Raw genomic sequence first — 125387 nt, 5'->3', positions numbered from 1 at the left:
AAAATGCACACACAGAAATTTAAAGCCACCACACAACTATCTTATGCATTAAAGTGCATACGATAGCTGGAGTGCCCCTTTAACAACAAAAGTAGTTTTCCCACTTCATGGCACACAAGTTACATGCAAAATATAACTGGGTACATCCATCCGGCCATCATATAGAAACGAAAGAGAGACCACACCACAAATTTCAAAAATGATTTAACTTGATTTAAAGTGATTTAACTTTCTAGGGAACTAACTTTTAATAAAAAATCTTATTCTTCTGGGAAAGAAAACACTATTCCTTCTTCTTTCTAAGTTTTATCAACCGATGCACCAAATCTTTGGCAAAAAGACTGAAGACACATCCCATTTGCTCCTGGGAATTAAAGACTTTGCAGAGACCCGGTACTTTAACTGGATTATTCAGCAAAGACATGCTACTCCTGTTTGTTATGCATAGTAGTTAATTAGTACAATAGGCTTTTTATTTCATTTAATGATTTTTTGCCTAAAGGTGGATTATGTATATTAAATAACCTTCTATGTGCTATGACTCATAGTATAGATTTCTCTCAATTAGTGACAGTCTTCAGGCTGTAACCTTGTTTATATGTGATTATGATGCAGAAAAAGAAACTTTTACCTTCCAATTTCTTTTGCTAGGGAGGCTATGGTGCATTTCTTTGCCAAAGAGTTAGTATTAGCTCTGTATAAATGCATTTATGTATGTACAATTTATTTGGGATTCCAGCCTACTATCTTTTCTCTTATCCTTGTATAGCACCTTAATTTCTATAACATTTGAAATAATTAACAAGCTGATGTGGTAGATTACCTGCATTATGTTCTAATAACAAAAAACGTGTTAGTACTTGTTATACAAAACAGAAAGCTATAGTATTCTCTTTCTGAATGGTTGTCATCTTAAAAAGACCAACGTATTTAATTACACACTCATATGGGAACATGTCTGCATATTCAATGAGGTGTGACTGAGCAACAAACAACAGAGTGCTCCCACCTTACTTCAACTAAACACTGCCGCATAAAAAGCCATGCTGTGTAAAATGTCCCCTGCCACCTGTGGCACTCACTGCTGAGATATGATCATATCTGGGTTTGACCTTAAGTCTTCGGGTATTTACTCCAATTACAAGGTTTCCGGATGAGAGGCCTGTGCATGATTGGCCATTACAGTTTTAATATTTAAAGAGCCTTAGGGTGATTCATGTTGAAAGTTTCCAGGTATGGATAGGATTTCATATCACTGCCCTCGGCAAGGCAACATAAGTGATGCCTCTTCACTTTCTATGGGGATCTTCCCCTAACCCACCCATTGAGTAGCTGTACACCAGTACACATACCTGGGAACTTCTGGGCTCCGGCTACCTAGAGCCCTCCCAATTCGGGATGCAGGTCTGTTGACAGCAGTGGATGGACCCATTGATGCTTATGGGCAGGGCCTATGAGGTTGCAGGCAGTGTTAGCAAAGCGCTAGATACCTGGAGAGTTCCCAGGTGTGCCAAAACTGTGATGACCTTCTCGCCCACACCCTGGACCAGAATACACCATTGCTGCTAATAAAAAAACACTGTGCATTTATAAAATCATAATAATGATATTATTATTACTATACTATATTAATATTTTTAGTATTACTGACAGTAACCACAAATTATTCTCAACCAATAGGAACAGACATCTATGCAACAACTTGCTTGGTTTCTTCAGTATGCTTCACACAGCAGGTTTAAATGGAGTTCATGTCAATGTAGGTAAAAAAATAAGAAGTAATACATTATGAGTACTCATTTGCATGGAATCTTGGGGCCTCGTGCATGCTTAACACACTGCTGTCATTGCTTCACCTGTAACTTTGCCATCAGATCCTCCCATAAACTTGCTTTAATACCCACTCACTCTATTACCGTAGACCTACATACTCACACATTCTTTCTCCTGCTCCTCCTCTCCGCCCCTACCAGGAGCCACTAAGCTAGGCTCATCCCTAACACTCTAACACCATACACTGACACACAAACTCAGAATAACATTATACGCTGACACCTACACACACATACTAACACCAATTTATTCTAGTTTGGGGTTAATGGACAGATTCTCAAGGTGATATAATTCTTGTTCATTTGGTAAATTACTCAAACTTTTTTTGCATGGCAGGCCACTGAATCCTTTCTGAGACTGCAGTTTGACACAATATTATTATTTTTTTAGGGTAAGGGTCTCCAACAGCCGAATCCTATCGCACTGGACTGGAAACTACCTGTCCGTCTGTTTCTGTATCTATAAATACCCATGTATTTCTCTCTACTTGGTGTATGTCACTTGCTTAGTCTTTTGTTAGTGGGAAACAGATACAGAAACACACTTTGTGTGCCAATGGTGTTATTTAACCAAGCATTCTTTTTTTGTTTAATAAAAAGTTAAAAGGGTATATAAAGTAAAAAAAAAAAAAAAAATCAAGACAGGTAATGTATATATTTTGAAAGTTTTCTTTATCATTTTTTCAGTTTATTTAAAATGTTCCCAAATTTAAAAAAATATAGTAAATTTATGTGCTTATGGTTTCAAAATAATATAAACATTGTTGTTTTGTGTGAGGCAGAGCGAAATTAAGGTTCAAAGAGAAAGTACTAAACTGCTAAGTAAAAAAAAAAATTTCCTCTTTTGCACTAATCCTGAATCTGATTTCTCGTGTTAGTAATTTAATGGAGTTTTCTACTTCATCTTTTTAAATACTGAAAACATAGGTCATATACATAAACCCGATAGTGATCTTAGAAAAGCACTGTGCTCTAGGAACATTATTGTTCTACTGACATTTCTTAGAATCTTACCCTCATATTTATGGGCCTATTGTCCACACCTGCACATTTCAGTAGTTGTTGCTATGAAACAGAATGTTTCTGTGCCAGCTATTTAAATGGACCCTGTCACTTAAAGGATGTCTTCACAAATCAATACAGCAGAAACTATCATTATATGTTGGAAGAACATTTTTAAAAAGTTTCTTATGCAAAGGCTTGAAAAACGCATAGATCTTACCTCGCCTCATACGTAACATAATATATAACATAAAAAGCGTCAAACATATATTCAGCCAATTAGAAGAAGCTGTTTTATGCTTTAATGAGTTGATGTAAAGGAGTCTTAGGTCCACAGGCCATAAAAAAAAGGTTTAGGGGGTTGAAATTCTGTGTATGTGCTGTACATACACTATATGGACAAAGGTATTTGGACATGGACACCATACGTTTACACTAACAGGGACTTTTATGACATTGCATTCTAAATACATAGACATTAATATGTAGTTGGTCCCCCCTTTGCAGCTATAACAGCTTCCACTCTTATGGGAAGGCTTTCCACAAGATTTTGAAGTGTTTCTGTGAGAATTTTTCTGTTGGGTGAGAAGGCCTGGCTCACAATCTCCGTTCCAGTTGTTTCCCAAGGGTGCTCAGTGTGGTTGAGGTCAGGGCTTTGTGCGGGCCATTCAAGTGGACCTTGCTTTGTGCGTGTCCGGGGAGGGGCAGGCACAGTCATCCCAGAATAGTGAAGGGCCTTCCCTGAACTGTTCCCACAAAGTTGTAAGCATAGCATTGTCCAATATGTCTTGGTATACTGAAGCATTAAGATTTTCCTTCACTGGAAGTAAGGGGCCTTAATCAATTCCTGATTTAAGTAATTTAGCGTTGTGTCACAATATTTTTGTCTATATAGTGGTGCACAAAGCAAGGTCCATAAAGACATCTTGTGGAAAGCCTTCCCAGAAGAGTGGAAGCTGTTATAGCTCCAAAGAGGGGACCAACTACATATTAATGTCTATGCAAAGAGAATTCAATGTCATAAAAGTCCCTGTTGGTGTAATGGTCAGGTATCCCAATACTTTTGTCCGTATAGTGTATCTTGGTCTTGTAATTCTGCTTTAGCTGGACTTTGCTATGTTGAAAATTAATCACAGGTTTTATCTGTACATTCACGGATATGCATTTTGCAAAGACAATAGACTCTAGTCAAAGGATTCAGAAATATAATTGTTATTTATGAAACATTAATGCTTATGCTCGGTAGCACTTCCATTGAAGTCAAAGAAGCAGAAGCCAATCACACGTATGTTAGCAAAACATCAGTGTTCAGATAGCATTCATGAGATTGTATGATGTTAAATGAGACTATAAATCTTCAATAACAAAAGGATGCCTGCAACTGTTTGGATACAGGAAAATGGAGGGCTGGGGTGCTAATATTTTATATAATGACATTGAAATAGGGACTTTCTGCTTTGTGTATCTGATTATGCAATATAATATGCCTTCTAGGCTTGTATTATTTGAGTAAATTTACAGTGTATGTTTTGAACCTTGGTTTTGTATTTTTGCCCTACCAGATACTGAAGAATCAACAATGACGGACACCGTCATCGGAAACTCTTCCAACCGCTGGATGTGTCCAAATGACCGTCAAATGGCTATGAGATCTAAGTAAGTAGACTTCTTCTTGAATTATGCAGTATGAGATATCGACCATTTTGTGCCAATGTTCTGGTTCTGTATTGCATATTGCTCTTCAACTCTTATTTACTAACGAGACCTTATTTTCCAATTTGCCTTTATATGTTTATGTATGTTTTACAGCTCCATCTGTTTTGTTTGAGTGCTTTTTTCATTGACATTATAAAGCTTTCTTTTTTCTTAGTGTTTATTTTACAACGTCTATCTTGGTATGAGGTGAGAATGGTACTAAGGGCATGGTAGCAGGGATCAAGTGTTTTAGCCAGCTCTAGACTTGTGCACATGGACTAAAAACAATTGGGGCAAATTTTTTGTTTAGTTTTTGGTCCACTCATTTTCAGACAACAAATTTTGTTTCTTGCAAACCAGTAGACAAAACATATTAAGCCCATGCTTTTGAAAAAGAAAGTTATCTGCCGTAAAATTCTATATTCTAGATTCCATGAGCATCTTAGGAACATGGGGAATCGGTTGGAGAGATCAGTGATCTCCCTTTTACCGGCCAGCTGAACTGTAGCTACAGGAAGCCTGATTGGCTAAGAAGGTGATAGGCTTCCTGTTTTGCAGCAGAGGGGCTGCTTCCCCTCATGGACCTGTCTCCATAGGCCTATTCAGCCTAGACCAGACCACCCTACTGCCCCAGCTGCCATCCTTACTGAAGAGCACAGGGATATAATGTAATTTCCCACCTCTTTGTGTCTTTTAGTGGATCCTATTAAGACTGTGTTCACTTGGAACACTGTTCCATAGTGTAATGCTCCAGTTAGGGAGGTCAGAGGTATCCATTGTAACCCCTTAATGTGCAGTGTCACATTTGGGGGCATGATCAGCCAAGAGGGACATATGCACCTTTTCTGTGGGAGGGAAAACTCATGCCGCCTGGACCTGCTGCCAAAGGTGTCAGCATCCCTAAAAACAGCTGCATTGATTCAATTTTTACTTTTTCTCCCAAAAATTAAGGGCATATGACCAATGTGTACCACGGCTTCAAAGTCTGTATATATGCTTCTGATAAAGCCTGCTTCTGCTTTTTTTCTAACACACAGCACTGCCAGAGCCTTCATGTTTATAGTGAAGTGTTGCCCAGGGACATGGTGTTGCTTTGCAGTATCAATTCATCTAACAAAACTGGCAGTCTACATTTGCTCAGCGAGCTCTGAAACCACACAGCACACATTTCATCCGATCATTTACTCACAGGGAAGAAAACCCTATACCTTATAAAACATATTTTACTTTTCATTGATCATCAATATCTTGAACAAATAGTATCATACATTTTGTTCCATCTACTAATGTAAGATATTTTTTCTGCGGTAGTGAATACAGCAGTGAGCATCATTTTCAAACTTTTGAGACCCCAGCATCATCATCATTTGAAGTTGGTTTTTAAGTACTTTTGTTACTTGCTGGGGTTATGCTGCCCAGGGTAAAACACATGGGTTTTTTTTAGATTTATTGGAATGCTCGAGCCAAGTTTGTTTTGTTTTTCTCTTTTTTTTTGTTTTTTTTGTTTTTTGTTACACAAAGTCTGTGTTTTGGAGATATTTGTTCCTACACACAGTCATAACATCTTATCTAGTGTGTTACTTACGCCTTTAGTAGTAGACACTGCAATATAATGCTTACTTTAGTTGTTTAAGAGTCTCTCGCAGAGCTGTGGAGAAACATTGCCCCCCTCATCCATGGACAACTGCTTTAGTGACATTTGTGCGTTTTCAGCATGAGTTGTTAATTTTAGATCCAGCCACATAATCTCAGTGGGGTTTCCATATGGGCCATTCCAAAACTTAATTTGTCCATCTTAAATCATTCTAATGTAGACTTGATTGTGTGCAATGGATCATTACCTTGCCTTACTGCATGACAAGTTGCCCTTTGGTTTAAGGACAGATAATCTGACTTTCTTCTGAAGAATTCTTTAATAAGCAGAATTTATGGTTCCTTCAATGGTGGCAAGTTTTGCAGGTCCTTTATGTAGCAAAGCATCCCATAATTTAACACTACAGTCACCATCATTGTCCTTTAGATAATTTAATCCTTAATATGGAATGCAGTATTTGCCTTTCAACAGACATAAGCTGTGCCACATCAGGTCAAATAATTTACTAAAATCTTGAAACACCTGGATGGGGTAAGTTGTGTTTATCTACGGTCTGCATATTTAGTTACCTAGCATCAAACAACACTAGAAACCAAGCATTAGCATTACTTTAAAACTGCCTGCTTTACTATGATACGTATGATCTGACCAAACTCAATTGAAAAATATTTAAGAATGCAGAAAATTAGACAGGAGGCAAATACTTTCAAACAGCAGTATTTGTCAGTGTATATAAAAGAGTCATACATATTTGGAAAGAAATACCTGCTTACTATGTAACATTAATTAAATCGTTTTTTGTCAAATTAATTAAAATTCTGTTGTGTAAAAAGCACAAGGTGCTTTCTATATATATATATAAAAAAAGTGGCCCTGGCAATTTAAGACCAATGGCCGACTGGATGCTGTATGCTACGCTTTTATACACCTCCAGCGAAGGGCTGCTTGTATCCAGCTGGCGGCTACACACTGGAGAACTTTATCTGCTGCGTGAGTGGTGGTAAATGTAGATGTGCAGTGCTTGGCCACCAGCCCAGTGGGCATTCACCTGGTAAGCCTGATAATATGCATGATTTAAATGGCAATACTTTGAAAGATGACCGAACACGTTTTGTTTTGACATATTTTACTTACCTTGTTTCCCATCCATGCAAAGTGTTTTAACGTACAGAAAACCCCTAAATAGTCATACCGCTAATAAATAGTTATGCTCCTGTAGTAAGCCACCCAGACCTTGTGTGATGTTTGGTAATATAAAGCCAGATTAAACCCATTATGTAAGTAAATTATGACCCAAAGGTAGTTAACATCAAATCCCTACAAAGCCTAGATGATTTACAATGGATGTCACATTTTCCCAATTCATATATTTAATATATTAAGTATTAGAATAGACTTGAAAGATATACACTGCTAAAAGGTTATGCAGAGTGATATTTAAATTATTGATTATCCATCATTGTAGAAATACATTTTGGACAAGATACTGAAGTGACAAACAATACAAAATAATGTTAGACGATTGAGCATAAAACTTTAATTAAGTAAAAAAGTATTTATGTATACAGTGCAGGCCACACTGTTTTCATGTACAAATTGCAAGCAATTTCCAGAATTTTATATCACTGCTTGGGAACAGAATGTTCTCGTATGTTTGAAGAGGTAGGATACACAGCCTGGCTATATAAAACAGTAGCTTTTCAGAACAGAGGTGTTTGCTAAATATAGAACATAAAAATACATAATAGTTACCCCAATTCACCATTTGCACAGTACATGGACCTGCTAAATCCTCCCTAATTTAATTGTGATTGATTGAAGGATAAAAAAAAGAGTGGCTCTCGCAAAATTGAACCGAAACACTGCAAAATCTCAATCCAAATTTACTTCTGAATATTACATTCTCCTTTAGAGCTGCTTTATTGTCTCAAGTGAAACCAAGTATGATTAAAACCATACCTCCCCAAAGTTCCCCTTCGTGGCTTAAATCTAATGCCTTTACTTCCCTGATGCTTTTTTTCCCCAAGAAGCTCAGAATGTTTAGTTTGTAGGAACATGAGCATTCTATAGCTAATAAAGTCACAATAATAAATTTAAAAACAGGATTTTTAAATTAAAATGTCTACATTTTTCTTTTCATTTTTTTTTTCTATAAATATTCTTATGAATGCCCTAATCTGTTAAATTATTAGCATTTAACGGTTCACAAACAACCCCTAGTAATAATTAGACTTGGGCACCAGGGGGCTCTTCGTGTTCGTCTTCGTGCTCGTCTTCGGGGGGGAAAAAACCTTCGTATTCCGCGAATATTCGCCCGTTCCTGTCTTCTCTTCGGGCGAATATTCGCGGACATTCTTCGTGCTCGTTTAATCTTCGTTTCCTTCCCGGTTGCCTTGCAGGGGTTAATACGGGGTTAACAACACATCGGAGCAGCAGCAGCTGCCGTGAAGGAACGTGTGTGCAACTCTATTGGTCGTTTCGGCAGGGGGCTGGTCTGGCATCAACTAGTGAATTGCAGAACGCACTTCATTCGTTGATGGCAGGCCAGCCCCCTGCCGAAACGACCAATAGAGTTGCACACACGTACTGAGGTGTACTGTACACAAAATGACCTAGAGACAAATGCTCCAAGGAACTTGGCCTCCGTTTATCATACACAATCACACATCCATAGATGTTTAATAAAAGAATAGGGATTATTTTACATTTTTAAATTGATTTTGGACCACTTGTAATACATGCCTAACATTTGCTACCTATTTACAATGGCATACTTTGCAACAACCCAACTTTTACTGGACAGGACTGGAAAAAAGCAGGACTGTCCACCAAAATCTTGGGTGTGTTGGCAGGTATGCGGATGGAAAAATGTTGGACAAGAACTAAAAAATAGCTTAGGGTTAATGTACGGTTATGTTTAAGATTAGTAGCAGTGCACTGCTTTGGTTAAAGATGTATTATGTCTAAATAATAATTTAATTTTAATGGGTTTTAAAAAAAAATTAGGGGTTTATTTAAATGTATTTTAAAGTTAGATTTATTATTTAGTACTTTATTATATTTATTTAATGTTTATACTAGTGCTACCTACCGAGCTATAACTACCAACGTGTATTTGCATACCTAGTTTAGCTAAATTAGATGGGACAGGACTGGAAAAAAGCAGGACTGTCCCTGAAAAAGTTGGGTCTGTTGGCAGGTATGTGGATGGAAAAATGTTATAGTATGAAGTGTGAGTTATAGCGTTAATGCTAGTGAGTGTAGAAATGAAGGCCAGGACAAATAACAAGAGGAAAGGTCCTTGTGATTTTTGCATTGTACGTGTATGTGTTATGTGTGTTATGTGTGTTGTCACTTGTCACTGTGTTATATGTGTTATGTGTGTTATGTGTTATGTCACTGTGTTATTTGTGTTATTGTGTGTGTTATGTTTGGTTGGTTGTGTATCAGAAGGAAAATAATGAAATGGAAATGGAAAAGGAAATGGGAAAGGCGAATGAGTGGGCAATTGGCGACCCACTCACCTGTTTCACCCCAGAGCAAAGCATCCAAACACTGTCAGTCCTAGACGTTTGGCAGCGGACTTCCAGAGCTCAGACACAAGGCCCTAGCGTAAGCTGGCCACTCCGGCGGAGGTAGCAGGCGTTGCCACACCGCAAACAGACGCAGCCAGGGGGGAGAAACTGCCCTTACCATTAGGGACATTTTGGGCATGACTCTAGCCAGGAAGCGAACTGGCAGAGAAGAGATGCTGGCACCACCACCACCAGCAGCAGCATTGAAAAATGGGAAAGGCGAATGAGTGGGCAATTGGCGACCCACTCACCTGTTTCACCCCAGGGCAAAGCACCCAAACACTGTCAGTCCTAGACGTTTGGCAGCGGACTTCCAGAGCTCAGACACAAGGCCCTAGCGTAAGCTGGCCACTCCGGCGGAGGTAGCAGGCGTTGCCACACCGCAGACAGAGGCAGCCAGGGGGGAGAAACTGCCCTTACCATTAGGGACATTTGAGGCATGACACTAGCCAGGAAGCGAACTGGCATCGAAGAGACGCTGGCACCACCACCAGCAGCAGCAGCAGCAGCAGAATTGGGAAAGGCGAATGAGTGGGCAATTGGCGACCCACTCACCTGTTTCACCCCAGGGCAAAGCACCCAAACACTGTCAGTCCTAGACGTTTGGCAGCAGACTTCCAGAGCTCAGACACTAGGCCCTAGCGTAAGCTGGCCACTCCGGCGGAGGTAGCAGGCGTTGCCACACCACAAACAGACGCAGCCAGGGGGGAGAAACTGCCCTTACCATTAGGGACATTTAAGGCATGACACTAGCCAGGAAGCGAACTGGCAGAGAAGAGACGCTGGCACCACCACCAGCAGCAGCAGCAGCAGCAGCAGCAGAATTGGGTAAGGCGAATGAGTGGGCAATTGGCGACCCGCTCACCTGTTCCACCCCAGAGCAAAGCATCCAAACACTGTCAGTCCTAGACGTTTGGCAGCAGACTTCCAGAGCTCAGACACTAGGCCCTAGCGTAAGATGGCTACATTGGCGGAGGTAGCAGGCGTTGCCACACCGCAGCAAGTGCAACCAGGGGGGGAGAAACTACCCTCTCCATTAGGGACATTTAAGGCATGACACTAGCCAGGAAGCGAACTGGCAGAGAAGAGACGCTGGCACCACCACCAGCAGCAGCAGCAGCATTGGAAAAGGCGAATGAGTGGGCAATTGACGACCCGCTCACCTGTTTCACCCCAGGGCAAAGCATCCAAAAACTGTCAGTCCTTGGCGTTTGGGAGCGGACTTCCAGAACTCAGACACAACGCCCTAGCGTAAGCTGGCTACATTGGCGGAGGTAGCAGGCGTTGCCACACCGCAGCAAGTGCAACCAGGGGGGGAGAAACTACCCTTTCCATTAGGGACATTTAAGGCATGACACTAGCCAGAAAGCGAACTGGCAGAGAAGAGACGCTGGCACCACCAGCAGCAGCAGCAGCAGCAGCAGCATTGGAAAAGGCGAATGAGTGGGCAATTGACGACCCGCTCACCTGTTTCACCCCAGGGCAAAGCATCCAAAGACTGTCAGTCCTTGGCGTTTGGGAGCAGACTTCCAGAACTCAGACACTAGGCCCTAGCGTAAATTGGCTACACCGGCGGAGGTAGCAGGCATTGCCACACCGCAGCAAGTGCAACCAGGGGGAGAAACTACCCTCTCCATTAGGGACATTTGAGGCATGATTTCAGCCAGGAAGCGAACTGGCAAAAGATGCTGGCACCACCACCAGCAGCACCGTTGGAAAAGGAAAAAGGTGAATGAGTGGGCAATTGACGACCCGCTCACCTGTTTCACCCCAGGGCAAAGCATGAAAGTCTGTCAGTCCATGGCGTTTGGGAGCGGACTTCCAGAACTCAGACACTAGGCCCTAGCGTAAATTGGCTACACCGGCGGAGGTAGCAGACGTTGCCACACCGCAAACACGTGCAACCAGGGGGAGAAACTACCTTAAACATTACAGATAAAAAAAATTAACTTTCCAAGCTAAGAGCTGGGTAACCCAACTTGGGCAGATTGAATTTAAGGAAGGCAATCTGCTCCATCAGATGAGGTGCCATGCGTGAGCGCTGTGGACTCAGTATGTTTCCAGTGATAGAAAACACGCGCTCACTTTGAACAGTGGTTGGCGGACATGATAGTAGCTGCTGCGCAACCCATGAGAGTGCAGGCCACACACTCTTCTTTTCATCCCAGTAGCTAAGAGGATCAACATTAGGCGCAGAAGGAACTTCACAGAGGTAAAGTTTGACCATTTCAGCAGCACTACTCTCCTTTCTGCTGCTAGCTCTGTCAGATGGTCCAACTATACTCCCAAGTGCCTCTTCCCAAAACGCAGCTGCTCCACTCAGCTGTGTTGTGCTGCTTGTGGCACTGCTGCTGATGCTGCTGCTAGGAGTAGCAGACCACATCATCTCTTCCTCCTCCTGCACCTCTCCCTCCTCGGACAGCATTCCCATTTTACGCTGCCAGTCACGCACCTTGTTGACCAATTGCTCCCGGTAGCTACTGAGAACATTAAATTTCAAAGCTAGCTTTCCCTTAATTCTTGGATCGCAAAGGCACGCTAGCATCATTTCGGGACTCTCTTCCATTCGTTTGCGAAGGTGTACTTTTAGCAGATCCTTCAGCTTCCTGACTATGGCTGCTATGTCAGGATGTAGAGTGCCACCTTGAACAGCCTCACGGTTTCCAAGGAACACATCCATCTTGCTGCCTAGATGGGAGAACACTGGGATTACCTGGGCCAGACTGGCAGTGTTTGAGCTTAAATTTTCTGTGGCATCCCTGAATGGTTTAAGGACTGCCACTAGCTGGGCGATCACTGTCCAATCCTCCCTATTCAATGGAGAGGTAATCCCAATATTGTGCTCTGAGGCAAGATTATGGATTGCCCTCTGCTGCTCCAAAATCCTCTCGAGCATGTCTAACGTGGAATTCCACCGTGTACTGACATCCTGACGTAGGCAGTGTACGGGAAGACCTGACCTCTCTTGCTCTTCCCTCAAAAGTTGGCTAGCCTTAACACTATGGTGAAAGTGCCCAGCGATCTTTCTGCAGCGGGACAGAACTACTGCTGCCACATTAGTTCCTTCTGACATTGCTGCCTTCACTACAAGATGGATGATGTGGGCTGCACAGCGCACACCAACAATATGACCATCTCGCAGCGCTTTCACCATATTGGCACCTCCGTCAGTTACCACAAAACCAACTTCAACATTGGTGCCCGCCTCTGCTCCCACCCAAAGGCTAAACATTTTCCTCATCGCATGCAGAATGTTTTGGGAAGTGTGCTTTTCATCCATCACTTCTGCATGGAGAAGGAAAGATCGGTAGCCTGCTGCAGCAGCTTCCTTAGACACACCGGGCTGCCACCAGTGTGCTGTCAAAGAAAGGCATGCTGGCCGCTAGGTGCACTCCACAAATCTGTAGTGAAATGAACAGACTGACCAGCAGCCTTGGAAAGCTCCTCTTTCACTGCTGCAACACAGGACCGATACAATGAGGGGACAATGTTCCTGCTGAAAGTGGAACGTGACGGAACTGTATATTGTGGAGCCACAGCCGCCATCAATTGTTTGAAAGGCTCCCCTTCGATCATAGAGAAGGATGCCCCTCCAACAGCAATGAACTGACCAATCAGTCGCGTTACTTTATTGGCCTGCTGTTTGGGCATTGACCTTTTGGATTGGAATGCCACAAATTGTTCCAGGGTGGGCTGGACATGCAGTGCTCCAACCTGCCTTGGTCTCTGGCTGCCAGCACTAGTTGCTGCTGCTGCTGCTGCTGCTATTGGCTCAGAAGAAGAAGCTGTTGGGGTTTTTCCACGGCCACCAGCTATGCTGCCTGCACTAAGTTTTCCCTCTGCATCTTTCCCCAATAGCACAGCGTTGTGTTGAGTGCTGAGGTGATGCTTCATGCTAGCACTGGTAAAATGGCCAGACACTTTCCCTCTGCTTATTAGCTTCCCACAATGTTTGCACTTTCCATAGCGCCCTTCTTCAACATTTTCAAAGTGCTCCCAAATTGGGGCGCGCATAGCCTTGGAGTGTGCCTTGGGTGCTGCTCCTACTGCTCGGGGTGGATGAACAGAGGCAGAACTAGTGGTGGTGGGACTGGTGGTAACAGTACTGGCCATAGTGGGACTGCTAATTGCTTTAGATTTGCTAGGTTTTGCTGCTGCTGCTGGTGGTGGTGGTGGCGGTGGTGATGATCGTAGCGGAGAAGGTGGAGGCTCAGGGGAAAATTGTGCACTAGTCATTTGGACACTGCTCCCTGAGGAATCTGATTCCTGACCACTCATCTCCTCTACTTCCTCTGGCTCATAGTCTAGCTCTTCATTAGCCAGATCGAATGGAATTCCTGCTAGGCTGGAGCTAAGACTGATATCGTCGTGAGACTCGTGACTAGTAGTAGTGCGAGCAGGAAGAATAGACTCTGCACTTGGCCTCTCAGTCTCAGGCTCCTCTGCTACCTCGCTAGGTGGAGTTCCACTATGTGTAGCCCTCTCTCTAACTGTCTTTACAAAAATTTTGTAAGGACTTGGTGGCTTGCTAGAGGTACTAGGAGGACATGGCGTGGCGGTACCAGTGGGAACACTAGGCGCAGCACTAGTGGTGCTAGAGGCGGTAGAGGTGGGGGTGGTGGTGGTGGTGGTTTTCCCTACAAAGGAATGAGATCGCTTTGGTTTGGGACCCCTCTGAGTCTTGCTGCTAATTTGGCTCTGCTTGGTACCTTGCATGCTGCTGGTGGATGGGGAAGATGCTGCTTGGGGCAAAAGGCACTTCTTTTTAGTCACTGGGCTGGTACTACTTGTGCTACCCTTTAACTTTGAACGTGCTTCTGGTGCTTTAGGCTTTCCGTAAAAAAAACATAGAGCTTGTGGGCCTAGCCGCACTACTACTGCCTGCTTTTGGTGCCTTTCCTTTACTTGATGATCCTTCAAGCAATGCTTCCCCAAATGATAAGCGAGAGCTTGGCCTACTTGGCCGACTAGACTGACGCAAAGGCTGCATCTTAGAACTGGTGGTGGTGCTGGTGGTGGCGGTGGTAGATGGAGCTTGTCCCTCCTTAGTCCCAAAAGGAGGATCCATTTCAAATTTTGTGTTGTGTGTGTAGTGTAGTGTAGTGTTTAAAAAATATAAAAAAAATAAAAAAAAATAAAAATAAAAAAAAGGAAAAACGAATTAAAGACAAAAAATTAGAGGAAGTTCTCTTCAGTGCTACTGCTTAAAAAGTAAAACTATGCACTACTGCACTGTGCTGTGTGCAATCTGCCAAAGTGCTAAAGTTATTTAAATTATTAACTCAAGATTAACTATTTAATAACTAGCAGTATTTTATTTTTAATTTGAATTTACACGGGCCTAAGAGCTTAGCCTACTACTATGCTAGCCTAAAGCTATATTTCCTTACTATAAGTCTACCTCTAGGCAGACGCTCTCAAACCCACTAAGCTAAAGTGAGGTTAAATCAGATTCAGTATATGATTTATTAATTAATATTAAGTTATATAATATTAATAGATTAGAAATAATTTACTTATATATTATGTATTATAGATAGAAGAATATAGATTATGAATTAGAATTTAGAATTAGAATTACTTATATTATAGATTATGAATTAGAATTTATATTGTTATATATTATTTATAATATATTATAGATTAATATTAAAGAAGATTAGAATTATTTTAGTACTACAGCTAGTAGCTTGAAGCTTTGCTTAGTACAGCTCGTCACAGTCAATTTTTCTTGAAAAGAATTAGAAATAAAATAAAATGTCACAGCAAAACAGTTAGCTTCACTGCTGGCTGCACTCACTAGCCCAACAAGTTCACTTCACTGATGGACTGAGGTGAGCAAAACACTAAGGGTACTTTTAATAAAATTGAAATAAAATGTAAAATAAATGAGAAAATCTTTGCAAAACAGTTAACGTCACTGCTTGCTGATCAAAAAAAAACACAGCACTTATGCGGCTGCACTCACTAGCCCAACAAGTTCACTTCACTGATGGACTGAGGTGAGCAAAACAAATGAAATAAAATGAAAGATTAATTAAGAAAAATTGACTTGGTCTCTTGCTGTTGCTAAAACAAAGCACAAACTATAGAGCTGCAGCACCAGTACTAATAAGATTAGCTGAACTATACGCTAGTAGTAATTATTTAATATTATTACTTTTATTTATAGCTAATTTAATTAACTATTAAGACAAGAAAGAATTATAGAATTATTGATATTACTGATTTTAGATTAGACACTAGTAGATGTCTTGAATGTCTACAGTACACTCTACACTAGTATACTATTACTAACTATAACTGACAAATATATATATAATTTTATAATGAATTCAATTATTAATTATATTAATTAATATTACTGATTTTAAATTAGACACTAGTAGATGAATGTCTACAGTACACTCTACACTAGTATACTATAGAATATATATATATATATGACTGACAAATATATATATATATATATATATAATAATGAACTATTAAATTATAGATTCTATTAAATTATTATTTATAAATTCTATTTAATTTATTTAAGCAGGACAGGCAATAGGCACTAGTGCCAGCCCAGGGCAAGGGCACCCCAGTGCCACTGAGGCACTGGGTGCACTGTCAACTCAACAGCACTTACACTACAGTTGATGACAAATTAAATAAAAAAAATTAAATTAATCAAATTATTATTATTAATTATATTAAGTAGCACTGAAGTGAGGATGAAGTACACTGTGAGAAATGGCAGGCTTACCAGTCTCACACAGAACAGAACAATCTCTCTCTGTAACGCTCGGATGCAGCACAGCAGTGTTGCCAAAGCAGTCACAGCGAAAAATGAATGGATCTCTCAGGCAAGCTCTGGTCTTATAAAGGCGCCTTCAGAATTCAAAAAACAGCAGCACAGGCATTGGACGAGACCCTTAGCGTGACGTCACAAGAGTGAGCTGATTGGACAGACGAGATCAGCTCACTCCTGTTTGAAATTTTGGCGGCTGCGCGGCAAAAACGAAGACGATCACGAAGAATCTTCGATTCTTCGTGGTTGTGAGTCTTCGTCTTCTCCTACGTTTTGCCGGCACTGTATTCTCTTCGGCGTGTCTTCGGAACGAACAAAAAACGGCCTCTTCGTGCTCGTTTTCATGTTCGCCCGAAGACGAATGCGCAAGTCTAGTAATAATTACCCTTGTTAGTAAATGACCATGTTCTAGATTATAACACTGCGCATAAGAAAGATGTCACTGGCGGTTGTGGGTATTTGATGTATTTGATTTTTCAGGAGACCATACGGGTGTACAAACACCATAGCACTGAAGTGGATTAAATGAAAATAGGATTATTATTCAAAAAAATCAATGTCAAATATGAATTAACAATTATTCCTTCATTAAGGTTTCTGACAGATCACTTTTGTTTGAGGAAATGTTTTGTTACTGGAGATGCTTTTAGCGTAATTAATGCATTGATTTCATTAAAAGCTGTAAGCAATTAATAATGGGAATTATGCTACATGGTAGATATCCATTTCCAAGGTACGTTTTCTGCTTTTCTACAAATTTAAAAAGTTCTGATTTGCTGAAGAAAATGTGCAAATTGTTTTGAACTTGAGACCTAAATAGAAGTTTGTATACAGTAGCAAGAAAAAGTAAATGAACCCTTGGGAATTACCTGGTTTCCTGGCGTGAATTGATCATTAAATGTGATCTGATCTACATCTAAGTCACAAGCATAGACAAACATAATGTGCTTAAACTAATAACACACAAACATTATTGAACACAACTATTAAACGTTCACAGTGCTGGTGAAAAAAAGGTAAGTGAACCCTTGGATTTAACACCCATTGTACAGCACTACGGAATTTTTTAAATGACATTAAAAAAAGACATTCACACCAGACATCCTAGGAATATGGTAGTATATGGTAGAATATGGAATGTAAGTAGTTTTGTTAAGAACAATGGTCTGGAATTCCTATTGAACATTGTGCAGTTCTGATCCACAGCTAACTGCTATAGGGTAACTTAAAATTTAAATTATGCCGGCTGGCTTAGGCAAATTTAGGTGATTTAGTCTGGTGCTCTGGGCTTGTGCCAAGGGCTTGTGTTTTGTTTGTTACATTGGTTACAAAGTTATATAAGTTACAGTTGAAAGTTATTTGTTTAAATGGTAAACTAAATAAAAGTCCATGGCCTGATTCATCCAAATACGGTGTGTTGTGTTTTATTTACTGATGGTTTATATAGGTGTAATATATATATATATATATGTTTTAGTGTAAGATGTGGAATACCTGTTTATGTTAAACAGTGAGTGGTTCAAATCTTCTAAACCCAGATTTATATGAAATAATAATTTAATTATAATTCAAACAGTTCAAATTATTACAGTATCAAATTATTATCAAATTAAACAGTAACCAGTTTATGTATTTGGTTTCTACTGGTCTACTGCTATGTTCTTCCACATATCACTTAACTTTGCTTTCCTCAAACTCCTAATTCTGACCTTATTTTCCACTTTGCTATGCTTTCTCCTAATGCAGCCAATGATGCCACTTTCATTGTGGCACAGACAAAGCGAAAACACTATTAGTTTATAGAATATAAGAGACCTTGACATCATCACACTCACTCGCATCCCAAACAATGGTTCCCAATATTTAAATTTTTTTGTAAAAGTGCTTTACTTTGTTTATGAATAACATGTTTTTTTTTAGTACCAGTATTTTGATAACTAGAGCATGATATATCTGACATTGATTTTCTCTTTTCTTTCCACTGCTTTCTCACAGTGAAAAGGGACAGTAAGTATTAATACATCTGATACTTTTTAACCTACTTCAATAATATCAAACTTTTGAGCTATAGATTACATTTTCTTCCTGTTGTAACAACTGTGAATACATGTTTGTGTTTTTTTCCCCCTTTTTTTACAGTTATTCATGTGCCAATGTCTGCAGAAGTAGTGCAGGAATTGCTTTTTGGGGAGATTTCACAAAGTATCTGATCAGTGACATTTCAACATGTACAGTCACCCTATTACCTTCTGTAAAGGTCAGATGTGTCGCAGTGTAAATGACACATGCGGTGATGCTGGCCATGAAGATTCTGTGTGTAAAACTAGGCATTTGACTGCACACGGTTTGTGTTAGTTGTTGAAATACTGTTCCTTAGTAGAGACTTAAGACTTTGTCCATTTACGTTACCAAACAAAACTTCTAGTTTGTGGACAACACAAAACAATCCAAATTATAGTCATTGATAAATATTGGTGACAAAATTGGGCATTTGACTGTGTTTGTGCCCAGTGTGACTGTTTTTCAGTTCTTGAAATACTGTTACTAATGTGACAGTGTACAGCCCCAGGCAGATGTAAACTATATATATATATATATGTAAGAAGCATTTAAAGAGCAAGGCAGGACTGTGTTCAACCTCAATATTGCAGCAGACTGGATGCCCCTCATGGGTTTGCAGGATCCAGTCTAGGACTTTAATGAAGCCTGCATCAGGTGCAGCTGCTGGACACTAAAACCCCCAGGAGTCTGACAATCGGTGAGACTGTTGGAGGGGGAGGAAGTTCCTCAGTGCTCCCTGGGCCAAAGGAGCCTAGCTTAGCTGGGTTTGGCAGAGAGGTATTAATGGTGGGAGTTTAGGCTGGTCAGTCTGTATGCCTGCAAAGTATAGCAGGGTGAGCTCATGTGCTGGATGTCCTCGCTCCAGTAGTGCTAAAATTGTGTCTACCCCACCTACCAAAGTAAAGCCCCTCTAGATTCTAAGTCTCTAAGTCAAATTGTTATGCTACATACTACTTATGTCCTGTCCACCCATTGTACAGCGCTATGGAATATGATGGCACTATATAAAACAATAAATAATAATAATTAAGGGGGATTTTATTTACGAAGGACTTACAGAGAGGTCATGTGCTGGTGACTTGGTAGGATCCAGGGCGAAGCTAGCATGTAAGCTATTCTATCGTGAAGCACATAATAAAGAACAAGGAATACGTACACTCGGTGCAACCCTATTGCCAAGCAGAGGCTCTTCCAGGTGAGAGAACAGGGAGGTCACCCCCCCCCTTCCCAGCCATGCCTCTTTCACCAGTACTGGGCGTACCCAAATGATGGTGGTGCCCCAGGATGTTAGACTTCCGGTGACTTCCAATATGATACACAGGGCCGGCCGAAGACTTAACGCCGCCTGGGGCGAAGTTTAAAATGCCGCCCCCCGCCGACGCCGGGGGGGGCGGCATTATCTACCCCCACCCACCGGTACTTACCCTTAAACAGTCCTGCGGCGAGTCTCCCTGTGCTGCCACGGTGCCGGCTTGTAATGCTGAGCGCCGGAAATTCACGTCACTTCCGGCGCTCTGCATTACAAGCCGGCACCGAGACCGAACAGGGAAACTCGCCGCAGAGGAGAGAGAGAGAGGGGCGCCGAGCGGGTAAGCGAAAACCACTCGGTGCCCCTCTCTCTCTCCTCCGCTTCAAAAAAAACAAAAAAAAACCCGCTTGGGGCGGCAAAGTGCCGCCCCTTCTGAAGTGCCGCCTGGGGCAATTGCCCCAGTCGGCTCCATTGTAGGGCCGGCCCTGATGATACATGAATATAGTATTTCAACGACTGATGGCATTTTGTGTTGTGGATGGAGTATGATATACCACAATTCTGTAACATAATGTGGGAGTAGCATGACATGACACCACAACTTGTAATTCCATTTACAGCATTTATTGGTATTGAGAAGAATAATGTAATTGTTTAGATTGATTATAACCAATCTTTTTTGTTGAGGTGGTGCTCTGAGGGTAGATGGTATACTGTACTTCTAATGGTGTTCATAGACACACTGTGAAGGGTGTTTGGTCTTAGTTAACTAATTACATGATCTGTTTAATGCACTTGGTTTACAAGTTAGACAGGTTAATGGGTTTTCCAACATAACAACACCTTTATATTCATTATATGCTTCCAGGAATATATTTGAAATGTGTAGGATGACACAGCCCAAAACATCGTGCTCCATCTAGCAATTTTCCTTCTAAGCCTGTCACCTCTTTTGCACCCATTGCACAAAGCACTGAAACAGAAGCACTCTTGAGTCTATCTGCAGTGTAAGACATGTTTTGCACCATAAATCTGCAATGTTATGACTCATTACAGATGGGAAAGAGAATGATTACGAAATGAAATTAGGTAAAATTTATACAAGCGACAAAAAAAAATGCATTGAGGTGACTGAAACAAACGTTCTTCTATATTCCTGCTAGATGATGAGCCAAAAGAAAAGTTAATAATAATAAAATTTGTATGGGTAAGCAATGAAGCATTTTTACAATCACATGGCTATCTAATTAAACTTACAGATAAGGATCATAACACAATAATATTATGCAAAATAATCACCTTTGCTGTACACAGAATACACAATTTTATTGCACTATATCATCATTCTTTTCTTTATTTCTATAGTCATCATGATTCATATTTGCAATAATAATTCCAGGCACACTTTGCAGCACAGCTATCAAATACTAAAAAAATCTACCACACCCACTGCTCTAAAGCTCTGCCCATGTAATTAGCATAATTTAGCTCCACCCACAAACTGACTTGCCATTGCACCCGCAGGAGTTGCCCTTACACCCAGTGACCTGGATGCCCACAGGACTTGCTATAGCGCCCACAGGAACCTTATCGGAAAATCCCTTATCAAAAATAATCTGAAATTAATTTTTTCCCCCAGATAAAGGAAATTCAGATAAGGGATACTTGGGACAGGAAAGAAGTGTCTGACCTCTCATGTAGTCAGTAGATACTTTCCCTGCCTCCTTTTCAGCTTATCCCTGCTGTCCGCTCCATTGTTCAGGCTTCTCCCAGTCCCAGAGCTTCCGGAAGCGTGAATAATGGACAGCAAGCACTCTAGCACTGTGGGGAGAAGCCTGAAAAAAGGAGCAGACACAGGTAATTATCCCTTATCGCAAATGCTTATGGTCCCAAGCATTTCTGATAAAATTTGCTCAATCTGGATTCACAAATGACTAACTATTACAAAAATCCTTGCACATTACAAGAGCATTAAATCCCAGCATATCACTAGTTAATATACTACATTAACCCCTTGACAACAATTGACATGCCAGACACGTCATGGGAGACAAGTGGAGTTGTTTAGATATTTTGCGTAGAGCTTCTACCTGGGGGTGGTAAGTGACAACCAGGCACACGGGTTCCAGTATGATGTTTTTTGTACTTTAGTAATTTTTTTCTGGGAATGTTGGTGGCTTTCTGTATCTGGTTGTCAATTATCCTGGCTTTGTAGCCCTGGTTCATAAAGTCTCCCCTTTAAAAACTTCAAACAACACTACACACCAGGAGTGCCCTGAACAAGTCCACAAAAAATGGCACTTTCCCCTGCCTACAAGGAAGGTGTAAAACATGCACACACATCCACACTGTGGACATGGTGCCTATACCAAATTCAAATACACATCATAAGATCAATGGTGCCTTCTCCTGCAAATCTTCTAATGTGGTTTACCTTATTATGTGGGCAAAGTGCCCATCAGCCCTCTATGTGGGTGAAACAGGCCAGCCATTGGATAAAAGGTTTAATTCACACAGATTCAACATCAACAACAAGAGAGCAGAGACACCAGTGGGAGAACATGTTTGCCAAAATGGACATAGCATCACAGACATCAGACTGGCTGTATTGATGGGACTGTTCAAAACTCAGAGGGAGAGAAAAATATGGGAGGTTAAATTAATACTTAAATTTAACTCTTTAAATGCTGGCCTCAACCGAGATAGGGAATTTGTATCCCATTATCACTTTGTAGATTAACAAACCAGACATGCACACAACCTGACCCGGCTAGAGGTGTGAATACCTCCTGACACCTCCTTTTATGACTCCAATGCACCTCTGGTTTTAACACTATTGACTGATGAAAGAACCTTGCCTTAGACTTTTTGATGTTATCTGCTTCCCATTCGTAACCATGTTATTTGACTGATACTTAAAGAGAGGTCTTTCACATTGTTGTATAACATGCCTGATGAAGGGACCTGAGAGGTCTTGAAAGCTTGCAATCTCTATTCACTCAGTTTATTCAATAAAGGTATCATCCTAACTCCACTTGTCTCCTGTAATTTTACGGCTAACACGATACCAACTCTCATCTTTTAGACACGTCGTGGAAATACATCCCCTTAACGACAACTGACATGCCTGGCACATCATGTGGTTAAACGGGTGTGGAAAGCAATAAATGCTGATTGCTTTCTTTGCTCAGCTGGTGTTGCAAAGGCATCTAGCAACCCCCCAAAAAATAAAAAATGTAGGGGCCCGTACACATACTTTGGAGCAGTAGTATTTACCACATTGAAAACCTATATGCCTTTCAATTATGGCAGCACCAGGGGACTAAAAAAATTTACTTGGGAGGTGATCAACGATTGCCTCGTAAGCTCAGCCAGTGTTGCTGAAGTGCTTCAATATAGAAGCATTCAGCAACGCAAAAAAAATCAGGGTCCCCTTTTTTATATAGTAAATTATAATATAGTAAATTAGATCAATATAAGGATATCTAAAGAAAGCCCTTGTCCTGAAAAAAAACTAAATGAGAGAGAAGAAAATCACAACTCAAATCGAACACTGCAGAAATGTTAAATAGTGGCAAAGGGTCCAACCCCTCCAAACCCCTCTGTCCTGAAATAGTTATATATTACAATAAGATTGATTCCATACTGAAGAAGTTAAGAAAAAATAATACTAATACCGCCCCCCGTACACACTCACACATACACACCACATTGTACACAGTTACCTCACATACTCATTCTAACACCCCACAGAGTCTAGCATTGTACACTAATGAACATACACTCATTGTAGCACCATGCTCTCACCTCACACACAATTTCCTGACACACACAATGTAACAATGTACACTGACACATACTGTACAATGTTTAATTTGTACACTTTGTCATCCTCAGACAATACTTATTCTAATCTTGTATTCTGAAACACACACATTTTAACCCTGTAAACACACACACACACATTTTAACCCAGTACATAGACACCCACAGTCACACATTTTAACCAAGGATAGCCACAGACATGGTTCATGGCAGACATTTTCACTGTTGCTGGACTTGACAAAGGATACTATGAATTTTTTTTATTTAAAATAATACTAAACAGCCCCCCCCGGGTTTAAGGTATGTTACAGTGAACAATTCCATTCCCTTAAGGCCCAAAAGGTAATAGTAATGCATAGACTGTTACAATATACATACAATACACATGCACTACCCTTACACACATATAGACTGGCCTTACAAATGCTTGCCTATGCACACACACACACACACATATATATATATATATATATACATATATATACATACACAGTGCCCATACACACAATATACAGTGCTCTTACACACACATGCACTGCCCTTACAAATGTCTGCCCATGCACACACATACCCCTACTCTTTTGCTTTATCACTCTTCTTTCTCTATCCTTATCTCCCCCTTTGTCATTATCTCCCCCTTTATCCACATCTTGTTTCTGAATAGATGCTCTCTTTCTCACTCTCTCCTTTCTTTTTATTTATCCTCATCATCACTCTTCTGTTGCTACAGGCTGTGCTTTTCTGGACATGCTCCCTAGATCACACAAAAATTCATGAGATGAAGGTCTTCCCTTTGTTCAGAAATATCATATATCCAAGCCATGTTATATTATTTACTTCTCCAATTAGTTCTCCATTCTTGACTGATCCTTGCTTTATTGGCTTAAAAGATTAATAGAAACACACAATATATCATATATGCTTGAAAAACCTTAGTTTATCTAAATGACTTACGGCTACTTTGTAAAAATTAGAATCCCCCAGCTGTATTCAAGCTACTTCCCTTTTAACATTTATGGACCCCTCTTTTTATTTATTGTTCTTACTTTCTCTCTTTCCAGTTATCCTGTTAAGATTATTTATCTCAACAGAATGATCTCATGAAAATGAAATGCAGTTGCCATTCTTTTAAGTCATGAAAATAACCCAAAAGTGTTAGTGGGCCAACATCAATGCAGAGGAAACTCCTTTATTTGCATATTCTGAAAACAAGTAATAATAACCAGGCATGATATATTTCTGCATATGTTCTGATCACACCCAAAGATGGTCTCTAAACATAATACTAAAAATAATAATGTGTGTAATATCTGTGAACATGGGTATGTTCATAAGGCGAAAAACCTGCACAAGTAGCTAAAATTTGTGTTTTGTTTTACTGCTCCGTGGAAGTTTACTTCTCAAAAGCTAAATGTGTCTTTTCTCAGGCTTGAAGACGGGTGGTCAGTACACCCTGCGAATCAGGGAGACAGACAACGGAAGCATGAAGACCTAACTGATGAAGAAAAAGAGATAATAAACAGAGTGATTGCCAGAGCAGCAAAAATGGAAGAGATGGAGCAAGAGCGAATTGGGTAAGAAAAAAGGATTCTACTTGATTTGTCGAAACATCTACATTTGAAATGTGAATTAGGTAATTGATGTCAGTGACTTACCAAATGTCAGATTTGTAGTAGTACTCTACGCTTAAGCTATATAAAAAAAACCCAGAAAGTGTGAACATCAGTAAGATCAGGAGGAACAGATTAGTTAGGTCTTCTCAGTAGAGAGACTGCCAATTTGAAAAAGGGAATATGAACAAAGTTACCAGCAGGAAACCACTATTGTAGAGAAGTAAAGCTGAGAATTGTTACCAGGTCTGTTCTCTGGGAAATCCTTTTCAACACTTTTTAAGCCTTTTGTAAAATGTTATACTCTTGGTCTTACATATAAAAAAACAGTTTTTTGTTAGTTCAGAATGGAACCTGAAAAATGAAAGTAAGCTTACAAGAGGACACCAGAAGTATGCAGGGGAGGGCTAGCACTTTCTGGCCCAAGGGGGAGAGCAAGTAAAGTGGCCCCATCAGCCCCTTTCACGCACCCCCGGTCACTTGCATATGCACTGGCATTCATATTTACACACACTCTCAAATGTACACACAGGGGCCTAACGAGAAACCACAGGGCCCTGATGCGAAAATTGCCCAGGGGCCTCCCAACTTGACCAAGCAACATGTCCAACAGTGCCATCTTTGCCCCCAAGCAGCTTATATTACTCCGTCTCACCCCACCTGCACATCCATGCTCACACACACACAATTACACATCCATGCCGACACACAAACTTATACATACATAAATACAAACATATATCCATACCACCCTCTGGCTTACCTCTCCTGCAGCTTTATCTCTGGCTACTCACACACATGCACATTCATGCTCACACACATACATATCCATGCTCATGCATGTACACATACATATTCATGCCAACACACACTTAAACATATACTAAATACATACTCCCTCCCTTATCATCTGACTGACTCACTCACCCCTTTACCTCACCAACAGCTTTCTCTCTGACTGCACAGTGCACGAGCAGCATTGCTTTTACCTTTTTGCTGCCCCAGGTCTGTTCAGAATTGTTCATTAAGGACTGGCTATCCTGGGCCTGCCCTCTCTTTTAAATATGTCTAATACTGCTGACATAGTTGCTCTTCTAGCTGGATGTCAAGGTGATAATTGACATGCAACATCCCAGCATAACTTGAAGGTGATTAGACTCATCATCAGCTGTGCTTGCAAAATCTTTTGTCTGTTAAAATCTTTCAGAATTCTTTGGGATTTATTCCAGTGAATTCAAAATTGCGGCATGACAACAAGTGAACTGAATTAGTATTTAGATAACCTACACTTAAACCACCCAGATGATTATAGATAGTGTCCACATTATGGCAGGGTACGTAGTGCTTTAATTGGTGGACTCTGATGAGTTACTTATAAACACACGCTGTGCCATTCTATCCAATATATAGAACATCATTAAAACATGAAATCCAGTACATCAAGGAGATATGTGTAAAGAATACAAGACCATTAAGGAGATATATATTTTGAAAGTATTTATTCTGAAGACTGAAACATTGAAATTATTTCGATACATATAAAAACCTTCTCAGTGTGAGAATTGTTAGTCCCGTTGGGCTGGGCTTTAAGGTAATTTTACTATGAATGGACGTAGGGCCTGTGCGACAAAGAATTTACACTAAGTCTCTGCTAAACCATGCAGTGTACAGCGACGTGATGCTGGATTGTGTTGTGTCCAGTGAGGAGATGGGGATGCCAGACAGCATTGTGTGCAGGGAGGAGAGGGGTTGTCTTCAGTGCTTTTTGTGGAAGGGGCTGCCGCATAGTTCCATGTGCAGTAGGGACTAGAGGCTGCCGCATAGTAATATGTGTGCTTAGGAGAGGGGCTGCTAGACCCTATTGTGTGCCAGGGGGAAAGGGGATGCCAGATAGATAGAGATAGAAAAACTAGAAAGACACATTTTTTTAGCTTTAGATGACCACCTCTACTCCGTTATCTACTGCTTGCCTTTGTTAAGTATCATCATCCCTTATTGTAACAATGCTACAGAACCTGTGGGTGCTTTATAAATAGATGTAATATGTAATATGTGGTGAGTTATTACTAGCAGCACAGAAGTGTTTTTACATGACAAACCAGATGAGATTGAAAGAGATCATAAATTAATGTAAAAAAAATCAATAATCTACTGAAGGTTTTGATGCCTTAAAGCTATGCTGGCTATCATTTGGGTATCATTTGTTGTGGCAATACAAATGCAGATTTTAACCTTTTCATTAGGATTGCATTGCATGGGTCGCATTGCATGGGTCGAATAGTGAAGGAGTTTGTCTGTCTTATCTTGACATGCTAAGTAAATTGGAATTCCATAGGCTGCATTAGGTTTTCCAGCCATACCGTGAGTTGCACATAATTCAAGAAAATGCATGGGAGAAAAGAAAATAACATCTAGCACTGGCCTTGGGCAAGCTGTTAACATTTTCATTGCCACATAAGTGTGTTCACAGAGAAGTATTAGGGTGTTTCCATAATCATTGTCTTATTATTTACACAGAGCCCCAGCATATAGATATTTCCGTCATTGAAGAGGTGAGCCATTTATAACAGTGTGTTTACTGTTCTTATAGACTGATTCTTACATTTTACTTCTTCTGTAATACCAAGATTGTCCATGTGTTTTTTATCACTGATTTGATTAAAAATAATGTGTTGCTCAATGAAATAAAACCTGTAATATCTCTGCACCGTTTTAGGGTTAACTGGACATGAATACTCCCCTTACACAAAACATTGACCAAATTGGCGGCCAATTTTTCTTTGGTCAAATGATAAGCTAAAATTAAAGGACAAATGTAGTGCCCAGTATTTTCATTTTTAATGGAAATTGGAGTTAATTTCACATGGACTGAAATTTATTTTACAGTATGAAAATCTGAGCATATATCACTTTTTTTATTGGCTTCCTGCCCACGGCTGCCACTAATGAACCAGGAAGTGCAAACAGGAAGCGTACTTAAGTATACTTTCTGCACAGTCTGTGTACACATTTCAGTGTGGGCTTTGTAAATAAGGGCTACTTACTGGCTCCTCGGTCAGAGTAGTCGGGTGAGCAGCATTTCGGCCTGCCACCCCTAGACTAATCCTGCCAATTCCCATCTTGATTCTACTTACTCCCTACCATTTTCAAGCCACCTAAGGTCTAGCACAGGCCTTATACATGGCAAGCTGCCTAATAGAAGGAGCAAAAGAAGATGAAGTCCACGGGATAGGAGGGGGAGACCTTTCCAGGAGATCACCAGATGCCCATGGTACTTTGTTTTTGAAGCTAACAAAGTCTTCAGGAACTGATGTAAAGCTCTGCTTGAGTATGATAACAATGAACACAATACAACACAATACAGTAGTATACCAGTGATAATCAAAAGGGCATGTTTAAAAATAACACTACCAGACTCTTGTCTCTTTATATCATGATCAATATATAATCATACAGTAGGTCATTTATTTATTATAATTGTAAATTACCAGCATTGAACCATGCACAGCATAACAGGTTCACAGCTTCATCTATACTTCATAGACGCACTAAACAGGTTTTATGGATTTATTTATGGCTCGTGTGTCACGTATGTGACAATTTCTTTCCTTAAAAATCATCTTGTCAATAATGTATAACAATGTGGTAAAACGGGTGTCCTCTCTTCCTTAAATATCTTTTTTTCTGGGACATGTCAAGACTTTCCCAAGTGCTACGCTCATTGCCAACTCTGCAAACCCCCTGGGAAGACAGGTAGAAGTCCAGGCTTTAAATTGGTCTCCGAGAGACTTTAAGGTGTCTTAAAATAATGTTCTGCTATTTAGGCCTATTCCATTTCATGCAATTTATAACTGTCAATGTCTCTATGGTATCATTATCATCTATTTTACATCCCCAGTCCTGATACTCAAAGATCTGCAACACAGAAACAATCCCTGGCATGCTTTATGACTATAAGAAGCAGCCGCATAAGATAAAGATAGTTGGTTCTGGTCAAGCGTATAAAAGTATGACTTTTTGGGTGATAGCCTCATGCTGTAGTACTGATATCTTTGCACAGAGGTACAAAGTAAATCTGGTGCAAAGGTGTTCTTATCATTATGGCAACCAGTTGATTCTTGTAGCTGATAGGATCTTTCACTGGTTGATAAGATCAGTTTTAAAACTTTGCACTTTGAATTAAGTTTATTTCATGATGGAAAAAATCTACTGACTTTTAGCAAATTGCTAGTCCCCTGCGACAAATAAAATACATGTAAAAAAAAATAAGTAAATGCTCCCAATGGTATTTTTTCAACCCATTCATGCCACAGAACAAGATGGGAGGGGGTCACGCAAATCTTAGTTTGTGCTTCATGTAGAGTATTTTTAATAGCATTTAATCCCCTTACTCCCTGAGCAATGGATTAGGGGCAGGTTATATAGGACAATCTATCCCCAGATGTTTTCTTAAATTACCTACCACCCCAACCCACAGGGCTGGACTGGGAATGAAAAGCAGCCCTGGAAATATTTGGACACCAGCCCCATGTATTGCATTGCGTGGTCGAGCTCTTGTGTCCACACGCCACACCCCTTACACGCCACACCCCTTACACGCTCTAATCTGAGCTGCGCTATTTACCATCCAAATAGCTACAAATCATTGGTTTATAAACTATATTAAATTATTATTACAATTCCAGGAACCAAACGTGTTAAAAGGCCCAAATAACTACCTGGGAATTGACAGAATCTTAATTCTTCGGAATCCATGTGTGCTGGATAAAGGTGACATCAGTGCTCAGCAGATAATGCTAGATAGAATCGTATGGGATGGGATTGGGAGTAATCAGTAAACTAAAAAATGTAACACTTTTGTATTTTTGCTCCTTGTGTATTGATGCACCAGCCAGGGCCCCTCTACTATTGATTATGTGTCCCCCCACAACCTTGTGTATTGCCCCCCTTTGTGCATTTATGCCCCCACACCCTTGTGTATTGATTTATGTGATGCCCCAGCCAACCCCCTCCCTTGTGTATTGATGCCCCCACCCCTTTTGTATTGGTTAACGTGATGCCCCACTGCCATGTGTATTGCCCCCAGCCACCCTCCCCCGTTTATATTGATTTTGTAATGCCAAAACCCAGTAACCCCCCCTCCTTTGTATTTGGGTCTGCTTTCCTATTACCCCAAACAATTTTTTTGGTTATACTTTTTTCCCGCTCTTCTCCGATGTGATGATCCTCTCCTTGTTAAGAGGAACTCCTCGGTGAGCCCTGACCTCCTTTATCGCCACGTCTTCAAAGCGGCAGCCCGGCCACGAAGTTCAAAGCAGCCGATGTGCGGCTGTGAGAGTGCCCCCGCCAGCCGCCTAATGAAGTTAAAGCGGCTGGCGGAGAAGGTTTTACAGCCGCATGGCGACTGCTTTGAACTTAGCAGCCGGGCGGCCGCTTTGAATGTTGGTCTGCCGGCCCACGGACCATCTGGCCCACCAGGAAATTTCCCTGTATCCGGTGGGCCAGTCCGGCCCTGCCAACCCACGAGTCGCATGCCCTCACATGGTATGCAACTGTAGTCAAGTTGGATCAGTTAAGTTAACCCTTGCCTTTTGTTTGTGAGGGTATTGGACTGTGATTTTGAATGAATCGGCATGCTAGATAAATTGGACTTGTACAACATATAACAGCAAACTTTATATTTTATACCTGGAAAATAATAAAATTCGAGCTAACAAAGTGTTAAGAGACTGTAGGGCTTTTAGCTATTCCTGGCATTCGGTTTCAGAGCAGCATAAATATTTAAACACAAAATCTGGCATGTCTCTCATTTTTTACCTGACGGAGCTTTTGATGCAGTCTAACATGGGCTTAATGAAAATGCAATTTATATTTCACATGCTCATTTAAAATTGCCCAAAAGAGAACAGTTATGGTAGATAAAATATGGTGCCAACATTAAGCCTCATATGTAAGGCAACCTCTTAGTAGTAGAAACTGTATAGGACTGTCAGTTTGCAGGTTTATATAGGTGGCAACTATTTCATATAGCACAATTATGAATCTGAATTAAAGGATTTTTGATAGGGTTTGTCTGAGTAGGTTTGGCCCTTTGTGAACAATTTTGGACTGGCCTGGGGAGGCAGAAATGCAGTGGGGTCTCGTAATGTGATGGAAGGTTACTGTGCCAGCATGTACAGTGAGAGTGTATGTACAAGTGTTTGTGTGTGTTTGCAGACGTTTACGTATACAGATCCATGACACACACATCTATGCAAATACTCACACACATACAAATTCATGCTCATATACACATTTGTATGTGAGCATTAATGTGTATATATGTGAGCGTTTGCATGGATGTGTATGTGTGTCAGCATCGATATGTATATGTAAATGTGTGTCAGCATGAATGTGTAAGTCTGTGTATGCGTGTTTACAGGTGTGTGTATTTTTGTGCAAATGTGAGAGTGTGTGTAAATATGTTCCCCAATAGGGCTACTTGGCTTTACCTACCCCAAGACAGAAAGTGCCAGCCCTGTGTTTGCCATAGTACTAGCACCCTGGAGTCTATATGCGAGGGACTTTGCACTGAGCATGCAGCTATACAACTAGAACACAAGTTGGATACTATTTGCCAAGCCTGAACAATAGTTTCTCCTTGATGTTTAAATACCCTAAAACCATCCTGGCCAACCATTTAATTTAATCAATCACCTCTGTTTTATAAGCAAACACACCAGCTCTGCCAATTCTCTAGCATTTTTTTAATGGGGCGGAATTACACAGCACCTGGACTTTGCTTTGTGCAACACTATATGGACAAAAGTATTAGAACACACCTCTTAATTATTGAAATCATTGTGCCCCAGTGTACACAGCAAGGTCCATAAAGACAGGGTTGGATGAGTTTGGTGTGCAATAACTTGACTGACCCGCACAAAGCCCTAATCTCAACCCCATCAAACACCTTTGGGATGAACTGGAATATAGATTTTGAGCCAGGTCTTCTCGTCCAACATCCATGTCTGACCTCACAAATGCTCTGCTGGATGAATGGGCAAAAATTCCCACAGAAACTCTCCAAAATCTAGTCGAAAGCCCTTCCAGAAGAGTGGAAGCCATTAAAGCTGCAAAGGGGGAACCAACTACATATTAATGTCTAATGTCCCTGTTGGTGTAATGGTCAGGCCCATATAGTGTACGTACGTGTGTGTGTATGTATGTGTGTTTATATATAAATATATATATATTATTTTTCATGTTTTTCAGAATTTATTTTATTAATTTCCAGTCATAAAAATGTACAAATACAGAATATGGAAGACAATTAATATACATACACAAAATCTGATTTACAGAGTTTATAAATAATCTTAAACAAAGCCTTCTTTATATCCATTCATTCACACCAGGCATATAGAAAAATCTTTTTCTACAAGGAGCTTAAAGCTGCTTTAGAAGGTGAGGTCCATAGCAGAAAGACCTTAATTGACCAGAAAGGCAATTTCCCATCATGGGATCAATTAAGGTTGAACAAAAGATATATTAATCTGCCTGGGCTGCGAGTGAGAGGCATAATTGACAGTATTGAGGAATATATATAAATATAAAAAGGATAAGGATAGCATTTATTTAAATATACAATTTAGTTAATAGACTGTCTTTTTAAATCAGATTTCGCCTCCGATATTCGAACCAGGGGTGACCAGATAGAATTATGTTTATCAAAATTAGAATAGACAGCATAAAAGTATTTTTCCATTTAACATGTATGATCATGATTTGATTGACAGCAGCTTTGCTTCCTCCAAATTGTACCATATTAAAAATATATTGTAAAAACTAAACCAACCATATGAATGGTAAAATTGTTTTTGCTTGTCAAACAGAGTATTTTAACATGATCTTCTGATATTACTTTTACAGTATTCCTCTCAAATGGAGTTGGTCACTGAAATACATTTAGGCTTTTATTAACTAAAGCACATTTTCTTTTTAATGGGAGCCAATCTCTAAAAGTAAGACCCCCCCCCCCCCACACACACACTATTTTCCAAGAACCTTGGAACATCACTGTGAACTCCTTGTTGGTACTTAGCATAACATGTAAGTAGCTGCCATACAGATGATCAGCCAGCCTGGAGTCTTTTGTATTCTGGTGGATAGCCAACACCGAGCTTGCTGCCAAGGAAAAGGGATTTATTACAGAATTAATGCTTCTCTTGGAGACATCTGTCAGTGATCTTACAGGGCCTTAACCATATAGGCATAATGTTTTACCACTACATTATTTATTTTTTTTTTTAATAAAAATCTTAGCTGGCAAGAGATTTAGCCCTCTGTGGTCCAGTGTGACCAGTGTGGTCTTGACTCATAGGGTCAATGGGTTCTCCAACTATGACGAGAAAGGGGTCTATTCACTAAAGTGAGAGTTGGTAGGAGAGTTGAACTCTACTCCTTTTGTAGAGATCTCACTGATTTTGCTATCCCTTATACAAGGGATTGGACCTTCATAAATCAATAAGTCAAGCTGTTGAAACCACAACTCTCCTGTAAACTTTCCTTTCTGTGAATAAACCCCAAAGCCTCCTGTCATAAAGAAAAGGATTTATACGGTTACCTTAATGTCTTCAATGCCAACTGGCTAACGCAATTTCCGTTTCTATCATGGAAACTGGGAAAATGCCAATTTGCCTGTTAGATAAAGAGTCCCTTAAATATCTTGGAATTTTGAGTCCAGTACTACACTAGCCCTACCACTTTCATAAACCTATTTCACAGTCCACTGCCCATACTATAAAATATGTCTTTCAGAACATATACTTTCAAGTAAGCACACATTGAAAATATTAGTGAAACTATCCTTTTTAAATGCAGTGTTTTACAAAAGGTACTCGGGCATGAAAGGCAGAATTCCCTGCAGCACAAACTTAAGAAAAAAGAAGCTAATATTGAGTTCTAGGCTGCACTTCTCTGTTTTGTTAGATGTAGGTCACCACGTAAGTGGAGCGTATAAAACGTCCATGAATCGGGGATTTTTAATTTCATCTCCCAAGGCTTGTGTTTGGAGCAACTAAATAATCGAGTCATGGTTATTCTATTTTTAGTACCACCGATTTGAGCAATTAACGTCAACATCAAGTCAAAAAATAAAAATTTTCTTGAAGTGTTCTATTTAAAAGCAGATTTGTTAAGTTATTATATGTTTAAAGGGACACTATAGTATCCCACTGTACCCTATGTCCTTTATTATGCATAACATTTTGGGAGAAGCTGCAGCTCTAGAGCTTCTGTGCACCTCATCCCCTTCTGTGGTCTAGATTTGTAGTCACTTCAGTGCCATTAAAGCAGTTGGTTCACGCTGGGCACATGCATGTGAGAGGTCTTGTTGAAACCATTGGAACACTCTTGGGAGTTGGAGCTGGCTGGTGGTGAGTATAGCATGTGTGCAGTGGGGAGCCGGATATGTGTTCAGCGGAATACATCTCCTGCAAGCCAAGCTGATTTGGGGCATATGAGTAAGCCTGTTCAATCAATGCATTTGTTAAGGGGGGTTAGGGGACAGTGAGTTATTTTATGCAAATGATACCTGAGGTCTCACTTTAAATCAACATAGGCATGTGTATAGTATATTTTGTAACAGATTACTGGGTATATTGGAGGGGGCTGGGTACACTTGCAGGTTTAAGTAGTGAGATCCTCTTACTCCTACGAAAAAAAGATTGTTATGCTAGTATCAATCATAATACTATTTAGGATTGTCTTCTAATTGCTAAAGACCTTTCCACAGAGACTTGACAACCTTGTGCATTTTAGCTCTAGTCTATATGGATCATTTGATCCTTTGTTCAATATTATTAGTTAAAACAATAACTCGTCTCCTTTTTACCTATAATTCCGCAATCAAGATTTGAAATGACTTTAACTGCAAGTGATTTACTAACGTTTGTCTTAAATTGTTGTTTTTTTTTTTTATTCTGCAAAACTTTCCTTTGGAATTTCTGCTGAACTGCACAACCTACAGGCAGCGCTGGTGGTGCACAGAACCAGGTCTTTTTACCAGTGTCCACACAGTGTTTCAGTAGTGTTGTCTCTGGAGGGACCTAAAAGTCCTCTGTCTCACTGAAGTGCCCAGCACATACCTTAAATTCACAGCTGATAAATGTACAGTGTAACACGTTAACTGGCTTCCCATGTGGTACAGAAAGTGCAGGCTTGTCAGAAGACGGCTTTATTTTCATTGTATCAGCAAGTTCTGGGCTTTGCGATACGTATATAGTAAATTAAGTATATGTCTCTGTGGTCAAAACACTCTGCAGATGGAAACAGATTGGAAAGTTGTTAGAAATTAATGGTCAACCCTATTTTCATGTTTAATGCATATTGGAGTCATTTTTAGAACTCTAAATCAAATTTCATGTCAGGCGTACTGTATTTAATGGTGTTATAGAATGAGCACTCATGTCTTATTTAACTCCGCCCCCACTGCCTCTGCTGAAAGCAGGGAGCATTTCTATGTACACTTCTTGCACATGCTCAGTAGAATTCCCATGCCCCTCGATGGGAGCTGAGCTGCTTTTGAAATCAGTAGGATGTGGTGTATCAGCCAATTGCGTGTTTGCAGTATAAATATTGGTGTTCTGCTAGCATGTATGCCATTGGCTACTCCCACTAATTTCAAGGGGAACATAGTTCATTGACTTCGCTGGGAGTGTTACACAGCCAGGACTCTAATTTTCTCGAGTAACCCAAAAATTTTATTGAATGTAGTACATTTTGGAGCAGTTCTTTAGAAGTTCAAATTTTTTCCAACACATATGTATGTAAGAAGGATCTGTTTTTCTAGATGCATCCATTTTTAATCCCGGTCTTTTGTTCCATCTAGACGTTTGGTTGACCGTTTAGAAGACATGAGAAAGGCAGTGTCTGGTGACGGGGTCAATCGCTGTATCCTCTGTGGAGAACAGTTAGGGTTGCCAGGAGCTAAGTGTGTTGTTTGTGAAGACTGCAAAAAGGTAATTGCCACGATTAACATATTTAACTACCGTATTTGCTCGATTATAAGACGACCCTGATTATAAGACGACCCCCCAAAATCTGAATATTAACTTAGGAAAAAAGAAAAAGCCTGAATATAAGACGACCCTAAAGGAAAAAAGTTTTACCAGTAAATGTTAATTCATGTAAACTATTTTTTTTAATAAAAGCTATGATTGAGAAAAATATTTTTTTTGTTTTTATTTCTTGTATTTTCCAGCCTGTCCCCCAGTTACGCACATCTGCCCCCAGGCTTGCCACACCAATATGGCACTGTGGCCCATGATATGCCTTTTAACCCTCTATATGCCACTGTGCCCCATGGTATGCCTTTTGACCCCCTATATGCCACTCTGCCTCCAGAAATGCCTTATACCCCTATATCCCATTCTGGCATTTAGGGGGTTAAAATGCATATTATGGGGCAGAGTGGCATATAGGGAGGTATAAGGCATTTCAGGAGGCAGAGTGGCATTAAGAGAGTTAAAAGGCATTGTATAGAGCACTCTGCCTCCAGAAATGCCTTATACCCCTATATGCCACTCTGGCATTTAGGGGGTTAAAAGGCATATTATGGGGCAGAGTGGCATATAGGGAGGTATAAGGCATTTCAGGAGGCAGAGTGCTCTATTAAATGCCCCCTTAACGCCACTCCAGAAATGCCCTATGCCCCCATTTAACTAACACACACACACACACTCTCTCCCCCCCTCCCCTCCCCTCTCCTCTCCTCTCTCCTCTCTCCCCTCTCTCCCCTCTCAGCCCTCTCTTACCGGTGCTTCCAGCCGGGGCAGCGGGTTGATGTCGCCTTCTGCTGCAGCCGGAAGGAGGTGGAGTTGGCAGCGGGGGTTTGTATGCGTCCGTCGCGTATACTTTCCCCGGCTGTCAGAGATCAGAGATCTCTGACAGTCGGGGAAGGTCTACGCGACGGACGCAGACAACCCCCGCTGCTAGCCACACCTCCTTCCGGCTGCAGCGGACGTTGTCTACGCGGATCGCGTAGACGTCAACCCGCTGCCCCGGCAATACAGCAGGAAGCACCGGTAAGTGTGTATGATGGGGGGGGGGGGTGAGACAGGAGGATCCAGGTCCCCTGCAGCGGTGCGGGGGATCTGGATCTTAGTCTCCTAATCAGACTCTATTTGAGGTCTGATTAGAAGACGACCCCGATTAGAAGACGAGGGGTATTTTTCAGAGCATTTGCTCTGAAAAAAACCTCGTCTTATAATCGAGCAAATACGGTATATTTAAATCTTGAAGAAATCTCTATATCCAAAAAAAAAACCCCATATAAATGTGATCTATGAAAATATTCTAAGTTAACTGGCACTAACGCTTATTAGGAGTACGAACACATATACCATTATCGTTATGGTGCACCGTAAATTCGCCAAGTATTTTGCAAGAGACAGTTTGAGTACAGGAGGTCTGTTCTGTCTTCTATGTTTGGTTGATTCCTGATTGTGGTCAGTGTGGAGAGCCACAATTTCCTAGCAGCGGATGTGCATAGAATGTGAGGGGAGAGCGTTTAAAGTCGGAGGTGTTGATTGCTGCCACAGCGCCACTTTCTCATGAGCATGAAACATAATTCGCTATTTACAACCACCCTAATAAATCATATGACACTTGACCTTCTAATAAACCATACATGATTTTAAATAGATTATGTGCATATGCCTCTGTTGATGAGGCTGTATGCAGATGCTCCAGTACAATTTGTAATCATTGTCCATGCTGTGATGCTTGTGTCCAATTACCAGACTAGAAATGACTATGTCCTTGTTTATTTAAGTTTATATATAGGTATACCTTATAATGGTGCCTTTTTACTTTATTCATTAGACTGCCTATGTGTTCTGATATTTAGGCTGTTTACTGTAAATATTATAATAGGAGGGATTATAGTTTATAAAATGTTTTTATTTTTCTAGAACGCTTGCACGAAATGTGGTGTGGAGACCAACAGTCGTCCTCATTCCATCTGGCTCTGCAAAATATGCAGCGAGCAGCGTGAGGTCAGTACTATCAGGAACTACTTGGGAACCTAGGAACAAACAGCAGAATCTTCTAATTTTCTTAAAAGCCTTAACATGAAATACATTGCTGTGAAGCAGGGGTACCAGGGAAGGGCCATCACTTGGGACAAGGGTGCAATTGCCCCAGGGCTTCTCTTGGCCCCTGGTCTAATATTTGCCTGCTTTCCCCTTTATGATGACATAAACTGTATGTGTAGAGGTGGACACAACTAAATAGCTGGATCAAACCTAGATTGTAAACCTTGGATAAGATTTGGGTTATTTTTTGAAAATTAGGATTATCTAGGTTTATTGTTAGGTCTTTTAGGCTAAAATGGTAGGTGAGACCCGGAGATGCTAGTGATTCTCTTTGTGTTTGGGAAAACTTGTTGAATAATGCAAATATAGTTTGAATGTGCTTTTTTATTTTTAAATATGTAAATAATCTAATCTATTTTTTTTAAAATATATTTCCTTTTGAAAATCGAGGTGTGGAAGAGATCTGGTGCTTGGTTCTTCAAGGGCTTACCGAAGCATGTCCTACCACAGCCAATGCCAGTATCCAAGCCCGAGAAACCTCCCAGTGAACTGGCTGAATCAGACATTTCAGCACCCGAGCAGAAACGCTACCCTCGCACTCAGAGCCGAGGTGATCAAATGTATTTATTTTTTAAAACCCTACAGACTAACGGGCTAATCCATTTCCATTTACATATATCAAATTAATTAGTGTTGAGTTTGTATGTGTGTGTATGTATATAAGTGTATATATATATGTATATATATATTGTAGGGGTCAGCTCACGCATGGGGCGGCAATGACAGTTTCACACAGGTTTCCAACGTAAAAGCGTGTTTATTTAGATGTTGTAATCACAGAGCACCTTGTAAATAAAACAAACTATAAGCCTGTCCGGCTCTAACTAAACAGCAGGATACCTCTCTAGCAGCCTAAGGTCTGACGCAAAGCAAAGTAACCAGTTTTGTATGGGGTAAAGCTTCATACCTGGTGGGCTGCAGCGCTGGCTGTAGCTGCTCCTTCATTCAGTGTCTCCCTCCCTCTGAAAACCTAACAGCCCTTTCTTTTAAGGCCTCCTCCCCAGTAACGAGCTTAGGAAGCCTCACCTGAGAGCACCTGGGTTTGCTACCAGGCCTGGCTGAGGTAACCAGGTGAGACATATATCCCATCAACCACTGTCCCATACACTTTACCACATATCCCCCCCGTCGACTCCAGACCAGAGGTCCGGACAGCGTCAGCAACCGTACAGTACACCCTGGACAACGCATCCGCATTCCCATGTAACTTCCCTGGTCTATGCTCCACTGTAAATCTAAAATTTTGCAAGGAGAGAAACCATCTGGTCACTCTTGCATTCCTCTCCTTATTCTGTTTCATCCATGCCAGAGGAGCATGGTCAGTCACCAACACGAATTCCCTGCCCAGTAGATAATATCTCAGCGACTCCAACGCCCACTTGATGGCGAGACACTCCCTTTCCACTATGGCATAATTTTCCTTGGCTGGGGTCAGTTTCCTACTCAAGTACAGCACTGGGTGTTCTTCCCCATTAACCACTTGTGACAAAACTGCCCCCAAACCTCTAGCAGATGCGTCCGTCTGAACCAGAAATGGTTTCCTAAAATCAGGGGACACGAGCACTGGCTGGTCACACAGGGCAGACTTCAGACTCTGAAAAGCCCTTTCTGCCTCGGGGTTCCACTTTACCATCACTGACTTACCACCCTTTGTTAAGTCTGTCAATGGTGTGGCCATGGAGGCAAAATTGGGCACGAACCGACGGTAGTACCCGGTTATGCCAAGGAAAGCCCTCACTTGTTTCTTTGTTACTGGCCTAGGCCAGTTCTGTATCGCCTCAATCTTATTGATCTGGGGTTTAACCAGCCCCCTACCAATGATATAACCCAGGTATCTTGCTTCCTCCAGACCCACTGCACATTTTTCAGGGTTTATGGTTAGGCCTGCATCACTAATGGAGTCTAACACGCCCTGTACCTTCCCGAGGTGACTTTTCCAGTCAGACGAAAAAATTACCACATCGTCCAGGTAAGCAGCGGCATAATCACGATGTGGTCTCAAAATCAGATCCATCAGCCTTTGAAAGGTAGCAGGGGCCCCATGTAACCCAAATGGCATCACAACATACTGGAACAGGCCCTCTGGAGTGGAAAAGGCAGTCTTCTCTTTAGCCTCCTCAGTTAACGGTATCTGCCAATAGCCCTTTGTAAGGTCAAGTGTTGTAATGTACCTTGCCTTCCCAAGCCTCTCAACCAGTTCATCCACTCGGGGCATGGGGTACGCATCAAACTTTGAGACCTCATTTAATCTCCTGAAGTCATTACAGAACCGCCACGTCCCGTTGGGCTTTGGGATTAGCACTATGGGGCTTGACCATTCACTAGTAGATTCCTCAATAACACCTAATTCACGCATGCGCCTGACCTCCGTGGATACCGCCTCTCTACGGGCTTCTGGTATCCTGTATGGCTTCAGGTTCACTTTACTGTGAGGCTCAGTTTTGATATGGTGTTTTATGAGGTGGGTACGGCCAGGTTGGTCCGAAAACATGCGTCTGTTTTCCTGCAGGAACTCCCTCACCTCCTGCTTCTGGGGCACTGACAGTGCCTCTCCTATTGTTACTGGGGGAACTGGTTGCCCCACTTCTTTGACCCCTGCCCGGGTCGCCCCCAAAGACTCCCGCTCTTTCCACGGCTTGATCAGGTTTACGTGGTAAACCTGGAAGGGTTTTCTCCTGCCCGGTTGATGGACCTTGTAGTTCACCTCACTCATCTTCTCTACAACCTCATAGGGACCCTGCCACTTGGCTAAAAACTTACTTTCGACGGTGGGCACTAAAACCAGGACCCTGTCCCCAGGAGTAAAGGCCCTCAACCTGGCAGATCTGTTATAAATTCTGCTCTGGGCCTCCTGCGCTCTTTGCATATGCGTTTTAACTATAGGCATCACCGTCGCTATTCGCTCCTGCATCTGAGCCACATGTTCAATAACACTCTTATATGGGGTGGCCTCGGTCTCCCAAGTTTCTTTGGCAATATCTAACAAACCCCGTGGATGTCGGCCATAGACCAACTCAAAGGGGGAAAACCCTGTAGACGCTTGGGGCACCTCCCGGATAGAGAACATGAGGTAGGGTAATAGACAGTCCCAATCCCGACCATCCCTTTCTACAACCTTTTTTAGCATATGCTTTAGGGTTTTGTTAAACCTCTCCACTAACCCGTCTGTTTGAGGGTGGTACACTGAGGTACGGAGGTGAGTGATTTTAAACAACTTACACAGGTCTTTCATGACCCGTGACATAAAGGGCGTACCCTGGTCAGTAAGAATTTCTTTAGGGATCCCCGTGCGAGAGAACATGTAAAACAACTCCCTAGCAATATGTTTGGAGGCCATGTTTCTTAAGGGTACCGCCTCTGGGTACCGGGTAGCATAATCCAAGACAACCAATATGTATTGGTGTCCCCTAGCTGATTTGACAATGGGCCCTACCAAATCCATGGCAACTCTCACAAATGGTACTTCAATGATGGGAAGTGGCACCAAGGGGCTACGGAAGTGTGGTGTTGGGGCACTCTTCTGGCATGTGGGGCATGACTCACAATACCTTTTTACTTCTTCATATACCCCAGGCCAATAAAACCTTTGGAGGACCCTCTCTTGTGTTTTATTAGTCCCCAAGTGCCCCCCAAACACATGGTTATGGGCTATGTCCAGCACCAGGTGTCGGTATGGTTTTGGCACCAGAAGCTGTTCCACAATTTCCTTGTTAACTTTGGTGATCCGGTACACTAGATCCCCATTCATGGCAAGATGCGGAAATTTCTGGTCAGCTTCGGGTTCCTGTGGTACCCCATTTACTACCGTGACATTTGCCCGTGCAGTTCCCAGAGTGGGGTCTCTCATTTGCTCGGTCCCGAAGTTACCCCGAGACATTTCTAAATGTAAGACCTGTTGGCCGGGCAGGGAAGTTTCTTCTTCTTCCTCCCCAGCTAACACCTGCAAGGGGAAAGAATCTTCACTATACATTTCAGATGGGCCTAGATCCTTTTCATCATGCCCCTTACTGGTATCATTGTTCCCAATGGCCGTCTCACCTGACCCATTACTTACAGGGAGGGGTACAGACTCTGCCGGAGTTTGTTCCCCAGCTGCAGAAACGTTCCCCCTTCTCCACAACTCCCAGAACAAGGGGAAATCGCGGCCTAATATAACTGCATGCATAAGTCTTTTTACAACACCGACTTCGTAGGTCACAGTTCCAGATGGGGTCACCAACTTAATGGGGGCCACAGGGTAAGCTACAATATCCCCGTGGATGCATAGCACTCTTATGTGCTTGTTCGGCACGTAGTCCATAGTCACAAGGCCGGCCCGAACCAAAGTCACCAGGCTACCTGAGTCCAACAGTGCCTTCACGGAGCAGTCACGTATCTTCACCATACAAAATTGCGGCTCAGTCTCTGATTCTGGAATGGCTGCACAAACAGGTTCTGCAAACAGGGACTGACGCCGACTAGCGTCACACACAATGGGCTCTGAGTTAAGAGGGCAATAGGCGGCTATGTGTCCCCACTCATGGCACCTCCAGCACTGGGGGGTCCCTGGCTTCCTTAGTAGGGGGCCCTTTCTAGGATTGTGGGGTCCCAGGGGTTCAGGATCAGTCTTTTGCCCTTGCCCAAACTCTAGAGCCTTGCTCTCTCTCACATTTTTCCATACACCTCCAGCTGGAACTCTCTTACCCAAAGATGTCGCGGGTCTGACAGTCTTGGAAGGTGTTGGTGCCGCAGGGACCTCACGGAGGAAGTCCTCGGTTGCTATGAACCTTTCCACCATGTTGACCAGCTGCTCGGCAGTTCTGGGGTCTCCATGCCCAACCCACCGTTGTAGCTCCGCCGGGAGGGCGCGGAGGTAGTGGTCCACTACCACCTTTTCCACAATCTGGGCTGGTGTGGTGGATTCTGGTTCCAGCCACTTACGTACAAGATGAATAAGGTCGTACATCTGGGACCTGGCAGGCTTGTCCATGGTGTATTTCCAACAGTGGACTCTCTTGGCCCGAACAGCGGGCGTAACACCCAGGCGAGCAAGGATCTCCATTTTTAGTTTTGTAAAGTCCCGGACATCCTGCTCCCCGAGGTCATAGTAGGCCTTTTGCGGTTCACCAGTCAGGAAGGGTGCAATCACTTCTGCCCACTCTGCAACTGGCAGTCTCTCTCTCTCCGCCACTCTCTCAAATACGGTGAGGTAGGCCTCAACGTCGTCGTCGGGTGTCATTTTTTGTAAGCCCCGCTGAACGGCCCTCCTCACGTTAACAGTCTCAAGGGGGCTTGCCTCCACTTGTTGGGGCTGAGCCACAACAGTCTCTCTGAGCGCAGCAATCTGCTCCATTAACAGGCGATTCGTTTCCTGTTGTTGGGCCATAGTCTGCTGTTGCGCATGTTGCTGGGCGTGAAAAGCCTCTGCATGAAACTTCCGTTGCTGTTCCAAGGCCTGCTCATGTCTCAGGTTGGCCTGTATCAGCTGCTTTATCACTTCCTCCATTGTGCCGGATGGGCCCTACAGTGCTGCAGCCTTCACTCAGGACATATGCTTCCGGCCCTTTACATGTCCACAAAATTCAGATGCTGTGTTTTGTCCCGCCGTTGTTCCTAGCACAACTGTGCCTGCATTCTCCACCAATTGTAGGGGTCAGCTCACGCATGGGGCGGCAATGACAGTTTCACACAGGTTTCCAACGTAAAAGCGTGTTTATTTAGATGTTGTAATCACAGAGCACCTTGTAAATAAAACAAACTATAAGCCTGTCCGGCTCTAACTAAACAGCAGGATACCTCTCTAGCAGCCTAAGGTCTGACGCAAAGCAAAGTAACCAGTTTTGTATGGGGTAAAGCTTCATACCTGGTGAGCTGCAGCGCTGGCTGTAGCTGCTCCTTCATTCAGTGTCTCCCTCCCTCTGAAAACCTAACAGCCCTTTCTTTTAAGGCCTCCTCCCCAGTAACGAGCTTAGGAAGCCTCACCTGAGAGCACCTGGGTTTGCTACCAGGCCTGGCTGAGGTAACCAGGTGAGACATATATCCCATCAACCACTCTCCCATACACTTTACCACATAATATATATACACATAGGATTATGGATTATAATATGTCTTGGTTCAGCAAAAATACATTAAATGAACCTAAAATCAAAAATTAATCTTTTTATTCTCTGATTTTATACCACCCTACTACCTGTCATGCATGATAGTTAAGAGTATAATATGGTTTAGAGATTGGCTAATGTCAAGAAAATAAATTAAGACAAAAAAAACCTAATCAAAAGGAGATATATATATATATATATATATATATATCCTGCTATCTAAAGTAGAACAACATACACTACATGTGTTGTTGAAATTCAACATGTCTGTTGAATTTGGGCTACTGTTATGGCAGTGGTTTAGATGGGAAAAAAGGGAGTCATCAGTAGAGACATACCTCCATTCTCTACGGTAATTACTTTGCAGTATAATTGTTGCGGTAATGCTATACCTAGATAAGAAACATTTGTAGTATTGGCTAAACAAATCGGTGCATATTAACTGGTTTAATTTATTACATGTTGATGTATATTAAGGTACTAATTTATGTTTATTTACATGTTGAAGCTGTAGCTGAGAGTAATGCACAACTGGATCAAGAATTGTATGGTAAGAGAAAAATGGAAATGGAACGTGTATATCAAAGGAAGAATAAAAAGCATGTTTTGTCATCTGTTGTAGAGAAATAATGAAGAAATTAGAATGCAAGACTTTTACAATTTTTGGCTCTCAATATTACTATGGTTACGTGATTTAAATATAATTTGACAGTGGACATGTAGAAAATTATAATGCATTTAAAACAGCAGCAAGTCTGTAAATAAATGAAAGGAGTTAGTCAGTTGCTAAGAACATTTTGTTCTCTACGAAGTTATCTATTTCAAATTAACACAGTATTATCACCTTTGGGTTATTAAAATATGTGGGTTCTTATAAACTAATTCGCTGTTACTGCTTATTTTTTAAAAAAATCTGGAAACAAATACATACATATTAGCAGGGCATTCTGTTTTCAGAATAGTTGACCAATGTTTACATTTTTGAAGGTATGAAATCACCTGTGAGCTCTATTAATTGGGCCCATGAAAATGTAAGGATTTCTGTAATTGTATGATAACAATAACATTGGTTCCAGAGAAAGCAGAGTTCTTAGTAGTTTGGGAAATCTATTAGTAGACCAGCATAGTTAACATACCTAGGAACTCACCTTTATAGCCTAGAAGGCCCCGGCTATCATAGCTGATTATGAGCTTCTAGAGCAGTGCTGTGATCTCTGGCCATTGGGAATGTTATTTGTTCTGTCCATGACCCTAACTCTTCTAGTCCTATCTTCCCAGCCTGGATGCACCCCTACTGGAACTGTAAGTCAATTAACCCAGGAAGGTCTAGGTATGGTAATAAAACCAGGACAAACCTTTTGATTGTTTTGACATGCATTGCCCAAAATGAACCACTTTGTCCTAGAAGAGCCCAAATCTGTGTTAGTTAGGCCCTGTCTCTCCTCATTAATCTGGACACTGTTATCTTTTCCATCTGTAAAGTTTTCATATGGATAGAAGATTTTCATGGCAGCTTTGCTCTTCTATTTAGAATGTGCTCCTATCATACCACAATAAATTGATGTGTAAAATTGTAAATGAATGGCACAAGAGAACACACCTGTCTTCAATTAATTAAATGTGTTACATTAGTTAAAGATATTAACTTCACCGACTTAAACTGCTGATCGCTGGTTTATGATAACAGATGTAGGAGGGCAGACACAGAGCCTCGATTTCACACATAATCCATGTCTTACAGGAATCTGGGCCCACTGTTCTGCAGACTTATTCTTGTTTAATGCGGGCTTTATTTATTGCACAAATTAACTTTATTTAGCATGGCTAGTTACATGGAAATTTAAGTTTGACCACTCTTAGCCTTGCAGTTTCTTCCTTGCAACAGAGCAAAGCACTGAGACGCAAGCAGCGATGAAGCCCTGTTTTTTCACAATGTCCCTTTCCTATGCTGATACAGAAGGCCAGCATAAATGCGCTAAAGGCTCATAGCACAAAATGTGATGGACATTGTTTTTCTTTCTTAGGGACAGTTGGGCTCAGTAGATCAAGCCCTACTCTAGATGTATGTTTTCTCAAGCTTCTCATCGGTAGCCGCAGAGTTACCAGTAACATGTCTATACAAATATTAATCGTTAGCATTTATGTTAAGTGGTAGAGTGTGACATTTCTATCATCAAAGTCATAGAAAAAGGTTCTAACACAGTGTGACATTTTCTATCATCAAAGTCATAGAAAAAGGTTCTCACACTTGCATGGGGAAATTTGCTAGCGACCATGATGAAAGGGACATCCTAGTTAGGCAAATTACCTGTGTCAAGGCTCGTGAAAATCATATGTCTAAACATAATTGTGGCTTCTGCAGTTTTATTGTAGTGTTAATTGAGAGTAATGTTCCAAGCATGGGGGTAATAACATTAATCTTCCAAACAAAGCCCCAGTGTTCAGAGTTTTTTTACCTCTACAGATCTCATTTCTTTTAAATGCTGACCACTTCTAGCACAGAAATATTTATTTATCAGTAAATTCTGTAGAATGTTTTAACCTTTGATTTCTACTCATCCTTGGGAACTGGTCTGTGAAACTCTGTCTGTAATTGTGTGTCTTCCCAAAACTATAATTCATACTATATTTATAATTTAACATAATTTAGGTCACCTATTATTTTTTGCTTTTACTTCTTGAATAGTCAATTTTGTTTCATGTTGTTAGTTTTCCATACATATAGTACACCTTTGCATTCCAGTACCATGCCAGTTTTAATATTCCGTAGTTATGTTGTTATAAATAGTCTAAATCCTTGCTTAATAGGTTACTTTTGAATATGCCATTTTTTTGGCATGGCCATGTGTAGCTTAATACCTTCAAATAAAATAAAACCTTATCTATTTGATATATTATCAGCTTGGAGGCAAAACAGCTAATCTTCAGTAACAAACACAACTGGAAATCTAAATTTAAAACTAGGAACCACACACGTAGCCTAGAGAACTTTTATCGAAAAGCATTCTTGTCTACTTTTCTTGTTCCAGAGATAAGCTATTAAAATTTTGCTTTGAGTAGAAGATCCTTAACAACCTCAGTCTAGCTGAACAACCACCCTAGGTTGGCTCTTGGCTGCTGAGGCCCAGGAACAGAGAATTGTTCAATTACATTTGATGCAGCACCCCATTTTTTCTCCTAGACAATCTCCAGCTTAATCCATTTTGGCTTTATTTTTGTTGAATAAATCATGACACAATGTCATATGTCATGTGTTGTTGTTTATCTGAGGTTGTATTTACCTTATTTTTAGACCTACTAAAGAACAGATGATGCTGTTGTGTCCTGATGTGTTTAAGAATTATAAGGGGATATACTTTATTTTTCACACAACTGTATATGTGTCAAATCTGCATACTGAAGTGTTCTTTTAATCTTAAGAAATTTTCTTTTCATGTTGTGATCAAGTATGTCAAAGCTGTAATCATCATAAGACAAACACTTATGCTTCCAGGCACTGAATCAACTGCTGCTACTACTGGAAGAGGAAATCATCCTCCTTCTGCCCGTAAGACCGAGTCAAGAATGGTTTCTAGTGGAGGGGAACACACTGGTGGAGACCAAGAAAGCCGAAACTATTACAGCGGAGCAGACACTGAGACCAACAGAAGTCCTGGAGGTTTGCAAACATATGTCTATTATGGGGTTGGGAAGCATTATTTTTGTAACTGAAAAGATATTTTTACAGTGAAAAGAAAGCTGTAATACACATTGCTTAAGGCAGCTGGTTTACTTGTTAGTTACTTTAAAGATAGCCGAACTTTTTGCCTGAGCTAAATATCCAGCATATTATGCGGGGGGAAAAAGGTGGTTTGTGTAATACAACATGAACTTTTGACTCATAGCATTTGCATTTTGTGAAAAATTTTTGCATATCTCCAAGCTAGCTTAATTCAAGCATGTCAGATCATGTATTTGATGAATGTGTGTATCATAATTACATTGCTCAGAATCGCAAGTGTAATTCTTCTTATATTGACTGATTATCTCTATCATTTGTTAAGTGTCTGTTTATGAATGTATTATCGTAGAGCTGCAGTGTATCAGAACAGTCTACAGTCTTCATTCAGATTTGGGCCTCCTATAAGTCGATAAACATATTGGAGGTTCCAGTTTAGTGCATAAAACCTAAAGGCTTAAGCAATCCATCACAAAGATTGTATTGTAGTGCCATTGGGATGATTGTGATATAGAAACATAAAAGACCAACCTTATACACAACCAACTCACTCAATATTACTCTGTAATTTATACATAATGCAATGGCATGGGTCATTTTGTCTGACCTCAATGCACCTACAAGTCACGGTCAAGGGAATTAACCATATACTACCCCCTTGTAAGCTTCAATTCTACCTTAGTAAACCAGGCTCAATATATGATCAAACGGAAGCATAAAATCTAGTTCTTGACAGAGTTAAGGAAAACATGTTGAGGTCTTAGAAAGGTTAACTTCATTATTTCAGATTTTATTGTTCTGATTTCATGACCGTAAGCAATGTACATGATGTGCAGCCAAGCACAGTAAATTATCTAGATCTGTAACGGAGAAAAACCTTCTCCAATCCGTTAATTCAGGCAGTTTTACAAGAAAATATTACTCCCTCTTCCCTGGTAAGGCTGGTATTTTTTTAGATGTCATATACAATACACACAGTCCTGACATTTCCACACAGTCCTGACATGCAAGCAAATATTGCATGCAAAAGAGAACAGGTTACAGTCATAGTCCTATGAACAAATTAAAGGAAAAGCATTAGAATTAGATTCAGTAACTGTGGAGTAATTCATCACCCCGAGATAACATTCCCACTAATTCATATTCTACATATTGTATCATAGGTTTCACCAATAATGCACCATAGTTTAACAGATTTTGACCTCCGGTAGGTCAATAGGTGGCACTTGTGACTCCTTATGATTAAGACTCCTTCTTAGAATATTTACAATGCGTAAACAGGACATGTATGAAGGTAGTCGGGATGTTCTGTCAATAACCGATACCCACCAACAACCTACTTACCCAAGTAACCACGCTGACTGGATGAAAAAAGCCACAGCTTTAGTACTTAAACATAAGTGTACTGTGTAAGCCTAAAACCAAAACAAAGGGGAGGACTGAGACCCAACTTGCCATCCTTATAACCAAAATCCGTCACCTCCATTTATACTCCAAGGGGCATAACCAACCCATGCAGGCTGCACCCTGCACTATATCGGCCATGTGTGGACTTCTTGGTTGCCTCAAGGACGGCCGCCCCAGAGGCCGCCGTGCCTGGGATAACTGATGTGTTTCCAGGAGAAACCCCTTTTTTCCCTGCAGATGTTCCTTCTCCACCCCCACCTGAGCTGCCACGGCAGCTAATTGCTGCGCTGCATGTCTTGGCAGTGCCAAAAGGTCTGCAATTGCCCCCCTGGCCCCTTCTACATATTTTGGAACTTGTATGAATACTGAACCTGTGGAGGCCCACTATTCGCCAAACCCGCCAAGACCTGTGAAGTAGACATATATGCTGCGGCGAAGTTACCCCAAGCATGGTGGCATGTCAAGAGGAGTTGCTGGATCCTGGTGTAATGTCCCATGATGGCAAACAACGTCCATGGTTATGGCAGAGGACCCAGCCTGTATGAAGAAAAGTGGTGAGAAATTAGGGTCCCAACATAGCCAGGGGGTACCCCAGATAGGGAGTGATGATCTGTTCAGCCACCCGCCTGGTGCCATGAACCTAGGGACAAGCGGAGTGGTAATGGCCACCTCGCCTAAGGGGCTGATATGTCATTGTCTTTGGACGCCCTCTTGCCCCTAGCAGGTAAACGGTCCAACGTTGCTGCCCTACTGGGTCTTCTCACTCATCTTATTGGCCTAGTAGCTTTTCCTGCTCTCCGTCTGCGCCTCCTAGCTGATCTCCGGAGGCCTACTGAGCCTATGCTCCCACATCTTCCCATGCGACTTTCAGCATCTGCTGGATGGTTCTGTGTGGCCTGCCGCTGCCGAGGTCACGGGTCTCGCAGCCAGCTGAGTGGTCTTGCAAGACTCAAGTGACCACTCCATGCCACACCAGTGCAATTTTGTTGGAGCCGGGGATGTAGCTTGCCACCTCTCGGGACTCCTGTGGTTCTGCATCGGGGCTCCAAAGGACACTCCGAATGAGCAGGAGGGTTGGCGTGCCTGTGGACTGGCACATGAGCGCCAGATGGGGCCTCCGCTGCCCCACCAGACCCTGAAGGCCCCCAGACACTGCAGCCTGGGGTGAAGATAGTCTGACAGCCCCACCAGGCCCAGAAGGCAACTCAGACACCACAGACTGGGGGCAAAAACATGCTTGTATATGGCTCTGCCGCCGTCACCCTCTGCAGCAGCCCTAAGAGCAGCAATGACATCCTTCAGCTCCATGATCTCAGGCCATATCTACAGCTCAGCAGTATCAGGTAAGGAATAATTGCTAGTCGTTACAAATGGCACTGACCAGGGACACCAAAAGGGCACCCACCCAACAACATGCATACAGCCTATCAGACCACACTTACCCACACTCATACATGTGCACTGTCCGTTACAAGTGCATTACAATTATTGCTGGAATTCTGTGTGTAGCTGTTGAATAAGGACTGAGCAGTTGGCATGTTAATTATACACTGTATGATTGCTTTGTATAGTCCCTTGCCATAACAGAACAGATGATTCTTGTCTGTACAATGATTATTTGTATTTATTTATTTATTTTAAGACTAACTCTCAGTCTGGAAAGTCATCTTTCTTGAATAAGATATTGTTAAATTAATGTAGTATAAGGGGCCTTGAACATAAATTTAAAACTATTGCTCTTGTCAAATGCAAGTTATCATATTGAGATATAATATAAATGGCACACAACATCAGAATGAACAACATGAATAATGTACACTCATCATGGGAGCATTTTACCAAATTAATGGATTTAATTTTTTAATGCCTTCAAGAAATCCTACTTATTTTATTTCAATACGATACACAATGACAGCTCTCTCTCCCAGGCGGTGATAGTGACTGGAGGCTTAGCTCAGTGTGTTTTAGGCTGACAGGTTTGTAACTCCCAGGCATTTACAGTAGAAATCTTCCCACACACTATGTGAAAGTGTAAAAAGAATCTTTAAAATAAGTTGGTTGGATTGCTGAACCTCCACCTCCTCTTTTAGGAGCACCTACCTGATATTGATGTACCAAACTATTAATCCTGGAATTTAAAATGAGCTCTACAAAAGTTTGCATAAAGGTTTCATGAAACCTTCAGAAAGAGTATCTCTTTTTAGTCATTATATATTATAAAAAATTCTAATTATTCTGCCTCTAATATATTTATATTCAAATACTTGTTTAACTGGATCTCAAATTTATGTCGCTTTAGCTGTTGAACTGCAACCCCATTAAACATTTTCTTGTGAAATGTACAGCCCTGATGAATAACATTAAGGAGCAATATACAGTCACAGTTCTCTTTGTTAATGGTTTGTCTTTAACCTCTAACCATGCATGCCATTCATTTGTTTTATATGCCTTAGATTTAAAAAATCTTTTACTCGTCCAAAAAAGCTAATGGAAAAAAACCTGCTAAATAGATTCCACTGTTTGTCCTGAGTTTAGAAAAAAAAACTTTTTTCTGCACGTTATTGGCATACCTGGGAACTTCTGAGTACCCAGAGCCTTCCCTTGCGGGACGCGGCCAGGACTGCCCACTGACGCCCCCCTTTAAATGGAAAATAGGCGGGGAGTGGGGTGTGTCAATGCCTGCTCCCACGACCCGGAGGATTCGGGTGTTGACGCGGAGAGCCGCAGAAGCGATGCTTCACCCAGAGATCTCTGGATCAAACTCGGATAGTTCCCAGGCAATAAGTACAAGTAGCGTTTTGCTATTTCAAAACCATTTTTTTTCCAAAACTGGTCATTCTGCATCATGTGCTATTTCGGGTATCTTTGAAGCCGGCCAATGAAACTTACCCCATCAAACCATATATTTTGGAAAACTAGACACCCCAAGGTATTTCAAATGCTGGTATTTTAACCCTTTCCATGCATGAGATTCTACCACCAGCCTTTGCCAATGTTTGTGGTAGTATTTTTTTTTTACACACAAATTGTATTTCAGTTAGTAATTTATAGCTCCTGGCATACGTCACTGTCACACAACACCCTAATATGTGTTCAGCAACATCTCCCAAGTACAGTGATACCCCCCATGCATGGCTTTGTCGGGTTGCCACATTTGGGAAGTGCACATTTTTCAGCTTGGAACTTTAACATCTGGTCCTAATGCCCTCAGGTCCTAAGTGGGCCATCTTTGAAGCCAGTTAATTCAATTTACCCCATCAAACCATATATTTTTGAAAACTAGACAACCCAGGGTATTTCAAATAGTGGTATTTTAACCCTTTCCATGCACTAATTTTACCACCAACCTTTGCCAAAATTTGTGGTAGTCATTTATTTTGTATTTTTTATCACATAAATTGTACTTCAGGTATATGTCACTTTAAAACAACACCCCAATATGTGTTCAGCAACATCTCTTGATTACAGTGATACCACCCATGCATGCAATTGTTTTTTGGGGGCTAAAGTGTGCTTTTTTCCCCCATTTTGGTCAGTGTGTGCCCAGCCACTCCAATTTACCCCACCAAACCATTTTTTTAAAAAAATAGACACCCTTGGGTATTTGAAATGCTTTTATTTTAACTCTTTCCATGTTAGGATTTTTAGGAACATAAGGTGCTATTTTAAAAAAGAATTGAAAACTGAGCTCCATTGACTTGCATGGTTGAATGCAGTACCTGTAGTTCCAGAGTCCTCAGGAGGGTCTGGAGAGACCCTCTTGGAAACTTTACATACTGTGTTTTTAAACTCGGTCCAAATGACTGTTCCACAGTGACCAAAGAACATCTCCTCAGAAATCCCAACCTGTATTTGTATGCATGTCTCCCTCCTGTGATGTGGGAACAGTTTTTTTTTAGTAACAATAAGGATTTTCATTGTAGATATCGTAACGTTTTTGTTCCACTTTGACAAAAAATAAATGTTACTCCCATATTAAGCAAATAAACCTTAGCAAGATCTATTTTATCCTATACATATACATTTTACTCGATTAAAGGGTTTGGACGTTCTGTGGACTTAATCCACTTAAGGTGACTTCATGTGCTGACATTTCCAGGGATACATAATGTCTGGGAACGGAGTACTTGGCCAGGGACTGTCCCTAGAAACAAGGACTTCTGGACACCTTATTGTATATATTCAACAACACTTTTCTTTCTTTTACCAATGTGCAGAAATCCGATAAGCTGTCATGTGACATCCTTTTGTCACATAAAAATGACATTTTTGTGCAAAGTCCATTAGCAGACTCACACAGCTTTGGATTCTCTGCTTATCCCTGAGGTACTAGTTGTGACTGGTAAAATGGTATAGATTTCTCACTGTCTCTTCATTGTTCCACAGAATGACAATGTCCCCAAGGCCATAGTATATTCTTAAATTGAGAATTGATGAATGACATCTTCTAGAGCAGGTGCTATATCGGGTTTTGTGGGTTAATTGACAAACTTGCAGCCAAATTTTAAAGTGAGTAAACAAAAAGTCCTTGGTAAGATTCCAGCCTGTTTCTTTCTTACTGTCTGTTAATCACACAGCTGGCTGCCATGTACCACATCAAGGACTATTTAGTGAATGGGAAAAAATACATTGTTGATTGGAGAACTTGATTGGCTCTATGTATGAATGCAAATTCTGCAATTGGCTGATTCTGCCATTGTTATATCTGATTACAAGCATCTTTTCCAGAAAAATAAAGACGTTCATTACAATCTGCATTCAAATTAAGCTAAATGTCTGAACAGGAATAGCTGTAAATATATTTTGGAGTGGGACAGATGAGGTACAATATATGCCCAAATCCTCTACATCATTCTCTAAAATATGCGAAGCTGATAAAAAACATGCAAAGCTTGTATACTGTAGTACCAGACTTGCAAACGAATGCATTTTCTTATTTTGGTAGTTAATGTGAAATCAGGACTATCTTATATCATAGAGGATGCAACTCAGTAAATGCAGATCTCTTCTTTCTCTTGATCAGAGCATTTTCTTGCACTTTTGCATGCAGCAAGTGTGGTTTAGGTGACTTAATTGACCTCTCCCTATTCGTATTATCACAATAAATCTGCTACCTCCTCCGCTCCATAATTAGTTGTAATCACTGGTATACACCAGGTATCAGAAAGAAAGAGAGTGTGCACAGCAGACATTATATAAGACATCATCTTGTTAAAATAATATTAGCAAAGTTGACCACAAATGTAGCCATTATGAAGTGGCGGTCACCTGACATGTTTCATCATTCTGTCTTAGATGTAGGTCTACGTCAGGTGAATGCCGCTTCTTGATGAGTTTGATGTACTGCAGCTACATTTGTGATCAAATCTGCTAATACTATTTAAGAAGATGAAATGGTAATAATTAGGTAGGAGAGGATTTTGTAAAGCTAACTAGGCCAAGCCACAGAAGACTAAACTCACAATACACTGGAGGCGGGAGATCAGAAGGAGACGTAGTCAGGCAAGCTGGGTCAGAACCAGAAGGACAATGTCAAAGTCAAATTAGAATCCAGGGTTAAATATCATAGTTCAAGCAGGAGTGAAAAACACAGTCAACACCAACCAAGGGTAGTGAAAGAATGAAGGTCCTGAGCTACTATAGGCAGTCTGGAGCAAAAAAAGGTAATTGGGCTCACCAGAGGTCATATATGCGTGTCACTAGACACCATACTAAAACATAGACATCATTCGGCCCATCTAGTCTTTCTGTGGAAACCTCAAACATTTTTGATCCCTGGCTTAGCCTTATATGCAGGATAGGCTTATGTCTTATGCACATTTCAAACCTACAGTATTATCCTACACCACTTCTGCTGGGAGTCTGTTTCAATTTTCTACCACCCTCTCAGAGAAGAAAAACTTCTTTATGTTACATAAAACCTCTCATCCTCTAGTTTTAGATTATGGCCCCTTACCCTAACATTTACCCTTCTTTGAGATGCTTCTCTTTGGTACTTGTTGTAGCACTTAATGTATTTTCCTAATAAATAATCATGTATATAATTATAATCTTAATTTAGATTCAGATTACTGTAGAGAATTTATATAACCCATTGCTGGATCGAGACTCCTTTGGGTACCCAGGGAGCATGCATTTTGGCAGGGCCCTCAAAACACCGCCATATGTAAATCCCCCCCCAAACATACTGGGGAACTCAATGGCTAACCGGCGCTTTCCCATGCGGGATGCAGGTAGGAGTTCCTGCTGATGTCTTTTGGTGGTCCGGAACACACACCATTTCTGGAGGGGAAGTGGCCAGGGAGCAGGGTTGCAGTGACCTGGAGAAGTGGCGCCACTCCTTTATCCTCCCATATACTTTAATGCTAAGGAATGTACAGACAGCCCAGTTTATGAACCATTACATTATCACACATTACCTTTTAGCATAAGGCTGTGATTAGCCAGGTTGGCTATAACGTGATGCCCATGTGTTTAGTTCAATAGTTCTGCTGCAATTCAATTTTATTAACACTCCCTGCCACCCATTTAGTTAATTGGTTATTAGGATTAAAGGAAGCTTCTGCAAAACTTAAATCAAACCGGTCTATTAAACTAATTATCAAGAGTACCACAGGAACACCCAGATGTTTGCAACCCAATTTAAAAAGGGAAGTTAAAATATTTTTTTCCTCTGGAAACTGAATTCTAGGGTATTTGTGGTTTAGTACATTGGAATATACAAAGAAGATTTGCATCATTATATAGTGTCTAACATGTGGACCAAATACATGGGAATCTAATTTATTTATGCTTCCACAAATGCTAGTAAGTTACCATGAAATGTAAATTTTTCCGCACAATGCATATGATGATTTTTTTAACTGAACGAAAGCACATTAAATATGCAATAATGGACACCACAAAATATGTCCTTTAAGGGAAAACAGTACTTGTTGGACACTTATTATCACACACGGTGAGCACTTAGTGGCAAGTAATCCATGTTCAAAATTGTTAGGTGTGAAATGCACATATAACACAAATTTGGAATCGATAAGAATGTTACTATAAAATGTTGATTGCATTGCTAATTATCTATTGGATAACTATCCGTTTTAAAAAAAAAACCAGTGCAATAACTTGTATTCATTAAAATGGATATGTGCCTTCCAGATTTTAAATGGTTAAAGCAGATGTTCTGAACTGAAAAGTGTTTTGCTTACAAATGAGTTTGAAGTAATTTTATGAGCCAGAATTACAAGTAATTATTTTCTGGTTCCAGACCGCCAATGGCACATTATAAATATCTCCAAGCAATTTCAAGACAATCGTAAAGGCTCTGTCCCCATTGCCGCATTTACAGAGCGGTATCTTAGCAGATGCAGTTAGGAATAATAACATTAACCCTCAAGAAGACCAAGAACTTTATACTTTATAAAGTAAACTGCCAGTGTGTTAACATTGTGTACTGAAGGTATTGAAAGTACTTTTTTACGCTGTTATCATGTATGTCTATTTGATGTGTGCCTGCTTTGTGTATTTAAAAGCGGATAAGCTGCATTCATTATTTAGAATCATTGTAGAATTTTTTTAATGTAATTTTTAAGATTTATGAAAAAATCTAGAGATTGATGTGCTCAGCCATGTAATAGTTGAATTATGCCTATGGTAGTCAGCAGGGAACACAACAAGAGTGGGCACTTGACCTGGATTTGCCCCATGTAATTACTTGATTATTTCCCATACAGCTTTTGATTTATACCCTTTTAAACCAGTGTCCATTGCAGTGTCCTATATATATTGCTACTAGCCATGTTTTATTTGTGACTCCAAGAGAGAATAATGAAATGAAGAAAACAAGAGCTGAAAATGTTCATCAAATCACTTCACAATCAATCAGAATTAGAAAAGTAAAACTTTTCAAATAGATTAGGATCGATTTTTTTTGATTCATAGCTATTACATAACATTGCATTGTGCATGATCTACAATATACTGTGCCCTGTAGCGTGAAAAAAAATACTACTGAAATAATGTCTTAGTTAATTGTTTTTTTTGTTTTTTTTTAAAGGTGTAAGACGTACCAACCCTTCCCAAGGAGCCAGACCTGCTCCTCCTGCTAATCAAAGCACTAACATACAGCCTGCTCAACAAGGTTCGTTATTATTATTATCATTACCACAAACCAGTAAGCTGTGCAATAGTTTTCTTCTGTAGTAAATGGTACTGTAGTATTTGTCAGCTTAATTATTTTACCAGTCATATTATTTTTCTTTTAGCTCCTCAAGTAGGGGGCAGATCAGCACCAAGGCCAGCTCCAGCCAGCAGATTCTCTGAAGCCCAAGGTAACGAGCTTGTGGTGTAACCGAGTGATATGTGTTTCTGTGTGGACAGTATCGGAAAGGTGTTTGAGGTTTATTCCCTAATGTTGTAAGAGTTGGAGTTGCAAGAAGCATTTGCAGTGGAGTTTTGTTTCTTTGGGGTTCGTCATGCAAGTTTCTCCCACAGTAGAATTTATAGTCCACCCACTAAGGTGTCTTTCAGCAAATATGTCAGTAGTTCTATTGAGACCCCTGCCTGAGGCATAGGAAGTACATTTGTATAGGTTGCATGATAATTTTTCTTCAATTTATATTTTTTACCCGAACAAGGTATTTTTGGGGCTGGCTCTCAGATAATTAACCACTCAGTTTACTTAGGTAAGCTCAAAACAAATGATTCTATTCTCTTCAGTTTTGGAGAACTTATTATTATTTGCATTATTGTAAGGTGACTTACAGCATTGTTTCTACTCCCCATAGGCAATTCCCCTCCGCCTGCATCTCAGACTGAATCGGCCTATGCATCTCCAGCCCCTAGAGAGGAAAGAGCAGGGGGTTTCACTGCACAGGGGATGAGGGAGGATAGACCTCTCCGGCAGACTGCATCATACAGTTCAGTGACGCCAACTGCCACAGCAGCTCCTCCACGGCAGCCACAACCACAAGAGGAGGAGGAGGAGGATGCCAATAGCTATGACTCTGATGAAGCAAGTAAGCAACAAGACATGGGCGACCCTTTTTCTATTGAAAGATGTAACACAATGGTTTGTTTTCCATCTACAAGAAAGAGTGGCTGTTAAGCAGTGGAGCTTCATGTATTTGAATCCCTTTGTGACAGAATGCAACTGAGCATTCCTTTGGCGACATAGGACATACTATTACGCTCTTTGTTAGCTTGCATCTGCAGAGATATATTCCTACCTAACGATGAAGATTGATAATAGGTCATAAAATATGTAGTTCTTTTTTAAGAAGAGTTCACCTTGGTTGCTGCTGGGGTCAGATAGTTCTGTTGGTAAAAGGTATGACTCTGCTGGGGAGTTCACTAGGGGGCTGCCCCATGCCTCATTTGCATTGAAGATGTATGTTTGTGTCCCGTGGCATACAATACAATTGAGAACACAAGGATACAACTTAATAAGGTCACTACTGCACACCAGAAAAGTATACATTTTGCTTAATTTATTTGTAATATACTTTTTTGAGATGATTGGGCGACTCCAGTCTCCAGCTTCTACTAAAACAAAAATATGCAGAAAGAGTTGCTGAACACGTGTGAAAATATATTCCAGATGTTGGCAACAAGTTTCAGAAAGCCTTGACATACTGTTATGTGTTTCTTTTAAAGCCATTTCCACCTCCAGCCATATGTACCAAGTCATATTTCCATCACATTTCAAAAACATAGTACAAAACCACTGACTTGATTATACTTAAAAATGGTGTTTACAGAACCTGGAAACTGAGTAATCTACATTTGAAGAAAATTGACTTTTTCTAGGCTGCTCTGGAAGAGATGCTTGATTGATTTTGTTACTTTTCGCGAACAGTTACAGCAAATGAAAACTGTTACTTAATGGACCAGAAAAACGTTGCTTATTTTTACCGTGAGGAAAAAACACCATTTCTTTTATTTTCTACCCATTCAAAAAGAAACACATTGCACCATGCACGGTAATTCCATGTTATGGCTCATTAAGAAAGCTATGTCCACATCAGCTTATTCACCTTTGTGTAAAGATAATACTGTTTATTTTCCAGCCACGCTGGGATCACTGGAGTTCAGTCTTTTATATGACCAGGCCAACAGCTCTCTGCATTGTACCATTATCAAAGCAAAGGTATGTGACCTACCTTTTCATGGCAAGCTTGTAGAGGATGGATCTATGGTGTGAATGTTGTTTTCAGAGCAGCTCATTGTAAATGACAGTGTTGCTAGGGCTTAGTGTAATTATTCTTAATGATTTGTCAATCATGTTATGAGGATTGAGTGAATACTTTTTGATTATATTCAGAGGAGATGAGATTTCTAATCACACACATGTGAAGATGCCCCAACATTTCTCTAGGATTGAGTAAGATTCTTAAATGTAAACTCCAGTTTACTTATACACTATATGGACAAAAGTATTTGGACACCTGACCATTACACCAACAGGGACCTTTATGGCATTGCATTCTAAATACATAAATATTAATACCTAGTCCCCCCCTTTGCAGCTATAATAGCTTCCTCTCTTTTGGGAAGGCTTTCCACAAGATTTTGGAGTGTTTCTGTGGGATTTTTTGCCCAATCATCCAGTAGAGCATTTGTGAGATCAGGCATTGACGTTGGACGAGAAGGCCTGGCTCGCAATCTCCATTCCAATTAATCACAAAGATGTTTAATGGGATTGAGGGCAGGGCTCTGTAAGGGCCAGTCTGTCACGGCTAGAAGACCAGCAGTGCAGGAACTTGATTGTGACCACCAGCCGAATAGGACAGGCAGGAACACAAGCCGAGCGAATCTGGATCACATAAACGTTCAGAAAGCGTAGTCGGTACACAAAGCCAAGGTCAAGGATTAGCGAGCAGTGGCGTCGCTACAGGGGGGCAAGGGGGGGCAATTGCCCCCCCTAGGTTAATCTTTGCCCCCCCTGTTGCCCCCCTGCTAAATTTGGATCCCGTCTTTCTTTCTTTTTTTTAATTTATTTTTAAACGCGGAGGAGAGAGAGGGTGCGGCCCGAGTAAGATCGGCAGCCAAGGCAACCAATCTTACGCGGGCCGCACCTCGAGCCCGGCTACTTACCTGTGGGAGGGTCTTCTGTACTGCAAAGAGGAAGCGGAACCTAGCAGAGTTCATGTGACATCACATGACTCTGCTCCAGTCCCGCTTCCTCTGTGCTTTACCAGAGAACGCAGAGGGAGGCCGCGCCCTCTGCTGAAGTCTGTGAGCGGCATCAAGGAGCTGCAGTGCAGGTAAGGGGGTGGGGAGGGAGTTTGAATGAGAATGTATGATTGAGGGAATGAATCTGTGAATGAAGTGTGTGATAGCATGGATGTGTAAGTGCTGGAACCTAGGCATGATGGGACTGTGATTGCTGTTAGCAATCACACTCCTATCATGCCAAGTCAGCCAGTACATGCTGAAACCTAGCTAGCTGCCCCCCTTGTCTATGGATGCTGCCAGCAGTATGGGGTCTGCACATCACTTACAGCCATCCTGTACCAGCATGTACTGGCTGACTTGGCATGATAGGAGTGTGATTGCTAACAGCAACCACAGTCCCATCATCCCTAGGTTTCAGCATTTACTGGTTGGATGTGTAAGTGCTGGAACCTAGGCATGATGGGACTTTGATTGCTGTTAGCAATCAAACTCCTATCATGCCAAGTCAGCCAGTACATGCTGAAACCTAGCTAGCTGCCCCCCTTGTCTATGGATGCTGCCAGCAGTATGGGGTCTGCACATCACTTACAGCCATCCTGTACCAGCATGTACTGGCTGACTTGGCATGATAGGAGTGTGATTGCTAACAGCAATCACAGTCCCATCATGCCCAGGTTTCAGCATTTACTGGTTGGATGTGTAAGTGCTGGAACCTAGGCATGATGGGACTTTGATTGCTGTTAGCAATCACACTCCTATCATGCCAAGTCAGCCAGTACATGCTAAAACTTAGCTAGCTGCCCCCCTTGTGTATTGATGCTGCCAGCAGTATGGGGTCTGCACATCACTTACAGCCACCCTGTACCAGCATGTACTGGCTGACCTGGCATGATAGGAGTGTGATTTCTAACAGCAATCACAGCAAGCACAGTCCCATCATGCCTAGGTACCAGCATTTACTGGTTGCCTGGGTATGATAGGAGTGTGATTGCTGTGTGGGCAGTGTGGACGGCAGGGCCGGCTTTGGGGTGCGCAACCTGTGATCTATGCATGTAATTTAGGGGGTTTTAAATATACCTTTTAATGACGTGTTTTTATGTGAATTCCAATTGATCTTTACCTGCAAAGCTGGGTTTTTGCGTTATTCTGTAGATCCATATCTATATATTTCCATACATTATTTATGTATACCTGCAAATACAGTGTTTGTATGTCTTATTCAGTTGATTAATACCTGCAATGCTGTTTCCATGTATTTATTTGATCTATACCTGCAATGCTACGTTTCATATACTACTGTATACCTGCAAATACAGGATTTGTATGTCTGATTCTGTTTATTTGATATCTTCAGTGCTGAGATCACAGGTGAATTTCAGTTGATCTATCCATGCAAAGCTTGGTTTGTGTGTTAATGTGTTGATCTATACCTGCTATCGGCAACTGGGGCTAATATTAATATATATGGGCAGCAGGGGCAAAAACACTAAGGGGGTATAAACGACAATGCAGTGTGAAAAATCCATCCTGATGCAGACGTCTGTGACGTGGATTGTGTCCTGCTGTTTGTGTGTTTTTGGTTATCAGTGTAGCAGAGCCTGTCCTCGGGTGTGTGTGTATAGGTGTTGGTGTGGCAGAGCCTGTCCTGGTGTGTGTTTAGTTGTCAGTGTGGCAGAGCCTGTCCTAGGGTGTGTGTTTGGGTGTCAGTGTGTCAGAGCCTGTCTGTGTGTGTGTGTGTGTTTGGATGTGGGTGTGGAAGAGCCTGCCCTGATGTGTGTGTTCAGTTGTCAGTGTGGCAGAGCCTGTCCTGGTGTGTGTGGGTGTCTGTGTGGCAGAGCCTGTCCTGGTGTGTGTGTGTGTGTTTGGATGTGGCAAAGCCTGTCCTGATGTGTGTGGGTGTCTGTGTGGCAGAGCCTGTCCTGGTGTGTGTGTGTATGTTTGGTTGTCGGTGTCGCAGAGCCTGTCCTGGTATGTGTGTGTCTGAGTGTTGGTGTGACAGAGCCTGTGTTGGTGTGTGTGTCTGAGTGTTGGTGTGACAGAGCCTGTGTTGGTGTGTGTGTCTGGGTGTCAGTGTGTCAGAGCCTGTCCTGGTGTGTGTGTGTGTGTTTGGATGTGGGTGTGGCAGAGCCTGTCCTGATGTGTGTGTGTGTGTGTGTGTGTTTTTGGTTGTCGGTGTGGCAGAGCCTGTCCTGGTGTGTGTGTCTGGGTGTCGGTGTGGCAGAGCCTGTCCTGGTGTGTGTGTCTGGGTGTTGGTGTGACAGAGCCTGTCCTGGTGTGTGTGTCTGGGTGTTGGTGTGACAGAGCCTGTGTTGGTGTGTGTGTTTGGTCATCTGTTCCTGGCACTTAACTTACAGTAGGAATTATTTAATTTATATTTATCCAGAGATAAAATGCCCTCCTGAAGTTGTAGTGACTTCAGGGGACAAAACGTTCAAGGCCCTGAAATCATTTAGTGGAAAAGTTATTTATTGTGTTATAATATTTATTTCAAGGATTATTTGCACTCAATTGTGGCTTCAGGCTTCCCATGTTGAATGATCAAGTATTATTTTAGCCCAATAACAAAAGTATAATTCCATAGCACATTATTTTTGGAAATTATGAATGCCCCCCCAGTTTGAATGTGATATCTTGTGTGCCCCCCCTATATATTGTTTCTAGAGTCGCCACTGTTAGCGAGGACAGGATAATCAAACAACAAGCCGAGTCAAACGTAGGACAGGAACGTCAAACAAGGGTCAGAACCGGAAAATCAATAAGAATTTATTATACACAGCCAAATGCACAAGGCACTATACCAGGCACTGATACAGCATAAGAACCATAGTCCTTGTAATTAAATTTAATAATTAAGAGGTGTGTCCCAATACTTTTGTCCATAAACTCTATGATGGTGGAGTGTGTCTTTTTAATTTTTTATTTTTTTTTAGCATCGAAATGCATATATGGACTCACCAGAATCGTAAATAAATAAATCATAGGCTCCTGTGCTTGTTTTGAGAGATCAAACACATGACCCAGTTTTTTGTGGCATAGAGAATGAGGTCTATGTGCCTTTTAGGAATTTTATGTACTGCACCCCTAGATTCACTCTATACAGCAACACTATATACATCATGACGCATACTTGTCTAGAAACACATCCAATCAGTACACACAAGAAACATACATCATGTACAAATATATGTTTACAGATATACATTATGAGTAATACACAAGTGTTATTAATAAACATAAGCTTCATGAGTATACCATAAACAAATTTATGATCATTTTGATAAACTGATAAAGTGTTATTGACTTAAGAGAATAACCTATTTGGCACAAAGAATATAAAACCCAAAATTTGAACTTATCTGTGGTAAAACATGCATGCTGAGAACATACACATATTCATATATATATATATATATATATATATATATATATATATATCCCTGCTCCTTGTTGAGAGCCAAATGTGACAATGCGGAAAGCTATAAGGAAACATGGTTTGTAGACTTGTTCCCAATATAGTGCATTTAAAGTTGAGGCAGTGTTGTACAACTGGTCGCTATATGTAGTGATATTACATTAACCCATGTTTACATTGTTTTCCAGGGCCTCAAACCCATGGATTCAAATGGCTTAGCCGATCCTTATGTGAAGTTGCATCTCCTGCCAGGAGCTAGTAAGGTAACTTATAAAGCAGTCTTATATAAAAAATAAGGATACAATTTTAAATTGTAGTTATATTAAAATATGGGCTTTTAACGTAATTGAAAGGCTGTGCCTTTAAATGCTATAAATCATTATAAACAAGGCAATCAGCTGATTACACCAGATGCGGGCAGACTAATATTCTTTAGGTAAAGTGCAGCTAGTTGTAACGATCATCTACCAGGTTTACAGCCACTGGAGAGAAATTTGTCATAATAGAAAATATATATAATAGAAAAAAGAATTTGCCTAGGTGATTACGGTTTTCCTTTATGTGTATTAGAGACTTTGAGGCATATGCATAGCATGATGGAATTTGCATGTGCCCTATACACATCATTTAATAATAATCTGTGTACATATATAAATCATATTGGTCGGGTCAAACTGGCTGGGTCAAGGTCCAATCATAGGGTACTATGATACAATTTGTGTCTTGTTCCACTCAGCGTTCTAATTCCCATGATGATATTTGTGCAGTTTTGGTTGATATCTTTCTTTAGAAATAGGGGAATTTTTAGTTACTGGTTTCATGGTGAGTGACGTCATGTGGCAATATGCCGGTATATATATATATATATCTTACCACTCTTTGTATAGAAAGTGGCACAATGTGAGTGTATGGTGGGTATTTGTTTGCGGTGAAATACATATATAAAGCACTGTTAGTGGGATACATTTTTGTGAGAAAAAGAGCTAAAATGGTTTCATGCACGTCATTTTAATGACAGGCATATATGCAAGTACCAGTAATTATTATACAGGTTTAAAATATATTTGCTTCCTTGCCTTACTAACCCCTTGTTAGTATCTGGCAAATACCATCTGTATGGTTTTTGGGCACTGTATGTTATGGTTATTTTGTTTTTTGTATCTTAATGATTATTTTACTAAGCCTACACTCTCTTTAAAACAAGTAGTATTCCAGGACTCTTTTGAGTTATTTACTTACACAATCGTTTATTACAATCCACTGTATGGTTTGTGTTTTCAGGCAAACAAATTGCGTACTAAGACTCTCCGAAACACTCGCAATCCTATGTGGAATGAGACGCTTGTCTACCATGGAATCTCAGATGAGGAATTACAGAGAAAAACACTTAGGTAAGAAGTATGTTTTAACCCAGTGGTTATGAACAGTCCATTCAGTGCTATTTTACAGACTTGAAGTACTCTGAACTATGCAAAGTTACTACTCTATTCCTAATTAAATGCTATAAGTATAGTGTATATATGTATATATATATATATATATATATATATATATATAAATATGTGTGTGTGTGTATATATATATTTATATTTATATATTTATATATATATATATATATTTATATATATATATATATATATAATGTGTGTGTGTGTGTGTATATATATATATATACACACACACTTACACTAAGTTGCTGTGGTGAGTGACGTTGGCCAGTCTGATTCATTTACTGAGATGTTAACCGGTTCTGAGTTAACTGATTCTGGCAAAGGAACTTTTGTGGAGCAAATCTTTATTTTGACTGACCAGCTTGACTAAACTCAACTTTTTCAGAATAGCCAGTCTGAGTTAGGGGATAAACATAAGGGAATGCACAAGTATTTCCATTAATGCCATATCATCTCATCCAAGAAAAAGCTTTTCAACGCCATGGTCTTAGTGATTATTGCAATCCTTTATTATACCATCACATTCAGACAAACCTCAGAGTCTTTGGGGATTATTCACTAATGTGGGAGTTGGCAGGAAAGCTTGTACCAATCCCAGGCTAATTTCTCAATAAGAATGCATGAGCCGGCCCATGTTTTATTACATACATGCAGTTAATGCAAAATGATAATTCATAATGTACCTTTCAGAATTTCTGTTTGTGATGAGGACAAGTTTGGCCACAATGAATTCATTGGTGAGATCCGATTCTCACTGAAGAAGCTAAAACCCAATGTGAAAAAGAACCTGAATGTGTGCTTGGAACGTGTTATCCCGGTATGTTTTACTATCAACTAAAAACAGAATTTGACAACAGGTAAAGAACATTCTGTCCATCTAGTCTGTACATCTGCTATACATCATGCTTTTTTGATGTGGTAATTAATTTATTAAACACTGAGTTGTAGTGAAATAAAAACCTTATCTATCCATAAAAACAGTACATTATTAAGAGCTGGACTTAATCATGGTGCAGAAGAAGCTCACTTTGAGCTATCTGCATAATAGCTCAAAGTAATAGCTCAAAGTGAGCTATGCATAATGCATAGTACATGGCAGTAATACATGGCATTAATATATACAATTTTAGTGAATATACACCTCTTTTTCTCCATGGGGCGGCCCTCCTATTCTAACTTTGTATCACTTTGACCACAGATGAAGCGTGCTGGGACTACAGGATCTGTACGTGGAATGGCCCTTTATGAAGATGAAGTAAGTCACTTTCTTTAATGGACACGTTTAAATTGTTGTTTTCTGGTAACTGTTATAAGTAAAGATGTAGCCGAACTGCTGAATTCAGGGAATGAATGTGGGATTTTTTTATTTTTTTTTTTGTGAAAAACCCCCAAATCTACTGGTATAGTAGAAAATGTTACAAATTTGGTGCCCAGAAAAAAAAATGCTGAAATCTTATCTCGTGCCACAGGCTGCTTATTAATTCATTGCCGTTTTAAAATTTAGCAGTTTGAGAAAAATTACTTTCAACAAAATGTAAGCTGTAATATGTGAGTCACAGATTTATAACACTTGTGTGCATACCAAAGGAACACATTTTCTATACCATATCATCATAATAAACCAAAACACTTTTTTGCCACTATTTGTTGTATACGCTGTCTATTGTGTAACGATATACATATTTTGTAAACCATATAGCACAAGTGTCTTGCGTAACAAGGCTTAGGAACCAAAATGTTCCCTGAATACAGATATCCCTTTATTATCTCATTTCCCTAACACCATAATTATATTACCCCAGCAGTGCAGCTGTATCTGCCACCAGGCTGAAAGGGAATAATAGATTATTACAAATTCCCACAAAAGTCATTAGTGGGACATGAAGATGGTCACGGTTCTGCAGTTACTGTGAGATTTTGTTATCCAAGCTGCAGGTGTCTTAACTCGACATTTCCCAAGCCGCCTCCAAAGACTTTTGTTGCTTGTAATGTTACAAGATTTGTGTAGACAGACCTGTACTGCATTTTTATCTGTGTTAGAAGCTGATCATTAAATCCAACGCTGGTAAAAAGTGTAAGCGATACATAAATGGAATTGAACCTGGTATTATTGCTCCCTCTGGTGGGATAAACTGGAATAGGTCGATTGCATTCTTCAAGACACAGAAGACACTGTCTTCCTGCACTTTGCAATCATTTACAGTAGGAATAACACATGTATGAGATATATAAAATATTACATTGAGATAATTAACAACAGCAATAAACCATGTGTTCCATCAGCTTTCTTCCCTTCTAACAATTTTATATTTTCCAACTAAATGGAATTTACCCAATGGTCAAACTGTTTGCAGCATGGCAAATCTGGTCAGTTTTTTAATAATTCAATCTTGCATAAAGACTGTCAGGTTAATTTAGCAACGCCTTTGTTTCAAAGTAAAATTTTAACATGCTCTCAAGAAAACCTTAGGAACTTATCAATAAATAACTGATATCGCTGTCTAATTTGTTGACTCCCATGTTCTAATATCTGAAGAACCTCACAGTTCTTTCCGCAGCACTACTTAATCGCTTCACATTGCCTTTCCTACACCGTGTAATGTCACACAATCGTATCGCAAGCACTAAGCACCACAGCCTCCAATCAAACAAATGGCACATTGCAGATTACACTGGACGGGGGTTAACATGAAGGTCCAGCCAGACTCCACCACCTGCACTTTGATTGGCCCTTTGCATTAAACCATACCCAGTGTGACAAATGGCTCCCGCTATGGCAAGCCTTTTACATGCGTATAAGGGTGTGTGTGTGGTCAGAAGGTGGAAGTGTCCTACCAGCATGACCAGCCAATCCCATACTGACATGGATGTCATATGAATAGAGGTTATTTGTAAACAGTATCTTTGTTCTTACAATGTTTTTTAGCCTTTATGCACACATAAAACCAGGATTAAGCCAAAAATCTTGAATAGTAAATTAATTTTATGATAGTGAACCAAGTGATTTGTTGAAGTGAAGGTTAAGTGGCGTTCCAAACTCTTATGCAAAGAGCCTGTTAACAAATGCTACACACGTTTTTCTTCTAATATAGGTTACATTGTTTGTGTGCCTGTGTCTAAAACAGTGCAAAATGTAAGATCCGATTAAAGAAACTCAACAAATAATAGAGCGGAAAAAAACCTAAAATACTACATAATTGCTGTTCCGCTGAGCTTAACGTCTGTCTGGCGCACAATAGGGAGCCTGTGTATGTGTCTTGAGCAATCGGTTCCAGTGTCTGTCTGTACTTGGTGTTCCATCCACATTTTCTACACCTTGTGATTGTGGCACCTGCTGTCATTCTCAGTGCCATCTGGAGCATTCATCATCTTGCTGATTGCAAAGTATACATTCAATCAAAGCTGCTTTGCAGATCCAGTTAAGGAAGTGTTGTTTTCTACCTAAATGTAGAAAAGTCTACCGTTTTTTTTTCCTTAAAATATTTATTGTATGATTTTAGGTACATTTTTCTTTACAAAACAAGTTTGTCGTCTATACAATCTTTCACCTTTACATTACATAGGTTTTTATTAGAAAATTGAAAATTCTATTGTTAAAGTAACCTACTGTAAAAAATATGTGAAAGATCATCCTATATCCTTTGGTGACCAGATCTTGTTTATGAACATCTGAAAAAAATAATGTATTTGACCAACTGCTTTCTTTGGAGCTTAAGTTCAACAGCATATGGAGAACACTGTGATTATTCAGTACATTTATTGAATCTTTCCACTTAAATGTTGCTTTTAGACGGACCGCGGAGGTGAATTGGAAGACAGGGGGAAAATTCTTGTGTCGCTAATGTACAGTACTCAGCAAGGCGGTCTAATCATTGGAATTGTACGTTGTGTTCACTTGGCAGCAATGGATGCTAATGGCTATTCAGATCCATTTGTCAAACTGTGAGTGGCTATATTACTTAAAAACTTTCATATTTAATATGTACCTAATATAAATATTAAGTATAAACATACATTAAGTTTGCAAGCATATAGAAGATCAATAACATTCACAAAACACTTTTACTGTATATCTTAAACTTTAAATGTGGATAAGGTTTTTTATGTGCTCCGTTCACTTATACTGTATATAAAAGGGTATTAATGACAATATAAAGTGTATACAAAGAGAATCTCTAAAGAATTATGTTATTGTACATAGCCAGAAACCTCAGTACTTAAATAAAAACTATTACATTAAAAAATGCTTAGAGCATATGTATGGGCACTCCTGTGGCAAAATAAAAAAATATAGATTAGATAATATAGATAAAGCATAGACTGCAGTTATTCCAGTGGGAAACTTGGGTGCAATGTACAGATAAACTCCTGATAAAAACTAAAACTTTTTCCCTCCATGTCCAGATGGCTAAAACCAGATGTAGGGAAGAAGTCGAAATTCAAGACTCAAATTAAAAAAAAAACACTCAATCCGGAGTTTAACGAGGTAAAGATTTCACAATTGGTTTTAAGTTGTCACTATACCGTGTATAAAAAAAACTTGGCCATTTCTTTCTATTAAGGGTTCATTTATATTGGCCATTTTGATGTAATCATGCACAAAATCTTTGCCAGATGAATTTAGCGTTGCTGATAAACTACATGTGGATGTGAAAACTGTTTTATCCTTATGCTTTTCTTTAGTTCTTTTCTTTAAGTTCTTAAGCATAATATGCCACATTTTCATGGTGGAGGTGAATTGAATGTATACCTTGCTACCAAAGCTATACGTACTTTGGCGAGTATGTGGGAGGAAACAAAGGGCCTTAGAGGTATGATCTTTTATCCATCTGAAGAATAGACCTTAAAAGTTCTTAAAATGTATGTGAGTCTACATCTTTCTCTGTCTTGGCCCAAAGCTATCAATTTTGACTTAATACTCCTCCTACATATAGCACTTCCCACATCCAAGATTTTTTTTATGGGAAAAATACAAAGTATACATTACAACTGACAATTTTTTATTGTTTAATATATATTATTTCTTAATACTTTTTTCTTAATGTTTTTAATCAAGGAATTCTTCTATGAAATAAAGCATAGTGATCTGGCAAAGAAACAGCTGGATATATCAGTTTGGGACTATGACATTGGCAAATCCAATGATTATATTGGTAAGTTACTCATATACGGCACAAAACTACTTTTTCCCCTCAGTCTGTGTTCTTCAGGAGCTTTCATGGTGGTCCTCTGTATGACTCAGGGGTGTGCTGGAGATCGTTGCTTTTGATGAAAAGTAAAACATAGGAATTTACCACTACCTGACTATTGAGGGTCTTGTCTTAGTTTGCATGGGCATCATTTATATAAACACAATTTAAAGGCTTTGCCCAGGTTTTCATATTCTGCATTATATAACTGTATAACTATATAGTTATAACTATACCTATGTATAACTGTTTAACTGTATATAAGCATGTTTATTTATTAACTGCTGCATTATACAATTCCTGTGTAATAATAAGTCTTAGCAGTGTGTTTTGCTCTCTCACCCCTGTATAAAACACATCTATAGAAAACAAGTCCGGATCTGTTTATGTGCCCAACATTTTTCCATTTAATATATGAGTAGCTGATTTATAAACTGTTAATTGTTTGCAATGCATTCATAATATAATCCCAAATGATGAAGGCTATTTAGGTAGATTTTAATAGACAGAGAGATTCACGTACCGTTAAGCAGCAGATCGGTTGTAAAATGTGTCCGGTGTCTTAAGTTTGTTTTCCTGATGTCCTGTTGTTTATTGTGATTGCTGCATTTCTTTTATTTATTTTGAACTGCATTGTATATGCCCACAATTGGCAAACCGCTGTAAATTCCGGTGTTTCTCGAAAAACCTTCAGCTGCCCTTAACCAAGTCCTTGAAAGAATATGTTGCCGTTTCTTGCTGTAACACTTTAGATATATCTTATGACACAGCTAGCCAGTTATACGTTCAGCGGTAGAGAGCCTCTACGGAGCTAAAAGATTCACCGCGTGATAATTCTTGCCTTACAGGTGGATGTCAGCTTGGCATCACTGCTAAAGGAGAGTGCTTGAAACACTGGTATGAATGCCTGAAGAACAAAGATAAGAAAATTGAACGCTGGCATGTTCTACAGAATGAAAACCATGTAGCAAGCGATTAAGTGATGCAGCTGACCACATTTTCCACTGACATACCTGTTGCGCACCAATTCACTGTAAAATTTTTATGTCTTGTCTTCCAAAGTGTTTACACTTTTAGCTGTAATATTAGGTAGTGAATGGAGAAAAAAAACCTAAATATTAGTTGCTTTTAGAATTGTCAGAAGCAGTATCTGCTGCAGACTGTAACTCCCATCATGCTCTATACGTACTTTGGCGAGTATGTGGGAGGAAACAAAGGTCCTTAGAGGTATGATCTTTTAGCCATCTGAAGAATAGACCTTAAAAGTTCTTAAAATGTATGTGAGTCTACATCTTTTTCTGTCTTGGCCCAAAGCTACTGCTGCAGACTGTAACTCCCATCATGCTCTACCAGCCTGTAGACGCATCATGTGTGCCACAGTAGTTGCATTTCAAGGCTTACTTACTCCTGTGTATAGGCTTTTAGAGAAAGGCTGACTATTTATTATTATGACTAATTATTTAATGATTCTTGCCTCCATTCCTTCACATGCCCTTGTCCAATTTAAACTTTTAATAAAATGTCTCAATGTTACTCTATTATAACTGCATAATAGATGGTAAATAGAGAAAATATATACATTGAACTTTTTTTTTTTTTAAAGAAAAATCCTTTATAAAGGCACAAAGTGTGTTTTGTATAGTGTTGAATAATATATATTTCTGCTAAACTGAACAAGGTCTTAGGGCAAAAATAGTCCACCGGTTATGGGTTAATAATATGCCTGTGTGCTATTACGTATTCACTTAATTTGATGTATCTGAGCACAAAATATTGGAAAGGGAATTATTAAACAAGAGAGGAAATTATAGTGATATTGTGTTAAAATATCTTAATGATTAAAATACAGCAAATATAAAAAATGAAGAATGGCCGGGACCTTAGTTTCATTTGCTTATTAATCAGCTTAACAAAGGTTCCTTAATATGTATGAGAATTCACTAAACAAGTGGTTTGTGAAAGAGTTACCATTTAAACACAGACTTTAAAATGCATTGTGAAAGGCCAGATCCAGCAAGATTTTCCTATAACAAGAGGCTGGTTGGCCTGCATATAGTTGTTCTACGGTGGTGTCTATGCATTATACAGGGCCACCTCAGCTCAACTTCTTGCTGGGTTTGAATAATGCATAAGAAAACATTGGTGGGCTAAAGTGCTCAGAACACATGCAAACTCCTAGTTTAGTGAATACACACCTTGGTTTCAAAGCCGCCATAAAACCCTATCTACGTCCGTTGAGCCTAAGTACAATAGAGAACACGCGTATGGTCCCATATGACACTGTAATGCAGACTGAAATTGTCAAGTACATTGTTTCAAGCACAAGGGAGATCTCTAAAAACTACTCACAAAAAATGATCAAATATGCTGAACATTTTCCACCACACAGCTCTTAGTTGCTGTAATATTCCATTACGTTGGAGTTAAAATAATTTAAAAGCTTTGTTAAGAGCAGGCATCTCACTTTTTCTAACAAATACTCCAATAACTTGGTATTTAAATTTAGAACTAGATGATATATGCTTTCTTCAATTGTATTGCTTGTAATGCTTTGTATGACAATAGGTCGCATGAAGTGCCATTGAAAAATAACTAATAATAACCAATGTACTAATGCTCATGTTAGGATATGCTTTAGCCCAGGCTTAGACAGCCTTTGGCCTGTGTTCCAGATGCGGCACCTTCAACATTCCCCCCTTAAGAATTATAAACACTTGCACCCAACAACTTTAAAACATAATCTCCCTATTAATAATTATAATTTTACTGTAGCCTTGTAGCATATTCGAGAAAATAAAGTAAAATGACTCGAATTTGCAGTTAACTATTTTAATGTTAGAAATAAATATCTGCATCCACTTAACCTGGGATTTGGGAACCAGTTAAGGTCATATGTATATATAAAATATCAAGAGCCATCTCCTTAAAATGTACCATTTTTATAAAATAAAAAAAAATAAAAATAGCTAATTGTTTTATGCCATGAGCACTGTGCATTAGTGTTCACTGAGGGTCCAGAACCAGTTACCTGTACTTCTGTAAATTTGGGTCACCAATATTCCACTAAGCAATGAGGGACTTCAAATTGAGCATATGGTCATAATCCCAAATTTTGATTGCATGACATATCACCAAAATAATAAAATAAAAATAAAAAATTTAAAATTATTGTGAAAATAGGTGGACATCAACTCCAGTCATGCTCACGGAGTTGTTACCTTGCTATTGGCTTTCAGAGCTACAGGAGCCAGACTTATATTGCCCATCCATGTTTCTAAACTATTTACACCATGCTACACACCAGTAGACACAATTATCTTTGTATATGTGTGGAACATTATCATTTTTTACATTGTTTTCCATACTTCAAATCCAAACCCATGTAGACCCCAGTTAGTTAAATGTGTAACTAAATATAGAAAGTGGAAATTATTTTAGTTGAATTTTGGTAGATCTAGTGAGTAATGTATCAGTGCCTATGTATGGATTACTGTTCTGTCCACTCTTTAAACAAGAGTCAGTAAGCTCTGTTGTTGGAGGTGGTTTCACTTGGATCGTCACTGTATTATTTATGCCTTTAACCTGGAAGTGGTGTATAGTGTACAGCTTTACCATTCATATTGGTTTTAATATCACAAAAGCTATCTTTTATGTGGACCTTCCCCTTAGCTTTATATCATCTAACATATATAAGATCAAATCGATACCTCCAAATATTCGTGATCTCATATTTCCTTACTAACCACAAACTCAAAAATCTTAGTTTCTTGGAGTCGTAGACATATGAGAACATTAGGGCCACACTGGAACATCTCTGGCCTAATATATGAGATACATTCTTCTTGAAAAAGACATGTCAGCAGGTCCTGTCTGGTAGCAGGTCACTAGGTTGCCATTGAATAAGAGAATCAAAACAAGTAAAACCCTCATTTATTAGAAGAATGTGGTGTTTTTTGTGGTTACATGTAATAATGCTTGAATTCCACTATTCTTCCGTATCTTACTCTAGTATCTATGTATGACAAATTCATTATATTTAATATTCATTAACAGACATTGCATTATGTGTACTTATTCTGTGTACAATTCTTCTTTCACTCCTTAGCTTTGGGTGTTACAGCAATTATCTAGCTGCTGTTGACTCTATTGTGCATGAAGCCTTCACTGCCCTGAATCTCAAAGAGTTCTGTATTCTGAAAAAATTTTCTATTAGCTCATTGCATACTTTTGTTACCTGTCCTGAAACCACTGCTTGTTGGTAGCCACACAAAGCACAATGCTCAGTATAATAACCTCTGTATTACAGCATTTGTGAATTGTGCATGTTCTTGAACTTTTCTTGTCCTTGTCTACTACTACATCTACTATGTATCATTTATTGTATATTATAACATGAATCAATATAAGTATTATCAATCTTTATAATTATTCTGCAAGTTCTAAGTGGTCATCTTTGTATTGTTCTGAGGCTTTATGAGCCGGTTATATGACACCTGTATAATTAACCCTAGGGGTTTTCATACATTTTTTCCAACAACAGAACTTAGATGTAAACTTTAATGGTTATATTAGATTTCATTTTAATGGTGCATTTGGAAGTACCATGTTTTCCCAAGCCTTACTCAAAGAGTCTGTGCGAGGGCATTTGCAAAAAATGTATTTATACCCTAACGCTACAGGGGAACAGAAACATATACTGAATGAATACGGTAATACGGTACCCCAAAAAGAGAGACCAGTGGGATATCAATGATCATTAGTGTGTGTGATGAATCTTTTGCAGATACTCAGTAGTATTAATATCTAATATAGATGACTAAATTTTGTGAGTCTCTGAAAAAGATAGAGTTCTAATTTGCTATTAAGCTGAACAAAACTCATTGGAAAAATTCAACACCTACTGACATTGTCAGACTGTAACAAGCTTGTCAGACTGTAACAAGCTTGTCAGTACCTTGTTTGTTAATAGTTTGATTTGAGCATTGGTTCACAGGAATACCAAATAGATTGAGATGGAACCACATCTTAAGTGTTAGGTTGTTCCAAATGTAAGATCATTCCGCACCAGTCACTACTTTATGAAGAAATGTTTTATGCTAAATGACTATAGGATGCATGAAATACCATGTACTCTTTTTCAGATTAATACATTCTGCTGTAGTAACAATACAATTTCAAGTTTCATAAGTTTCACTTTGCTAAATGTTAATGAAATTGGCGACATTTTTGTTGCAGTATTAAAGTCAATTTAACACTTTGAGTGTTAAAGGGTTTCTCCCCATATTCTGTATCTTGAGTATAGGGGTGCAGGTGATGTGTCAGCTGCAGGAGAACAGGTCTCACTCAGGGTGATGGGGTGCAATCCAGTATATTGGTACCAGCCTACATTAAGCCTATACTGGACACCACAGGTGAGGACACAACTGTTAGGCAAAGGACATCAGAAATATAATCTTTTCTCAAATAATTATAGAGCAGAAGTAAGAAGTGGAGTGGTGCAGGTAAAACGGCAGACAGGACAGAGCGGTGGCTATACAAAGGGCTTCTGGCACAGTTTGATAAGCAGTCTTTTCACTACTGCAACCAGTGGACTGAGTCCGGTGCTTGGTTTTTGACACAAATGGCACAACTTATTAAATGCAATACACAAATTATTGTTCCTTGTTTATGCAAAGTAGGAATTATCTTTGCATTATTATTTAATTAACTCCTTGATAGCCAGGGTATGATGTATGGTTTTCCCTATTGGCAACGGAAAGGTTCACGTTTTTTTCCTCCTTTAAAAAAAAAATAAACAATTGCGGGCTATAATTATTTTAACCATCCACACCTGTACATTTGTCTCATTTAATATGCTCTCATTAGATATATGATGTGAGCAGGACTTGTTCCCCTCTGTAAATAAAGCATGCGCATACAGGCAGAGTTGGTGCAGACTTATATGCTGATGTTTGCATTCTAAATAGCATGATGTGATATTAACAAAGACCTGTCACATGTCAGTTAAAAGGTTGATGTAACCCAGAATCTAGAATTAATACTGTCTTCCTCTGCATGCGGATAGCACACTTTGATCTCCCTGTGTGATGTGTCTAATAAAGGAAAACACAATACTGGTTTATTTGTGCCTTTTTTCCCCTGTGTCATGCAATACACAGCCTAATGCATTATTTAACACCTATGAATTCACTATGGAGTAAATCTGCTTCACAAGCATTATCTAAAAGGACATTATATGAACACGTTCCAAACAGAATGCCAATGTTCAGTGTATTCTCCAATTAAGGATTTTGCAGGAATCTCATCCATTTGGACTTGATGTTGTTATGCACTGTGGTGCATTGCTTAATCTTAGACATTAACTATTATACAGCATCTGATCACCCCTTATAATGTTTGAAGCTTACTTCAGATGACCAGCCTTCCTGCAAACTTGTTGAATATGCTGAGTATTAACTGAATATTGTACATCTTGTTTGGAACAAGTAATTTAGCTAAATGTCTGGATAGGGAATTTAGCATTAAACAGCTTAAACATACATACCGAACTTAGTAATGTTATAGCACAAAAAGTAACATAAATTTTATGTTTTAGAGGATATGTATGTTTGTAAGAATGTGAGCATGGATATCTATGTAAAAGTTTATGTGAGCATGGATGTGTATGTGAGCATGAATCTTTGTTAAAGTGTATGTACAAAATGAAAGTGTAAATGGTGTGAGATGGAGCATGTGTGTTAGTGAGTATGAGCAAGTGTTATGTGTAAGCATGTGTAAATGTGTGTAACTGTGTTTTGCAAATGTGTGCCAGAGTATATGTTGAAGGGGGTAAGAGGCAAATAAGGCACACACAAGCTGTTTGGGGGCAACAATAGCACAGATAAGCTGTTTGGGGCACTAACAAGCTGGGGCAAAGATGAGACAAGGCTGTTTTGGTTTTAGGATACCACTGATAAACTGCTTGGGGGCAAAGGTGACACCCGCAAGTGTTTTGGGGCCATAGGGGGCACTGTGGGACATGTTGGTTGTTAAGGTTCAGGGGCCCCCGGGGCAAATTTCCGCAGCAGGGCCATGTGGCTTCTAGTTACGCCCGTGCTCATCCATATTAAAATGCATATGATGGCTGGAGTGTACCTTCTCTTTATTACCTGTAATAAACAGAGTCAAAACACATTCACAAATTATAAAAGATACAACACATATACACTCTGGTTTCTCTTCAGATCGAATAAAAGATACAACACAAACATTATATTTTTTAGTATAGGTAGTGGATTCCGGAGCTTTACAATAGGGCTGCAACAACTAATTGATAAAATCGATAATAATCGATAATGAAAATCGTTGCCAACGAATTTCATTATCGATTAGGTGAATTGATTTTATTGAATATAAGATGAGGTTTTTTTCAGAGCAAATGCTCTGAAAAATACCCTTCGTTTTATAATCCAATCTCAAATAGAGGTCGGATAATAACACTAAGATCCAGATCCCCTGCAGCGCTGCAGGGGACCTGGATCCTCCTCTCTGACAGCCGGTAGGCGTCTGTGTGATGCGCGCAGATATCCTTGGTACTGCCGACACTTCCACCGGGGCTTCTATGATGGAAGTACCGGCCAGCAGTAGCGGAGCTTATCTGTGCGCATTGCGCAGCGTTCGCCGGCTGCCAGAGAAGAGGATCAACCGCAGCGATGCAGAGGAGTTGGATCCTCCTCTCTGGAAGCCGGTGGGCGTCTGTACTGCCAACACTTGCGCCCGGGCTTCTATGATGGAGCACCAGCGTCACATGACCTTCCGGTGCTCGGTCATAGAAGCTCCCGTGAAAGTGCCGGCCAACAGCAGAGGTTGTCTACGCGCATCGCGCAGACGTTCACCGGCGGCCCCAACTACACACCAAGGGGGTAGAGTGGCATATCAGGGGGGTAAAAGGCATATCAGAGGCACAGTGGCATATTTGGGAGGGCAGAGTGGCATATCTGGGGTATAAGGCATATCAGGGGGGCAGAGTGGCATATCTGGAGTATAAGGCATATCAGAGGGCACAGTGGCATATCGGGGTATAAGGCACATCAGAGGGCACTATGGCATATAGGGGGTTATAAGGCATATCTGGGGGGGCAGTGGGGCATATCTGGGGTATAAGGCATATCTGGGGGCAGAGTGGCATATTTGGGGGATAAGGCATACTAAGGGTACAAGGCATACTGGGTATATAAGGCATATCAGAGGGCACAGTGGCATATCAGGGGGTATAAGGCATATAGGGGATATAAGGCATATCTGGGAGGCAGTGAGGCAAGCCTGGGCTCAAATGTGCATAACTGGGGGGGGGCAGGTTGGGAAATAAATTATTTTAAATAAATGAAAAATGTACATTTATTTTTGTATCCGATTAATCGAAAAAATAATCGTCCAACTAATCGATAATGAAAATAATCGTTAGTTGCAGCCCTACTTTACAGTCCTAACTGTATAGAATCTCCATCTCTGTTTAACAGGACTCCTCTAGTTGTTGTAATAGGGGTCTTGCTGTTTGCTCTGTCTATAAGAGAAAGATACTCCCCACACATGCCTCATTCATACTTTGAATATATTTGTATGCTGTGGTAAAGGGACACCTCTCTTCCAGGGATGATGAAGCCAATCTATCAAAAGATTGTTGTTATTATTATCTTATTATAATTATTTTTTGTTTTATATAGCACCATAATTTTCTGTAGTGCCGTTCAATAGGTAGATGGGACATAACAAGTAGTATATAACATAACAATTTAAATTACAGAAACAGGTGAGTAGGGCCCTGCTCAAACAAGCTTACAATCTAGAGCAGGGGTGTCCAAGTTTTTTCTGCAGTGGGCCACTTCATCAGAATAGTATACGCGCGAGGGCCGCACTGATTTTTCACTGTGAGAAAATATAGCCTTTAATAAGATATGCAGATTAAAATAAAGTAAATGACACAAAACCTTTACTTTTCCTCTCACTGATGTCTGGGCCTAGAAAGTTTTGGGACTACAAATTCAGGATTCTGGATAAGTAAAAATTAAATAGTTCTATTTACCTAGGGATACACTGAAATGAAAATTCTGGACCAAAACCGAAAATTCAGGGTTGACTTAGCCGAAACTGAAAATGACCCCCCACCTTTTAATAAAAGTAAGTTACACACCAAAATTGTACAAACAATGTAATAATAATGTTGATTATATATATATATATATATATATATAATATTTATATTATGATTGTTAACAGCAATCTCAACCATACCCAGATTCCAGCATGCACTGGTTGGCTGGGCATGATAGGAGTGTGATTGCTAACAGCAATCACAGTCCCAACATGCCTAGGTTCCAGCACTTACACATCCATGCTATCACACACACACTAATTCATTCATTCACAGATTAATTCCCTCAATCATGCATACTCATTCAAACACCCTCCCCCACCCCCTTACCTGCACTGCAGCTCTTTCGATGCCGCTCAAAGACTTCAGCAGGGGGCGCGGCCTCCCTCTGCGTTCTCTTGTACTGCACAGAGGAAGCAGGACTGAAGCAGAGTCATGTGATGTCACGTGAACTCTGCTGGGTTCCGCTTCCTCTGTGCAGTACAAAAGACCCTCCCACAGGTAAGCAGCCGGGCTCTTATGATCCCGGTTGCCCTAGCTGCCGATCTCACGCGGGCCGCACCCCGAGGTGCCGCGGGCCGCATGTTGGACGCCCCTGATCTAGAGCGTCTCCATAGCTGCAATCACAAGAGTTATTTTATAGCTCTTTGTACCGTTGATACTTTTATAGAGACATAGTCACCTTCTCAGATATCACACTGATACCATTTGAATGCAATTTGTTGACCTTAGCACTTTGTACTTGACATTACATGTAATTGCCCACAACTAGCACACCTAAATCTATTTCAAATGTCTCCAATATGACCCCATTTAGCTTATAATTTGCATGTTGGTTTTTATTGCTCATATGCATTACTTTACATTTATTGATACTGAATCTCATCTGCCTTTTCTCTGACCTTTCTCCTAATTTAATTAAAACTGTATACAAAAAAACCCCCATGTATCATGAGCTTAATTTACAACCCTATGCAGTTTGGATGTGCAGAAATGAAAATTGTCTTTTCAATACACACTTCAAGGTCATTAATATACAAGTTACAATGCAGAAGACCTGAAACAGCATCCTGAGGTGCTACACTGCAATAACAACTAACACAAGAGTACATTAAATGCATATATTAGGCAAACCGAGAGAGTTGATCATTAAAAATTGTATCTGAAATCACAATTTTAAATAAAACCATATTATGATGACTGGTCTCCAAATGTTCCTCCACTTGAATATTAGAAAAGCCCTGTACATTATTTGAGATCACACAAATTTGAGACATATAATTGGGATTACTGAAACCTTAATGTTCAGCACCCATAACCAGGCTGCTTAAATAAATATCGATTATACGCTTCTATTTAATGCTTAAATAAATATACATTCTTCAATAAGGGTAAACCTATTATTCTCTCAAGTGTTAGAGTTGATTTAGGTGAAAGCCATTCCATTTCCAACGTGGTAGCTCTGTGGATAGAAATTAATGGTAACAATAATAAACCTTTATTAGTGGAAATTAGTCATAAGCCACCTCTTAGGGGTGACTATGAAGAGATAACTTTACTATTGCAAAGGGGCCGAGGTGTCCAATATGGACGAGTTATAATCACCGGGGATTTTTTCTACCTAGAAATAAATTGATGGAAACCGGTATCATATAATACAATTTTATCACACTGCTCATTAACTGCAAAAACGCTTCACACATTGATGTGATGTTGGCTGGAAAGGGGTTTATATATAAATATATTCTAAATAGCCCTCTGTATGTACCACAGAAACACTTACAGAAATAGCAGTCTACAATTGTACAACATACAGAAGGAGAGATGAATGGATATAGCTACACAATTTTCACTAAACCAGGTTCCTCCATTTAGCAAGTTACTGCGTGGACCAGGACTCACCAGATTTCTATTTTTGTCCTTTTTCTCAAAGTAGTAGGACTGTAGGCTACCATGAACCGTTTGTGTCAGGCAACCAAGGTTAGACTAGACTAGGCTTGTGCATGGCCAGCAAAATCACTTCAGACAAATTTTTGTTTTGTTTTTAGCCGCATGTGTTTTCGTACAAATTTCATTTCCCGTCCTTTTGCTTAGGATGAAATTCGGGGGCCGTTCCCAAAGGGGGAGGTCCCTGACACATTCTGGACTCACCTTTCATTATAGAAATGAAAAAGAAAAGGTTCCCCCAGTGTTAGGAAAGTCAAAGAGGCCTTGGCGACTATTTAATAGAAAGAGTAGATGTTCTATGTTTTCTTTCAAACTTGCAATATAATAAGTACTCAAAAGTAGAAGACCAAACCTCCCAAATTATGGTGCATGTGGAAAATATGAACTCTTTAACCATATAAATGACTTCTATGCCAATTGATGCATTTTTGATGAGCTCTCACAGTGTCTTGTTAAGTTATCAAAGGGCATTAAGAACAACTAGAAGTAGTTAATTGCAGTAAAGGGAAGATTTCCTCCAGTATGAAATATAAATTACAGAAATGAGATGCTGAAACTCACTAAACTTGCCTGCCTCGTGGAATAATCTGATGGTTTATGATTACAACAAAGTTAATGTTTCTGTCGGCTCAGATCTTTTGGCTTAAAAGATGGCAATGGCCATCTGTTATATCGACTAAAACTGCAGGACTCCCATATGCAAAAACAGTCAGTTATGTGCGATTTCATTATGACATGCCCCCACTGCACATACTCAATTAATGCTGGTTGAATGCATATCAAGGCAATGCACAGAATACAGAAGAGTAATGCCTATCCTGAGAGCTAATACAACAAACTAACCCTATAATTAAATATTATATTTCCCTTTTGTTTATCAGTGAGCCAAAGTCTTGAAGGTCTTTGATTACAGAATAGTTCGTTTAAATTTCTAGATGCAAAAAGCCTCTCAAACGATAAAAGATTAAATATCCATAAAACTTCAACCTATCCAAGATATCCCAGGCAGCATTCTTTAGAATAAAAATTAATCAATTATACTTACAATACATTATGAATTATATAAATAAGAATATATCTTGGTACATTTTGGAAGTCTTCTCCACTGCTTCCCCAGGGCTCCAGGTTAATGTCTTCATTCTCTGGCCAATGTAGTGATGTTTGGTTATGTCCACTAACCCATGTCGTGGCCACTCTTGAACAGGCCCTGGCCCCTTCCCATTTCTAAAAAATCTTAACTGGTGCTAACCCTGCCACTATGCCTGTTTAAACACACCCCTTATGACCACCCATCCCTGTCTCCTATAAGTTACAGGAGAGTGGGATCTCCAGCTAATTCTAGAAAATATGAAGTCTGGCATTACATGTTATTATGGGTTTCCTACGTCTATGGAGAGTATTACACTTCAAGATAAAGAATCCATTGCTCCTCTCCCTCCATTTATCTATTGGTATAATGAACCTGGAACGGTGTTATCACTAATATATCTATGTTACCAATGTAAATCAATATTATAGTGAGTTTTATGTCTTTAAACTTCACTGAGATATTCTGCAAGTTGTTCATTATCCGGGAATGCCCATGCTTGTATGTTTCTTGATTTTGTTTTTTATCCCTTTGCTGTTAGCTACTAGTATTCTTTGTAAAGAATAAGTAAATTCTAAAAGAATTCCGGTAAAATAATTCTAAAACCGTAACCAAATTTAGAGAAAGCTTACAATATACAAAAAAATATAATTAAAAAAAGTGATTTAAAGAGGGCAGCTTAGGTGTGCCAGTTGGTTCCTTTGTGTAATCACTATTTATATATCTATGGTGGTGGCAGCCTTACACATAGTAATTAGATAGTTTATGTAACCTTTCATGTGATGATTGAGAATATGTTTAATGGACACTACCAATTACGTACATATTTCTTAACTGATTTAGAAGTGCCAAATTGTTGAGTTGGTCTTTTGTATGAGCTTCCTGCACACTTGCACTTTTTGACAACTCGCAAACACTCGAATACACTTCAGTGAATAGACCCCAGAGATGTACAAGATATGGATCTGCTATAACGGGATTGAGAAATTTGGTAAATTAAATACAAACCTCCCAACAGTTTAGGTTTTTTTGATTTCCAGGCACCGTGCTGGGTAGCTGTTGCAGGCAGTAGGCATCATGGATCGATTGGGGAGAGCACAGGTCTCTATTGTGGCTCCTATATGGCTTCCTTGCGATGCTGGGAAGCTGAATATCACAAGGTAACTTTTCAGATAAGGTGTGTATGTAGCCATGCCTCTGGCCCTGTCCACTGACTCCACCTCCACAAGTGTCCCGATTTGGGCACCTGAAATATGTATATATAACAAAACATATGTTCAGTATTGATAGAATATCAAGGTAGAATATGAAAGCTCAACCTTTATAAAGTGTGACCACTTTACCAACATGCCAAGAGCCCATGTATTTGTCCTGTCACATGAGTGCTTGCATATGTGACATTATCCACTTCCTTCTATTCTATTCCTGCATTATGTACATAGAAGTAAAATAAAGTATACAGTGTAGAGCTATAACTTTAAGTTGTCATCACTAAACAGCATATTCGTTGACTAAATCTTCACCTGTTTACATCCCAAGATTAACATAATATTGGCTGGCTGATCATGGTAATTTAATTCACTTAAAGGAGATATACTGTAGAAGCATACATGAGAAGCAAAGAAAATGCAGAACTGAAATACTATAGACACTTCTTATTATTTGCCATGAGAGGGCAATGTCTACAAAGACATTTATTTGCAACTGAACAAATTTATATATACACAAGTGCCCCGTTTCTGCATTTTTCCGAAGTAAAACACTCTGTATGGCTTCATAAACCTTTTAATGCAAAGCAGCTGAACTGGCATAACTGTAGTTCTTTGAGAAAGAAGTTTAACAAACCATGCAAATCCATATGCAAAAACTGGTTAAGACATGTCCTCTTCTTAAGACAGAAGATGGCAATCTGGCACTTAATACAATAACTGTGGCGGTAACCATGACTTCCCAGCTTACCAAACTATAACCCAGACAATTTTAGGCAATAATAATAATTCTTGTGTGTCAAAGTGGACACCAACACTAAAATTTACAAAATTAACATATATCATTGCACAATTAAGAAATTTTTTTAAGAAGAAGGTCTTGAAGGTTTCATTACAATGAAAAGCAGTATAGAAACCCATGTCACTTGATTCATGAGAGATCAGAATTTTTACATCATACGATAGAATAGGACACTGCCTCATAAATTGTGAAGGTAAAAAAATTACCTCCTGCCTTTCAAGAGGTCGTTTATATGTTAATCTGTTGACAGGGAGATCCAGGTGTTTCAGGAGGCATACAGCTTAAGTTTTTGAAGAACTCATTATACAGAAATAAAAAAAAAAACATTGTGCATTGCAGTACAGATACAGTGCATTACAAGTAGAATGATGTGACAAGATGAAAAGCAAGGGATAAAAGACTCTAGAAAAAGAGAGCATTGTGATGTGGTGGGGAGGGTAAATGACCCACAGTATATGACCAGACGTAAAACCTAAGATGTAACATTTACAATGTTTTAAATAATTTGAAACATAATGATCAAGTGAATGGTGACAATGTATAAGTTTCATCTTGTCACATATATTTGTGATTTGTGAATTTCAGTGATTTATATATGCTTTATGTAAATAGAATCAGGTTTCGCGGAGTAGGATGTGACAATGAGCTATGATTAAGGCTTTAGTTGAAATAAAAGTGAATCGTTAGGGATTAAAAGAAAGCAGAAGTGTGATATTGTAGGGAAGATTCAGTTGTAGCAGGGAAGTCTAGGTCTGTTATCTCACAGAATGAGTGTATGGCAGGACCCTAATATGGCTGTAGATGTTAGTATGTCTACAACAGAAGCACTGCAGGTATCAAACTTATAAGGCACATGAGGGAAGAACAATTACAAGTCTATACAGTTGTGTTCCAGATGACCTGGGGATAACTTTATGTAAGGAAAATTGTGTGATATTTTAGATTGTAGATTGTAAATATTGTAGGGTATGTAGGTTTCAAAGTCATACATTTGCACAGTAAGAACAACATTGATCCTCATTTGCATTAGTCATCTAAATCCTTCTTCAGAGGATAATTGTCTTGCAACCTTACTTTAGATATTTAGTGTACAGCCCCATCGCAATAATTGTTAAGCATATTCAATAAAAGACTAAAAGGCTATGCTATTATTGAAAAACAGCTCATAATATGTGGTAGCACACATTGAAGACTGTATACAGGTCTGGCCCAAGGTTTATAGCTCCACTGTGAACTGTATCATTAGTGCCCCCTTCAGTGCCCTAGACAGCCACCTAGGCAAACTGTATGTGGGGGTTGGACCTATCTGTATAAAGAAAGGAACAAACTAGGTTTGGAACACTAATGATTTTGTGTGGAGGCTCCAGATACCACAGTTGATTACCAGGCCAGTGTGTTTAATCTCTGGGTGAGGGAATGGTGTTTGGTGGAAGAGAGGCATGGCAAGGGGGCAGGTGGGCAACTGCCCTCTGGGCTAGTCTGATATATATATAAAATCTTAGGTGGAATCTCTGTGATGATTGGAACCTTTTCTGAATTTCTATGCATTCTCTATCTGTACCTTTTTTTATAGGGTTGTATAATGCACATGCAGCATGACCTCTCCCTACTGTGCTTTGGGGTATAACTGCCCCACTTGACTGCATCCTTTCCCTGGGATGAACATTGCAGGTCCTCCTCTGGTTTTTTTCCTGTCCAGTGGGGTATAGCCCTATTGAGATTTGAGATTATGGACAGCTCTGAGGTACTAGCCCTGGAAATTTACTCTTGAATGATTATACTGGTCCATCCCTAGTTAGTGAAGGGCTAATAATTCAGAGTATATTTTTTCCTGACAAGTAACCTTATAATTTTTGAAAGATGGTTTTAGAACAACTTGGTTGCCACCAAGAGCAAGTCATTACGTCAGAATTGTTAAGATAGACTATTAAATGGTTAACATTTGAAAAGTATCAGGGTCAGCTCACTACACAAGCATGTAATTATATATCTACTAAGGCAAGTAAACATAACTCCTTGGACAGATTTTTAATAAATGCATCATTAAATGTTAGATAAATCATCAATTTTTCACAGCCACTGACCAGGAAAAAACAGAAGCTCAAATTAAAAAAAAATAATATGGTAAAATATGTCTGTCTTCCCTATCTTTTCGCTTCACCAACATCTTCTCTAGAACCGTTTGGAGTTAATGTAGTTTATGACCCCAGAAAGACTGCAGAATGGCGCAATTTAAATGCTAAAGCTTTTTAGCGAGCATTAAGCATATTCAATGAAAGACTAAAAGGCTATGCTATGATTGAAAACCAGCTCAGTCATATTTCCTTTTACTTACAAAAGTGAGAACTGTTTGCCTGCCTCACAGGGAATAAACTTTACTCACATGAACAATACAGTAGCAGATTAAAAAGCCTCATAAATATGTATGACATTCCCCCCACTTGCATGGCTGGGCTTCTCACTTCAGATGCTGTAAATCTACCTTTTTTATTCTAAGACCAGGGATACTTGTACTTTTATCCATGCTTTCACCTGGTAAGAATTTCTATTCCTGTGGGATTGGAAATCAGTGCACTGTCACCCTAACATGGACTAGCTGCCAGCCACTGAAAATGCCATGTGATTAAAGCAACAGCCAAAAGGAGAGAAACAAATAGAATAATGTGCCACACTGTGTTTGGTTGGTGAGATTGTAAGTGACTCAAGCCTACCCACTGTAGATATAAATGTTGGGTAGACAGTGAAAAACCAAGATGGGTGACACCTGGCTTTTTGATATAGATGTGAATATATTTTCTGTTTATAAAATGGAATTATGGGACCATGTCATAAAGTGGAAATGTATAGCTAAATACTGGCCAATGTAAAACCAGGGGCTCCAGCAAAAAGTTATTTTGGATTCTGTAGAACACACTGATACACATGGACATCCAAAGGGGGAGCAAGGGGGGCCTGAATCCCCCTGTTCACTGGCTGCCAGAGCTGTCTTTAACATGAGGCATTTTGCAACCAGACCAGCCCCTCTGCTATGGGACCGCAACCATTTTTGCTATGGAACCGCAGCTTACGTCCCTTACGAAAAAAAACTGCAGTTTTTTCTGAAGTAATACTGCAGTTTTTTGGACATGAAAAAACTGCAATACTGCACTTTTACTGCAGTATTACTGCACATTTACTGCACTTTTATTTTTATATTGCAAACCTACAGTTTTACTTCAATGTACTGTAGCTTTATTGCATTTGTACTTCCGTACAAAAATAACTGCAGTACAACTACAGTACAGTGAAGTACAAATGCAGTAAAACTGCAGTAAATGTGCAGTAATACTGCAGTAAAAGTGCAGTATTGCAGTTTTTTCATGTCCAAAAAACTGCAGTATTACTTCAGAAAAACTGCAGTATTTTTTTGTAAGGTACCTCTGTGTTGCTCGCAGGCTGTGTGAACTCCATCTCTTTTCCCACCCAGGGGTAGTAGGAACACAGTGGGGGGTCACATAACATTACATTAGAAATGAGTATATGTGAATCAGTGAATGAGTATGTGTGAACCAGTGAGTGAATGAGTATATGGGCATAACTATGTGTGAATGAGTATGCGTACATGAGTATGTGTGAATGAGTATGTGTTTGTTTATGTATGTATGTATAAGTGTGTGATAGCATGGATATAGATGTGTAAATGGATGGCCACTATGGCACATGCAGGTTGTTTGGGACAAATATGGCACAGGCATGCTGTTTGGGGCATAGACGGCACAGACAGGCTGTTTGGAGCATAGATGGCACACAGTGGCGACTCTAGAAACAATATATAAGGGGGGCACACAAGATACCACAGTCAAACTGGGGGGGGCATTAATAATTTCCACCATTAAATCATACCACTGAAAAAACATACACATATATATATATATATATATATATATATATATATATATTGCCAAAAGTAATGTGCTATGGAATGATACTTTTGTTATTGGACAATACAATACTTGATCATTCAACATGGGAAGCCTGAAGCCACAATTTAGTACGACTAATCCTTGAAATCCTTTAAACAACACAATACCTTAACTTTTGCACTAAATGATTTCAGGGCCTAATATTAGATCCTGCTGCTGATATATATATATATATATATATATATATATGTAGTAGCCCCTGCTGCCCATATATATTAATATTAGCCCCAGTTGCCGATATATATATTAATATTAGTCCCTGCTGCCGATATATATATAAATATATATATAAATATTAGACCCTGCTGCCGATAGCAGGTATAGATCAACACATTAACACACAAACCCAGCTTTGCATGTATAGATCAATTGAAATTCACTTGTGATATCAGCACTGAAGGTATATATCAAATAAACTGAATCAGACATACAAATCCTGTATTTGCAGGTATACAATAATAATATATGAAATGTAGCATTGCAGGTATAGATCAAATAAATACATGGAAACAGCATTGCAGGTATTAATCAACTGAACAAGACATACAAACCCTGTATTTGCAGGTATACATAAATAATGTATGGAAACATAGCATAGCAGATATGGATCTACAGAAGAACACACAAACCTAGCTTTGCAGGTACAGATCAACTGGAATTCACATAAAAACACGGCATTAAAGGTATATTTAAAACCCCTAAATTACAGGGATAGATCACAGGTTGCGCACCCCAACCACGCTGCCCACATAGAACCTGGTCAGTACCCAGATAACACACATAAGATTTGCCATCTTTGTCCCATATACACCCTGCCTGTGCCATCTTGGTCCCCAAGGCTCAAACATCCTGCTAGTGCCATCTTTGCCCTTCCACAATTATACATCTATGATACACACAAACACATTAACTCATGCTCTCCCTCATTCAGGCAATTCATCCATTTTAAGAAACTACACCCCTTGGAGCTTCAAATGAGGGGCTACATGTATTTCTAGGACAAAAGTTGAGTGCACAAATAATGATGGAATATGTCGCTTTGGCTAGAAAATATGTTTTTTCTAACCATAGCGACATGTTCATTTTTGTCTTGCGCTCCTCATTTGATGCACCAAGGGATGTCGTTTTTGCAAATGTGTACTTTTTGTGCCATAATTTAACTTTCTACGTGAGCAGTAATGCCACGTCAAGGCTTTAACCCTAATTACTGACCATTCACACGCCTTTCATATCTCCATTCACTCGCAGAAGCACACACCATACTTTCCCGTTACAATCCCAAAGAAATGATGGTAAAGGGAGAAAAAAAAAATCACTTTTACAGCAAAAATAAGTTTTGCAGTAAAAATGCAAGGCGCTCCAGGGATGAGATGGTTACTCACGTACCGCACGGGCTAAATGGCTGATTTTAATAATATTTGTAGTTCATCAGGATTTCAAAAATTGCCTCCCTCTACCGTTGGCTAAATTTAACCCCATGATCAAAGGCATAATAGGATTTAAAATTAGTATCGGCCATTTTTAAAAAGGGAATGTAACTTTTTATAGCTATATGATCACTGTGGTAACATTGGCTACCACAGTGATTATTTAGCTAGAATACTTAAACTTTTTTTTTTTTTTAAAGTTAAACTACTTTATGTTTAAATAATTAAATTTGGGGGTCTCTAGGTAATTTTTATCTTTTTTTTATCTGCCTTTAGAGACCCCCAAATCCATTTTTTTTACATTTTTATTTTTTTAACTTAATATTTGTTACAATATATATAAATATTTTACAATCTATATACCGTTGGAAAGGTGAGGCGATTACCTTTCCAACGGTATATGTTGGGGGTATGTAGCTGCTTAGATGCCTGAGATACAGGCATCTAAGCAGCATGCCCCCATACCTCTTTAACTGACAATTGTCAGTTGTTAATAAAGTTGCGCGGTGACGTCATCGCGTCATTGCGCGAGACGGCACCGGGCGGATCGGGTGGCCCCGGTGATAGCCTTCAGTTTGAGGGGCAGATCGCCGGGGTAGGTGGTGATGGAGGTCCACAGACCTCCATCAAGGTAAGGTAGTGCTAGTGACGGCATGGTGCCGTCGTTAGCACCTGACTGGGATTGTCCTGGGTGGTTACAAATTCGGCGGGGGGGCAACAGGGGGGGCAAGGAATAACCTAGGGGGGGCAATTGCCCCCCCTTGCCCCCCTGTAGTGACGCCACTGATGGCACAGGCAGGCTGTTTGGGGGCAAAGATGACACAGGCAGGAAGTTTGGGGACAAAGTTTGCACAGACATGCTGTTTGAGGAAAAGGAAAGTAAGTCCTAGGTGTTCAACCTGGGTACAGGGCAGGTCCTGTGGATGGAATCTGGGTGCTTGGGCAAGTCCTATGTGTGCAATCTGGGGGCCTGGGCTGGCACTGGTGTGTGTCCTGTGATCTATGTCTGCAATTTAGGTCCATTTGATTTATACCATCAATTCTGAGCAATTTTCAGTTGCAAGGCTGGGTATGTGTTTTATTCGGTTGTTCTATATCTATATATATTCGGTTTGGGGTATGTATGTTTGTATGTATGTGATCATGAATGTGTATGTATAAGTGTATGTGAGCATGAATGTCAAGGTGTAAGTGTATGTGTGATTATAAGTAGATGTATGTATACATGCCTGTTCCACATATCCATCGCCCCCTCAGTAAAGTAAGTATTCCTTACATTAAGTAAACAAATTTCATTTCTAAATAAATAAATCCCCAAATTTCTTCCTCAACGAAAAGGCAAACAACAAAATGTGTTGCCTGAAAATGAATGGGCCAAAAACAAAGTAAGAAAAGTGTCTGAATTGATTTTGGGCCTCATGCGCAAGTCTGGTGCATTCAATAGTGTTAACATAAAAAGCATTAGAAATTGCAACACTCAAATCAGAAAATGTCAGCTTTATCCTTTATGTGACTTATGTGGTAATGACTATGCTCCTCCTGTTCATGACATGGTCAAAAAGGGGCAGGGCATCATGAAATTAAACCAATGCCCTCCCCGAAAAGAAATCTGTGGAAGTTCACATAGCTCCTACAGAAGAGGGATTTAGGTAAGGTGTCAAGGACATGTGGGAGGCATGGGATAACTTGCTAAATTTAAGCTCATTAAAAAGGATGCTGATGAAGAAAAATAAGCACTGACCATTTATGGCAGTATGATTGCCTTGGGGGAGCTTACTTCAACAAGTAGATTTAAAGAGTTGATGGAATAATCTTTGTTGCAATATTCTGGAGATATAAGGAGACAGGAAGATGTATGCTCTTGTTAAACATTACACTCAGCCGTGTAATGTTGGTAGCGGGTTTGTGGAAACACTGGCAGCCAGGGGGGGGGGGGTGTAGTTTAATAATTAAATAAATGGCTTTTATTTTGGATGCTTTTCTTTACTCTTTTTATGATAATATACATCTACCTTACGTTCTTATTCAAAGTGTTCTTCATGCAATTGTATGTTGGCCTTGATACCCAGATGGGCCCAACAGGTGTGTGCTTGGTACAGTCAGGCAGGCAAAAAAAATCCATATATAGCTAAATGCTAATAATACTTTGTGAATGTTCTACTATACATTGTACATTTTGCAGAAATATGTAAACCCCAATAAATAGAGTTTACAAAAAAAAACCAGAACAGCTTGCATACATATGTTGTTGTAAAATGCAATATTATCCTATATGGGGCAATGTGTTACTGCCTGAAGAAAATAGAAATATTATCTTTAGCATTGTTCCCATAGGGTTATTATTGCAAATTGTGTTAGATTTGTAATGGTTTGCAAGGTGAAGTAGGCATTTTTATGCAATATAAGAAGCAATCACATATGAATGATGAATAATGATATTTTATTTCTAGAAATAGATAATCAGGCATGCCGAAATAAAAATAGTCTGCTGGATTAATGTTCAAAAGACACATGTAGATTGCTATGAAGCAAGAAGAGTAGACTTTGTCCCCATGGTTTGTATTATACTGTATTGATCCTGTGTGTGTGTGTGGGGGGGGGTTAATGTATCACTTAACTTCATCAATAATATATATAAAAAAATCTAAATAAATACACTATAACTACTACAGGGATATAATTCTCTTACTACACTACTACACTCCTACTACAGATCACTTACTGCCTGCAGCACAGAAGAACTAGATATAAGTCTAGATGTAAAACTTTGATATATAAAGTAAAGTATTTTATTTATTGTGCAGGAATACTAGTTCTGAAAAAAGCTAGATAAGGAAAGAATTTCTAGTTCACTTGGGGTCCTTTAATAGTCACAGGACTAAATTTAAAGCAACATGTATCTGTAGAATGCTTCAGGTGCATTCAGAATTTATGAAACAACATTTTAGACTTACTGGGAAAGATTCACAAAGATTCACAATGTAGATGATATTTTAAAACAGTGTTTCACGGTGCCTCAGACAAATGTTTTTATTTTCTCTGAGTTTTTCATTTTTAAAAAAAATATAAGTTTCATTAGGTTTAAGGAATAGATTGTCCCATCATGCATTCAGGCATGTCCTGATGGGCTGCAACTCTTTTTTCTATTAGCTCAGAATGCATGAGTCTACAGCCCTAGAAGTCACAATAACATGTACAGGAGCACCAGGAAATGTTTTGTGTGTATACAAAACATTTTTTGTACTGGAGGCACAGTACAAGCAAGTAGGCTTATTCTTGGTTGTAAACGAACATACCAGTATTATAATAACATCACATCATACAGTATGTAGATATGAGATTACAAAGCATGCAAAGAAATCAATATCCTTGACTGGCCATTATCTTACATCTAATCCAATAACATAATTGTGCTCTTAGTACAAGAAAACTGCTAAAAAGCCAAAAGGCCATTCAAAATGAAAGACCAAACGAACATAAGTCCATCAGCTAGAATATCACAACCGTATTAAAACACTTAACGAGCTTTTTTTGTAACTACTGTGAACTCAAAAGAAAGGACAAAATAATACGTGTTACTTCAAAAATTATTATTTACTGTTCAAAATATAAGTAGATATTTTCAAACACATAATGTTACATTGCACAGTCTGATATTTACCCATACCAGGACAAGACTTTGTCTAACTTATTTATAATGCTGGTTGTAGTACTTGGCTGGAGTATGCCATGTGCAATTAGTATGTATGTGCAGGCTTTTTTTTTAGGATTCTGAGATCTTCCTTTAGCTGAGAATTTTGGAGAAAACACTCAATTTCTCTTAGAAATAATTGAGCCTTTGCCAACTCAAGACTCTAGTTTGCTTTTAGAAAAGCTTTGTAAATGATGGGCCAAGCCCTCATCTTCTCTAACCTAAACTATATTTACAAACCATATCAAACCTAATCACAAAAATGGACAACTATAACTATTTTGTGGTGGTGCCTTTATACTGTCTCAGCTGCAAATCCATTCAGAGGCTATATCAATTTCTCTTGTATTCTGTAGCACAAAAATTCTGTCTCTCAAATAGCTGGTGATGCTTGCATACTGTAAGTAGGCTGTGAGTAATGCATAGTTTAGATGGCGAGTACGTGTAAACTCACAATTTAGTGAACAGTCCCTCTATTCTCGATAACAATAGTAATTTACAGATGTGTATTTCACAGAGCATTGGAATAAAATGATAAATAATCCTAAATTTCAATATTTATAGAAAAAGTAAAGTTGACTGCTATATTTGCTTCCGAATAGCTAAAGCTAAAGGGGGCTACAAATGAAAATGTCTATAAAATTCAATTTATATACCTGCACATTTATGTTTACACACATGGTATATACATACATACATAATAATACATACCTATATATAAAGACAGAAGGTCTGGTGTAGTGGAGCATCTAATACTGCTGATTCGCTTACTCTTTTTTGTCAGAGTGTGTATGTATGTTAGAATGATAGTGTATGTTTAAGTGAGTTTCTGTGTTCTCATGTATGTGTAAGGGTCTGTGTGTGAGCATACATGTGTGTTTGAGCATGAATGTGCATGTGTATGAGCATAGATGTGTATGTGTGTGAGCATAAATGTGTGTTTGTGTGAGCATGAATGTGTATGTGTAAGTGTGTGTGAGGGACTGTGTGTTACCATGAATGTGTAAATGCATGTTGCGTAAGAGTATATGTATGTTAGTTTAAGTTTATGTTAGCGTGGGTTAGCATGTAATGTTATGTTGGCTAACAAAAGTTTGTGTAAGTTTGTATGCATGTGTGCCAGAGGGGGCAAGGGGCAAGGGCTATTGAGCCGGTTCCTCCCTTGGATATCTTAGATCTTCCAAAACTACTCTACTGGCTGCATTGTAACAGTGCTTGGGCTCCCCGCGTACCTGTCTCAGCTCATCCCTGATTTTCTAAAGCACAAACTGACTCTCTCTTATATATATGAGTAGGACTCTCTCTTATATATATGCATGAGCATGACTAAATAGTTTTCAAATTGGAGTTTATTCTCTGTGGCACCAGTAATATTGCCAGAATGAGCAAATCATAAACTTGTATCTAATGCATGCATACTGTTATTTCAGAAAAAATAAACCCGTTTGTCCTTAAAGATTTACTATCATCATACCAAGTAATACAATATTACTTCAACCTTTGCTCTTTTACCTCTGAATGCTGTATAATAGGTTGAAGAGATATATTACTCTTCTAATTACTCTATCTCTGTCCGAGCAGTTACACTTTATCCTCTGCGCTAATTAGATTTAGACCCTCAAAGTAATCAATAGATTTTCATCTGGGTTCGACCAGGCCCATCATGACCAGTAATTTACAGCTCCGGTTCTTCTGAAATCAATAGAGATTTATGCTTTGTTGGGAGGGCAGTAAAACAAGGGTGACAGGAGGCTCACTAAGCAGTTGACAAGGAAGCAGAACCCCAGCTGGTCTTGCATCAGAGCCTGCGCAATTAAACTAGAGCAGAAGCACAATCAGCAAGTGAAGTGAAACAGGCTCTTGAACATTGAATTAACTTAAGCTGGAAGGACAGATAAGCCTTTGATGTTCCCTTCCAAGGATTCAAGTTATTGATTTTTCACATCCATAGTCTTTGCATGTGTGTAGAATATGCATTCATTCTAGAGAAAAAATAGATAGGATATAGTTAAACTGACCAACTGCCTTTATTAATCAGAGTGGCTCTTTGTGAGATGTATTGACTTTATATTCTGCTTCTAATAAACATTCAATGGACCCAATACAAATCAGCAGGTGATGCATTAAAACATGCATAAGCCAGAACTTTTCAAAATCCTATGGCAGTTATGGCTGGTGGTATCAGGGTTAAAAATAATTCACACACCTTAAAAATAAATTAAAGAAATAGCAAATAGTGTTCAGCCTTTGAATTCGTCAAAGAAGGTACTGTAAATATATTCCAACATTTTGTCTGATGAAAGATGAACGGTTCTGTTTTAGCTCGTGTGCTTGGATACATGACTAGAGGGTTGGGCCTTATCAAGTTTTAATGTTATTTTGTGACCGTATGATAGCTGCTTATGTAGTTGAATAATATATTTATATTATTATATATATTTAAGGGTTTTAAAATACACATTATACCAAACCATTTTTGTGACTTTTACAACTGTAGAACCATAAAACATTCTCAGTTCTGACAGGGGTCCCAAGGAGTGTCGATATTTGGGAAGGATGCTGGTAACAGACTTACCTCTTCTGTTCTCTAATTTTAAAATGATCTGCTTCAATGTAGTTGTCACCCTGGCTGAGCCGTGCTGTATGTGCAAAGGAATACTACTGAGCAGTATTAGGGTAGACCTGCAATGCCTGGATCGTATAACTCATTATTTTTGCCATTTTGAGCCACAGATGCCTCAAGTCACAAATTCCTCGACAGCCCTACATGTAGATAAAAACGACTTATATCCAACATGGAGGAGTGTTTTTTTCCTGGATTCAGTGTAAGCCCTGGAATCCCGTAGCAAAAATCAATCGCACATCTATGTCATGTAAGACTGCGAATGCTAGTAAGAATACAACAGATGAGCTTCTTCAACGTACCAATCCCTTAGGGACTATGAGACGACTTGAAACTATTTTTCGTAGTGAACTAAATATAACATACTGGAAATGTGAAAAACCCTTAATCCGGGTAAACAATACTAACTGCTGGCCTCTCCTTGTGGTGTTGCTGTTCACTTTGTATGTGGGAATTTTTTTCTGCGTCCCAATGCTATTTGAAGTGATGTAGGTAGGCATGCTATTTTAAAGAATATTGATGTAACCACTTCCATTTTGACCTGGTATATAATTATTTGTGCCAGTGCACACTTCCTCTCAAAGTGCTCAGTACCAGGCATATAACCAGGGGTATATTCTGGCCTGTTGCTCAATTAGGCTATTGGCCTCCCTAGTAGGGCTGAGGCCACTGCCCTGGGTTATCTTTAGGGCAGTGACCCCATAAATACATTGCTAGATATGACAGTACTTGGGAGACTCCAGGGGAAGCACTGCCTTTTCGCCTTTTCCAGAGAGGTGTTTAGTTAGGCTCACTCACAATTTGAGGCTGCCTCCACCTAAACGGTAGCCTAAACAGTAAAGATCCCAGGTGTGAGTATATCATCATATCGCACACTTGTCAGTGTCCCAAATGGCTTGCCTGTGCCATTGTTGCCACCAAACAGCTTGTCACTGTCCCCAAACAGCTTGTCTATGCCGTATTTGTCCCAAATTTATTTATATGCTACCCATGTAGATATTTTGTGTCTATTTGTCTGGCATATATATATCTGGCATATATATTATTTCAATATCAATGAGGTCTCTATTGTCTATGTACATTTAACTGTGATCTGCTATAGTTGTATCACGTGTAAGTTATCAAGTTTATTGGATCAAGCTGGTTTAATTTTGTTTTAAATACTGGTTCCTATCACTTGTCTATGATTAAGCCCATATGGGAGAAACGCATGAGATGCTGATTCCTTGTCCCACTTGTATCAATGCGTAAGCATGCTACAAATACAGTGTATTGGCTGTACAATGTATATAAAAAACAAAAACTGTCTGCGCTTCTCACCATGATTGTTACTCCCCTGATGATCAGTGTATGTAAACTGCTGCCCTGTGAGTTATTACATGCTGCATGGTCCATGATCAACAACATATGAAATGTATATGTGCCCTGAGAAAATGGCTGAATGTGGTCATCCTACCTTCAAAACGTATTTTGTGATTAACTACTATTAAGAATGTCATCAATACAATGGATGCTACTTTGATCAGTGACAGCAAAGACCTTTTAATTTAAAGGGCAATGCATATGTTAGCTTAGAAACAACCAACAAAGCAGCGCCCCTAACACTGCTTTAGCCAAGATGCCAGCAAGTGTCCCCTCTGAAATAACCAGATTTGCTGAATCTTTCTGTTTCTATTTAAATCCGAATGCAATCAGACGTTCGTTGTAAACTACTGTTTATATTTTTAGTTTTCCTGTTGGTAGCCAAAATTCTTCTGACATAAGGCTAATGTGAAATAAACTCTAGAAAAAGGATTAATAATAAAAACAGCTGTGAGAGGAAAGGGCTTTGTGTATGATGCATAAACATTAGCCACTAATGTTTGAACAAGGGCAATATTATTTCGCTATTTAATTGTCTATGTGTGAAATATTGCTGCAGTTTGCAAGAGCTGTATTTATGAATACATGACAGACATGCCAGGAAAAAAAATATGTAAATATGTAGTTGACAACACTAGCTTTCACTTCCTGCTAACAGCTTGTCTTGTATTCATAAATACAGTCTTGCCATGCAGCAAATAACGGAGGCCGGAAAGATAGCTCTGTAGCTCACCATACGAAATACTATAATATCCCACCTAAATCATGACAAGTGGGTATAAAGAGTCTTGTACAGACCAAACAACTATTGTACAGCTCTCCCTATTTACAATTGTCAAGCGACAATTAATAGACAAACATTGGGAGAGTCTAAATACGAAAGCCAACAGAAGTTATTGGGATAATAAACTTGATAAGGCTAATACCGAATCTGTAAAAATACATTCTAATGACAAACATACATTTAAAAAGTAAAACTTTTGTGAACATGTATCTAATGAATGATTCCATAGACTTCCTTATTTGCATAAAACCAGTGGTGACTCTAGAAACTATATATATAGGGGGGGGCACTTAAGATACCACAGTCAAAACTGGGGGGGCATTAATAATTTCCACCATTAAATCATACCACTGGAAAATAAATAAATAAATATATATATATCCAAAAGTAATGTGCTATGGAATGATACTTTTGTTATTGGACTAGCATAATACTTGGTCATTAAACATGGGAAGCCTGAAGTCACAATTTAGTGCAACTAATCCTTGAAATAAATATTATAGAGTAAATAACACAATACCTTAACTTTCCCACTAAATGATTTCTGGGCCTTGAAAGTTTTGTCCCCTGAAGTCACTACAAATTCAGGAGGGCTGTTTATCTCTGGATAAGTAAAAATGAAATAGGTCCTAATGTAAATTAAGTGCCAGGAAACAGATGACAAAACACACACCAGGACAGACTCTGCCACACCGACACCCAGACACACACACATCAGGAAAGCTCTACCACACTGACACCCAAATACACACACCAGGACAGGCTCTGCCACACCGACACCCAGACACACACACATCAGGAAAGCTCTACCACACTGACACCCAAACACACACACCACGACAGGCTCTGCCACACCGACAACTAGACACACACCAGGACAGGCTCTGCCACACCGACACCCAGACACATAAACCAGGACAGGCTCTACCACACTGACACCCAAACACACACACCAGGACAGGCTCTGCCACACCAACTACCAAACACACACACCAGGACAGGCTCGGCCACACCAACATCCAGACACATGCATCAGAAAAGGCTCTGCCACACCAACACCCAAACACACACACCAGGGCAGGCTCTGCCACACTGTAACGTTTCTGAAGGTAAATGCAGGTAAGGAATCCAGTATGCAGGAAAGGTAGCAGCAGGAACGGTTCAGACAGAGTCCAAAGAATAGTTGAGCAAGCCGAGTCAGCAACGAGAGGGTAATCAGACAAGCCGGGTCAGGAGTGGAGATATCAGAACAGCCGGGAACAAACCGAATCAGTAATAAACGTAATACACAGCAGGGAACAGCTCAGCTGGGAACAACAACCGAGCACTGACTGAGAGTCAGTGCTCAGGTTTTAAACTTGCCGCTTATCCAAGCCCTGCCCCCAGCCGATGACGTGGAGCCGCGCGTGTAGCGTGGTCTCCACTGAGGCATAGAGAGAAGGAGGGGGCGTGGCGTGCGCGCGGGCGCCTCCTCCATATTCCGGAGAGGCGGCATGGGGAGCAGCAGATCACGAGTGCCCGCCGGACGCGGGCACCGAAGATTGGGCACCGGAGAAGGTAGGTGGCAAGTCCCCGCTATCCGCGGGTACTCGGGAGAATGGCTGCGATGTGGTTTGTGACAGTCTCCCCCCCTAAAGAGAGACCTCCGGGCTCTCAAAGGACCTGGTTTGTGAGGATGAAGGGAATGAAAGTCCTGTACCAATTCATCAGCATGTACCTCCCTGGCATCCTCCCAAGAATTTTCATTCACTTCGTATCCATTCCATTTTATGAGGTACTGAAGACGACCCCTGTATCTTCTGGAATCCATAATCTGCTCCACCTCATATTCATCAGATTTGTCAATGACCATAGAGCAGGAGGATCTGGGTGTCTACCCGGAAAAGGATTCTCAATCCATGGTTTCAAAAGGGATACGTGGAATACCGGGTGAATCCGCATGGAAGGAGGGAGCGTTACTTCAACTGCCATGGGAGAGATTATTCGTAGGATTGTGTAGGGACCCACAAACCTGGGTCCTAGTTTTCTGGAAGGACAACTTAACTTGAGGTGATTAGTTGATAACCATACCTTGTCCCCAGGTTTGTATGCAGGTGTGACACTACGATGTCTATCCGACTGGTATTTGTAACGTTGTTGAGATTTGATAAGGGTGGCACGTAAATCCCGATAGATGTTGGTCATCCTCGAGATCTGATCTGTTACGGAAGGAACTGCACTGGAGATGGGGGAACCAGGAAGCATGGAAGGATGGAAGCCATAATTAGAAAAGAAGGGGGACATCTGTATCGAGGAATGAATATGGTTATTATAGGCAAATTCTGCCAGTGGTAAGAGTTGATACCAATCGTCTTGGAGGTGGGACGTGAAGCAACGGAGATATTGTTCTAAAGTTTGGTTTGTTCCTTCTGTCTGTCCGTTGCTTTGAGGGTGAAATGAAGTAGATAAAGAACGTTGTATGTGTAATTCTTTGCAAAAGGCTTTACAGAACTGTGTTCCTCAATCTGAAACAATATTCTCAGGTAGTCCATGAAGACGAAAAATTTCATTCACAAAAAAGGTAGCTGTTTCTTCAGATGTGGGTAAATGTCTTGCAGGGATAAAATGAGCCATCTTCGTAAATCTGTCGACGACCACCATAAGAGTGGTGTGTTGATTAGATTCAGGTAAGTCAGTGATAAAATCCATGGAAATGTCGGACCAGGGCCGCACCGGTACTGGCAGAGGACACAAAAAACCTGCAGCTTTACAATGAGAACCCTTGGAACGAGCATATATACGGCAGGAGCGTATAAACTTATAAACGTCTTCCTTGAGATCAGGCCACCAAAATATTCTTTGAATTAGATCAATAGTCTTTGTGATGCCCCCGTGTCCAGCTGCAGGGGTATCGTGAAAATGTTGCAATATTTTAAGACGTACTTCAGGAGGAGTGTAAATTGTATCTCCGTGATAGTATAAACCTCCTCGGCACTGTAGTTTAGGGAAATCAGACGGATTTATGTTGGAGGAGAGAAGATGAAGGTCATCCCATAGAGAATGTGTAAGCGTTAAAAAATGTCCCGTTGTAGTACAGTGTTCTCGTCATGGGAGTGTAATGTGGGTCTCTCGAACATGCTGGATAACGAATCAGCCTTTGTATTGCGGGAACCTGGTCTATATGTGATGTGTAACTGGAAGCGGGAGAAGAACAAAGACCATCTGGCAAGTCTGGGTTGCAGGCGTCTGGCAGTCTTAAAAAACTCCATGTTCTTGTGATCCGTGTAAACAGTGATGGGATGAAGAGTGCCCTCCAATAAATGTCGCCACTCTTCTAGTGCCAGCTTCATAGCCAACATCTCTCTCTCCCCTACACTATAGTTTCTTTCCGCGGGGTTAAGGGTACGAGAGAAAAATCTGACTGGGTGAAGTTGGTTGTCTGACTCATCTCTTTGGGAGAGAATTGCTCCTACCGCAGAATCAGATGCATCTACCTCTAGTACGTATGGTCGTTGTGGTACCGGAAGAATCAATATGGGTGCCGAAGTGAATCTTTCCTTCAGGAACTCAAATGCTCTGTGCAGATTCAGTCCAGACGAATTTCTTTTTGATGGACGTGAGTGATGTGATTGGTTGAATGACTTTAGAGAAGTTCCTGATGAACTTTCTGTAGAAATTAGCAAAACCCACAAATCTTTGAACTCCTCCTGTCTGTAGGAGGGGGCCATTGAAGGAGCGTGGTTATCTTTTTAGGATCCATCTCGACCCTTGTAGGAGACAAAATAAAACCTAAAAATTCCACTGATTGAGTCTCGAAAACGCATTTCTCAGGTTTGGCATATAATCGGTTCTCCCTGAGACGCATCAACACCTTGGATACATGTTCTCGATGGGCTGGTAAGGATTCCGAGTAAATTAAAATATCGTCCAGGTAGATAATGACAAATTGGTGTAACATGTCTCTGAATATATCGTTCATAAAATGTTGGAAGGTAGCTGGAGCATTACATGAGATAAAAGGCATCATCAAATACTCAAAGTGACCATATCGTGATCTAAACACAGTCTTCCACTCGTGTCCCTCTTTAATCCTGACCAGATTGTAGGCTCCTCGTAAATCGATTTTGGTAAAAACAGAGGCAGAGCGAAGACGTTCCATAAATTCCGATATTAGAGGTAAAGGATGACGGTTATATTGTTGATCTCGCGATAGTCCACACAGGTGATGTAGAGGGTCTTATGAATCCCTTGGCCAGATTCTCGTCAATATAGTTCTTGAGCGTCACTAGTTCCGGTTCAGACATCAGATAAATACGACCAAAAGGAATAGGAGAACAATTCTATCGGACAATCATACTCCCTGTGAGGAGGTAGTTCGTTAGCTCCTTTAGAGAACTAAAGTCATGAGCCACATTAACAGACTGAGAGGATTGACTGTGTTGTTGTTACGTACCTGGCTGCCGGTTCCTCTGGGTCCGCGGATCTTCAGCCGCTGCGGAGAGGAGGGAGACCGCCGGCTTCACCGCAACGGCATCAGCCGCCACGGAGGAGGGGGAGACCCCCCACCTTGCCGCAGCGACCTCCACGGAGAAGGGGGAGACCCCCCGCCCTGCCACAGCAGCTTCAGCCGCCGCGGAGGAGAGGAAGACCTCCCTCCTCCGCAAGACAGCTTCTGCCGCCGCGAGGACGGGGAAGACCCCGCAGCTCCACACGGCGGCCGCCGTCTATTGGAAACCGGTCCGGACCTGCCGCGTGTACTCGTTCCTCATGCCACCTAGTGGCGCCAGCCGGTACTACAGGTCTTTTTAAGAATTTGAGACCTCGCCAATCCCAAGATGGCCGCGGACCGGAAGTGACATAACGGGATTTTGAAATTATGGCGGGAAAACACTAATTGAGGTCCAGACTTCCTCTTCCTATTTAAGAGCCTCAGAAACCTTCCAGCTTTGCCTTCTGATGGTTGTACCTATCTTGCATAGTGTCTTCTCAGTACGCGTTCCTGTTGATTTCCCGTTACCGACCCGGCTTGTTCCTGTTACCGATTCCCTGGTGTTTGACTCTGGCTTTCCTCACGACGATTCTGACCTCTGGCTTCCTGACCTCGGCTTACCCTGCAACGATCCTGACTTCTGGCTTCCTGACCTTGGCTTGCTCATTGGCTATTCTGTACTGGACTCTGGTATCTGTCTATTTGGACTTGCACACGCTGTTCTACCTGATTACAGGTTCTATCTTACGCTGTGCGTGACAGAATCAGAAGGCCAACATGAGACCTGCATCGGTGGGACAGCAGAGCTCCACGGAGGATCGTTTGGATGGGATGGACCACCGTCTGGATCAGTTTGCCCAAGCTCTCCAGACGTTATTGCAACGCACCGACCCAGCACTACAAGGTCCTCAGGCAATTGCGGTTCATCCACCCCCACCGGCACCGGTCCACTCTGTACCTGCTCATCTACCTCCTCCTCAACGTTATGGTGGCGAGCCTGCAGCATGCAGAGGGTTCCTGAATCAGTGTGAGATCCATTTTGAACTTTCGCCTTATGCCTTCCCTACTGAACGGGCCAAGGTGGGCTATGTAATTTCTTTGCTCACTGACAAGGCACTGGCTTGGGCCTCTCCACTTTGGGAAAGAAATGCTCCTCCGGTTCGGTCCTACTCTGAGTTTGTCTCAACCCTGCGCTCGGTGTTTGACGTTCCTGGAAGGAGGAGTACGGCATCCGCATCACTGTTCTCCATCCGCCAAGGTTCCCGTTCTCTCCAGGAGTATTCTATTGAATGCCGTACCCTGATGGCTGAGGTCAACTGGACCAACGAGGCACTAGTCGCCGCATTTCTTAATGGACTATCCGAATCCCTCAAGGATGAGATTGCGGCTAGAGATCTTCCTTCGGATCTGGATGCGGTAATTCAGTACGTCTCCCAGGTGGATTTGCGTCTTCGTGAAAGACAAACTCAACGGGAGAGACTGAGACGACAGGAGAGAGGAACGAGGGACACCGTACGTCAGTTTTCTCAAGCTCCGTCCCCGTCCACTATGCCTGACTCCGTGGAGGAACCCATGCAGCTAGGGGCGGCTAGACTCACGGAACAGGAGAGGAGCAGGAGAAGAAGGGAGGGGTTATGCCTGTATTGCGGCCTTTCGGGGCATTTCCTGAGGAGCTGTTCTAAGAGGCCGGGAAACGCTCGCACCTAGGTAGGCTGAGGGGACCTACTATAGGTGTGATTCGACCATCCCCTGAAACCAAAATCACCCGTATGACAGTTCCGGTTCGTATAGTCTGGGCTAGGGGCTCCGTGGACACCGTGGCCTTCCTGGATTCCGGCGCCGCCGGCAACTTTATTGACTCTGATTTTTGTAAACGGTTCCTGGTTCCCACCCTTCCCTTACCCAACCCGTTGTCTGTGGAGGCTATCGACGGGAGACCGCTCCTTCAGGAGCACATCACTCTTCACACATCGCCTCTTACCCTCTTGGTAGGAGTGGTTCACAGCGAGTCAGTACAGTTATTGGTCATCAGCTCTCCTTCTGTTCCGATTATTTTGGGGTTCCCATGGTTGCGCAATCACAACCCTACGATTGATTGGTTTACGAACCAGATTACGGCTTGGAGCAGCACTTGTATGGACCACTGCCTCTCACCTGTAAAGACTGTTCCTGTGACACTAAGCTCCATTGGAACCTCAGTGCTGCCAGATCAGTATCGTTGTTTCGCGGATGTGTTCAACAAGAAGGAGGCGGAGAAATTACCTCCACACCGACCGTATGACTGTCCCATTGATCTACTCCCTGGTACCATGCCACCCAGGGGTCGGACCTATCCACTTTCGGTCCCAGAGACTAAAGCAATGGAAGAGTATATTGAGGAGAATCTTCGTCGGGGATTTATTCGCCGCTCCACGTCACCCGCTGGAGCGGGGTTTTTTTTTGTCAAAAAGAAGGATGGGGGACTTCGCCCTTGCATCGATTACAGAGGATTGAACAGAATCACCAGACGCAACACGTACCCCATTCCTTTAATTTCCGAGCTCTTCGACAGACTGCGTGGAGCTACTATCTATACTAAGCTGGATCTGCGGGGTGCTTACAACCTTGTTCGAATTCGCGAGGACGATGAATGGAAGACGGCATTTAACACACGATCAGGACATTATGAATACACGGTTATGCCGTTCGGGCTATGCAATGCCCCAGCTGTCTTCCAGGAGTTCATTAACGATTGCCTCAGGGATTTTCTGCAACAGTTCGTCGTAGTATATCTGGATGACATCTTGATTTACTCCTCAGACCTTTCCACCCATCGCACGCAAGTCGCTCAAGTACTAGACCGGTTACGGCAACACGGGCTCTACGCCAAGCTGGAGAAGTGCGAGTTCGAGGTTTGCAAGGTGCTATTCTTAGGGTACGTCATTACCCCGGAGGGGTTTGAAATGGACCCTGCTAAAGTACGTGCTATCAGAGACTGGCCGCAACCTGTGGGTCTGAAACCACTACAACGCTTTTTGGGGTTTGCCAACTACTACAGGCGTTTTATCAGAGACTATTCTAAGATCGCGGCGCCCCTAACGGCTCTCACTAAGAGAGGGGCTGACACGATGGTATGGCCGCCGGCCGCGGTTTCTGCATTCAATCAGTTAAGGGAGAGGTTCACCACAGCTCCTGTGCTCCGACATCCGGATCCCCTACTACCTTTTGTCCTGGAGGTAGATGCATCGGAGACTGGGGTGGGGGCTATCCTCTCTCAACGAGCCTCCTACAGTGGGCCACTACACCCATGCGGTTACTTTTCTAGGAGATTTTCTCCGGCAGAGAGAAATTACGATATCGGCAACAAGGAACTCTTGGCTGTCATTTTGGCCTTAGAGGAGTGGCGACATCTTCTGGAGGGTGTACAAGTTCCTACCTTGATCCTGACAGACCATAAGAACTTACAATATATAGAGTCCGCGAAATGTCTGAACCCTCGACAAGCCAGGTGGTCCCTGTTCCTGTCCCGGTTTCCCTTCGTATTGACCTACCGCCCGGGGTCCAAGAATGCCAAGGCCGACGCACTCTCGCGGATGCATACCTTTCCTGATGAGGAGAATCACGAACCCGAGAGTATTGTACCCACAACAAAGGTCTTGGCTGCTACCCACCTCACCTGTCTCACTCCTCTCGTGGATCGTATTGCCAGGTTACAGTCTCAAGCTCCGGGATCTCTACCTACGGGCAAGCTGTTCGTTCCGGTTCGTTTTAGGTCTCGTGTTCTCCGTTTGTCCCATGGCTCCAGAACGGCAGGACACCCGGGGGTTACACGCACGAGGGATCTCGTTTCCAGAACTTTTTGGTGGCCAGGTTGGGCCAAGGACGTGGTGTTGTTTGTCCGATCCTGTACTAAGTGTGCAGCTAACAAGTCCTCCAGGAGAGCGCCTGCCGGGTTGCTCCGCCCTCTGCCACTTCCCTCAGCACCATGGACACACATTGCTATGGATTTCATTGTCGACTTGCCTAACTCCAGAGGGCATACAGTCATACTCATGGTGGTGGATCGTTTTTCCAAAATGGCTCACATGATTCCATTGAAGAAATTACCTTCTGCTGCTACATTGGCTGATGTCTTCATACGCGAGATCGTCCGGCTCCATGGACTACCTACCGAGATTGTTTCAGACCGAGGCTCACAGTTCATAGCACGCTTCTGGCGTGAATTCACCAAAGCCTTGGGCATTACTCTGGCCTTCTCGTCTGCATACCATCCCCAATCTAATGGGGCAGCTGAAAGGGCTAACCAGCATCTGGAGCAATATCTACGCCTGTTCATTAACAACCACCAAGACAACTGGGTTGATCTACTACCCTTTGCTGAATTTGCCCGTAACAACTCCGTGCAGGAGTCTACAGGGGTATCCTCCTTCTACTGCCTATACGGTTTTCACCCTCAGCCTTTCCCTGGGGCATTTCCCGTCTCTACGGTTCCGGCCCTACAAGAAAGGCTGGTTGCCATCCGGGCTACTTGGTCGTCTGTACAAGAGACACTACGACTCGCGGGCAGGCGACAGGAACTTCAAGCTAATAAGAAACGTTCCCGCCCTCCTGCTTATTTGCCTGGAGACAGGGTTTGGTTATCCACCAGATACCTCAAGCTAAGGGTGCCATCTATGAAGTTGGCTCCGCGTTTCATTGGTCCCTTCCCTATAATTCGCCGGATCAATCCGGTAGCCTATGAACTCCTGTTACCCCGAACACTCCGGATTCCTCGAGTTTTCCACGTCTCCCTCCTGAAACCTCTGGTGTGCAATCGTTTTACCACCGTTAGACCACCACCGGCGGGCACCTCTGTCGCAGATTCCCCTCGACGTTGTCCTCAAATGATTTTGGCTACTCGCAGACAACAAGGGAGTGTACAGTACTTGATTCACTGGAGAGGACTTGGTCCAGAGAGTCGTTCCTGGGTTCCCGCCGCTCGTCTCAACGCCCCCCGTCTGGTACGTGCCTTCCTCGCTAGGAGACGTGTGGGTCTTGCCAGGGGTCGCCCGGTGGTCGCCCCTTCGAGGGGGGGTACTGTTACGTACCTGGCTGCCGGTTCCTCTGGGTCCGCGGATCTTCAGCCGCTGCGGAGAGGAGGGAGACCGCCGGCTTCACCGCAACGGCATCAGCCGCCACGGAGGAGGGGGAGACCCCCCACCTTGCCGCAGCGACCTCCACGGAGAAGGGGGAGACCCCCCGCCCTGCCACAGCAGCTTCAGCCGCCGCGGAGGAGAGGAAGACCTCCCTCCTCCGCAAGACAGCTTCTGCCGCCGCGAGGACGGGGAAGACCCCGCAGCTCCACACGGCGGCCGCCGTCTATTGGAAACCGGTCCGGACCTGCCGCGTGTACTCGTTCCTCATGCCACCTAGTGGCGCCAGCCGGTACTACAGGTCTTTTTAAGAATTTGAGACCTCGCCAATCCCAAGATGGCCGCGGACCGGAAGTGACATAACGGGATTTTGAAATTATGGCGGGAAAACACTAATTGAGGTCCAGACTTCCTCTTCCTATTTAAGAGCCTCAGAAACCTTCCAGCTTTGCCTTCTGATGGTTGTACCTATCTTGCATAGTGTCTTCTCAGTACGCGTTCCTGTTGATTTCCCGTTACCGACCCGGCTTGTTCCTGTTACCGATTCCCTGGTGTTTGACTCTGGCTTTCCTCACGACGATTCTGACCTCTGGCTTCCTGACCTCGGCTTACCCTGCAACGATCCTGACTTCTGGCTTCCTGACCTTGGCTTGCTCATTGGCTATTCTGTACTGGACTCTGGTATCTGTCTATTTGGACTTGCACACGCTGTTCTACCTGATTACAGGTTCTATCTTACGCTGTGCGTGACAGTTGTGAGCATTTATTAGAGGTGAACCGTACAACACCTGTCTCCCAGTTGATAACAGGATTATGAGTCCTTAACCAGGGTAGACCCAATATGACTGGAAAAACAGGAGAAGGCACCACATCGAATACAATCTCCGCCTTATGATTAGGACTAGTATGCATACATAAAGGTACAGTCTCTTTAGTAATAGGACCAGTCTTTAAAGGGCTTCCGTCTACCAGTTATAGAGAAATAGGTGACGTATTCTCCCTGGTGGTCATTCCCAGGCGTTGTATAAGGTTTGCATCCAAGACATTGCTGCTGGCACCGGAATCAATCATGGCCGAAAGGTTGATGGGATCGTCCTTCCACTGTAAAGATATTGAAGGGGATAAGTGATTGGAGAAGTGTAAGGATGTTCTCTTGTTAGCTTGAATAAACCGAGGGTTCTGCTTACCATTAGGGGAACGTGCCTTGGTTCTGCATTCATTGGCGTAGTGACCTTTACCTCCACAGTACAGGCATAAGTCCAGGCCTCTGTGACGCTCCTTCTCAGCCATTGACAGAGGTCCCCTGATGAGACCCAGTTGCATTGGTTCTTCTCCAGTGTCCTTAGGGGTTACCTTGACTGTCTGTCGTATGGACGACCAATTCGACAAGGAGGTGGTTTGTCTTTCGGCTTTTCTCTCCCGTAGTCTGCGGTCAATTTGAATGGATAGGTTAGCAAACTCATCCAGAGAATTGGGTATATTGGTGCGAGCCAGTTCATCCCTAATATTCTCTGCCAATCCTAACCGAAATTGATCATGCAGTGCAGGTTCGTTCCAAGATGTCTCCATAGAGATACGACGGAATTCAGCAATATACTCCTCCACCGGTCTTTTACCTTGTTTCAGTGCCCGTAGGGTGCTGGTAGCGGAAGTAGATCGGAAAGGATCCTCGTAGAGAGCGTCCATAGCCTGGCGGAAGGAGCCCCATGAATCCAAAATAGAGCTATTGCTACGAAGTAGGTGGTGAGCCCAAAGTTGAGGTTTATCCGACAATAGTGCAATAACCGTATGCATCTTGATATAGTCCGATGAATAAGTACGTGGTCTTAGATTAAACATAATTTGGCAAGACATCATAAAAGTAGTGTATTTCTTACGGTCACCAGAGAAACGTTCAGGCATAGGGATTTGAGGTTCAGGTGCGATTGCTCCTTGCAGAGTCATAGATTCAGGTGCCATAGAAGGAGCCGAAAAAGGATCACCTTGAGCATTAGCGCTGCCATGTCTTGCAGTGACTGATTAAACACGGCCATTTGCTGGGTAAGTGCGGCCACAGCCTCAGCCAATCCTGCGGATTCTATATTGGCTCGGTTGTTATGTAACGTTTCTGAAGGTAAATGCAGGTAAGGAATCCAGTATGCAGGAAAGGTAGCAGCAGGAACGATTCGGACAGAGTCCAAAGAATAGTTGAGCAAGCCGAGTCAGCAACGAGAGGGTAATCAGACAAGCCGGGTCAGGAGTGGAGATATCAGAACAGCCAGGAACAAACGGAATCAGTAATAAACGTAATACACAGCAGGGAACAGCTCAGCTGGGAACAACAACCGAGCACTGACTGAGAGTCAGTGCTCAGGTTTTAAACTTGCCGCTTCTCCAAGCCCCGCCCCCAGCCGATGACGTGGCGCCGCGAGTGTAGCGTGGTCTCCACTGAGGCATAGAGAAAAGGAGGGGGCGTGGGGTGCGCGCGCGCGCCTCCTCCATATTCCGGAGAGGCGGCATGGGGAGCTGTAGATCACGAGTGCCCGTCGGACGCGGGCACCGAAGATTGGGCACCGGAGAAGGTAGGTGGCGAGTACCTGCTATCCGCGGGTACTTGGGAGAATGGCTGCGATGTGGTTCGGGACGTGAGCGTCCCGGATCGTGACACACACCAACTACCAAACACACACACCAGGACAGGCTCGGCCACACCAACATCCAGACACATGCATCAGAAAAGGCTCTGCCACACCAACACCCAAACATACACACCAAGACAGGCTCTGCCACACCAACATCCAGACACACACACACCAGGGCAGGCTCTGTCACACCGACACCCAAACACACACACCAGGACAGGCTCTGCCACACTGACACCCAAACACACACCTTAGGAAGGCTCTGCCACACCGACACCCAAACACACACACCAGGACAGGCTCTGCCACACCAACACCCATACACACACACCACTACAAGCTCTGCTACACTGATAACCAAAATACACAAACAGCAGGACACAATCTATGACACAGACATCTACACCAGGATGGAATTTCCACACTGCATTGTTGTTGATACCTCCCCTTAGTGTTTTTGCCCCTTGTGTATTCATGCCTCAGCTAGCACCCTTTTAGTATAGATTAATGTGGTGCCCCCACACCCTTGTATGATCGCCTCCAGCCAGCACTATTTGTAATGCCCCCAGGGAGCCCCTCCCTTTATTGATTTATGTGATGGCCCCAATAGAATGGCTCAATGACCTTCGTGGGCGATGCCAGCCCCATTCAGTGAGGTGGGTGGAGCAAGTATGGCAGAGATCCACACGAAACTGCCCAGGATGCGGGACATGTAGTCCCATTCCGGTGTGGTCACCCTACGATGATGTGGTTCCAAATTCGGTGGGGGGGCAACGAGAGGGCAAGGAATAATGTTCTATATTTTATATATTTTATGTCAACAACAAATATGAAACTAGAAAGAGTTTCTTATTAAAATTATTACTATTGACTATGCACAGACCCAGGTAAGTTGCTGTTACTCAGCATTGGTACCACAGGAAGTACTTTTCTAACATATGTTCAAGCATTTAAAACCCTTGCGATGTAATAGCCCTTAGTGTAAAAATAACTAATTCCAGTTTTGTGCAATGCATTTGAAGGATAAAGAACCTGCATATATCTCATAGCAAAGAGTTATTTATGCACAAAAGACATTTCTAAATAACCTAGGCATATCTTGCTTAGTTATCTGTTTCACCTCACAACTGTTTTGCTTATACATACTATCTTTTAATTGGTTTCATCTTTCAATTTCGAGGTTTGATGTGTCCACTGATAGCACATGCTGCTCGTGGTAATGAAATCCATGCTAGAGATCCAATTGAAGGCTAATGCTATACTCATATTATGATCTTATCATAATTTGGCCTAGTTACTAGTGTTAGTGTTCAAATTCTAGCTGAAAATACAGGAGAAGTGAAATTTTAGTAATGAGTCACTTACTTTTTGTCTTGACGAGGAACAAGCACTGTGAACACTATTAAAATAACTAAATTAATAAGCTATGCCTTATATAGCACTATAGCTTGTGTGTTTTGGCTTAAAGACCAGTATAATTGTTTAAATAACATTTGGTTTAAATGGAAGGATTATTTAGCACCATTAAGGCTTAGCTATATGAGACAAGGTAACAGAAGAGAGATTTAAATTCTCCCAAAAGTATACAAAATGCTAGAACAAATGAACTGACACCAAACATGGACATGAACATCAATATAGCAATATGCTAAATCTAAATAATATTTACAAGAATCTACCATAGGTGCTGGCACATCCAGGTACCTTTTCCACATGGTTTACCTGAGTCTCTGTGTGTGTGAGACTGCCTGAGTCTGTGTGTGTGAGAGAGAGACTGCCTGAGTCTGTGTGTGTGTGTGAGAGAGAGATTCCCTGAGTCTCTGTGTGTGTGTTGTGAGACTGCCCGAGTCTCTGTGTGTGTGTGAGACTGCCTGAATCTCTGTGTGTGTGTGAGGTTTTTATTTTTTAGTAAGAAAGATCGGAAGTGGTTACTAAAAAAAAAATGATTCCCACTACTGGTTATTATCCCTTTAGTTACTAAATCAACCAATTAACCAAATGTAATAAATAATTAGGTTCAATTTCACTAGACACATCCAGGGATAATTACTGCCAGTCCTGTAGAATCTAAACATCAATTAAATAGAACCTGTCTTGCAAAGTGAAGTAGGCTAAAAGGTCTTAAAAAGCAGCACATGATGCTGCAATCTAAGGAAATTCAAGAACAGATGAGAAACAAAGTCACAGACATTTATCAGTGATAGATAAGGATTACAGGACTGTCCGGCCTACCAAAATTCCTCAAAATTACTCAAAAAAGAACATTTAAAGAACTGTAGACCTTGGTTGTTTCAGTTAAGGTCAGTGTTCATGATTCCGCAATACAATGGCATCTATTTGTTAATTGCCATAATTGATGGAACCATGAATTCTGCTCACTACCAGAATATCTTGAAGGAAAATTTCCGACCATTGCATACCTCCCAAATTTTTTTTTTTTTTTTAAATCTCGCGGAACTCACCAATACAAGCAATTGCACTGTACAATGCTAGCAGATGCTAGTTGTGAACAAAAATTCCCATGATTCTCAGCCAGCCAGGTGTCCACCATAATGCTGGCTGAGTATCATTGGAAGAGTAGTCCACAGCAGCAGAGATTTTTTTAAATGAAAAAAGGCTAATGTTATCCTTCCTCCCAGGACCCTTGCACACTGCCATAAACACACATATACACATACACTGCCTTTACACACACCTGCCCATAAACACATGTATACACATACACTGTCCTTACACACACATATACATGTACACTGCCCTTACACACACATATACACGGACACTGCCCTTACACTCACACATAAATGTACACTGCCCTTACACACACATTCATGTACAATGCCCTTACACATGCATACATGTACACTGCCCTTATACGCACACATATACTTGTACACTGTCCTTACACACACACATATACTTGTACAATGCCCTTACACACATATACACTGCCCTTACACATACACATACATGTACACTGCCCTTACACACACACATACATGTACACTGCCCTTACACACACACATACATGTACACTGCCCTTACACACACATTCATGTACAATGCCCTTACACATGCATACATGTACACTGCCCTTATACGCACACATATACTTGTACACTGTCCTTACACACACACATATACTTGTACAATGCCCTTACACACATATACACTGCCCTTACACACACACATACATGTACACTGCCCTTACACACACACATACATGTACACTGTCCTTACACACACATACATGTACACTGCCCTCATACACACACACACACACATGTACACTGCCCTTACCACCCTTTCCGCCATCTCTTACCTTTTCTTCCATCCTTCATCCTTCTTCCTCCATCCTGTATGCGGTGGGAGCGTGAGGTCTGTTACTTCAGACCTCGCTTTACTGCTCCCTCATCACTACGCTGCTGAGACGCTGCAGGGATGACGTCATATCCCTGCGTTCTACATTATTTGCCGGTGTGTAGTGACAAACTAGAGGGAGATGGTGATCTCCAAGCTAGTCTACAGGCTGCTGATCGGTCGTCTGTGTGCCCCTCCGCAGCTGCACCTGAGGTGAGTATCGCTCTCGCCTCACCCTTCCCCTACCCCTGCAAAGCAGGACAGAGGAAGGGAGAGGCGGGACAGTGGGACACAGACCCGAAATCGGGACTGTCCCGCGTAAATCAGGACAGTTGGGGGGCATGCCATTGGTTTCTGACCTAAAGTTCAAGCTCAGTTGGGTTGTGTAACAGGACAATGATTCAAAGCACCCAAGCAGGTCAACCTCTGAATGGCTCAAAAGAAACAAAATTAAGGTTTTGGAGTGGCCTAATTTTGACTTTAATCCAAACAAGGTGCTTTGGCATCGCCTCAAAAAGACAATTCATGCTCGAAAACCCTCTAATGTGAATTTAAACAATTCTGCCAAGAAAAGTGGGCCAAAATTCCTCCACAGCCATGCAAAAGACTAATTGTTATCATAAACATTTGATTGCAGTTGTTGCTGCCAATGGTGAAGGGGAGCACCTTGAAGGTTTTTACATGGGTGATATAGGATTTGATTTACTCTTTACTTCAATAAATAAAATTATATTTTAAAAGCTGCATATTGTATGTACTCACATTGCCTTTGTCTTATATTAAAATTAGTTGGATGATCTCAAACATTTAAATCTGACAAGAAACCAAAAAGAAAAGAAATCGGGTACCGACAAATACTTTTGTTTACAGCACTGTATAAACATCATGCCTCTTCTACAGAGCTATATCATACCATATCCCTGGTGTCTTGATATCGCTGTAATAGCAAAATGTTAAGGGTAGACAAGCTGAGGGATGAAATTGTAGTGAGGGATCTACAAAGTTGGGTAATATGTTGGAGTAACCAATATGCAAAATGTATTTCTATGCTGCAATCTGATATGTACCTACCTGATAATTTGTAAACTTGTTTCCTTCTTCTCATATTTCTTTTGATAAATGTACGAATCAGAAAAAAAGAATGTACAAAATAGAGTTATGTAAACAGGATGTCAAAACAGCTGCCCCCAGTGGTATATACACTATAATAGCAAATGTATGTAGATACCCCTCCTAATTATTGAGTTTAGTTGTTTCAGCCATATCCAGGTGTATATGCATGCTCTCATCTCCATAGACAAATAAATATTGGCAGTAGAATGGATCATACTGAAGAGCTCAGTGACTTTAAAATACCACCTTTGCCACAACTCCGCTTGTGAAACTTATGCTCTGCTAAATCTGCCCCGGTCCACTGTAAGTGCAATCATCATGAAGTGGAACCATCTAGGAGTAACAAAAGCTCAACCAGGAAGCGGTAGACCACACACACACAAAGAGTGTGGCAGCCGAGTGCTGTAGCACGTAGCACATAAAAATGACTTGTCTTCTGTAGCATAACTTAATTGTTTCAAACTGCCTCTGGAAGCAACATCAAGCACAAGTACTTCATGAAAAGGGTTTCTATGGCCAAGCAACAGCACACATGCCAAAGATCACTATAAGAAATGCCAAGTGTAAAGCACTACACCGTAGAGCAGTGGAAACATGTTCTCTGGAGTGATGAATCATGCGTCACTGGAAGTCTGATGGGTAAATCTGTGTTTGACCGATGCCAGGAGAATGCTACATGCCGGAATTCATAGTGTGTACTGTAAAGTTTGATGTAGGATGGATAATGGTCTGGGGCTGTTTTTCAGAGTTTGCGCCAGACCCTATTGTTCCAGGGGTAATGATAGTGCTAAGGCATACAAAGACATTTTAGACCAGTTTGGGGAAAGCCCTTTCCTGTTCCAGCATGACTTTGCCTATGTGCAGAAAGCAAGGTCCATAAAGACATAGTTGGACAAGTTTTGTGTTACGAAACTCAAACAGGCTGCACAAAACCCTGACCTTAACCCCACTGAACACCTTTAGCATAAATTGGAACTCTGATTGCGAGCCAGGCCTTCTTGGCCTCACAAATGATCCTTTGCCTGAATGGGCACAAATTCACACAAACACACTCTGGGAAAGACTTCCCAGAGGAGTGAACGCTGTTATAACTGGAAGAGGGGGGACAACTCCATATTAATGCTCATGGTTTTAGAATTGGACCTCTAACAAGTTCAAATAGGTATGATGGTCAGATGTCCACATACTTTTTGTCATGTAGTATATACTATGCAGATATACATGTGACATGTTTTGGATAGTTGTAGTTCCCTTTTCCTATATATGTTTTTGTTTTACTATATTGAAATGATCCCAGACTTGCATTATTTTGAAGATGCTAGCGGCTCTTTTAAAAAGAAAGAGTGTAAGTAAGAAAATTAGCATTTTGCTTATTGTACCTAAAAAGAGACTAACTGAACCACATTGATGCAGCACATCTGGAGTTATTGGTTGTCTTGTTCAGAGGCAATTTGCAAAGAATTTTACATATGGGAATCTGGAATATTAGAATCCTTGACCTATACTACATGGAAACTTGTGCAGGTTGTCACTGTCAGAAGCATTACATAAACCCATGACCGTGTTAGTAAGGTGAAAAGGGCACAAAAAATATATTCCAGTAACATCATTCCAATCTGGTTTTATGCAAAACCAATTAAAGGCAAGAACCATCCACTACTAACAACAGGGACCATGAATCTGGTGTAAATAATCATTAGACTTGTGCATTCGTATTCGGGCGAACATGAAAACGAACACGAAGGGTGCATTTTCATTGTTCAGCCTGAATACCGAACATACGAACATGGCGGCGGCAAAACGTATACGAAGACACACAACATGAAGAATCTTGTTCGTCTTCGTTTACTAATCTCCCTGGTCCCTTCCCCATCTAGCCTACCTTATCTACGCAGCATCGCAGGGGTTAACGGGAGTGGAAATCCATAGGTTTGACATCAGGAGTTAAAGGACCGCTAGCACAGCCCTTTAACTCCTAACGGCGGAACTTGGCCTAGGGAGATCATGGTCTCCCCGCTCCAAGAGTAAAAGGTCCGGACGAGCAACTATTTTGGTAGTTCGTATGAACCTTTAACTCTTGGAATAGGGAGACCAGTGGTCTCCTCCGGCCAAGTTGCAGCACCAGGATCTTAAAAGTCTGTACGAGCGACTCTATTGGGCGCCAGCAGGGGGTTCGTCTGCCATCAACCAATCAAGTGAATTTCTGGACACTTGGGAGGTATGTTTTTATTCAATTACGCTGTACATGAATGCTGGCCAATATTGCATTAGTTTCTGGCTTTGGGCACAATCTCTTGCTATAACAATTACTTAGAAAAAGTAAAATTTTTATCATTATTTCATTACTGAGTTTTAAGACAAAAAAGTTTATTTTTGTTAAATAAAACTCTGACATTGATGCATAACATTAGATTCTCCATTCCCATCAGAATGCAATGAATTCTTAGTTAACACTTCCTAACTTTTGTGTTCCGCTGATTTATAATTTGAATTTCCAAGCAATCTATCTATCAGGCTGACAAGGTGCTCATGGATTACTCGTTTATCTGTATACTTCATCCACTCTAATTTAGATCGTCCAGAATCCCTTGTAGTTATCTATCACATTTTTGGCAGTAACAATTTCCATCCATTTTCCTTTTGTGGAGTATAATTTTCTCTTCCCTCTGGGGCTTGTCCATCATTAATGGCTCTCAGCATAACTCAGCGTTTAATTTATAATGTGATCTCTGAGCAATACATTGGCACAACAAGCTGAAACCAGAATAGCTGAACAGCCATTAGCAAGATGGAAGCTTTGCAAGTGACTACCACGTTTACTGAAGCCAACAAATACATTCTGTATTTGATTATAAATTATAGTGAAAACGGCATGGTCCAAACAGTCATAACGAGTTCCATGTGCATACTTATGTGCAGTATCAGAGTATATAAGTATGATTTCAACCTCCTTGGACCTGCTGCCCTAGGGCAACTGGGATTATGTCACTGGCTGTGGTGCCTAATTCTCATTAACCTCAATCCAAAACTTTATGTACAGACACAGTTACAGTGCAATCATTCCCCATGTTTACGTATGCTCGTTTTGGACACATAGCCACATGAAGCCAGCGGGTGTTTGTGGTGGAAACAGTACATGCATTGATAAGTGATAAGTGCTTCAACTTAAGTATATTTTCATTTTACATACATGCTCTGGACCCATTGTGTACTTAATGTATGCCTGTAAAGTAGGAACTGCTTAACATGGTGGAAATCTCAGTTAAGTGGAATATCACCTTTAAGGACCTCATCTAAAAAAACCACCATAATGCACTCGTCGGTTAACTGTATTGCTTACCAGTTATAAAAAAACAATATGCATTTTTGGCGCATCAAATAAATTTAAATATTATTTCCTAATTATATTTGAAATCGCATGAAGCATTAAAAACCTCTGCCGTAAATTTAAAGTAATGCTAAAAAATGCTAGAAATTAGTATTTACTGACTTTGTTCACATAATAACTTAAGTGTTTTCGAGATGGCCTTTCAAAACATTTGTTATGGTATTGTTTTAAAAATCTTAAAATTAGTCCTTGACAAGGAATATTTTGTACTCGATAATGTATGATTTTATATGTGGCTTTTAATTCCACTCTTTTTTCATGTTTGGATGTATTTGCACACATACTGTAGAATGAAGTAAAAAATAATGTAAAACATAGAAGCAATGCATTAAAATCAGAGGTCATACTCCATGGTTGCCACTAAATATACACCACTTTATTTGGAATACAGTTTACCCAACTAAAAGGGTAGGTCAAGGACAGGTGACTTGTTTGGGCAATATTTATTTTTTGTCCGAACAGAGTTTATATACTTGTCTGTGCCTGCAAGGTCATTACTCCTATGGTCAATGGGCAGTTCAGCTATTCTTATGTAGGAATATTTATTATAAAAATATGTTTTTTACGATTGCTGTCCAATGGTCAATATACATTCAATGTCCATATACAATTATTAATTAATATGACGTTAATGCAACAATATAATTCATATGTATTTTATTAAGTAAAAGTTAATGAATTCACCCAGGGAGTTAATTCAAAATGTAAATTCACCATAAAATCACCAAGGACAACTGGTGATAGCAAGAAAATACTAAGAAATAAGAGGAGGGCGATTCTACTTCTGCTGATGCACTTCTCACAGCCCTTGCATAAGGTTATGCTACATTGCGTGATCCCGCCCTTACAAAAAAATTACTGCAGTTTTTCTGAAGTAATACTGCAGTTTTTTGGACATGAAAAAATTGCAATACTGCAATTTTACTGCAGTATTACTGCACATTTACTGCACTTTTACTGCATTATTACTGCACATTTACTGCAGTTTTACTGTATTTGTACTTCACTGTACTGCAGTATTACTGCACATTTACTTCACTTTTTTTTTAATATTGCAAACCTACAGCTGTACTTCAATGTACTGCAGCTTTATTGCTTTTGTACTTCGGAGCAAAAACAACTGCAGTAAAACTGCAGTACAGTGAAGTACAAATGCAGTAAATGTGCAGTAAAAGTGCAGTATTGCAGTTTTTTCATGTCCAAAAAACTGCAGTATTACTTCAGAAAAAATGCAGTAATGTTTTCGTAAGGGCGTACACAGTGCTTTTGATGATGTCTGAAAAATGTAATTCCTTTTTAGGATACCAGTACAAGTACAGTATTTAAACTGGTGGCAAGCTGCCAGTGAAATGAAGCAATGCAAGATTTGGTTTACATGGGCGCTTGAGTATGATGCAACTGCTGCATCCATTAGTTCCAGAGACTAGGATCAGCCATAGAGTCTGCATTGTGGGCTCTCCAGCGTCAGACAGCCCTGTAGAAGAGGTATCAAAAAGTTGTGAGGGCAGAATGAAATTGGATTTACCAAAATCTGTATTTTAAACAATGTCTTAATTTATATAGCAATTACTTTCAAAGCACAAAAATTGTACCATATTCCATTTTTATTCTGGTAGAGACCTGTATTTCTTTTCTAGTATAGCTCTTAATAAGTTTTTTTTTTTGCAGTACATTTTATGTTGATTATCTGAAAAGGCCAAGGGCAAAATGTCACACATTCCAAAGACTTCCATATGACTTGTTAGGTTGCCTCCTGGTCCTGAGGAGATTTCACGATGAATCATTCATGCTACGAGCCACACGGAATGGAATGATTTTGCAGCACATTCAGGGACAATAAGCCTTTGCATAATCATAATCCTAGCAGTTCCATTTGCAGAACATTTTTAATGCAATTCTAATGGAATTAGCTAAGGCTATAAAAAGGGATTAATACAGATTGTTACTTTGCACTTCCACAGAATAGCTAAAGGTTGATTGGAGCATGCAATGGCTCTTCAGATGGATGTCTGCTGAGAGCTATTAGGAATTTGAATTTTAAGCTCAATCTGAATCTAAAATCCATGTTCAATAGCTGATTAAAGCAAAAGGAAAAGCCAATCAGTTGTTTGACCCACTCCATAAGATGTTAACTAAGCACAGTCGGGAAAAAAAAGCAGTTGTTAAAAATAAAATCCTACAGGGCAATGAATTTAAGAAATAGCTAAAGTCCCTGCTTCTTGACTTCATTTTATACCATCAAGAATATTTGCATTTCAGTCTGCCCTGAATGCCTGCTTTATGTAGTAATATCTGAGGAAGCAGATTAAAGCACAACTTGGTATCCTGGAGGGGGAGATGTCCACTTCATTTCATCTGACTTCCATGGATAATGTTGCTTTCGTTCTGCAGCCAAGCAAAATCCTGTGCTGCCTTGCTACTGTATCAGGTGTTCAATTGAATATTATACTGTATGTGAGGCAAACCTACTTCTTATTGAAAAAACATATATTTTTGACTATATTTCCTCTGTTTTTCCACATTTAGTGTGTTGACTCCAAGAAAATTCCACTCAGGTATTTCTTAAATAGATCCTTGCCAGTGCTTTACTGGACCCGGCAGCAGACAGTGGGAGCTAAACAGTTAAAAGTGAGACGGGTGGGCTGAGGTGCTCGCCCCGTCACAAGGCCAAATTTTTTTTTTTTTATAAGAGAACTTAAAAAAAAATTTGTTGGTGAAAGGCCAAGGTCTTTATTATGTTTTTTACAAACAGATTTCTTTAGTTTAAACCAACATGCAAAACCTTGCTCAGGCCCAAGCCCAGAGGTACACATATGAATACTTTATAGAAACCACCATATGGTCAGGATCCACTAGATCACCAAAACCCTATCCACCCAATGTTCCCTCTAATTTCTCTTAGGTGGTGTGCGCAGAAAGTTTCTTTTGTGGCAAAATTTTCCCACAGCCAAAATTTTGTGCACACAATATGCTTCTGCAAAAGTTAAATTTAAATTGTTATTCTAGATTTTTGGTACAGCTCGCTCATTGTTAATAACACTACATTATAGTGTGATAATGTAGTATTAGTTACACAACAGTATTACTTATTGTAATGCTTTTTTAAAGGTGGAATTCTCACTGCATAAGTAAATTATGAGCGAATCACGAGCGGAGGCTCCAGGCCGCATAAAGGATAAAAAAAAAAATTTGGGAAAAACTGTTGTCCGCAGGGGCGTACCTAGGATATTTGGCACCTGGGGCGGATCCTGCACGTGGGACCCCCACACACACACTTTAAAAGTGCATAGCTTCTATCGTTAGGCAAACATTGACAGGGGTACAGCATAACTGTATATATATATATATATATATATATAACTGTATATATATATATATATATATACACATACACACACACACACACACTATATATATCTATATAGGGATGCACCGAAATGAAAATTCTGGACCTGAAAATGTAGCATTCACTTGACTGAAACTTGACTGAAACCGAAAATGACTCCCCCACACCTTTAAAAACAAAAACAAAAAAAAAACCACTTTTATTAAAAGTAACACACCAAAATTAGACAAAAAAATCAATAACAATTTATATATATATATATATATGATTAACAGCAATCACACTCCTATCATGCCCAGGTTCTAGCATGTACTGGTTGCTTCGGCATGATAGGAGTGGGATTGCTGTTAGCAATCATTTATATATATATTAATATTAATATTGTTATCGAATTGTTCTGTACAATTTTGGTGTGTTACTTACTTTTAATAAAGGTGTGGTTAACACACCAAAATTGAACAAAAAAATATATAATTTCTAACAGCAATCTCACTCCTATCATGCTCAGGCAGCCAGTACATGCTGGAACCTGAGCATGATAGGAATATGATTACAGCCTCTCTATGCCATGCTATCCCCCCCCACAGATTTACAAATCCATGCTATCACACACACACACTCATTCACAAACATTCAGTTTAAACTACAGCATAACACCCATCACACTCACACACTTACTAATTCACTTTCTCCTACCTTTTCCTCCTCTTCGTTCTTCCTCTTCTGTGTCCTCTCCTTCCAGTGCTCCTCTTCGTTCCTCCTCTTCCTTCTTCCTCTTCTGTGTCCTCTCCTTCCAGTGCAGTGGAGGCGGTGGGCATGGCTTCAGTGCTGTGCGCCGGGATATGACATCAAATCCCGACGCACAGCATCATTTGGCGCGCGCATCGCAAGGGATCAGGATCGGAGGTCTGCATTAACAGACCTCCTGCTCCCTTGATTTTTTTTAAGACGGTTAGAGGGAGATCCTTGCTCTCCCCAACCGAGCTTGCTCCTCTAGCGGGGGACATTACTGTCCGTCTCTGGAGGGGTGCCGTGTGCACAACCAGTAGCGGACTGCCCCCAGGTACCGGTACACTACTGGTTGTACGCACAATTCTTGTTCGTGTGCCCTCCCTCTGAAAGCTATGTGCGCGCGCACAAGCGCACAGCTTAGAGGGAACACTGTATCCACCTAAGCTAAAGCTAGGCGATTTATCTCTAACAAAAGACCTTGGCAAAATATTTAAATAGATTAATAATGAGGGTGGGAGGGAGAGATTCAGCTTCCAGTTGTGTTGCCAGCAGCACTGAGGTAGACCCCAAAAACCTTGCAGACACCCCATTATCGAATCAAAATTTGAATTATTGAGGTTCATATGGTATACTGGTTGCCACAAACAGACAGTGTATAATTCCTGTACTGCATAGATTACTCATAGTTTTGGCATACATATATACCTTCCCAGGTATATAAGTATGTGTACATATAGATCTTCTCAGGGCTTCCTCAAGCGCCACCTCTTCTAGGGTTTATATATAGCTTCTGTATAATCTTCTCCTATGTATTTCTATTTTTTCTTCAATTTATATAAAAATAAAATATTTTTACCAAACTAAAAACAAATCAGTATGTATTTGAATAAACATATGCTAAAGTAAACAGGATTTTTTTTTATTGGTCGAACAGTTTACTCTGGTCAGAATGCACTAATGGTCTCACTTGAAGAAAACAAAACAAACACCAAAAATGCAACCTATATATATTAGAAATCCAATTAAATATCTGAAAATGCATGCAACAACTCAGGGTAAAAGCAGTGGTAAATAGGGGTAAATAGCAAGGAAATTTGAGCCAGAAATTACAGTACATGCCCTATACACAGCAATACATTTCTAAAGCCATTTTCACATACACTGGTATCCAGCTACGTAAGCTTTACCTATAGCTGCAACAAAACCCCATATATTAAGCAAGTGATCATTGGTATAGTCAACGATAATCAAGGCTAATCAAATCTGCTATATATATATATATTTAAAAATATAATCATTATGCTGTGAAAACAATACAAAGTATGATAACAAACACTATATTTCATGCATAATAGCCTTTCAAACTATTTTTCTCTTTCTAACATTTCCATGTGATGTCAAATTAATATTTTCTAGACTATTGCAAATATTGAAATATACAAGAAATACATAGTACAAAAAAAAATATTGCACTCAGCAGAGTACAAATTGGCCCTTTGATAGCAAGCACCAACTTTGCAAATAATTCACTTATTTCAATGTGACTTGATTTCTGTTCCCTGTTTTAAAAGGCATCACCTTATTTTACAATAATTGAATTATAAACAAAACAGTGTGTATGCGGAATAAATTGAATGCTAGACCTTTTATTTCTTCCTGTAATTAGGTTGTTATGATTTACACTTCCTTATTGTGCTATATTTCTCTTCCTTGATTGTAAGCAACCTTGAAATGCTTTGTCGAACAATGGTAATATGCTTCAGGGCAGGAAAGAAAACCCATTTTTCTATTTTTATACTATGTAGGGTAATAAAGGACTCATGTTTAATATCCAATTCACAGTAGAAGAGACTTAACATGAATATATTTAAGAACACATATTTATACTGTTCATTGCAATAAAGAAAACCCAAATCAAAACAAAACCAAAAGCTAGTTTAATTGCATTTTTTGGCTTGTAAAACAGGACAGTGTTTGCGTTACATTTCACATCTAGAGTTTGTGTAATTCAGCAATTTAGCATTTACACTCCTTGTTCTGTTTATAGTATTCCTGCATGAAACACCTGCCTTCCAACATTTTCAAAAGAAATTCCTATCCAAGTACCATTTTGGGAAAAATATATCATGGTGTGTATTTTGTGCTTTATATCCTCTAATAACTATCGTTTTATTTATATTAGTCTTTGTTAGAGGAAGGTTTTGATTTCAAGATACCTTTTTTACAAGGGAGTGCGCAGTTTTGCGGCGAAACTGTAAAATCTGCATTGTTGCATCTAGAAGCAGTAGCTGAAAATAAAAAAAAAAAAAGAGGGTGGCTGGAGAGCCCTTTCAGAAAGCCACTGTTGGTTCACAAGAAGCAACCTGGAAAGTTTTGCCTGATGTGCCACATGTCATTCCCCAAAGGCAGATCAGTGAA

General features: G+C 40.6%; 1 protein-coding gene across 1 annotated transcript; it reads left to right on the top strand.

Moving 5' to 3' along the window:
- Positions 1 to 4413: 4413 nt before the first annotated feature.
- Positions 4414 to 71786, top strand: LOC149289059 (rabphilin-3A-like). The gene is made up of 19 exons (XM_089491066.1): positions 4414 to 4490; positions 25060 to 25206; positions 36110 to 36239; positions 38193 to 38276; positions 38766 to 38925; positions 44967 to 45008; positions 47952 to 48116; positions 57637 to 57720; positions 57854 to 57910; positions 58367 to 58597; positions 59648 to 59727; positions 64356 to 64430; positions 65449 to 65558; positions 66309 to 66435; positions 66817 to 66873; positions 69409 to 69560; positions 70023 to 70104; positions 70675 to 70771; positions 71656 to 71786. The coding sequence occupies exons 1-19, from the start codon at positions 4414 to 4416 to the stop codon at positions 71784 to 71786; spliced, it is 2088 nt and encodes a 695-aa protein (XP_089347192.1).
- Positions 71787 to 125387: the final 53601 nt, after the last annotated feature.

This window comes from Sceloporus occidentalis, unplaced genomic scaffold (genome assembly GCF_023333645.1).
Source record: "Sceloporus occidentalis isolate IW3139 unplaced genomic scaffold, rSceOcc1.0.p SCAF_48, whole genome shotgun sequence".
Lineage (NCBI taxonomy): Eukaryota > Metazoa > Chordata > Lepidosauria > Squamata > Phrynosomatidae > Sceloporus > Sceloporus occidentalis.
Note: the sequence above shows the minus strand (reverse complement) of the source record. Positions and strands in the feature narration are given on the sequence as shown.

Coding starts and splice junctions, on each gene's coding strand:
- LOC149289059 (XM_089491066.1), top strand. CDS start 4,414: ATGACGGACACCGTCATCGGAAACTCTTCCAACCGCTGGATGTGTCCA. Junction 66,436..66,816: donor GCTTGGAACGTGTTATCCCG/GTATGTTTTACT, acceptor CTTTGACCACAG/ATGAAGCGTGCTGGGACTAC. Junction 66,874..69,408: donor TGGCCCTTTATGAAGATGAA/GTAAGTCACTTT, acceptor TGTTGCTTTTAG/ACGGACCGCGGAGGTGAATT.